General features: G+C 40.8%; 6 protein-coding genes across 12 annotated transcripts in view; 4 read left to right on the top strand and 2 right to left on the bottom strand.

Annotated features, from left to right (window-relative positions):
• Nucleotides 1–10,781, top strand: part of LOC306962974 (muscleblind-like protein 1) — a 16,282-nt gene extending 5,501 nt beyond the window's left edge. The window contains exons 3-9 of one of the 7 annotated variants that reach the window (XM_079556380.1): nt 1,026–1,265; nt 3,147–3,200; nt 3,763–3,913; nt 6,118–6,153; nt 6,634–6,725; nt 7,223–7,292; nt 7,535–10,781. In XM_079556380.1, the coding sequence (XP_079412506.1) occupies nt 1,026–1,265; nt 3,147–3,200; nt 3,763–3,913; nt 6,118–6,153; nt 6,634–6,725; nt 7,223–7,279 (630 nt within the window). In that variant the 3' untranslated portion in view covers nt 7,280–7,292; nt 7,535–10,781. The remainder of the gene's footprint in view (nt 1–1,025; nt 1,266–3,146; nt 3,201–3,762; nt 3,914–6,117; nt 6,154–6,633; nt 6,726–7,222; nt 7,293–7,534) is intronic. The other 6 variants (XM_079556381.1, XM_079556386.1, XM_079556382.1 and 3 more) reach the window with 6 other exon arrangements.
• A 16,683-nt stretch (nt 10,782–27,464) lies between these two features.
• p2ry1 (purinergic receptor P2Y1) lies at nt 27,465–30,193 on the top strand. The gene is made up of 2 exons (XM_079562451.1): nt 27,465–27,839; nt 28,091–30,193. The coding sequence occupies exon 2, from the start codon at nt 28,120–28,122 to the stop codon at nt 29,182–29,184; it is 1,065 nt and encodes a 354-aa protein (XP_079418577.1). The 5' UTR covers nt 27,465–27,839; nt 28,091–28,119; the 3' UTR covers nt 29,185–30,193.
• A 14,077-nt stretch (nt 30,194–44,270) lies between these two features.
• Nucleotides 44,271–46,488, top strand: LOC306968652 (ras-related protein Rap-2a). The gene is made up of 2 exons (XM_079564096.1): nt 44,271–45,218; nt 45,637–46,488. Exon 1 carries the CDS (start codon nt 44,626–44,628, stop codon nt 45,175–45,177), a length of 552 nt encoding a protein of 183 aa, XP_079420222.1. The 5' UTR covers nt 44,271–44,625; the 3' UTR covers nt 45,178–45,218; nt 45,637–46,488.
• A 23,326-nt stretch (nt 46,489–69,814) lies between these two features.
• Nucleotides 69,815–91,356, top strand: LOC306962940 (rho guanine nucleotide exchange factor 26-like). Its single transcript, XM_079556313.1, has 15 exons — nt 69,815–69,961; nt 70,313–71,700; nt 72,024–72,078; nt 72,212–72,354; nt 73,871–73,927; nt 74,823–74,983; nt 76,046–76,198; nt 77,546–77,675; nt 78,289–78,363; nt 79,073–79,162; nt 79,704–79,858; nt 84,263–84,472; nt 89,640–89,707; nt 89,853–89,954; nt 90,208–91,356. Exons 2-15 carry the CDS (start codon nt 70,366–70,368, stop codon nt 90,348–90,350), a joined length of 2,877 nt encoding a protein of 958 aa, XP_079412439.1. The 5' UTR covers nt 69,815–69,961; nt 70,313–70,365; the 3' UTR covers nt 90,351–91,356.
• Nucleotides 91,357–92,727: 1,371 nt separating this feature from the next.
• On the bottom strand, nt 92,728–107,886 carry dhx36 (DEAH (Asp-Glu-Ala-His) box polypeptide 36). The gene is made up of 26 exons (XM_079554906.1): nt 107,369–107,886; nt 107,058–107,206; nt 106,382–106,495; nt 106,102–106,303; nt 105,986–106,024; nt 105,593–105,763; nt 105,372–105,451; nt 104,386–104,460; nt 103,404–103,570; nt 103,246–103,327; nt 103,028–103,168; nt 102,442–102,547; nt 99,937–100,024; nt 98,748–98,803; nt 98,603–98,667; nt 98,073–98,216; nt 97,583–97,700; nt 96,972–97,070; nt 96,341–96,514; nt 96,180–96,266; nt 96,013–96,096; nt 95,829–95,928; nt 95,650–95,737; nt 94,873–94,993; nt 93,893–94,045; nt 92,728–93,317 (listed from the first exon to the last, which is right to left on the bottom strand). Exons 1-26 carry the CDS (start codon nt 107,639–107,641, stop codon nt 93,099–93,101), a joined length of 3,195 nt encoding a protein of 1,064 aa, XP_079411032.1. The 5' UTR covers nt 107,642–107,886; the 3' UTR covers nt 92,728–93,098.
• Nucleotides 107,887–111,109: 3,223 nt separating this feature from the next.
• On the bottom strand, nt 111,110–120,489 carry LOC306975221 (putative G-protein coupled receptor 149). The gene is made up of 5 exons (XM_079572700.1): nt 119,363–120,489; nt 118,629–118,809; nt 117,260–117,714; nt 112,651–112,794; nt 111,110–111,753 (listed from the first exon to the last, which is right to left on the bottom strand). Exons 1-5 carry the CDS (start codon nt 120,299–120,301, stop codon nt 111,247–111,249), a joined length of 2,226 nt encoding a protein of 741 aa, XP_079428826.1. The 5' UTR covers nt 120,302–120,489; the 3' UTR covers nt 111,110–111,246.
• Nucleotides 120,490–127,901: the final 7,412 nt, after the last annotated feature.

Genomic DNA, 127,901 nt, shown 5'->3' on the forward strand with positions numbered 1-127,901 from the left:
ATTTATTGTTATTATTGGAACAAGATGCTTTAATCTACAATTACAAAAATAGTATTCTATTGTGAAAATGTTTTTGTTTTTCTTGTTTTTTTCATAAATTACAATTATAGTAATAGAGGATATCGAGATGTATTTTTCTTTGTGAATTTTTGGTTTGGGGACAGTTTTATGTACATTTTCAACAGTAATGCACTTTTATAAGGGGATGTATATTATAAAAACTTTTGCTGTTATTGCTAATAATTGAACATATTTAATATTGCGTTGATCGTGGTTGTAGAGGTCGCAGACAGACAAAGCGAGTTGCTGCCCCCCTCATACAGACTGTGATTGCGGATGATGAGCCGTCATGACAGCAGACAGAGAAGGGTTAGTTTGGAGATAACAGCGCTGGTGGCCTTTTGCCTGGCAGCCTGTTCACCACAAATCTAATTCTTTATGCATGCAGACAGGAAGACTGGTAAACAGGCCTTTGGTAAATGGCTTGTCTAGTCAAGGTAACGGATAGATCAATACAGGATAATGTGAAATTTCGTTAGTCAAGTAAGAAGAAATGAGTCATCTATTTTTTGTCTTAAAGCTGTTGCTCGTAACATGACAAAATGTGACTGATGGGGGAAAATACAATTATTAATTACAATTTACTTGTGCAGTTTGTGTAACAGCAATTTAGTTTGCTCTAGCTTCTCTAGGGAATAACCAGACTCATATTTCCTTAGAGCACTGCAGCCTGACTCGTCTGAACCGATTATTTCTTGTCTACCCATACACTGCCCCCATCTGGCTAATGGAGGTAGGGCATGTCAACACAGCTCATTTGAATAATGGCCAAATGTTCTGTGATTGATGAGAACATATATTCTGGTTACATTGTGCTCAGATTATCAATCAAGTCTAATGGATCAGCCTGGCATTAACTTCTGATTGATAGACTTCATCAGATGGAGCGGATATTGTGCATTTCGCAGCTTTGTGGAGTTTGCAAGATTTATTGTGATGTTTGTTGTTTTTTCTGCATGCTCCAGGTGTGTCGGGAGTACCAACGGGGGAACTGCACGCGGGGAGAGAACGACTGTCGCTTTGCTCACCCGTCAGACAGCACCATGATCGACACCAACGACAACACGGTCACTGTGTGTATGGACTACATTAAGGGCCGCTGCTCAAGGGAGAAGTGCAAGTACTTTCACCCTCCGGCTCACCTGCAGGCCAAGATCAAAGCGGCCCAGCACCAAGTCAACCAGGCCGCGGCTGCTGCAGCTATGGTGTGTATATGGTACATCTAAACCACTATCACTAACCAAAGACCAGCCACCAAAGGCCGTAAATAAATATTCCCGAGTAATAACAGCTGGGTGTTGAAGTTGCATGTGTGATTGCAATACAGAATATTTACAAATGTTTCCAAATATTAAATGCTAACAATACTTAATGCTTTGGTTACCCAATAACTGATTTACTCTAGTGTTCGCAGTTAGCATAAATGGTAAGGTGTGAAGGTGAGAGGTGTGCTTTACGATTGTCCATAGTCGTTTATTTGCCGCTACAAATGTCTATCATATGCGTCTATGTGTAGCCATAGCCAATCGTATCATTTGTACCCCAGGGGTAGGCAACGTCAGGCCCAGGGGCCAAATCCGGCCCTCCAGCACAGAACCTCTGGCCCTCAAGATGATTTTGAGAAACATTATTACATAAATCAGAGAGTACTTTGAACATTATTAGAGTTAAACGGGAGAAATAAAGGTAGAAATGCTGTCAACATACCCAATTAGGTCATATGTTATGTACAACACTGGCATTTGAAAGAAATGCAGAGATTAAAGTAGATTTGACCTTGTCTTAGATGAGATAAAACCTCTAGTAGTAGTTATTCTCTTTTTTTGCGTCAATCCAAAAAACAATTATTTGTCTGATTTCAAGTGGGTTTTAATCTTGTTCCACTGGCGCTAGCGTTTGTATCTTGGATTAGTTCAAACCGACTCAAATTCAACATAGAAGAACTTTATTTCAAGCAATTTTAAGTCATTTATCTCATTTAAGATGTTTTTTTTTCCAGTGTTGTGCTTTACTTTGGGCTATTCAGATTTTTTACAATAAAGAAAATCGGCCCTCCGCCAAGAAAACTTGACTACCCCTGACGAACGCTGTTCTTCTTTTAAAATAAACTTTTGAGCTAAACTATTTAGAACACAGTCCAAAGCTTGATCGAAAGATGGCTGTAAACGAACTACAAGCTTCCATCTGTCGAATTGTGCGTCATCGTCTTGCCGTCCCTCCCCGTTCTATGATTGGTTCCCAAATCCACATGAAGATTTCGGCCTTGGTCTCCTGGCTGCTGAGCAGTTCGAAATGATTCGAGCACGCACAGCAGCATGGGCATTCCCAGGGTAACTTAAATGTATACAATTTGCCAAATTTGCAAGTCTACATTTTACACACTTGCGCATGTTCACATGCTGCAATGATAAGGCTGGTGTGTGATGCTTCTCTTTCTGAATGACTTTGTGCTGGTGCTTTGTTAGCATTTGGCTCGCTTTTGTAATCAATAGGTGTATTGACTTTTTACTGTAAACATACTAGATTATTCAGTAATACAAATATATGCACATATTCTTCCCATTGTTATAAGTAGAGTGTAGACATCACAATAAAGATGACATTAAACTACTGTTATTCTGGGCTGGAGCATTAGGACCATTGATTTAATTTAACCTTTTCAGATGAGCCGGGCTTGAATCATTGTAAGAAGCCAAATTGGAGCCATAATGATTCAAATTAACCCTTACCAACTTCCACCTTTACATTAGACACTGCCAAGGCTTATTGTTATGTGCTAGAAAGTATACTACATTGTTTTTCTGCGTCAATATTCTATCATCATACTCATACTGTCAACCTGACTGTAGGTTTTCCTTTTTAGTAACCCTACTTCCACAGATGTGCATGCCTTAGTCTTGTTATTGCTGTATATTGCATTCCAATAATTTGTTTTTTTATTTGTTTGTTTTTTGTTTTGTTTTTTTCCTCACCAACCCTCACTGCACTGCTGTCCCATGGTGCACCTCTGCGCTTGCTGGTTTATGTTAATGCGCTTGAACCCCATTGGCCCATTGCCATCATGTGCTCGCTGCCTGCTAATTAAGACTCAGTCGGCTGTCAAATCACCGAAGCGACCCCTCGACGCATCTCTAGACCTGGTACTTTGACCTTTCACCTTTTAGCCTGGCATGTAGTTCTGTATGTACTGTACTTGTTATTAGTTCAAAAGGACTGAGGCTGAGGGGCTGTGAACTGATCATACTCTAGACAAATTAATTTAGCATGTACAGCCCGACGTCTCCTTTATCAGTTCATAACCTTCAGCCCCAGTGCTCCAGGTAAATAGAGTTGTTTCTGTCTTAATTCTCTCTGCATGGTCCTCCCATATTGCATGTTTGACAGCTTATTCTAACTACATCACTTTGCCTCATTGACACTGCAATGTACTGTAATGCAATCTTAAAATCAACTTTTCTATTCTATATCATAGTATTTATGTGCAGAGTATTGTATTTATTTGATTTAAATGTGTTGACACTCTATATCCATTTCTAAAGACAGTGTAGAGTAGTCACTGCTTGCTTTCTGTAGTCTACTACAATCCGTAGCATCAACATCTAATAAATTTCTTCTCTTTCCTCTCTGTCCTGAACGTCACTGGCACTACCCTTCGATTTCCTTCACTCTGGTCCTGTTGTGTCCATGCCGTCCCCTCATCAGGGGCTCCCTCCTGTCTTGCCTCCTTTACCAAAGAGACCTGCACTTGAAAAAGCCAACGGTGCCACCACTATGTTCAACACTGGTGTATTCCAGTACCAACAGGCCCTGGCCAACATGCAGTTCCAGCAGCAGGCTGCATTCATACCATCAGGTAACCGCTCACACTTTGGAAGAGGAGCGTTCATTTTGTTTTTAATTATTGCTTGTTTGGTTGGAAGAAATGTATCTGATTTTTGTTGGATAAAATGTTACTGCATGACTGTAATTGCATGTTGTATGTAAAGATATTGAGTGTCCTTAGTTTTTGGTGACACTGTAGCCTGAAAGTACTTTCAAAAGTACTGACACTACTGCAATGCACAAATGGAACAAAAGATAATGAAGCATGAAAGTTTGCAATTTTACTTGTCAGGGGTATCCATATTTATACTGACCCCTTACATTTCCATAAAACTAAAGTAGATGCATTGTTATCAATCATGTGTCAACGCAACCTTCAACTTGCAGTGCCTTAGACTAAAGTCTAATTTGTAGTATAGCGCCCTCTGTGGGAAATAACCTAAATAGCAGCCCTGAAACGGAACTTTATATTTTCTTCTGCTGCAACACCTTTCAGCTGTTTTCTTTTTGTGAATGTTGTATAGCTTTAAAAACATACAAAGGCAAATGTTCTGGTACATGTTTTGTACCAGTGATAACTCACAGCACCTACAATTATAATCATACTTTTTTGTGTGTGATTTTTGAAATGCCTTCACTGTATACCAAACTCTATGTCCGCACCTTCACCACACTCTAAAAAACACACACATTTGCCCTCACATTCATGGCCTATTTGAACTTGAATTTTCTGGCCGCTGCATAGTCATCTTACACTGTGTCCCATATTCTCATCTGACAGACTAAGAATAGCCTGCCATCGATTCCCTCCAGTGACAGATCTGGATACACACTCTCGTATGTCAGGTCAAAGTAACTCACACTGAAAAATTTGAAAGCAGGTCACTGAAAACTGGCAACGTGTAAAGAGCTGCTGACAGTGAAATGGGATCAAGACTTGCGTTTGAGGCGCCCTTTGACCTAAAAAAAAAATAGTGACAAACTGTAAACTGAATGTGCAGAGAAAAAGTGTCAATTTTAACTATGCTTTACAGTAACGTATAATGCAGTAGTTGGAGTCACCCAGATCATTTAATGTTTTCCTTGGAATAGCCCTCATTTCTCAATCCAAGAATAGACTGTCTAATCATCAATTAGCCTTTTAACACAGTTAGCTGAAACAATGCACCATTAGAACACCTTTGAGCTCCTATGTAGGTGTTCCATTAAAAATCACCAGATTCCTGCAAGAATAGTCATTTACACATTAACGATGTCTAGACTGTATTAATGAACAAGTCATGATTAATCCAGTGGTATCCTCATTAGAAAAAAACAGTGCTTTCTTTCAAAAAAAGAAAGAAAGAAAAATTAGGATCTTTCTCTGACTCCAAAGTTTTGAACAGCTGTGTATATGTAAAAAAAAAAAGAAAAAAAAAGGCAGAGAATAGTGGTTAAAGGGATATTTCAGGATTTTTGACATAGGGCCGCATTTCCTAGTTATCCAGAGTGTTGTTGATTTCTGGATATATATTCTTTTTATTCATGCTGTCCTTATATTTGAAGACTTTAGTAGTGCTAGGCTGGTGCTAGGCAAGTGTTAGGCTCGTGAATGTCTATGCTAACTAGTAGCCTGCATTAAAAACACCCAAGCACAGTGCACCTGAGGCAAATCACATATAACTCCAGACTACCAATATAAATGTCTGTGTTGACTGAATCATTTTGAATACATTTGAAATATGACCATTTTGCATTGAAGAGAAGCTATATTTGAGCAGCATCAGCTTCCTGGTTGTAAGTGACGCAGCGGCGGAGTGATCTGCTAGGTTAGCAGATCTACATTACTGCATTACTACACGTGGAATTCACAAAGGTGCTTTCTACAAATCAGATATGGCAACGTTTGGAGGACTACCCGAAGCTTTTGAAGAGGTTTTTAATGCAGGCTACTAGTTACCATAGACATGCGCTAGCCTAGCACTAGCCTAGCACCACTAAACTCTTCAAATATAAGGACTGCATGCATAAAAAAATATATGTATATCTCCAGAAATCAACAACACTCTGGATAACTAGAAAATGAGGTCCTATGTCAAAAAATCTTGAAATATCCCTTTAACGTTGAGGGTTTCAGTCCTGGTTCTGATATTTAGCTGAATGTCTCTCCCCTTTTTTTGGTTTTATTTTGTTTGTGAAACTAATTTTTTTTTTTCTCTTCCCAATTCACCTCCTTTTGCAATGCATGATGGACAGGCTCGATATTGTGCATGACACCTGCAACAAGTGTTGGTAGGTGCCAGCTTTCCTATACACTCTTCTCATTCAGCCCACCACAAGTGTGAGCACTTCCACTTTCACGTAGCGACCTTGAAAAGTGCTCTCATGACATATCTAGGCCTATTAAAGCTAAGTGCAAATGAAACTATTATTGTGATGATTTTGCCATTGCCACAATTGTCTGTCACCTAATGCTTGTTGCAGTATTAAATATGCCCGCTTCTAGCCACTAACCTTCAGAGCACCTCATTGTGATGTCTGGCTATGTGTGCTGTATAAACATGAGGAATTTTTTAAAGCCCTTATTAGTCTGTACATAACAAGAAGACAATGCTTTTAGGCATCGTCTTGTCTGTTGTTATGCCACCTGTACTAAGCCATAGACCAGCATTTTCAATACATTTTCTCATGTTTATTAGTCTCCAATAGGCAGGCATTAAATGAAGTGTGGCCATTAAAGCTTCAAGTCTCCTCTGTGATCTTTCCTCCAAGTACCCCTGATGCACGGTGCTACTCCAGCTACTGTGTCTGCAGCCACCACATCTGCCACAAGTGTTCCCTTTGCAACTGCTACAGCCAATCAGGTTTGCCTCTCCTGCCTCTCTCTCTCTTTCTCTTTCTCTCTCTCTCTCTCTCTCTCTTCACACATTGGTTTGCGACCTTGTCTTTGGCAGATCTTTCATGTTTTTGTTAGTTTTAATTTGATTGTGTTTCTCATTATTGGTGTGCTCATGTATGCGTGCTTGTATCTTAATTTTTGGCGAACATTTTCTACTGACCAGGCACATTATGACCACTGTGGATAAAAGACATAGTCATTGTGAGAGGAATATATTTGGAAGAAAGTTTAATTCTGTGTGGGTTCTGATCGAAGTATGTCAGAATGACCGTACATGACAGTTTGTTGTACTATGATCATTAGACAGAAGTCATAATTATGCCTGATCAATACATTTTTCTTCAAGATAACTCCTACTACATCCTTTTATCAAACTTGAGTGTACCTATCTATTTCACCTTATATATCTGTTTTTCTTTGTCCTTGTTTTCTCTCTTCCCTCTCCTTTTCACTCCCAATCAGATTCCAATAATATCTGCAGACCATCTGACTAGTCACAAGTATGTGACCCAGATGTAGGAGGATCAGAACAGTATGTACCGTGCCGCTTGGACCCCACACTTCACACTTGGACCATGTTTCCCCAAAGCACACGCAGACCCAAAACAAATCACAGTTTTTTAATGCAGCATGAATGCCTTTATCACACTTTTCATACAAATTCTCAATAATTTACGATGATGACGAGTTCATGCTTTATGATTTTTACTGGATACAGACTTGTGCAGAATTAAACAGCAAATGTATTTATGTTGTGCCGTTTACTCCTTTTAGATGGAACTGGAGTGTGCTGGTGTGGAGTTGAAGATTAGCGGTCACACTCAATGCCTGTAACAAAGACAACACTTAAAGCCAACACGAGTCGGTTTCGTTTGAATCTGCATGTCGCCATAAGAGCCGAGGTTATCTGGGACTGTTTCATGTGTATTTGATACACAGTGGTAGTATTTAGTGAAACATCATTTATCATGGACTGCCCTCTATGTAGAGGCACTTACCTTTATTCACCAGACACACTCTGAATGTCACTAAGAGGTACATGTGAGGAGCGTCCTGTAAAGGGTGTGATTGTTACATTCATAGACAGACAGCCATCTTATTTTGAGCGACCTTTGGTTGTTGGTCTTTGACCTAAATGTGTTCATTTGTTTACACAAAGGTGCACCTTGTATTTGAGTTGAGGTAGAAGTACTGAATAATCTGACTGAACCACATATGCATGCACAATAGCAATTTTGTTAGGACTTTAGTTTCTTAAAACAGTAATAAGGGAAGTGCACTCAGAGAACTTGTAAACTGAATGTGTGAGGTATCTTAAACCTTTGTAGCCTAGTACATTCTATCTGTTAAGCACATGTCTTTAGGCTTACAGGGCTGTCCTGTAAAGTGCCATTCATCTCCAACACACCAAACAATATTACAGTACTACAGTAGTGATGCAATGAGTTAAACTATACCTTTCCCTTTAATCCAAAATAGCTCTTCAACAGATAGTCACATAACCCTGGACTCTGAATCACTGCTGTTAAGTGAATTCCTAATACAGCCATCATAGTTTACTCTCATCCGATATATTATTTATACCAGACCACAAGTTTTTTTTTTCTTTTTTTTTTTTTTCCTAATCCTGACACATGAAGTCTGTTGACTTTAAATCAGAAGTATGGAAGTTATCATGTGAGAGAGAAGTCCAAACTGCTGTGACACGATGCAACTGATGTTAGTTATGTGAGTTTATTGCTTGTTTGGTAATGAATATTCTATGAGCTAGATTAAATCTAGAGTATATTTAATAATATTTGTTTAAACCTGAAAACTGTTTCAGATAGTCAGCCAAAGTCTTATTTGTGTCACTGTTACTAGATATAGGTCTCATGGTGGATTTGAAAAGACATTGTAATGGCAGAGGTGTTTAGAGTAGATCTCTAGGACTCTTTCTTTTGTGTTCTGAGTGTTCTTCAGGCATACTCAATCAGTGGATAGTACAGGGAATGTGGCAAGAATCAAACTACGATTGTATAACTCATCCAAAGCCTTAGAATGTACCATCAAGTCAGCACAATGCAACATGCCATCTCGAACCATCCAGTTGCCTAATCCACGCCATAATAACAGAGCACTATGTAATGTCACTTTTTGTCCAGTCCTAAATTCTTCTTTAGTTTTTCATTTGAAATATGTTTTGATATTTTCTTTTGGATTTGTTGTGCGTTTGCCTTATCTATTTAACTTTCTTACAATGAATATAAGGTAGTGCGTGTTGTGTGTTCTCATGCACAGTTTCCTGAAATTCCATGTAATTCATTTTAGTACGATTATGATTGTAGACTCAGTATTTTATATGTTATGCATATTGTTGACCTGTATGCATATTGTTCATTTTTCAGTCCTTGTGTTCCTTGAACAAAGATGTTTTATATAAGTAACAGTGATGAATACTAGAGCAGAGAGGCCAAGTTGTCACTGAGGCAACAGTTGCCAACTGAGTCATATTTTAATGATTGTAAGGTTTGTAACTAGTCATATATGAAAAAAAGAATATTATAAAAACTGTACTTCTTAGATGTTTAGAGTAAAAATGTTATTTTCTACTGTATCCATTTCAGATAGTAAGTATTGTTTCAATATTTTTACTCTCCCTGGAAATTGGGCCATGTTGGAAAACAAGCTGCATATTTGATCACTTTTGGGGTTGTTGAGCGCAGCCTCTGAGGGCTGACAGCAAACGGGTGGGGGAGACTCTGGAAGACAGACAGGTGATGAAGGGTGACTTTTTGCACTTCTGTACATAGTCAAAAAAGAGAGAATCGTGTATATTGAGATCTTATTTTGAATAAAAAATTCTGTCTATAATGACAAGAAATTTTGCTAGGATAACAAAAAAAACCTTACTGAAAGGCTGAACAAAAATGCTTGCATCAAAGGGCACTGAGTTGACACTCCTGATCCCTTTCTGAAAAGGCCAAGTGTTGCTCTTCTTTTTTGTCAGCAGCTTGTAGTTTGCCAGGTAACCTTTCCGGAGCGTAAGGGCCTGCCTGGGTTTGTCTGTGCGACCACGCCCTCTCAGGCCCAACCAATCACAACTCGTCCTGTCTCTTTACTTTCCTCACAATGGAATGCATGTTGAAGCAGATACATATAATGTTAAAGATCACCACCACACAGTACTATTGAATAAGAAAACATGTTACACAGAAAGATGTATTTACACTCTACAATATTCTATCAATGTAATGGAATAAAATATATATATGAAAATAAAAACTAGACTAGTGGTTTATTTTAAAAAGATATTTGAGAATATACTCACTAAGGTCTCACTTCTTGGAGAGTTAAAATCCATGCAACACAAGAACCATAGCTATAGTATGTTCTTTCTGTTTGTAAGCTGTGCTTTTAGTAGATGAATCTGACCAGACACCAGTAATATGTTTATGTCAACATCCAGCACAGATAAAAATACAAAAATGACTTAAATGATGTTTTGTAGTTTGGCCATAGGTTTGAAAGTCATATTTTCCATCTCTCCAGACCGTCATCTCCTACAAGCACGCATGCTTACGTTTATGATATGATGTAAACTGAACTTTTGGTTTTGTTTTTCTATGTTGATTGTTTTTTCGGCTTGTAGTGCTAAGATGATGTATTCTGTCTCTCGCTGCGGTTTGTTTCTGCTTGTTTTACTGTGTCAGGCCCCTGGAGGATGTGTCATGGCAGCCACCTCGGAGTGAAAAGCACCTGTTGAGACTTGACCTGCCGAATGCTACAGTCTAAAGCCATATATTTACACTCACTGGGAACGATATGTAAAGGAACTATGGAGACACAGAGGTGGGGACTGTTACATTTCCAGCTCTCATTGGTTTGACCGGTGAGGGTCTGGATAACTGTGATTTCTCCATGTTTTTAACAGATTAATGTCCTTGACACATTTTCACACTGGGCCTGCTCTGCTATATTTAATTCTTGCTGTAATGAATAAAAAAATGTAATAAAAAAATAAAATTGATCTGAAATTTGATTAAGGTTTGTTTCTTTATTAGATTTGCAGGGAAATTGTGACACAATTGTGTGAGAAATAGTGTATTTGACCTTTATTTAACCAGTAAAGTCACAATCAGATGTCAGAATCTCTTTTTTCAGGGAAGTCTTGGATGTATATTCTCATTAATATTAACACCTTATTGGAGACTTTCCAAAATCACCATTTGTTCAATCTGTTGAAAATACACACTAGAAAAATAATAGAAAATACCTTTTTCCACACCAAGTGTATCCATGCTGTGATTTGAGTACTATGAAGTTAGCCTTTGTAGGCTATACTATGGCGTATTGTTTCAGTGCTACATGCTTATCTGTGAGACTATGGGCATAAAACTGTGTGTTCAGATCTTCACCACCAGAGGGCACCAGTTTATAAGAGAACAACCTAGGTGCCTACACAGCACAATTTCCTGTAAAAAAAAAAAAAAAAATCCAACGGGGAACACAGGGAACTTCGTATTTCAACAGTAATCTTGTTAAAAAAAAAAAACGTTTTATTCAGCTCCCGCGGCGGGTTGTGGCCACATAAACATAAACAGGAAAATGCTATTGAGAAAACATTTTTCAATAAATGAATAGGCTAATAATGAGCTGTGATTTTGAAATAGTGCTGATTTGGTCAAAAACCTGACAGGACTGTAGCCCAATAAATAATAACGGTTACCCCACACTCGGTGGTGGTTGTAGCCACAGCTGTCCTAAGGCAGACTGACCATTTACTCTGACGAAGGGCCAAGATGCCCGAAACGTCACCAAGGTGTAAGCAAATACAATGTTCCTGCTTGGGAGCTAAGTAAGCTGTGCGGACCTTTGCTCTTGTTTCTTGGTAGTCTCTCTCGGTCCAGCACGCTTTTTAGGTTTTGTGGAATGTGCGCGCCTTCCTTCTTCAGACTGACCACTTACCACATGGCTGTAATATGTTGTATATATCCTGATCTCATATGATGTCAGTGTCCTCTGCTGGACACGTGTGGAATTCTTTACCTTTTCTTTTTAATTTGTGGCTGCCCCCTAGTGGCTGGTTTGAGCATTATGGTTATTTCTTTAAAAAATCATAACTCTGCACAGGAATATTACAGTCTTGCTTTTTCTGGAATTTATGCTCTATAAGCCGCACGCTGGTTCAAAACATCTTGCAGACGGATCTGGCCTTGTGTTTGACACACGTGATGTAGGTGTTTCCATGTGTGCGAGAACAGGAAGTTTCTCTCCATTATCTCACATGGATTATTTCCACACAGCTCATGTTCATTATCACATTAGCTGACTTAAAATATCTCACTTTCAGCTTGTCGTCAGTAATCACTTTTGTCCCAATTAGGCCTCTTTTGTCCTGTTTGCTGGAATAACTCAACACTAGCCTATCTGTTTTCTGCAGAGATATAATGAAGCAGTGCTGATCCAATCGTGACAGACTTCAGTGGCAAAGTTGTACTGTGCCTCAAAAAATGTGCAAATCCACTTGAATTCAGACCAGACATCAAAGAACAGCGCATTGACCAGGGGCTCCTTTTGAGTCTTTAGTTTGCGCAGTGGCCATGCGGCGAGCACTCAGCCATAATGTCTATAAGTGATGCACAATTAATGTTAATGAGTGAGTTCTCAGGGGATGATTGTGCAGAGAAATCCAATTTTAGACTTCAGACTTCTATTTGTGCGCAAGATGTTGTGAGCGGGCATTCCAATTACACGCACACTCGATAAGCTGTTGGCTGTTGCCCACTTCACGACACAGGGTAATAATCAGAAACAGAGATGTGCACTTTATGGTACAGACTGAGAGCAATAATAAGGAACAGAGATGCTGTTGAGACTGAAGGATGAGTGGCATCTAATCTACCTGAGCCCACCGATTCCAACTGTGAAGGGCTAGAGCTATAACCTACTTTGTCTAATAGGTTTCTTTAAAATGACCTGGCAATTTCTCACCCAGTAAAATGCAGCCTAATGTCGATGTACTGTTTTCTGTGCTGTTTCTGGCGGTAATAGCTCGCATTGGCCCTACTAAAAACCAAATGGCTACAATTTAACCAAAATAAATCTTACTAGAGTTGCATTACATTGCAGTTCTCTGATGAAAGTAGCAACAACATGTTAAGTACTTACTCCATTACAAAATGCACTGCCCACTTTTCAAACTCCTTGGACATGTTCGACTAGAATAATCAATGTAAAAAAATAAATAATAATAAGGTAACAAGTAAATGCATTTATTTTTCCTAATTGTAATATTGACAAAAGTTTTAGCTTGTATTTAAGACATTTTGAGTGCTTGTGCAGACTTTCCCCGTTGAAGTGCATTTCCTCATTGCCCAAAAGTGAGTGTGGATGTGCTTTTGATTACAGGAAGTGAAATGTAGTGTGTTGTTAGTGTGCCGGCCTGGGTTAAGTGCTGCTGATGGAGGCTAAAGCAGCAGGTTAGACTCATCACATTCTTCCTGGAAAAGCTCAAGTATTGATCGGGCCAATTTCTGTTTCATTAAGTTCAGATCAGCTATGGAGACATTTGATAGCACTGTTTTGTGTTGTGGAACACATTTGCTTACAGAGTTTTAGAGTCACAATGAATCCTTCACAAGTTGTCTTCCGTCCCAAACAGAATATTTATAAGGAAAGTGGTGTGTGAAGGCATCCCAGCCCCTGCAATTTCGCACTCCTTCTTGTTGATGAATGCATCTGTCTGTTGTGCAGGAAGTGACGGCTCCTCCATCAATGCGAGCGGATCTGTTTGAGACGCCTCCTGGACGTCGCCCTGGAGAAGTGACACACACTGGAGAGAGCACGCGTCTGAAGTTTGCAACTCATTCAATCATATCAATATCAATTCTCTCTAGAACTGATGACACACATGACAGTCCTTGTGAGCTCGCTAGGCCTATATTAAAGCCACACTAATAAATATGTAACCAGTAATCCCAAACATTCTTCTAACAATCCGTGTAACAAACAATGCAATTAGGTCATTAAAATAAAGCACTTGGAAGAGGAGTTCATGTTTTCAAACCTGATTTATGGCTATGTCAAAGTATGGCATCGACATCTCCGTGGAGACGAGTTGGGGTTGTGCAAGTGTGTTTACATGTGCTTGAGTAACCTGGTTATTAGGCATATCCTGGTTATGGCAATATTCTGGATATGATGTTTACATGCGTCTGAGAAAGCAGGACACTCATATCCCTGTTTACATGAGAAACAACAGTATTCTGGATATTTAGGCTCAAGAGAGGGGCGGAGCTAGTGACAAATAGTGACACCTTCTTTCTGCGCGAAAGAAGGTGGGTCTGGCCACACACGGTAAACAAGTTGCTGATTGGCGGCTAAGGCCTAGCTGAACCAATCACGACCGTCACAGAGAAATGACAAGGTTACGTCACTCGCTGCACCACTATGTTGTTAGTTCAATTAGCATTAACATTAGCCAAAACTAGTCATAGTCGAGAAGTAGTCGAGGATTTTGCCTTGCATTCTCCGCGTGAGTTTATATTCACTTCATATATTTTGAATTGGACTACGGCTGTCGTCACGTCCGCTAGTTGCTAATTGCTAATTGTTTTATTTCATTGACAATCTGTGTGTGTTAGGCCCGCCCGTTCAAACTGCTCCAATTGCTCCGTGACCAGACTAATTCCCTGCATGGAATGGACAGGGAAGAGTATGGCAGAGCCAGGCAAATGGAACAGTATCCAGGAAACTGTGGGAATATCCCAGTGTTTTTTCTAATAACCTAGATATTGACTCCAGGAAACTGTGACCAGGATTCTGTGTTCAGGTTATCAAAATCCTCATTGATAACCTGGATACTCGAGTGCATGTAAACACACTCACCGACAGCAATGTTTTGAGTCAGGTCTAAGGAGAAGCAAGTGGTTTTTTTAGGTATTATTTCCACCAATAAAAGAACAATCACTCTAATAAATGCTTATTTGTGGGTGAAATGTTATGCAGTGTGGCTTTTGGTACAAAAGTGATTCCATGTATTGTCAATCCCACCACAACATTCACTCACTGCTGTTTACCACTTGGTACAAAGCATCCCATTAACATTCCATTAGTGTTAATGAAGTTAGTGAATGATGCACAGCCACCAGCTCCTAAAAGGCTCCGCTTTATTCCCTTTCCTTGAGCGGTGCACATTTCACCGAATCACAATGGAAGTACCGTGATGTGTCTCTCTGGGAACAAGCCAACCAAAATATTGAGTGGTTTCAACACAAATTTGGTTTCTTATCATGAGCGTATAATCTAAGTAATCTTTTCAATTTATCTTGGTATCGCTGCTGTGCTATTTGGGGACAGATCGGGGCAGAAAATCAGAAGAAAGAGAGAGTTGGAGATTCCAAAGTGATAGAAGAGCCCTCAGGAAAATCGTGTGCAAGAGACAATGTGTTAGTAACAGCTGTGCAGCGGGCGAAACTTCATCTTTGTGACAGCGAAGTGAGGATGATGAAGTCATGTGGGTAAAGGCGTTTTCAGCGGCGTCACCTTGGGATAAGACCATGAAGAGGCAGGGAAGGTCAGCCTTAAGTGCTTGAAGACAGATGATCCAACACTAAAAAGTAAAAAAGAAATGCATATTAGACCAAGTGTAAATCAGTTGTCTCTCTGTGTGTTCTTGTACTTACAACATTGTGAGGACCAGTTTGAGTGAGGACATTTTTGGAAAGTGAAGATATTTTGGGTGGTCCTCACTTATTTGAAGGACTGTTTGAGGGTCAAGATTTGGTTTTAGGGGCTTAGGGTTAGGGGTTAGGGTCTGGGAAATACATTATGTCTATGAGTCTCCTCACTAAGATAGAAGTACAAGATTGTGTGTGTGTGTTTACGTGCATGTATGTATGTGTGTGTTCTTGTACTTATGACATTGTGAGGACCAGTTTGAGTTTTTAACCAACAGAGGACAGGACATTTTTGAAAAGTGAGGACCTTTTGGGTGTCCTCACTTATTTGAAGGGCTGTTTGAGGGTTAAGATGTGGTTTTAGGGTTAGAATTGGGTTAAGATTAGGGTTAGCATTAGGATTAAGGTTAGGGTTAGGTTCTTGGGGTTAGGATCTGGGTTATGCATTATGTCTATGAGTGTTCTCACTAAGATGGCAGTACAAGATTGTGTGCGTGTGTGTGTGTGTGTGTGTGCGTGCGTGCGTGTGTGTGTCTACATGACTACGATCAGTCTCTGTTCTACCCCACAAACCTCCCCCAAAAAAATGCACTGAAAACTATACTGTACTTATTTGTGTTTTTAAACAACAAAACAAAAACAAAATATTTGTTCCCTGACATAACACGCACAGCCATCGGTGAGTGCACCTTTCTTCTGGTGTGTCAGTTTGAATTGGCATCTCTCAGTGGCTGCTGGGAAATTGGAGGTGCTAACTCCACTTCACGCTGCATGAGGATGACATCGGAGTGTTACAGAACTGACAGTACTCTGTAATTGTTAGGCACAAAAGTGTTGCTTGGGCTTTATTGCACCACGTGAAGCTGCTGTTATAATTTCCTCAGATCAGACAACATTTCAGCGTTTTATTAGCAAGAATGTGTGCCTTATTTTCGCAATGGCTTGTGTCGCATTGACCAAAAGGCATAGCACATGTACTCAAAAAGAATTTGATGTTGTTTATTTAAAACTAGTGGACTTAAATATTGATCTGAATTGTATTAGTTACTTTATTAATGACTAAATATGGCAGCACCATAAAGCCATTAAAAGCCATCTGTCATTATGGCTTTAAGCAAGGCTCTGTTAACCCCTATTTTTTTGTTATTCATTCATATGAGAAGAAGTGGATTCAGCGCATTTGTATCATTCGAGTTCATCTCTGTTCTCTGTTTCCTAGTTTTCTATAAGTTTATGTCGATTTTTGATAGCTTCCCTTTCCATTTGTGCCTACGTAAAGGAGTTTTGTTAGTTCCTTGTACTGCACTGTGTTTGGGATGTGTTCCTGTCACCTGATTTAAAACACTTCCTAGAATTCAGTGCAGATATTGTCCTCCTTTTGCTTTGTCGTAACTGATGAAAGAAGGCACGAAAGCGCAAAGTGTAGTCAAATTTCAGCTGTGAGGGACGTGTGGGCGGTGTATTGATTTCCACACAACATTTCTTATTATGCAATCGAGGCTTATAAGAGAAGACTGGATCTTTATCAAGTCAAGTCCATCATGAACTATGCCGTGGTTCAGTGCGCGTGCAGATGTTGTGATTTTGGACAAAATCGACTGTAATTTCTTTGCTATTTCCTGTTGCGCAGCCCAGCCCCTCTGCTTTACAAAGTGACCTTCAGTGTATGCGTGTTAATGCTGCCAGCTAAAATCCCTCTCAATTTATTATATACGATTGAACAAACAGCTGACGCTTCTGTGTGAAATACCCATTTAGATCCAGACACTTTTATCTGTATATATGCATGACTCATTTCAATCAGGCAATAATAAGAAGAAACTGTTTGGTGACAGAAATTGCTCTGACTTTCCCATAGCCTTATTAGGGCTGGAAAATTGCGCCCACCAGACCATAGCGCAATCTAATATGAAGCCTTGCCGTTAAAGGTGCCCTATCTGTTGTGTGCCATGATGGAACCTGCGCAGGGAAAGAGAAGAGGGAAAAAAAAGTATGCAGGAGTTGAAGCATAAATTGTATGAGAATTTTTGTTGCAAGTTTAAGACATTTCCAGTAAACAGTCGCATTCCTCGGCCATACAAACTTTAGAAATCCATGAGACATGGGATTTACAGCTCAAGTTTAGGGGCAGACAGAGTTGCTGAGTTTCCTTTAATCTTTTCTCCTCTGGGATGCCACGCAGCAAATGGTGCATATTTCTGGGCATTAATTTGGCTTTAGTTGTGTGCAGGATTATGTGTCCAATGCCTTTTCTCTGTTAGCAGTGTTCACAATTTTCAATAAAGTTTTTCCTTATGTAATTTTGTTTCAGTCAAGGTTTAGCCAAAGAATTCTTTTTAGCTTAAGTCCGGTTTTTATTTGGCTAAAAGTTAAAAGTAAAATTAAGTCAACTTTTCATTTTTATTATAGTATTCAAATATATGTAATCATATTGCAGCTGCTTCACGGAGCTTCTCCCACATGGACAAAGCACAGCCGTTAATCTTGTCCCTTCTTTTCATTTTGATTTTGTTTCTATTAGTCGACAAAACATCTTTTAGTCACACCCTCATTAACCTCTTAACCCCCACCTGTATGGAGTGCATTTTCTCCAGTTTGGCCTTACCCAAATCTAAGAGTTTCTTGGAAAAACGAGAAGGAAACAAGGCAACAGAAAACTCAACAGAAAAGTCACGAAAACTCAACAAAACAAGTGACAAAAACTCAACAGAAACGTGACAAAAACTCAACAAAACAAGTGACAAAAACTCAACAGAAAAGTGACAAAAACTCAACAAAACAAGTGACAAAAACTCAACAGAAAATTGACAAAAACTCAACAAAACAAGTGACAAAAACTCAACAGAAAAGTGACAAAAACTCAACAGAAAAGTGACAAAAACTAAAAAAAAACTAAAAAAAAAAGTCAAAAAAGCGATGAAGTGAAAAAATGAGATGGAAAAAGGACATGAAAAAAGTGACGACCACACGGCAACAACACAAGGAAAGACATCCGATTCGATCAGTTTTGTAAGTCTTAGCTTTCAAATGAGGCGTTACTCTGGCCTATAGGCTGTAAACTACCGTCAAGAAACTTTTAGATTTGGGTAAAACCGAGTGCATTTTAATATCTAATTTTCAGCTACTAACAGCTACTAATAAAGAATGTTGAAAGAAAGATTTACAAAATTTAAAAATCAAATGAACCCAAACATTATACATAACCCAATGTAATCACAGCCTCTTGGTTCATGCATAAAGGCACTTTTATTTTTTGTTTTATGGCAGTCTAACATGGAGCGATGCAGAAAAGGCCATCTATCACACAACTCAGAAGAATCGTGGTGGTCAGCGGTGTTGTTTGTTGTTTGTCAGACTTGGCACGCCAGTAGGCCACGGCTTGGAAATCTATTCACAAATCTGGCAGTGCGGATTTGGCTCTTGAGTCTAATTTATCACCAGTTTTACACCTGCCATGTGGCTTTGGTCGGGGACTGTTTCATGTATCTGTTTCCACACGTTTCTCTGCCAATCACAGGCTCCCTTTGTTGTCATTACTCCCCAGCAAATAAGTACTCCGCAATTCCACTTTGTTCAACTCCCTACGCTGTATCTTTCCGCGTTTTTAGACTTCCCAGGCTCAAATCCAAGCCCCTTTTCATGTTCAATTAAAAGCCTCAGAACTCCCATGGTGCACTGCTGCCTTCCTGTCCATGTCTTTAGTCTCCAATAATAAGAAAGGCCGGATTGTTCGTACTTGGCGGCCCCCTTTAGCCCAGATGTAACACACTGTTGCTGCCTTTCTCCTCTCATATCAGTCAGTTCCTCTGTCTTCTGCTCTATTTTTCTCTCCTCTGAATCCATTTAGCTCCAAACATGAATAAGCCTTTTGGTTTTAGCAGCAGGTTTTAATTTAGACCACACGCTGTCGTATCTTTTCCTCACTATTTGTTAATGTGAAATTTGCAGCTTATGAATAGTACATTGATTAGAGATGTTATTACGGATATTATCTCCCGGTGAAAACATGTTTTGCTGCACTGAAAAACAGAATGCAACCTACTTTGTCCTACTCTGATAATGTTCTTTTGTTTTTAAATATTTCAGTGGGTGGATGGTGACATGGACTGTTTTCACTTCGGTAAGTTTCTCGGCAAACAAAGTACCACCGCCATAGATCAACATTCCGTGTTCATCTGATTTGATGATAAATGTATTTACATCCTGCGCATCTCCCTAAACACTGTCCCGCACAAACAACAACGCGGCCCATTAGCCTGCAGTTTGCACTCTGGCGCTTCGGCATCAGAGCAGCTGTGTTTGGAGCCACCGGGCCAAAGAATGACAGACTAACAACACTGTAGGGTGTCCATTAGACATGCAGCAGCGCCTCTCTTACTAGCCTACTCTGCATGGTTCACTGCTATGTTGGTTACTCACAATCAGGAAATGGACACAAAAACATATTATTCTATTTTTGTAGTTTTTTTTCTAAGCTAATAAGGGTCAGTTTTCCTTCCTCTGGGGACAGCTAAACAATAAAACATGCACAAAAGGCTGATTACTTTGATTCAATTGAGCTGAATGAAAGTAAGTGAAAGTAAGTGAGCTGAGTCATTCTCAAATACAGCAAACCAGAGTACTTGTCAAAGTCGCGGTTTTCAGTCCGTCTTATGGCCTGCATTGCTTCTGGTAAAAAAAAAAAAAAAAGTTGGCAGAAGATGCATCTGAGTATAAATTAGAGCCAAATCTGGTTTAAGCTTTAGCTGATGAAAGCAGCCAGTCTGCATCGGTGCTCACTCTGAACCACACTCTTTACATTTTATAGAAGCCCGGGCATTTCCTCAATGATTTACTCGACCAAACAGTATTATATTTAAAGGGTGCATACTTTTCATTTTATTGTCTGGCCTGCTTTTTGGGAATACACATGTGTATTCAACATGTAGTTTAGTTGCGGTCCAGATGTGTCTCATTAAACTCGGGGAGAGGCGTGTGCGACTGGGATGGAGGGATTATCACTGTAGTCTCTAAGCAAAGTCATTAGTTTTGCATTTAGTCCCTTCTATGTTTCAAAGTTGTTATTATTAGTTAGTTATGGGAATGATCTACAGAGCCAGGTTTTAATTTGCTTGTATTACTTGTGTGTTGTACCTGATTCATCATTTTGAAAGGGTTTGTATTAAAACATACAGTTCTGATGCATAAATATGTTTTTTTTGAGAGGCAAAAATCTCAATTGCACCTGCTTTTTGCAACATTTTAGAACATAGTCGGAACCCATCGGGGAGTCGCAAGGCACTGAGCTGGGGGTCCCAAGATGATTTTCAGATGTAATAAAAAAAAATACTGACACTGTGTTTGCTTGAAAAAGAACTAAGTAACTTGTTTACCTTAAGAAATCCTTTCCGTAGTCCCTCTGGGGGTAATGAAAGTGTTAAAAGGATATTTCAGGAAGTTGTGACATAGGGCCCCTTTTCCTAGTTATTCAGAGTGTTGTTGATTTCTGGAGATGTATGTACAATTTTTAATTCATGCAGTCCTAATGTTTGAAGAATTTAGTGGTGCTAGGCTAGTGCTAGGCTAGTGCATGTCTATGGTAACTAGTAGCCTGCATTAAAAACCTTCAAAATCATCGGGTAGTCATTGAAAACTGTAGAAGCTATTGAAGAGTAATATCCATACATTGTTATATTTTGGTATGGATATCAAAATAAAGGCTCAGACCTGCTTGCTGTTAGTTGCTGGTGTAATAATTAATACAATTGCATTTTCTGTCACACCCTTCACACACTTCTCCTGGATTGTTGAGAGCGTCAGAGACATTGTAATGCTATCACGGGCCTGAAAGCACGTAGGGAGTGTCTGGTCAGAGGTGAGGAAACTGTATTACTGTGGCATTTACCTGGACACACTGTGACCTTCTCGCGGCTGGACAGAAAGGCTTAGTGACATTCAGCTCCATTGATTCGGTGATTTGAAAAGTGCCCTGCTCAATACGGATGAAAAACGTAAATGATCTGGTGTCATTTAGAAAAGATAGCTTGATAGTGTTAGAGCTCGCAGGACACAGTTAAAATGACAGGAAAAGAAGACAGATATGGAGAGAAGTCCGGTTTGTTGCACCCCAGGACGTACAGATGCAGTTGACCTTTCACTCTCCACTGACTGTTGAGGAGAACACCTGACGTACTATCTGACCTTTCTGTAAAGGGGAGACACTACTGGCTGAACTCATTCCTTTTTAATTTGTTCATTTGGCGATTTTAAGAGGGGTGAGGTAACAAATGTGGCAGGTGGTGTCCCGGCCATCGACTATAGGCCTCAGGCAGGATTTAGGCTGAGACATTATAGTATATGTATCAAAAGGTTCATTAGTGATATAATGACGGGCGACTGAAAATACTGTATCTAAAATCCTTCACATTTAGTTAACCTCTTATCCCCCACCTTTACCGAGTGCACTTTCTCCAGTTCGGCATTACCCAAATCTAAAAGCTTACAGCCTAGAGGACAGCCTAACGCCTCATTTCAAAGCTAACACCTACATAACTGATCTAAATGAATCTTTTCCCTTGCAGTGTTGCCACATTGTCATCAGATTTTAGCCACTATTTCATCGCTTTTATGGGGCTCTTTTTCTTGCATTTTTGTCACATTTTTGCCGCTTTTTCATATTGTTTTTGTGTGTTTCGGGTGGCACGGTAGCACAGTGGTTAGAGCTCGTGCTCACAGCTAGAAGGTCCAGGTTCGATTCCCACTAGGGACGGGGCCTTTCAGTGTGGAGTTTGCATGTTCTCCCTGTGTCTGCGTAGGTTTCCCCTACCACTAAAACATGTACAATAGGCCAGAATGTATGAGATTGTGTTTGAGAGTGCACATGGGGGACGGCGGATGGAAATTAGCCCAACGCTACAACCCACTGTGGCTTGTTCATTAACTTCCACTGTCCCGACCAAATAAACCAATGAATAAACTACGAGAAACCTTTTGCTGCTTTTTTACTGTTTTTGTCACTTTTTTGCCACTTTTTTGGTGCTCTTTTGTTGCGATATCATCCGTGTTTTTTCTTTCGCTTTTGTTTGTTTGTTTTGTTGCTTTTTTAATACCAAATTGGAGAAAATGTGTCCAGTTAAGATGGTGGTTAAGAGGTTAATCTGCTCCTGCATTTGTCTCAAGGCGTGGTTATTTTGGTTCACACTGGTCAAGTAGTGCACAGTACATTACTTTCTCTACATTACTGTCATTATGTACTTATAAACGGCCTATGAAATAAGTAAATGTGGCCTTTGTAATTGGGTGACCGTGCAATTTTGAGGAGAGTTGGTTAAGGGTCATGGAGAAGTCCTGGAGAAGTCCTGGGAAACCTGTTCTCACTCTGCCAGGTGAGCAGGAGAAAACACACACCTGAAACAAAGTGATAATGTTCCAGTGCAGAGGAGAAAAAGCAAATGTTGTTGTAATACAGCGCTATGGAAAAAGAGACCAGCAAAGAGAAAGAATAATTATTCCCCGCCTGTCTGTTGGGCTGCTGATAAGAGAGATCAGAACTCGCTAGATCCTCATCTGCACAGTGTGTGTGTGGACTGCAACGCCATGTGACCAAAATGAAAGAAACCAAATAACGAAGCCAGGGGACAAAAATGGAGCCAGTGCAAAAAGATATGGAAAGAACTTAAAAGCTAAAAAGCACAAAAGCCACACGGTGAGATTAAAAAAAGTGCATCAAGGAAGAAGACAATTATTTCTTACATTCCCCAAATCAGGGCTTACTAATGAACCACATAGACACTCCGCTGTTAGCCGGGCTCCATACACAACGGCTAATGAGAATGAAACAGGAAATGTAGTTGGCTCTTCAGGCTCCAGCGGTGATTGGGCTGTCGAAATCAGCCAAGCGACATGTAAAGAAATGGTGCACTCTCAGACAAATGGAATATCTTGCTGCGTGCTTTCACCTTGTCAGTGTGATTAAACCAGAGACGTGAGGAGAACTGTAAGGCTGTCCGGAAGAGAGGGTTTTGGCAGGACAACCAAATCATTATGGTTTTAAATGCTGAACAGGTGGCAGCAGCAAAAGTAGTTAGTAGAGAATAACTAGCAACAAACTATTTCTGCCACCAATGCTGCGAGTGTTGCTAATTGGCGAGAGAAATAAATCTTAGGTCAACATGTTTCCAATGTGAGCTTCTTTCACAAGGTAAAATCAGCAGAGAGTAAAGTTCTAGTCACTATGGAAGTTGGGCAAAGTTTCTGATTGTTTTTTTCCCCCTCAAGGGCCTGACCAGTTGTGAATTTGGTTGTTTCAAACTATTACAATTCTCAATTAGACTGTAGTTGCATGCTTAAACAATTAAAAGAGCAACAAAATAGCAGCAGTATATTTTCATACAGTCCTTATATTTGAAGAGTTTAGTGGTGCTAGGCTAGTGCTAGGCTAGCACATGTCTATGGTAACTAGTAGCCTGCATTAAAAACCTCTTCAAAATCAATTTCAATCGTTGCCATATCTGAATTGTAGAAAGCTCCTTTATGAATTCCACGTGTAGTAATGCCGGCTGCAGGTAAACAAACTACTGTAGATCTGGTAACCTAGCAGATCACTCCACCGCTGTGTAGCTTACAACCAGGAAGCTAATGCTGCTCAAATATACGTTTTTTTAAATGCAAAATGGTTATATTAAAAAAAATATTCAGTCAACACAGACATTTATATGGGTAGTCTGGTGTTATAAGTGATTTGCCCCAGGTGCACTGTGCTTGGGTCAGACTGTTTTTAATGCAGGCTACTAGTTACCATAGACATGCGCTAGCGTAGCACTAGCCTAGCACCACAAAACTCTTCAAATATAAGGACTGCATACATTATATATTTTTTTAAATCTCCAGAAATCAACAACACTCTGGATGACTAGGAAATCAGGCCCTACATCAAAACCCTGAAATATCCCTTTAATATATTTATATCTAAGTCATTTGGTGTACAGACAAAATACTACGACTAATACGACTATGGAAAGCTCCTGAGCATCAGGCTAGAACCCCTTTTTTTTTTAGATAAACTGTACTTGAATCCTGAGTTATGCCCCCACCCCCTCTCCCATTCTTTGTGCTGAAAAAATAAATGAAATCCAGCTTTGAAAAAAGTTTGCTACGCTTTTTATGTGATGTTTTGAAGCTAATATCACTCTGATGCCGCGCGGGAATCAAGGCGGAGGCAAATCAGAAGAAATTAGCACATGCAATCTGCAAAGACACCACACACACACATCACAGTCTTCGGGTTGTGTGAAAGGAGTCGTGACTTACAAGTCGAGTGCAGCTTTGCTTTCGAGCTGCTGGTTTGGACTCGAAGTTAGAAGCGGAACTGGGGGCAGGCCATTTCAACTCTGTCCTTATCTGAAGTCACACCTGCAAGACTTGTATACACCAACTCATTTCTCTCAGGGGCAGCAGTTCTGACTAATACCTCGCTCACCCACCCACTCACTGATAGGCCCTTCAGGACGTGCAGCGGCCAGGATGCACAAATCGGCAAAGTTGGGACAATGAAAATACAGTATGTGCAACAAGTATTTACATTATCTTTTATCATTCACAGTTCAGGGAGTATTCAGACCCCTTTAAACATTTTGGGAAAACATGAAAAAAGTCACTTGACATAACGATTCAGATGCCTATACTTATTGAACCTTCATTTAACGCAGAGTCAATGTAAGGTTATGATGCCCCGTTAAAGTTGTATGTGCTTTAATAAGCTTACAGCTGCATCGCCATGTGTCTTTTTCCATTCCCATACTTTCAGACTCTCTAACCTTTGCAACGCATAATTTAACATGTTAGAGTTTCTCTATGCATGGCCAATAAGTCACTGTCCCTGTCTCCCTCTGAAGCAGAAAATGGAGGTCAAAGCCATAAGAGTAGCCTTTCTGAACAAGTCTGTAGAGGCAGCCTTGAATCCCTGTCGGTCTTTACAGCTTTACTGGGTCCAATGATTTAGAACAGCAAAACCTATTAGTAGAATTCAAATGTCAGATAAGTTTTACTCAACTCAGAAGCAGAATGCATTGTTAAAGATGTGGCGTCAGGCGCTCAGACTGAGAGGTTAACCTGTGGCACCACCCAGTGCTACTGAGTATAGCTACTTAATGGAAGCTTTACGAGTGCACAGTTGAGTGGAGCCGCTTATTGTGTCCATGCTGAACTGAGCAGGTCTATTAGAGCAGGGGTCTTCAGGTCAAGCCCCACACATTTCCACAAGGAGGACTGGATGCCAACTTTCAGTGCAGAGTATGCAGTTATGTTTCTACTTCTGCTGGATTGCACTTGATTCTTTTATTGGATGAAATGGACCAATACAATAAGCCAAAGGTGGTCAGAGTATACTTAAATCCAATACTTCAGTAAAAGTAGAGATGCTACTGGTCAAATATAACTCCAATATAAATACTGACTTAAAAAAGTACTGAAGTATTTGCTATAGAAAATACTGAAGGGTTCAAAGAAGAAAATACAAATCTGTTGAAATAAGTGGGGTGAATAATAACTTTGCGCTTCAAAAACACAAAAAATCACTACCCCTACGGCAACACAGCGGGGACAAATCTTCTTTTTTGTCGTGAGCATTGACAGTACATCTGCACATCAACACTTACTATTGTGGAGAGTGCAATACAAGGCTTTCAAAATGAGCACTTTACTTTGGAGCCTTTAAAGAAATGTATGGACTGTGTATCTCTTTCAAATGTGGTGGAGCTAAAGTAGTAAGTTCTCAACAAAAATACAACTGAAGTGAAGTACATATCCTCAAAAACTTAAGTACCATATAATCTATTTACTCTGTCATTGACCACCTCTGAGAGTAGCCTTTATTATTGCCTGAAGAGATAAGACAAACTCAGCACAAACAGGAAAGTACAAGGGATTTGCTTTTCCATATTTCCAGAGACAAAGAAAGTAGCTACTGTATATTCCTCCAAATATCCTTCTCTATTACATCATGTGCTCCCAATGGGTTTATGGCAGCCATTCGTCCCCTGTCATGTTAATACCATCCATTAGATTATTGTTGCAGCCTGGACCCAAACTGTGGTGGCTCTTTCAAAGATGTTTGACTTCACAGTGTAATTGACTTACCCTTTTGCTCACTCTTTCTGAGGCAAGTCTCTGCAATATTCCTCAGCCCTCTGTCTCTGTGTCTGTCTGTGTCCTTGATTATGTCCCACACAGCCTTCCTTTTACAATATTGGATACTTTAGGGAAGATAGTAATTTCTGACTGACCTGCACAAAGTGTTCTATTCTTTATGTAATATTGATTTTTCTCCCCCTAGTGATTGACACTCATAATGAATAGCAGTAAGTGGCGATGACACAACCATTACTGTGACATATCACTGTGGTGAGAGACACTGCTGCCCACTTCCAATTTAAATGAGAATAAATTAATTTCTTGTCAGCATTCTGTTGATACCTCCAGCTATAAAATATTGAATCTTGCACTCCTCATTGCCCGGCCAGCATTTCAACAATTGACAACTCCGTTTTGCCCATACAAGATGAAAAGAAAATGCCTCCATGGTAATTTACATGGGAAGTTTAATTCAGCTTTATTCAGGCTGCAGACAAAAAGCCTGACTCAAGCTCGTGCTTGTGGAGAAAAGATGCTCTTTGAAGATATGTTTCTCAGAGTTTTGGTGTGAACAGCAGACCCTTATGACTATGATAAATAATAATAGCCTAATAATAACGCATTTTTACTTTTACAGTAACATTACCACTGAGTTAGAAAAAGAAAACATTTTATTTCTCTGGACTTTACGTTTGGAGAACGACGATCACTTCAATTATCTCTTTGACCCCCCACCACCCCCCACTCCCTTTTGTCCAAATATGATTGAAAATGGGCTACCTTTCCAATATCAAATGATACCTTGAGCAACATTACACTTGGATTGTGGTTCAACCCCAGTATCCATGTTCGCGTAATCCCTCTGCAAAGCCGTCGCGCACGCCAAACTCAACAATTCTTCAGGTTGAACCAGTCAGCCTGCCTGTGTGGGACTCCCGTGCATCGACAGGTGTCTGTATGCGCCAGGCCCCTGCCTGATGAGCGGAGATAAGGGTCCGGAGGAGGAGGCAGCTACTGGAGAGACAGCAGCTCAGTGTCGCGCGCGCCTCCCTCTCCACTGCTCTGCGCGCGCTCTCACTGTTCGCGCCAGTGCCTGCAGCTGTCCACGCCGCGCCTCCTACTGCTGTGAGAAAGCCAGCAAACAGCCAAACATTTACACACGCAGCGCAACAGAGGAGCGACAGAACTTTTGAGACTAACACCAACACTTTCAAATGAGGACTGTGAGAGAAAACGAAGGGAGCACCTGACAGCTCGTGCCGCCCCTGCATGGAGTGCATTATAGGAATGTGGAATACAAGACTTGAACGGTGAGTAACCCCTGATGTCAGCACGTTACTATCTCTCACCCTTTCTTTGTAGCCTACATCGCTGCTTACTGTAGGAAGGTTGCGTTTTAGGATCTGAAATATAAAGTTTAAAAAGTCGTGTCTGTGCATGCGTAGACTTGTGTGCATGACATACCCGTGACACTCGATGCCAACCCCGGACGCGCTGTTGGTTAAAGCGAAACTGTGTGCAGGGCAGAGTAATCATTAGCGTATTGTTATGTGTGTCACAGTAGAAGGACGTGCCCGTGCCCCTGACGCCATGAGCGCGGACCTGAACTTGACCTCGCTCTTGAACGTGACGGAGCTGCACAATCACAGCAGGGGAGGATGTTCCCTCACCAAGACTGGCTTCCAATTCTACTACCTGCCCACCGTTTACATCATGGTCTTCATCACGGGACTGGTGGGCAACAGCCTAGCCATATGGATGTTTGTGTGCCACATGAGACCATGGAGCAGCATCTCTGTGTACATGTTCAATCTAGCTTTGGCAGACTTTTGTTATGTCCTCTCCTTACCTTTCCTCATCTTTTACTACTTCAATAAAACTGACTGGATATTCGGGGATGTCCTATGTCGACTGCAGCGCTTTATATTCCATGTGAATCTATACGGGAGCATCCTTTTCCTCACGTGCATCAGTGTTCATAGGTACACTGGTGTGGTGCACCCGCTCAAATCTTTAGGCCGACTAAAGAAGAAAAACGCCGTCATAACCAGCGCGTTAGTTTGGGTCGTCGTGATTATATCTATATCTCCGATTCTATACTACTCCAGAACGGGCTTGAAACGCAACGCGACCACTTGCTACGACACCACGACCGTGGATGAGCTTCCCGGTTACTTTATCTACAGCATGACTTTGACTGTGTTTGGGTTCGTCATCCCCTTCATAATAATCTTCTGCTGCTACGGCATGATTGTAAAGGCCCTAATCTGCAATGACATGAACAACGCGCCGCTCCGACAGAAATCCATCCACCTCGTCATCATCGTGCTGGCCGTGTTTGCCGTGTCCTATCTGCCGTTCCACGTGATGAAGAACCTCAACATGAGGGCCAGGCTGTACTTCCAAAGCCCAGATATGTGCGAGTTCAACAACCGCGTCTACGCCACGTACCAGGTGACGCGCGGCCTGGCCAGCCTCAACAGCTGCGTCGATCCCATCTTGTACTTCCTGGCCGGTGATACGTTCAGGAGGAAGTTGTCGCGTGCCACTAAAAAGCCCTCCAGGAAAGGGGACCACGTGCTTCAGTCGAGGAGCGATGACACGGCGCTACACAGCCTGGCGGAGTACGTGGAAAACGGAGACCGCAAACTTTAGAGACTATTAACACAGCTACCATTCCAGCAACGTCTTTCTGGTTGTTGTGCCAGGGCCAATTTCTCTTTGTGACATAATAAGTGTGCCTAATCGAATTTCCTGATCAATTCAAATGAAATATGGGAGGCTACATTCATTGTTACAAGAAATGTCAAGTCATCGTATGCATACTTGCAAGCCTCAAGTCTGGTTTAATGGAAGTAAACATAAGACCTAATCTATGTCGCAAGTAGAGAATTTGAGTGGCATCCTAATCATAAAACTGACAATGTACTGACATGTAATCTAAAGTCGTCACTCAGCTGTGTAATGTTAGGATCACAGATACATTTCAACTGTTATTTCTTGTCGGCATCTTGGGATCTAGTTTTTTGGTCCTGGAAAGCTACCTAGAAAGATGTTCCTTGAATGCCAGTTGAATTTGTAGACGCTGTCGCCTCTGTATGACCTGCTGTCGTGCACCCACATGTGAATGCTTCTGGACCCCGTTGTCATGCTAATGTTACTGTAGTGTATAATATGTACAAATGTAAAAAAAAAAGAAAAAAAGAGTCATCCTTCCGTTCTTTCCCCGACAAAGTGTTCGAGGGAGGGTTACTGTTTTTTTCCCCAGAGATGGATTTTCAGATCGGAGAGCGCGTCTGCTCTTGGATACGACACTGACACTTGATCAATAGTTATTACAGACAGACGAGGCGATGGTGAACCTGGCATGGCTCATGGGCATAAAGTGAATGCACTGAAGCTGCGTGAATGTGCCGCACAGCTCCTGAGATGCACTAACGCTATGGACTCAGAGGACACCTTCTCACGTGTAATTTACTGGGATTAGAAACATGTGCTGTTACCACTAGGGCTTGACATTTGACAGTTTTGCTGATTGAATACTGAAGTTAAACATTTCCGGGTTTCCTGATGTTACAATGGATGTTGATGGAAAGGTGTTTTGAGTATAGGCTACCAAATAAGTACACATTATAGTATATATTGTGGCACATCATTGTTACAAGTGCATTTAGTTTATATTTAGCCTGATAAGAGTTATCACATCGGGAAACATATATATATATTTTTTTTCATATCGTTGGCCGTACGCTTATATCGTCAGTATTTTATTTGGTGGCTATTAAAATCAGGAAATCATGAACATTTCCTTCCATCAACTACACATAACAGGCATATCCAAATTACAGTGAGCAAATGTTGATGTCAAGCCCTGGCGACTGTATTCTACGTATCTTAACCTTTTCCTTGCAGATTTCAGACGTCATTACTTGCAGTATTTGTGCGTGTGTGGTGAATGTTTTGGAGATGTACAGAAATTAGTGTTCTGAAGTCGCTAACCAGTACCTTTAAATGCATGTATGATGTTGTCAGTAAGTCAATAAGTACAGTTTTAAAAGTGTAATTAGAAAGACAATCACACGCACCCCATACTGAAGACATACTGTATTTTTTAATGAGATACCTCAAATAAGTACTGCACTGTTAGTGTTTGTGTGGACAGAAGTCAATATAGTGTCATTTTTGATAGATTGTCGTGCAGCTCTGTATAGTCTGTTGTCTGCGGTGTGCCAGTGCGTGATGTCTGTATGCGCCGATGAGGCAAAACATTACGACCACTGACAAGCGATGAGAACCACATACTTTCATTAAGGCGCCTAATCGTTGACTTACACGTCGGAAAATGCGCTATTTCAGCTTGACAAGAGCCAAAGGGTGGTGAAAAGATAACTGCGTCATCTCCAAAAACGGCGGCTCTTGGGTGTTTCTGCACCATTTATTCACAAAAGGAACAGGAGACAGGTGATGCACTTGGGGAGAGAAGACGGATCCGTGTAGTTGAATAGACGAGCTGCCGCCATCACGGGTCCTGATGTGAATGTGCTTGAATATGCAAGAATCACAGAACAGGCTTGCATTTTGACATGTGGTTGTAAAATTAACGTGACTATCAATAATAAGTAGTCAGTAATGTTATGCCTGATTGGTGTGTGGCTTTGTAAAAATGTTCATATTGAAGGAAAGTAATGATGTGTACAAAGTTGTATCTTAGATCACTAGTATTATTTGTCAATAAATTTTATATGTAAACAACAAGAAGCGCAACCCCAGCTGCTCTGCCATGTCTTCACTTTCCTTCTATTTCACCATATCCAGGAGGAAGTTGCAGCACACAAAAACACATAAAAAAGCGGCACCTTTCCCTTTGGCTTCAGCCGACATCTTTTGTGTCCGTCACAATGGCACGGTCTCATTGAAGCCGACAGCGGTGCCAGTTACCCAGGGCTGTACATTATAGTGGGGCACAGGAAATACAACCAAGCCCTCTTCCTCACAACTAAACCTGCTGAATACTAACACACTTTGATTTCCTGGCTCCGAACTGCAAAATGATCCGTGCCAAAAGCTCAGCGCCAAGACTTTCTTTGAGTGGGTGGGTGGGTGGAAGTTGTAGCTGGATGCACTCTTTGTTTTGGGCCACTATCTGCGTTATTTCCATTTCGGAAACAAGATTGGATGTTTACTGCAAAAGCATTAGACAGCCAGTGTAAGTGCATTTGACTCAGTGTCAGATCTTGACTTGCACACAGTCTGGAAGCAAGCCAAAATCTCCTCCCTCCTTCGCCTAAGTTCCCTCTTTGCTTTCACAGCCACCTTTCACCCTTTTCTTTGTTAGATCATCTCTCAGTATGCTGTGGTTCCTGAAAAGATGTTTGCACTTGTGGTAGAAAGTGCATTTAGGGGCATTCAGTTACCCACAATGTTAGAGAGTGTTGAAACATTTTAAGTTAAAATGAACACATGAAACACTTCACAATGTATGCATTAGTAGGAGTGGGAATGGCCATAAAAGTCAACAGTGGCAGTTTTATATTAAAGCATGTTTTGTTGAAAATATTGACAGAACACCTTTTGTGATGCTATGTTTATGTGATTTTCTTTAAAAGTCAATTGCTGTAACTGTAGTAATAGTAAAGCTTTTACAGAAAATGACAACATTTTGTGTAGAGCCACATGACGCTGATGTTGGTTTTGTTCATTATCCAGTGGTTCTCAAACTTTTCACACCAAGTACCAATATTTGACCTTCCAAAATCTCTAAATGAGACTAAATTGTAACCTTGTTTAACAGAGCCCTTGTCTGTTTCTGCCTCCAAACTCACCTCTTATGAAATCCCTCAAAACCCATCTCTTATAACATTCAAATTGCTCATGGCTAAAATGAATGTAAAGTTTAGCCTTGCAGTTAACCCCTGAGTATCACCATTGGCACAGGTACTACAGAAAAATACAAAAAATATATACAAATAAATTGGTAAGCAAAAAGCAATATTTTCCACACTCTTTTTGAACAACAAAGCAGAACATGCAAGGAACCTGGGAAGCACTGAACATAGTTATAAAAAACAAAAAAACAAAAACAAGAGTGTCCAAGTTACTTAAAAAACTACAGTGAAATAATAAATACTGGTAATTGTGAATGATCTTAAAAATAAATGGTCAACCGATTGGACAGATATTGACATGAGTTAAAAATATAATCCATTTGATATTAGAACCTCTGATTTATATATTCAATTTGTCTTTTAAATCAGGCGTGTTTCCAGATTAAATGACAATTGAAAAAATTATTCAGATTTATAAGCGTGGAATTACAGACCGATCTCATTATTATCCCAATTTTCAATGATACTGGAAAAAGTTATTCTTAAAAGACTTGATAGTTTCATCGAAAAATGTATGATGTTAAGTGATCAATATGGATTCAGGAGTGGTCGAATGACTTCAATGTCCGTTATTGAATAAGTTGATTGTATGGCATATGCATTACACAAAAGTGTGTTTGTCGACCTCATGAAAGCCTTCCATACCAGAGATCATAAATTGTTAATGAATAAACATAAAGCATGGTTCGAGGCCGTGCTTACTCATGGTTGGAAAGCCATCTTGACAATATGTACATTTTAATGATCATCAATTAGAAATGCGTAGAGCATCTTGTGGGGTGCCCCAGGGAACTCTGATTGGTCCCAAGTTGTTTATTTGATATATTTGTTATTTATTTTATGCTGGTCGGGATAATCTTCACAAACTGATTAATTTTATGACCAGAGAACTATCTAGAATCAAGCAATGGTTTGACCAAAATAAACTTTTAATCGAAGTAAAACCAAATATATCATATTCAGTAATCGACAAATTAAAACCAGTATGAGCCTAAAGATGGATGATGTGGTATTAGAAAGATTGAATGAAAACCAATTTCTTGGAATAATAATAATTGCCCCCACCTTAATTTTTAACTATGGGCTCTTTAGACTGTGGAGGCAACCAATTAGTCAGTCTGAATACTGCTGTCTTTATGCACAAAGTCAAAAGGGAACAGGAGGAACTTTAAAATGAACATCATTTCCGTTAAAGGGTTGTGATGCTATATGGATGCTTAAGGAAAATTGGTAAAGATACGTTTATGTATTATTGTTGAAGCAAAGCAAGCAACAAGCAAACATTTGTAACTTCTATAAATTAACTTAAATTGTTTAATTTTTGATGTTGTTCTGCAACTAAGGTATAGGCATAATAAGTCACAGCTTCAGCGTACAGTCTTTACGGTTACCCTCCTTGTTTGCAATGAATTTACTGTACATACATTTTGTTCATTGTTTTGTGACCGAATAAACCTACATTTATCCATATAGTTTGCACGGCATTAGCCTGTACATTTTACTATCGTTTTTTTTCGAGTGATTTAAAAGCTTTAGCACAAAAAAAGATTAGTAGTGGTAGTTATAATTGAAGCATTTTTGTACTTTGGTGTTATTGACAAGCCAGATTGTGCTTTCCCCAAACACATGTACCTCTTCTGATCGCTGTGTGTTCTCACATGTTGGCTCTACTGAGAGCTTCACAAAGGCGTCTACAGGCCGTTGACGTGAACAAACGCTTGTGTGTTTGATTCGGCTGGCACAGTCTCTCTGAAAATTCTCCCATCGGAGTAAAAAAAAAACGAACTGCTTTGTCCTTGTGGATTTACAGTGGGAGCCGACCACCACATCTATCACAGCGAGGCAGCCCAACTCACCACAAAACGACCAGAGTATCCAAGCGAGGGCTGTGGCATGGGCTCGTGATAGGGGAACACAAATCACGAGATGAGCCAATGCGGTTGTTTTGAAAAAAAAGCCACTCAATTGAGAGGAATCACTACCATACAGTATATCCACCCCACTACAGATTGTGATTGTGAACTTTACTCCTTTTGGTAATATGACTCACAGGCCAAACACATGTTGAGTGTATTTGTACACAGAGGTATCTGTACTGCAATACCACTTAACCAAATCGAGGTATCCAGCTGTTACAAGTAAACATCCTAAGATAAATATTGAAGAATTAAATTGCATTGCCCTTTGTAAATATAGCCTAACACCATACAAGATTTTAAAGAATACATCAATGCAAATCCATAATCAACACGATACTAATCATCATAACTTTTAACACATTCCACAAATAAAATAACAGAAGATTCAGACATACATTTACAGTTAATCCCTTAACAAGACTCAGGCTGTTGATGCATGCCCTTTTGCAAACAAGTTCACCCACGTCCATTACTTCAGAGCAGAGCAACTGAATCCACCAGTTTAATCAACACAAACAGGCATAAAGAATAATGAAGATATGATCATCCCATCAACCTCTGCTTTCTGTCACCTTATTCCAGCATTCGATAAGGGTGTGTGGATGCCTGCCTGGTATGTAAATGTTTGCAGCTTTTAATAGATTTCACAGTCAATACATTACGGATGAATGTGCCCATGCAAACCTGTCTTTCAAGTCTGACTTTGAGCTCCGTGTTCATCAGTGGAATTTGATTTTTATGTGACAGCAATCTTTTCCCTGGAACGTCGTGACGGCCTCCAAAGAACACACTGTTTACGTTACAGTTAGCATTCCTAAACACAGCGCGCAAGAGTGTTTTGTTGCTTTGGCACATAATAATTGCGTACAGATTCATGGTGGGTTGCGACAGTGGCGGCTATTTGAATCATAGCTCTATGGGTCTGGAGGGAAATATGTTTACTCTGTGCCCTGTGAGAATGAGCTTGCTTTCTTTGGGCTGTCAGACGCTCGGCTACACTGTTATTACCAAACGCTGGCCTGGCTTGATAACAAATATGGAGGAAATACAAGATGCTATCAGGACTGTGTGGAGGCTCTGGCATTGGGAAATCTATGCCAGTCTTCTCTGGATGTTTCGCTCAAGGTTTAGAATAGGCAATTCACCTGCCGCCTAAAAAAGTGGAAGTTGGCATGTTGATTTGCCTTTAAGCCAAATGCCCTTCCTGGAAGAAAGATTATGGCTTGACACAGGCATAGGAGGTGGACTTTTTCCAGTTATGGCCAGTTATGGCCAGTTACGGTTTGCACTTATCATTTTCTTTCTAAACAGCACTTTCAATGCACTGGGCTCAGTGTCAGGTTTCATAACGACGCTCATTTGGCTTGTGTTGTGTACTTTGTGTTTAAAGCAGTACTAAGTAACTCATGCCCCTAGAGGCCATAAGTGCCACTGCAGGTGTTGTAGTATGTTGCGTGTTTTGAGTAATGTTTTTTATTCATTAATTCTCTGTGAGAGTAAATACTATGCTGACAGATAAGACAAAGGGAGAGAGGGATATTGTACATCCAATTACACAATGGAGATTATTTTTTTCACTCAAACATGGCTGTAAATACTGTTTAAGTGGAGTTAGCCCGCAATTAGCTTTACCCGTTAGCTTCTTTGTGATTCCATTAGTGTGGACTGGTGACTCAGAGCCGTAGGCAGGAAAGTTGCAATTGTGGTTTTCTGGCCAGAGACACCAGGGGGGGATGAAAGACTCACCAATCATCCCATCAACACTTGTATTAGCCCCAGAGGGACTATGAAAAGAATTTATTACGGTAAACAAGTTACTTAGTACCGCTTTAAGTTGTATGAGAAAAAACATGATAAAACAAAAATGATGTCTTCAACATGGTTTGGACAAGTGGTTCTCAAGTGGTATATCTCTACAGGGTATATATACTATAAAAGTATAGAAGCATCTGAATCTGTAAAAATTACTGATGTTTTGGTCATCATTTCAGCTTCATAGATTCATTTGATGCTTATTCAACATTATATGTGGGGATTACAGTGTTCTACATGATATATGAAATTCAACTCTTATGGGGGTCGCATTATGGTGGGCCCTGACAGCATCCTAAGTGAGAACCACTGTCTTAGACTACTAATACCAGTCATATACACACACTTTGCTGGTGTTACTCAGGATAGTCACAGCAGTGGGTCAATGATTTCTTGTAAATGTTTTTCCAGGCCGGTGCGGTTCTTTAGCGTCTGCCTGAGAGAGTGATGTATAGTCTAGTGTACACGTGAATAGTTTTCCTCAGCATTGGGCACCTGAGCATCCACAGAAAGTGGGGGATCATGGGCTGTTGGTGAGAATTAGCTGGATTGCCAAATAACTCTAAATTTGTTTTGCCAAAATGCACAACAAAATCTATCACCACCAAAACATCCACCTTGATTAAATGATTAAAAAATTACAAACTCAAAAGGTTTTCCTTCCAAAATGTCCCCTGCACACCTGTGGATGTGAGGGTGTGATAAGAGACATGAAAGTACCATCCATTAATTTGCCTTTCTAATGTCGGAATTTTCTGTAGTAGCTCAAAGTAGCTCTACAAGGCAAGGTGACACCTCTATATTATACATTTTGTTTCGCAGAGCCCACTTTGACACATACGGCGGTGACCAACTCAACAATATACAGTACGTTGTTTATAGAGGCACATTGTACATTTTCTTTTCTGCTGATAAACCGACTGATACAAGGCAGTCAGTGTGATAAGTGTTATGAGCTGTTGCCTCAGCAGACGACGAACAAGATAAGGCAAGGCAGAAAAGCAATGTTCCACTGTGTAGCCAAATACTGAAATATAAATAGATTTATAAAAAGAGGGGGATTGATCTGAACATTAGGCAGTGAATGGGAAGTTAAGCTGGCATGAATGGAGACACACCCGCAGTGAACAAACATGAAGCAAAAAACATATAAAGAATACTTAAGCAGTATTTCAGAGCAGTCACATTGATCATTCTTAATGCCTTTATCAGACAGCTTGTCCGCACGTCGATGGAAGATCTAAAGAAGGAGATGAGTTAGGCGCTGTACCAAAGCTTTTATTATCTGGCAACCGGTCAGTCTACAGGCCGGTTTAACACAGTATGCAATAAATCAGAGCAAAGTTTGAAGTACTATTCAAAGGGCACTACTGCATATTGTGCATAATCAAGTCCTCAAAAGTATCAAGAGGTTAATATTGACTTTGTGTTAGATCGTTTCTTAAATACAACAACTGTTAATATCAAAACAGTAGCATACTTTGGACAAACAAAGAACATTTTATCGGAACATTATCGTTTTGAATTATTATACACTGAATTGGATGGATCTGCATGGTCAGTCTGCTTGTCTCCTTCTGTGCAGAAAGTTACAACTCATTTATTTTACATGCCATGGGATTTACTGACACGCACTTAGTGTATGTCCAAGCAGTTGTAAATATTTTAGAGATTCCTGATAGGTTCACCAAGAGAACATAAATTGCTCTGATAAAAGGTTTAGATTTCAACCATCTAGTCAAGTGCTTGAGGAGAACCAGTACCTGCTAACACCCAGGTCCGCATTCCTGTTTTATGGCCTGAAGAGAGAACCTGACCCATAGCTTTAGTCTTTCATGTCAGTATGATCTATAGGAGCACAGCAAGCCTCATGGGGTCTAAAGTTCACTGAACAGCCCTGGCCACTACACAAATGCGAACTATACAAAAGTGAATTCATTTTTAAAGCTCCGTTCAGCCATGTAAATCTAATTAACCAGTGCTGCTTTGAAAACGTGCCTCAGCCAGCTCCACGGCAGATCTTGTCTTGTGCTGACGCGTACTGTTAATTGCCATATTATTTTGCCTTTGAAAATGTGATTTAGCTTCTTCGAAGTTAATTACTGAAAGACATTTGTTATGGGGTACGGAGCCATGACTGGACAAAGACTCCAGTTCCACCTGTGACTGTTACAGACTGCAAACAGAGCTGCACCAGTCCTTATCAGTGGGAGGTGTGTTTCTCTTGTTATTCCAGGATACACTTTGCATGCGAGTCTTCCATCGCTGTTTGCTTAGTTGTGTTATAGATACCGATGGAGAGTTGATGTTTCATCTTGATAGATTAGCTCCATGGTGGCACGGTGGCACAGAGGATAGCGCTCGTGCTTCCCAGCTAGAAGGTCTTGGGTTCGATTACCACCTGGACGGGATCTTTCAGTGTGAAGTTTGAATATTCTCCTCATGTCTATGTAGGTTTCCCCTACCACTAAAAACATGTGCAATAGGCCAGGCTGAGAGTACTGCGAGTGTGGCGTCTTCATTAACATGCACTGTCCCAAACCAATAATTAAAATGAAAAAAGTTATCAAATTTATTTATGTGTGGAAAAATATAACTAATGAGAAATTCAAACTATTTTATTTTAAAAGATAAACCGATTTTCATTGAAACTAATAAATAATAAGGGAAATGTATTAATGTTGTATTAATAATGTATTAGTAAATATCTCATAATTATTGTATTGTAAATGCACTACTGACACAGTGCTTTATGGGTCTTTTTACACAAAATGTCTCTGCGCTGTATGCAAATAATCCGCCTGTAACTCTGATGAGGATCTTGGGTGTTAAAGAATTACACTTCACTTCATAATCACAATTTAATCACAATAATCACAATTTACACCAAATATCAGATTACAAATGAACACTTCCATAATGTTTTCATTTTTTCTCTGTGCCCTTTCTAGCCTAAATACTGGAAAGCCTAGTCCCTGACTTTCTGTCCACTTATGACATATTCTCAATGCCTTCTATAATACAGTATACTGCTGCACCTGACCTTTTCTTCCTGACCATACATAATAGCCCTTCACTTGGTATATTATTATACCCCATCCTCACAGCCTTGTTTAGATTCTATTACCGTGTTCTGCTTGGCTGGAGACCCTATTTATCCTCAGTGTGTGTGTGTGAGAGGGCTATACCTGTGCCAGCGCCAGTGTGGAGCAGCCACCGAATGTCTGCGCTTGATTAATGGTGTGGGTTAGAGGAGGTGAAAAATGGCCACAGATCCACCAAGGACTATAGACATGGCGACATACTGAGTGTGTGCGGGTGCAGGCATGATGTCCCGTCTTATAAGGTCTTTTGTCTGTGTGCGCAAAACAGTCTGAGAAAAAAGGGATGATTTAGAGTATTGTGGGCTTACGGCGGAGGTGAAGAATCAAGGTCTCTAAAATTGAGTGAAAATAGCACTTGGACAGATGGAACCCAACAATGTATCATATTAACAAAAAGGAAAGTTAACTTTATAAAGTAACTGACAGTAAAGTTATGTTATTTCTGAGGTCTCCGTACTGAGTGTTGCACCGGCCCTGCCTCAGGTCCTGACCGTTCCAAGCAGGTGGTCCAAAAGAGGTTGTTTTGTAAATGGCGTCCTTTGCCTTTACAAGGGAAATGTGGCGCTCCATTGGAAGGCCGTAAATGAATACTTCCCTGTATCTGCTGGAGCAGTCTGCATTGACATGCAGGTGTTAAAGTTTACAGAGCAATGTCATCCATCCTGGCAACAAGGACAGCAGGCAACTGACAATACCAGCATTATTATCAAAATTAGGACTAGCCCACTACTACCACAGCCATTTTTTCTTGTATACATGCACACAGACCTAAATACTGAAAATACTCTCAATGCCACTAAAAATAAAGGAAATGTGGGTGTTATTGCATTCCACCACTGAATATATTTTGCATTTGTTATATTTGCCAATCACACAGTGCAGCGTCTTCCCTTCAGTCTGTGTCCGAAAGCTGATCCTCTGTCCTGGATTCTAGTCTAAATTTAGCCATGCGACTGGGGTCAGGACTGGTCATCAGTGCAGAGCAAGGAAGCGGTCTTGAGTCTGGCTAATGATCCGGGGGCTACCTATTGCCAACCTCAACTCTAACTCTGGCAAGACTGTTGTCAAACGGGCCTCTGCGAGAAATGCTTCATGTCACACTTTGCACCTGAGGACGCACAGAGACAGACTGACAATTGTCATGGAGCCCCTGAACAGCGGTGTATTTATATTCCATGTTTATAACAGAGGAATGCATCATGAAATACACGCTAACAGGTGTTTCATTGTAACAATAATAAAGTGAAACTGTCTCCCAGGGATTAATGCCCAAGTTTAGGAAACGCCTGCCTGTTTTCCTGGTGTCTTGAGTTAGTTACTGAGCTATGGACATCTGGCCTATCATGACAAGAGGCTTCACATCTGCCTGAGGATGCTCTGGCCTCAGCTGCACAGGGAGGAAGTGAGAATGTCAGGCGTCTCTGTGTGACACCCCGCCTCGCCCTTTCACCCCTGCAGTCGGCAGTACAGTGCCGTATGTATTATTAATATGGGCCAGATTCAGCAGATGAAAGGCTGCTTTGTGGGTGCAATGAAAGACCAAGTGTGCTCCCTGTAACGCTCTCTCTCCCTGGCTTTATACATCAGCATTTTGTCTAGTCTAACATCATGTACAGAGCATTTTTCATTCATTTCTGACTACTGTGGGTTAATACGTCAGCAGCAGAAAGTCCTTTTGTCTTGAATCAATTAAATATCGATTGAAGAATGAAACAACGGCTTATTGTTCTTTTTTAGTCTGATAAAAAAGCTACAGTTATGTAGAACAAATTCAATGTGTCCTAGAATAGTCTTTTTTAGAATAATTGACTCAGTCTTTATTAAAACATTGTTCAAATAAACAACGTTTTTGGTAACGTTTGGCTGTGTCTTGTTATTCTCATTATGAATATAACCAATAATACTAATAATCCACATACAGTAGACTCTCTCACCTCTATGAAAAAGATCCCCGCTGTCTGCTATCCAAGCGCAAGTGTCATGATTGACTGCTTCAACAGGAGTGTAGCTTTACTGCCCTCTGCTGGACAAAAGTGGTCGTTGCACACAACAAAAAACGACAACATAACACCTAAAGTTATATTTGTATAGGTTGTACCCGTAAAAGCTGTAATCTTCTCAAACTTTTCACATCAAGAGCCACCTCATCACATATTTAAGCTTCAGGTACCACCAGCCAAGATCAAGACCGAAGCCAGACTAACCTGGGTCTGAAATAGATCTGACGCAGAACAGAAAACACACACACCAAATAAATAGATTATTGAAGCACAAAAAAATGGATCTATAATCAAAATCAAAAAAGGTTCAAATTGCAGATTACCCTGGCACTACCTGAATAGGCTCCACCAGTACCACAGTTTGAGAACCACTGCAGTATAGCCGCTGATATGCCTTTCAAGGAGTTCAATAAAACATTTTAACCTTACAGTATCAATAGTATGAGCACTACTGCAGCTAATACCGCTTATGTAGAATGTTTCAATCTAGATTGCAGCCTACCCTCTATTCAAACTTTAAGAAATCCTGTCCTGCTATTTGAAGGCCATGAAGCTAAAAGGAGCATATAAGCAATAGATTTAAAACAATTGAACTCCAGACCCACTCAATGCTATTTGAGAGAGCTGTGCAATGAAAAGGTTGCAGACAGACTCACAGCATCATTAATTATCTCTATGTTGCCAGACATAGTTGTAGCTCTCATGGCAGCATCAGTGTGGATTAAAGCCTCCGCTGTACTTTGTATTGTTATTCTGAAGTAGTTGCTGTCGGCCAGTCCTTAAGCTATTTAAGGTTACTTAATTAGAGCATGCTGTGTTTCATATGAGATACAAGTGGTATTAGCAGAGGGCTGGAGACAAAACACTTTGTAGTATAAGTGATCAAAGAGAATATAATAAGTATGATAAACATTGCAGTTTACATGTCACCCAGTAGTAAATTTCATAAGTACGGATGGACTGCCACGTATTTCATTACTTGTAACAATTCAACAACTTCATGGGCTTAATCAATGCCAGACATGCAGTTGGTAGTATATAGAAAAACACATGCACACAAACAAAATCCACATATAAAGTTGAAAAAAAAAACACTAGATTTAAATTGATGAAAATACATCCCTTTATTCATTCAATCACTCTTTAATTCATGGTGGATGAAGTGTCTTGCCCAAAGACACAACAACGGTGCACAAGTTGAAGCTAGGAACCGCTGACCCTCCAGTTTTTAGACTACGCCTGGGCCAAAGTCGCCCCATTTAGGGTAACGTTCTGTGATAGAGAAGCAGTCCAGTTATATTTGCTTCTTTCCTCAAAACTGCCAGCAGCCCTGACACTATTACTGACTTATACACTGAAGACAACTATCTAATTATCACTAATGTGTTCGGGGCTAACTCAAAGTCTCCTGACAGGACAGACTGGCTGTTGCTTTAAGAGTGATCCCTCTTGCACATCTGACAATCCACTATCACAAGGGCTGCTTCACATTCCCATGTGGAGGCGGCGGTGGTGAAGAATTGGCCTGCTGTTTTTCTAATGGGATTTGGGAGGGGCTGACGGTGGGGAACTTGCAAAAGGCCCTCATGACAATCCACATAGCCACTATCACCTCAGACCAACTTTACACCCTGCTTCAAAGTATTTAACATCAGGCTGATTGTGGTAGGTCTTTTGGATAGACGTGTTAAGTCTCTCATTTTCAAATACTTTTTTTTTTTTTTTTTTAGACAAAGGTACCTAAGGTGTTATCTGTACTTGGTGATTTCAGTGTTGGACATTTCCCCTCTCATCCAAGAGGTCTTATCAGCACATCTTTGGGAGCAAGTATGTAGAAGAATAAAACATGTGTTGATCACACAGAAATTCTAAGCCATTCCTGGAGGTGCTGAGGTCATGAGTGCTGGTTTCAATCTTCACAGGCCATCCTTGAAAGCTGTTTCATGTACACACAGAATAATTACTAAATGGTTTTTTTTAGTTCGGTAATTTAGACTGCATGGGCCTCCCCAGACTACATAGACATTTTATTGCCAATAGGCTAAAAACAATCCATAAACCTGCAATGCAAACATAAGTATGCATATTTTTGTGGATGGCTTTGGAAATAGGCACCTGTGGCTACTTGTGTACTGTACTCTCTACTATTTAAGTGTTACCTTTCATTTTAGTAGAGGTTGTTTCATTTTGATATGTGTTGTTGCAATGTCCGTCATACGGGGAAAGAAGAAAAGATAGTGTGACACATGCATTTGATTGTGAAAGGTGATTGTGCAACAATTAGCTAAACATAAATCGAAACAACAAACACCACCACACATTGATCAAGTTTATATAGTTTATATAGGCTGTGTCGGGGTATAGGAGGGTATACTAGAATCATATATACATCTTAACTTTAAATGTTATTATATGATGAACTTTGTGTGTGTTTATGACTGGACTAAAGGGAAGGCAAAAAAGGAAGAAACAACAGCAACAAGCATTGCATTTGAGTAAATAAGCCACAACTAGCCTATCTATCGATATATGCGCTTAAGCAATCATTTCCAAACGACTTCCCAGTAAAGTGTGAGCGTGCGTGTCGGAGTGACTCAAGGAGTAGTAAGCCAATAATCAAAGATGTCGAAACTAAGGTGTGGCGGCCGTGAGAGTCAGCTCTTGGGCTGACTGTGCGATATGAGCTGCCCTGCGCCTTTAACTAAACGCACCGACCAGACTATTTATCGCGTGACGCGGGACGTAGGCTGCGTGGAGCGTGTGGGCAGGGAACGCACAGTGTATATCAGAGCGGCTGCAAGTGACCTGAAACCAGGGCGGGGAAACAGGAAACGTTGTAATCTTTCAAAGAGAAGATCGTGTCGCGACTGTAACTTTCGCTCATAAGGCCAGAGAGAACAGGAACTTAACGCTTTGTGTAAAATTTATACGCAAAAAAGTACTTGTCCTGCACGTAAACGGCTTATCACGGCGCCCGAACAGAAACCGCCGTTATTTTGAAACCGGAAGCGCGCGTGCTTTGTCGCGCAATTTTGACGTGAGCTCAGAGAACAGGGAGCGCACGGTGGCTACTTGAACGAAAACGGGGGAAGCTGCATCAGGAGCCAGCTGAGCTATCGCCGCGGACCCAACATGCCCCAAAACAAAGGCTAAACGCTTCTCCGCACACGGTACCTGCCCCGTAGACGCCGAGTTTGGACGACCACGCCCCAGGTTCGCTGTCCGGAGCCGGTGAAAAGTGCCTGCTGGGGCGCAACAGTGAACGGGGAGCAGAGAGAGAGAGAGAGGGAGAGAGATAGAGAGAGCCAGCTGGGCGGCTAGCGGGCTCGCAGCGCAGAGGAAGCAGGAGTGTAGGCTGGGGGAACTGTTTTGAACCATGAGGGAGTACAAAGTAGTGGTCCTCGGCTCGGGTGGAGTCGGCAAATCCGCGCTCACTGTCCAGTTTGTGACCGGGTCTTTCATCGAGAAGTACGACCCCACGATAGAGGATTTCTACAGGAAAGAGATCGAGGTGGACTCCTCTCCCTCCGTCCTGGAGATCCTAGACACGGCTGGGACCGAGCAGTTCGCGTCTATGCGGGACTTGTACATTAAAAACGGCCAGGGGTTCATTCTAGTTTACAGCTTGGTGAATCAACAGAGCTTTCAGGACATCAAGCCGATGCGGGACCAGATCATACGCGTGAAAAGGTACGAGAGGGTGCCCATGATCCTGGTTGGAAACAAAGTGGACCTGGAGGGGGAGAGAGAGGTGTCGTCCGGCGAGGGGAAAGCACTGGCGGACGACTGGAATTGCCCTTTCATGGAAACTTCAGCCAAAAACAAGACCTCCGTGGACGAACTGTTTGCAGAAATTGTGCGACAGATGAACTATGCTTCAACACCAAATGGCGACGATCAGTGCTGTTCGTCTTGTGTCATTCTTTAAGAGGAAGGACTCCCAAAAAAGTCGGGTTTAAGATTGCAATGGTGAGTTCACACCTCACACCACAGTTCACTCTGCATGCCAATGAGAGGATGATTTCGAATATACTTTGGTGCACCCCTATTTGGGATTCAATTTGAGTTCCCCTTAGCCCCTTATTGTTCTTAGAAGCCTGTGATAAGTTATACCAGCAGCCGGCTTTGTAGTCATTGTTTGGCTAACACTTTGGGGAAGTCTGTGACTCGTTTGGGGAACTGGAAAAGCCAGCTTTGGGTTTGAATGCTAGATTAGTGCAGTTTTAATTGTGTGCTGACACGATAAAGTTGTCTGACAACTTTGTTATTAGGGGAATTCCTGTAAGGCTTGACCTACATAAACTCTTGAAAACTTAAACCACTAATTCATGCACTGCTGACAATTTGTAACCACTCCTGACTGTGTTTGTTTTGTGTTATGTGACAGGGTCTTGCACCGAGTGTGTACTGTTGAGCTCTCCTGCACTTCTCGCCTAGCCTTTGAGGAAAATGCACGCAGGAATGCCACAGGGGACTGGGAGAGGAGGAGGAGGGGCGCCCGCGGCAGAGGGGGGAATTCTGCTGGCTTGGAATATCTTTTGCTGCACGATCCTTGTCCACAAGTGATGTCAGCGAAGTTTGAACTATAGTTTCTTCAAGCCGACGACTTGGAACTGGATCCACACCGTTTTATGGGAATAATCAAGGAGAGCCACACTTTAAGACACTCATGGATATTTGTGTATAAGAGTTAAAAAAAAAAGTTTATTTTGTAATTTACTGCACAATTATGGGGTAAGGGAGCGGACAAACTTGTCAGCCTTACCTAGATGAAGCAACGCTCCGGAAAACACGCTCAAGATTAGCCCCTGTGTTTCCCAAAGTCATAAAGACACTCCACTCTAACGGCTGGTTGAGTAATGATGTGTGCCACTTTCTCCTTCATCACTTCTACAGTGCGTGAGAGGACCTTAACTGACATGACACGAGGATGGATAACCCCATGGCCCTTGTGTCCAGTGCCTTTCGAGAGTAACAAAAAAAAAAGAAGAAAAATCAGCTGTTTTGAATCTAGTGCCAACCTATCACCATAAGAACCCTTTGACTTGGCAATCCACAAACTCTAATCTCACCGAAACAACCACAGGCTTTATCGTTTCTGGAATAGGTGGTTTTCTGTATGTTTCACAATGGTCAGGTGCTCATTTGCAGTATTTTAAGGACAAATCTATATATTTTAGATGCACAGGTACTGGAGGCCTACTATAGCACCAAACCACTTCCAGGTCAGCCTAAAAAAAAAAAATCAAACGATTCTGTTTTTTTGTTTTGTGATTTTTGTCATTTTCAACCAGAAATGTGACAATGTTGATGTACTGTTGACACAATTAACCTGATTGTAAAGTTGTATTTCAGTGCAGCCGTTTAACCGCAGGGCTGTCTGTTTTAAAGACCAGACTTTTAATACAAATTGCATTTTTAACAAATGAAACCAGGTTCTGTGTGTTGTTTACCATTCACTCATATCAGTAAGTCATTAAAAGCTTAATTGAATCAGGTACTGTAGATCTGGTAACTTAGCAGATCACTTACAACCAGGAAGCTGATGCTGCTCCAATATAAGTTCTTTTAAATGCAAAAAATGGTTGTACTTCAAACATTATTATTATATTATTATTCAGTCAACACAGACAATTATATGGGTAGTCTGGTGTTGTAAGTGATTTACCTCAGGTGCACCGAACTTGGGTCAGACTGTTTTTAATGCAGGCTACTAGTTACTCTACACATGCACTAGCCTAGCACTACTAAACTCTTCAAATATAAGGACTGCATGAATCAAAAATATAAATCTCCAGAAATCAACAAAACTCTGGATAACTAGGAAATGAGGCCCCATGTCAACAATCCTGAAATATCCCTTTAAAGCTTATCTTACATATCATTTACTTATTTTACAGGGACGATGCAATCAACAACACCAGTTTGCAGTTTATGCGATACATGTAGAGCTTATAGCCGATGCTAATTGTCAACTCCTGTCCCTGTTTGGGCCTTTTTACAGTTGCATAGTAAAATTCAACGCCACAAAATTCCTTTAAAACTTATTTTCCATTGTCAATCACGCATACAGCGCAATACAATATCGCCTATGACAATCAGTTGCGTTTCTTTTTGGCTACTAAAATGACACCGTGCTTTTCTCTCTGGGAAGCGTGGGAGTTTCAGAGATCTAACCTGGAGTGCACACTGAGTGGGTGTATAGGTGTAATGTGGAGCAGCCAGTATGAAGAGCAGGGCTAGCCATCTACTATTTACCTTAAGGCGTGAGGGCTTGTTAGGTCACTCTGCAGTTTTGCTTCAGGGGACACAGGTATACAAACATTTGGCATATAGTGCTGCTACCGTCTTGTGGCACATGATTCTAGGCTTTAACATTTTTCCCTGTTGAGCACGTATTGATTTGTAGATCCTTCATACTTTGTTCATTCGGAGAGGACAATGCACATTAAATGAACACTCGGTACAGTTACTTCGTGTAAATGTGCCAGATTTAAACAATAATTAAAAACATACAAAAATGGACATAGAATATATAGACTAATAACAACCACCCCTGCAATTTTTTATCAATAAAAAATAGATTGGATTTGAGTTGCTTGATGTGTAGGGCTGCACTTTCCCAATTTATGTTAGCCAACAAGTATCCATGTCACAATAAGCCACAATGTATTGCACATTCATCCGGCTGAATCAGACTATTAACACAGCCTAAAACAAAACACATGATTAATAATGTGTAACGGTTACATTTTAGATGAGTTTTCTGTTTAAATTCCTTTATGGCCTTGTTTTTTCTAGATGTACGGTAACGGTTTAGTGTTATATCGCAACTGTGTCGTCAATGCTATATTTTTCATGTCGTGCAGCCCTATTGTCGTGGCTGCCGTGTCGTGTTTGCTCGGCAGTGGGATAACGCTTGGGATTTGTCTGTAGGCAAAGTGCTTATTGGCAAACCTGACTCGCATGTTTTTGGAGGTGGGGGAAACCAGAGCACCGGAATGAAACCTGCACAGACACTGAACAGCTCCAGTTGGGAAAGGCCTTGACGTTACCTAGGACCTTCTGGCTATGCGAAACCTTTTGCCACAGTTACGCAACTTAATTGATTGTAACCAAAAGAAATTGACTAGTTGTAATGAAATACTCCTACGCTATTCACTTTTACTTTTATTGCCTTAAGCTACACATTTTTTTGTTCTTATTGTGCCACTTTACTGACTACTATTGATTTACTCTTGGCATTCTTGCTGCTCTTTGACTGTCGAGTGGTCTGCTAAAGTCCTGGTTTACTCCTGGTTTGGTCATGCTTTAGTGTTGTCTAATTTTGAGCCATGACTTATTTGTTTAGTCCTCATTTCCATAGCAAGTGCACTAATCAAAATTGGTTCCCACTCTTCAGACTTGAGTATTTTCAGAGATAATCAATTTGGGTCCAAAAGGTTGCAGACGTCTGTTTGAGGAAAAGGTGTCTCACAGCTATGCCCCAGATACTGTAAATGTACACCCCAGAGGTGAGCTATTGCACAGCCTCGATCTCTTGCTGTGGTATAAACATCTGATAGCAGAAGAATTTGCCCTTTAGAAGGGAAGGGGCTCTGCTGAGTTCCTGTTTCTTTTAATCTATCCCTCCTCTGAGCGTAAAGGTGAAAGTTTCATTTCCCTCTCAGTTTTATTTTTTGTTCCGCCACACTCAGCACAAATTTGCAGTACAACACACTTACAACGTGTGTACATTGAATATGGCGATTTAAAGGGTTGACTTACCACAGAAAGAAACTAAAACCTCATTTGCAGATGGCCAGTCATGGGAGATAAACATGTGATGTGGTTGCTATGGATAAGGGGGGTTGGGATGTGGTATGGCTGCTGTGGATGGCCTCATGACCTGTGGCTGTTCTGTCATTGTTGCACTGATGACAGTAAAAGAAAGGAGTGTTAGTAAGTTTGATTTCCCATTCAGGTATACAGTTAGCTTTATGGGTCTGGGTGATATTGACACAAATCATATTACTCAATATTTATTTGTTATTCTAATGAGATATTTTTAAGTACACATCTGAAATGCAATACAAAGGTCCACAAACCTGCAGTTGCTTTTTAGTCCCTTGTCATTGGCGTTATTGTAATTTTGCATATTTTCCACAAAACAATTTGGACATCTTGTGATGAGAAATAAACTCAATTCAACAGTTTAATGTATGGCCTTTATAAACATTGGCATCAATCCAGTATGAATTTCCGCATATTGAAGAAAATGTCTTCACATGAGGTTTAGGGATTGTACAGATGCGACGTTTGCAGTTGGAAGCGGTTGTTGCCACAGGAAGTGGTGCAAGGAACCAGTGAGAGTGGGTGGTGTGTTTGCATTTTTTTTTACATGCCTTTAATCACTATATAGGCTCCTCGCTGAATTATAGGCTTCTCTTGCTCTCTCAGCGTCATCATGCTATTTTAGTGGTACGGCCATGTTCAAAAGAATGGTTGTGATTCTTACAGGCTGGTGTTTGTAAACCATTTTCTTTTCCCATGATGCATTCGCCATCCTAAATTTTCCATCTTGACCTTATCTGACACCTTCACCCTTTGCATGTGTGTGAAATTCCTGCACAGCTTTGTGTGTGTGTGTGTTTTTTTTTATTGTACGCCTTGTTGTCATTACCATAACAACCATTAGCTCCATGTTTGTTTGGCCCTGACGGCGTGAATGAGCTTTGTTTTTCTGTCTTTTTCCCCCCCTCCACAAAAAACATAGCACACCCCACAGTTAACCACAAATGTGCCTCTTTAAACCCTGCAGTTTAGATTCCACATGCGTTTCAACTCATAAGCTGTGCGTCCGGAAGCCAACATCACAGCTATTACACAGCTTCACAGTTAAATGTCTGCATTTAACTGTATACAAAGCCTTTCAATTATATGCCATCAAAACCGACTTTACTAAACCGGGCGACATGCAGCAATATGGCGAGCAGACTTTGTTATGTATCCTGGTAGCAATTCAATTCAACTTTATTTATATACCACATTTAAAAACAACTGTTGACCAAAGTGCTTTCCTGAAATGCAAATAAGCAACAAATGACTCTACTTGCTGAATTGTCGAGTGGATCAAAGACCAATATTCCGTAAACCGATTACAAAATTGTAATATTAACCTCTGAAAACCTAAAATATTGCGAATACATTTATTAAAACAGGGCAATAATGAATGCTAGATTGCTGTGGGCACTGCGTTAGCTCTGTATGAGGAGTGGCTTTCTCAGATTCGACTGCTGCTGCGATGGGAATGCCCCAAGATTCCTCCCATTCCGACCATTCCCTGCACTGTAATGCCTGGACATGTCTGAATACTGCAATACAGAGCGATACAAGAGAGAGAGAGAGAGAAACTCTGAACAGCTCGCCCCTAAAGTGCCCATTTTGCTGTCTTCTTTCTTGACAAACAAGCAAAAAAAAAAAAAAACTAGGCATCTTTAACTCTAACAAAGGTAGAAGGCAAGTGATAGCAAGGCTGAAGAGAATAGGATTTGTTTCAACAGGCCCCGCTGTGCCGCAAGATGTATCCCACTGGGCGCGCAGTCAAGTCGCGCTTTATGCCATCTTTAGATAGTCCCAGCACAGTTGTCAAGCTTTACACTGTAGAGCTTCATGTGATAAAAACTAGGCCACATAAGCTTGTCAGATTAGACCAGTTACTAAGGGCCGTCAGTTCTGGGTTGTACTAAGGTTCAATATTGCTCAAGGACACGATTTGTAATTGAGCTTTATTACAATCAGTGATTAAATTATGAGAAAAGGAATCAGGTCACGGGGTGTGCGACGCAGTGTGATAATATGAAGCCCAGATTAATGCCTTGAGCTGCCGGGATAAGTGGGCTAATTCAACAGGTAGACCTTTATTAAAATGCACGGGCGCAGGGTGAGCCTGACCTTTTGCTCAGTGCTTGAAATTAACTTTGAGAGTTGGGTGTGGTCTAAGGTGACTAATTGCATTATGCTGCTCTTATTTTATAATCGATATACCAATAAAATAATCACAATAATAGTACACATAAATCATCTTTGCAGTTTCCATCAGCTGTTGCATAACTACAGTGTTAAGTATGATCTGGCCTTATGCGACAAAATATTCTCATAGGTTTGTAAGGTCAGGTACCTTACAAACAAATAAATTATTCAACATCTACAACAGGGTTAGTTTAAACAATACACACAAGTTGTTTTTTTTAATATCACAATGATTTTTATGTATGACAGTGTACAAAGGAGCTTCTGCTGGAACATTTTCTTAGATAACCCTCTGACACTTAGCCTTTTCTCACCATCTTCTCCACATGTGGCCCAAGTACAGAAGTGTGTGGGGTTTGGCCTCCATCGGGGACTTGATCTGCGCAGGTCATGTGACCACATCCCTTCACCCCTTGGCGTTGCCCTCTTGTCACTACAGCCACTTTAGCATCCTGACTATAACAAACCATGACATCCCTGACCTTCCTCCCCCATTTGCAATCCCCCATCTATTTTCCTATTGGGTCATATTTTCCCCTCCTCTTCTCCTGAGGTTGTCCTGCCTCTCACCATCACCACAGACTGTTCTTATCTCCTGTCACACCTTTCCCCCAGGGGAAAAGTCTATTTTTTGCTCTTTCTATATGAAAATATACATGTGTCCGATTTTACACTGGCAAATCTTTCCCAGTGCAGCCGTATTCTTGAGTGAGCCTCACGCGTCGTAGTTCTAAACCTGGATTTTTGAGGGAGTTTTATGTAACGTGTTTTATTATAACCGAACATGACTGAACCTTGTGGGGGAGAACGGTTTTGGCATTCTTAAAAATGCATTTAGGTATAACATTATAAATCCACATCACAACATTCAAAGTCCCAAAGTTAGCTATGTTAGCAGGAAAAGCTAAAAATAGGCCAGATCTGCTCTTAAGTTAAAAAAAGAGTTAATTCATACAGATAGATATTTACGCAAATAATATAGAAAATGGAAAAATAGAAGTTAGAGAATAAGAGTAGGCTACATAAAGCATGGAAGATTTAATCAGCACAACAAAAACTGTGCTATTACATGACTGTGCAACTGTATGACTTACATTCATTTCACGATTTTAAAAACAACAAAAGCAACAACAACGTGACACAGCTGCCCAACCCTGAATGCCAAGGTAGCAGTCTCACACTCTCCGTCATTGCAATAGGAAACGATCAAGCACATGCCGATTCACAAAGAAAACAATACTTTTAACATGAATCATCATATTCAATGTAGTTTTTGCTCTACCGTAATAAATGCCTTATACATGTGTCATATATGTTGAATAATAATTTTGCACCCTGTTTGTCTTCTAAATGTCCCAGATATGACCCTGTAGTTTGACCTATGCCTCGGTAGGCTGGGTTTCACATGTTTCTGAGGATATTGCTCATATCCTGTGAAGCTATGGAATAGGAAGTCTTCTGTGACAGTGGGAATCTCCACCGTCGACACTTATCCACATTCTCTCATACTGAAACATAGTAGATACTAATCTTTCATCTAATAATTCACTTCTTCATCAAATAAACATTCAACTGCACTTTCTAAAAGTAAATAGGCAGTGCAATGAGTTGCCTGAAGCATTGTAGAAGAAAATAAGGGTTTTCTAAAGATCAAAAGTTGTTGTGAATCTAAATAATCTAGTGGAGCGATGCACTGAAACAATAGAATACAAAGTTTCAAACATCTTACGCAGCCCTTATGTTAACAAGCATCTTCTTCTAGTTTTACTTTTGCAAAACTACGTGCACATGCAACATATTCGTAGCCATCTGAGCCTTCACATATTGGAGGTTAAGTGAAATGACATTAGCAGCAGCTGCATGATGACAACAGGCTTATATGTATACTGTTCTTTGTGTAGAAAATCAGGGTAGTATTGTCCACGTGGGTCACATGATGGGACTGAATGGTGAGTAGTGATGCCTCTGACAGGAAGTATGGGTGTGTCCATGTGCAGACTTCCTGTCGCAGAGTGAATCAGTGGAATCCTTCTGTCATTTGTCCCTTGGGTTCACTTCAGTTCCGTCTGACACATCACAATGGTTCGCCTTCATTTACACCTTACCAATTGATTATTTTTGTGAGCAGACAGTGTAGGAGAGAAACTGGCTGGTATCTAGTTTCATGTTGTAATACATTGGTTCACTTCCAGTTCATCCTACAAGACAAGATCTCCTGCAAAAATATGTCTTGATTATTTTGTGACTTACCAATAAAATAAATATAAATTACAAAAGCCCGCTCTCAATATTCATCCACAGATTTAGGTTTTTGCTCATAGGGTGTTGCCATAGACTAAAAAGTTGTAAACAAAAACAAAACCCATTATATTTCTGATAAAGGCCAGACTTGAGGAGGAAACGTGGAATAAACTGGGATGACACCAGAGGCGGAGGCGACGCTGCAGGTCTCCAATTGAGGCTAATGCCATTAGTGACACAGCGCCTCAGATCATATGACACGGGCTCATTACTGCTGCTCATTTAGCCTCACACATGAACACACATTCCTCCACAACCACCATGACTGCACGAGCGAATTCCCAATGTTTCCCCTCATTCATGCGATGCTCTACGCTTGATAGTAACCCATATTTTCCGAACAGTCTGTGTCTCCTCTGCTTGTATCTGGCCTCAGGGTCTTCCTCCCCTCTCATGTGATCCCTGGGTGTGTAAGCCTCCACCATATGGGCACAGAGGGGCTTAGCAGACCTGCAGCCAGCCCCCCTCTGTGGCCTGCTGTTTGAGGGGAAACTCCAGGGGCAACCCATCATTTTTTCAGCTGGCTCTGACTTCCTGTTTGAAAGAGACAAAAATCATAACAGCACTTTTTTCTTGTGCGTATCACTTTCATTTCAAGAATAGAAAGACCATATAGACAGACAAATCGCTAACAAGGACTCGTTTCAAAAATGCTTTCAGTTCTTTCTTTTTTTTTTAACTTATTGACTTTCACACATTGTATTCATTAATCCTCTGGCTTTAGAAATAATAGAGAGACAATGAGGTTATTACAACTAAAACAAAACTCCAACAGTTTTTTATCCCAGCATTAAAGCAGTACTAAGTAACTCATGCCCCTAGAGGCCATAAGCGCCAGTGCATGTGTTGTAGCATGTTGCGTTTTTTTACTCATTAATTGTCCGTAAAAATAAATACTACACTGACAGAAAAGACAAAGGGAGAGAGGGATATTGTACATCCAATTACACAATGGAGATATTTTTTTTTCACTTAAACTTGGCTGTAAATACTGTTTAAGTGGCGCTAGCCCGCATTTAGCTTTGCCTGTTAGCCTGTTAGCTTCTTCTTCGTGATTCCCATTAGTGTGTATTGGTGACTCCTTCCCAGTGGCAGCGAAGTTGCAATTGCGGTTTTCTGGCCATAGACACCGGGGGAGATGAAAGACCCCCCAATCATCCCATCAACACTTATTACCTTCAGAGGGACTACGGAAAGGATTTAATAAGGTAAACAAGTCACTTAGTACTGCTTTAACATGGGAATTGTCACTTTTATGTTGTGTCACTTTTTGTTTAAATGTAACTAATATTTAGAAATCATGAAATTGATAAATAAAGTATGTTACGCTTGACAAGTAAACTAAAAGAACTGACAAGAACTTTGGCTGACTCCAATAGTGACGTCAGTGTAGATCAGTGGTTCTCAACCTTTTGGAGCCGCGACCCCCATTAAAACAGGTAAAGGGGTTTGTGACCCCCCCCCCCCCCCCGCCCGGGTCACACCGTGAGAAATAGGAACATTAGCCTACATAATAAAAAAAAACCAAGGAAAAAAATGGCTGAAATAAAATTAATCAAACTACGAACAAATAACAAATAATGGCACTGGTAAAATAGCAAACACATGCTACAATAAAAAAAGATGGCGACCCCCCAAATTTGTCTCTCAGGTTGAGAACCACTGGTGTAGATGATACATTTCCTGATGAGTAAAGTGATCTTAACCAACATGCCCCAAAACAGCATTTAAACTATATTTAAGGTCTTTCTTTATTCGCTAACAAATCTCAAACCCTCTCATACCTCAATGATTTAACATCATGCTGGTTGTTGAAACCTGTCTGACCATTTGTGATCACTCACTTAAGTCTCAGTCTCCACGCCTGTGATCTTCTTTCCCTGTCTGCATCCTATGTGTGAGCCAAGATCGCTCTGTTTGTGTGTTGTTTGAGAAATATTTCCTTTGTGGACCATATGGTGCACTGCTGCCTGCTGGGCAAAGATAAATCCCACAAGCAAAGACAGCAGAGACACCAGACACGCGCTCCACACAATTAGGCCCGCCTCCTTCATCATGTCGGTGGATAGAGCTTGTAATTAGTCGTACCTTGGCTTCTGTTGTTGCGTAACTGTGGTACAGGCCTGTCTCGTGTTCATCTGTCATTCTCGGAGTGTGCCCCTCATTCCCAGGGCTCATTGCTCTCCACCTGCCTGTGCCTGCCTGTGCTCGTCTGCATCATATGGTCAATGCCGAGACCAGATCGCCCTAGAGCCAAGAGTCACCAAGCTGTTTCGGAGACACACAAACGCTCTGTCTATCTATGTTACTTTTGATGTGTTCGTTTGTGCGACAATGTACAATGATTAGGTACTTCTTCCTAATACTTCAGGCAGGTGATCATGGAATAAGAAAGTAAAAACATTAACAACCATACTCACTGGTGATTGCTTCCTTTCCAGCGAGATGACGCATTATGAAATTCACAGTAATCTAATTCACAATGCAACTTTTTTTTAACATGCACAACTGTGGATTTAACAGACTATGTTGTAGTATATAATCAATACATCCCATTCCTCCATTAGGTGTTTCCCTGTCCTTTCTGAGCCACTGTTTCTTTAACAATGCTGTCTTGCCGTGACAGAATGCCTTGCTTTACATGAGTGCACTTCATTACAGATAGACTGCTGATTCGCTCACTTGGCCTTTGCTTTTGTGGATCTTTATGTTAGCAGCACTGTGCATCGCTTACACCAGGTCAATATAATAAAACAACAGAGGCAGTGATGCAATGTGAGAGCGGCCCCAGGTTATGTTTTGGAGATTTAAAGGAAAATCTGAAATGACTGCTCTAACTTTAATGGTCTGTATCTCTTCTGTTTTATACAGCAATACCCCAGTGTATACTGTATTATTACCAGTAACCGCAGTTCAATGGGTGCACCGTTCCCTGCCTGTTCCACTAAAACAAACCCCTTTCTTTTATGAAAGCACTGTGAGGGATCATGAATCATTGTTCCTGACTCATTTCTTGACTGGATGCATTTCACACAAAATCAATATCGTCATTGTCCACGACACAAGATTTTTCAGCAGCAGCCCAAACAGACATGGCATTAATTTAAAAGGCCCATATAGTTGTGATTTATTGACTTTTTTTTAAACTTGTATAACCATGCTACATTGTTGCTTCCTCCTGAAAGACACACCTGGAGTTGTGTTCTGTTATTCATGCATGTCTGAGTGTATTAAGTCTGTGTCACCCGTCTGAAAAGCTCCAAACACTTGCCCCACACTTGCTGAATAGTGATTCTCTGTGGTAAGAAAAGTTCAGACATCCGACTTTCCGAGCTTAAATTGCCTCCATGACAAGTTTCAGTGTTTTTTTTTGTTTTTTTGTAAGCCATTCCATGTTTCACATTACTCAGTACATTTTCTTAATGCCTCAAAGTTTGGCCAAATCCCCCACCCTCTTCAAGGCTTGCTGCCACAGTCACGGATCAGGCAGATCAAACACTTTACCTTCCAGTACCTTTCTGAACCGGGATAAACACGACAACATGGTGTCTGTCTTCGCAAATGCAGGCTGGCAACTCCCCCGTGGCACAAATTTGTGCTCCCCCCACCGCATCTAGTGCCCCCAACGCGTTGCTAACATGCATGAGGGCACAGCTGGGGGACAAATGAGCAGAAACATTCAGCGACGAGAGCTGCTGCAATCTGCTTCTTCAATGTTTTTATTTTCATTATTGTTTTGTATTGAAGGGTAAAACCTGCAGACAGGAGAGTGAGGTACAAAAAGCATTTTATACTAAACCAAATTTTAGAGATTGCAACTATGGTACATAGACTCGTTGCCATGGCAACCACGCGCTTTAACCAGCGTTTAATTGGCGCTGTCTGCTCTTGCCTGTTGTATCTCCAGCCTTGTACAGTATATAATTATCTTCTGATTTGTAGCTATTAAGCCTCAGTGCAAACCTGCCTACGATTTATCACTATCATTTGCTCTGTAATGTAATACTGCATCAACCATACACTCAGGGTCATATTACTCATGTCTATGTGCAGCCTATACCTGCTGCACTGAGCCTTTGTAACACATCAAAGATAAAGAGAAATGACTGGCTTGGCCACAAAAGTGGATCATGTTCACAATAGATTAACTGTATGTCATCTCAGCATCAGAATAGGCTTAAATTCAATTAGTTTCCACTTTCTCCAGTATAGGAATAATAGTATTTATTTTAGTATGTATTACTGGAGATTAATGTTTATTTAAACTTGATTTATCCTGGAAAGTAATGTGGGAGCTATACATGTGTTTTGGTGGATTCTCCTTTATGAATGGATGTATGTGCACGTGCTCAGTGTACATGCGCTTTTGCACCACAGTGATTAGGTGGCTGTGGTGGTTCTTTGGTGCACGTGCTCACCTGAGCTGTGAGTTGTGTTGGACTTACCTCATGGTGGGGTGAGCTTATAGGGGAAAACATATATTTCATAAACTAAAGCATCAATTAAATTATATTTAGCTACAATGAATAAAGAATGAATTCCACCTGAGGAAGCCCAAGTTTGCCCAAGTTTGCCCAAGTTTGCCTGGAAACATTGACCGTGGCATCAACTACATTTCCAGAGTGGAACATCAGCAAGCAAACAGGAAGTGGAGTAAACCAATTAGTGAAGGAGGGGCGTTTGCTGTTGACAGTGTTGGGGGTAACATATTACAAAAGTAACGAGTTACGAAAATATATTACTTTTTTCAGTAACTAAAGAATATAACATATTACTAATATATTAGTCATTACAATTTATGCAACTCAAATTAAAAGTGAATTTACATAGTTTTTATGATGCATGAACGAACTCCACCAAGTGAGGTGCAGCACCAAATCAAGCTGGAACTTGGTATAAGATCTGCAGTTACATGTAGTTAATGTCGTCCAAACAAAGCTTTTGCCCGGTGGCATTATCACTATTTTCAGTTTATATTTTGCCAAAAGTAACTTAGCAGTAACTCAAAGTGGTGTAACTCAGTTACATTTTAGAAACAGTAATATGTACATCTTTAAAACTGTAGCTACTAACTTAGAATATATTACAATTTAAAAGAAACTTGCCCAACACTGGCAGTTGATGCGGTGTTATTGGCAGTTGTGTTTTTGGTAATTTATCGCCGGAAAAAAGCTCTGTCTTTCTCTCCTGTGTACCATTCATAGATTGATATTGAAACGACGTCAGTGTCCCATGAGTGACACTGCCTGCGAATAACATGTGACCGCAAACAAACTAATCTGAATGCATGGGTCCCAGATTGACATCCCTCTGTATTAGAACCACTGATCTTGCTTAGTCAGTTTACTAAATACTGGATCCAAACATATTCCTAACAAACAACAATGTTTTCTGCTTAACAAATATCATTTTGTTATAGGAGATGTTTTGTGTAAAAGTTTTGCAACTAAATATATAATGAGAGATATCAACAATTGAAATCTGAAGTGATTCTCCGGCACATGAAAGCAAATTGTTGTTAAGATAAGATTATGTTTAGGAAATGGCAGTGCTGTTTCACAAGGTGCACCAGTAGTGGCTCGCAGACTCCCAGCTGCGTTATTTGTCTATTTTGAGAAAAAGTGTAGGCGTAAAAGAGCAAGTGTACGAGACGGGACAGGATGGAGAGATGCTCTTAACAACTGCAGCGACATTAGAAATGACATATGCAACAAAATAACACAGTGTAATACAGTAATGCAGTATCTTATGTTATAGCTGTAACCACCGGACATATGGAAGTCCACCTGTAGTTTATTTGTCATGGTGGAGCTTTTTGACGAGCAAAGTGAGAGGAGTTGAAAGTCTTTTATTAGAAACATAAAGTGCGTGTTTTGATGTTAAAACAGACCGACTCATCTGCGCATTCTTATGAAGTGAATCCATTGACGTGTCTCCCCTGGCTCGCACACCACACCACAAACTCCTGCTGCAGAATGTGGCTGTGCCTGCACTTGATAAGACAGGGCTGTTGCACAGCTTGGGGGCAGATTGCATTGTGTAGACGCTGTCGGGGAGTTAGAACTGGTTTGATTCTGGTTTTGGGCTTGAGCTGGATTGGTCCTGGTTTATTTCGGATTCAATCCTGGTTTAATTCATGGTTTGTTTTTCCACTTTAATCTGTTTCCCACTTTTTAGTCCTGTTTCTCTCCTTATGTAGTTCTGGTTGAGTGTATGGCTTTGCTTTATCCATGACCTGTAGACTGTATGTTGAAGTTTCATCTTTTTTTTCTGCCAGCCATTATCTGTGGTCCCATTATACGTGCTCTCCACCAATAACGGAATAAACTGCTGACCAAATGTTTCCCAAATATCTCCCTGAGTGAATGCCTGTTTCTCTATGTGCTGACTAAGACACTTGTGCTGCGTGAGCTCAGAGCCGCCTCCCAAAAGGAGCACACAGAGGAGCCTCACTGTAGGGTCAAGCTGCAGGTCAGTGCGTGCATTCTGCCATTTGGCCACCGGGGACAGGAGCGTCACTGTACTGCCCTGCACCATTGTATTCTGCTGAATGGGGGTCTGTCACTGAAGACGAAAGCACATGCATCACATCTGTGTCCCTCTGTTCAGACCAAGCATACATTTAGAAGCCTTTATGTTGAGATTGACAATCACAAACGTCACTGGAAGTACACGTGCATGGCAAATTTCACAACATTGTTCAAAATGAGCGAATGATCAAGATTGAATAAGCAAAGTCAAAGGGGCTGCACAAGGAAGATGGTCGCAATAAGCAAAGAGAAGAGGTCTGGACTGGAGCTTGCAGCCTAACATCTCAGTTGAAAGCTAAGACCTTCAAAACTGATCATGACTTTTTTGTTTTATGTCACATTTTTAAAGTGTTTTTGTCATGTGTTTTTTATGTTGCCTATTCGCATAGCTTTTTGTACATTTTTTGCACGTTTTTGCCACTTTTTTCATTGTGTTTATGTCACTTTTTTTATTGTGTTATTGTTATTTTTTGGGGGGCACGTTTTTTGTTGCTTCTTTGCGGATTATTTTGTGGCTTTTTCATCACTTTTTAGCCGTGTTTTTTGTCGCTTTATTATTGTGTTGTTGTTGCTTTTCAGGCGGGTAAAGCCAAACGAGAGAAAATGTGCCCGGTTCAGGTGGGGGTTAAGAGGTTAAGAAAAACAAAGAAAAGTGAAACAAAAGAATATTAAGTCTCCATGGGGCCCTTTAAAGAAACCATATGCAAGTTGGTCATTTTATACTCACTACTGCCACCTCAGGTCTTACGTGTAACTGCAGTCTCTATATTAAGCTTGTGCGTGACAGCACTTCGGAACTGAAATAACACCTTTTTGAGTGACAGTGCAGGATTTTAGAGGCCGTTGTGGTGAACAGGTCTGGGCTCATTCTACACATTAGGACATGGCTGGAACATGTAGGGGGAAATACTTAGTTTTAACATTTTTAAACTCCATATAGTCCCTTTAAACCTGCTAACTCTGTATCTCCATAAATTAATGTTCTGATGTTTAATCCATGTTTTGGCTTAGCAGTTCTCAGATTTAAGACATCTCTCAAAGGTTACTGCTTCCGAACATGTTTAAAACGTTGGATTGAATAATAACATTTCAACTTCCACATTTTAACCAAAGTCTAATTTGAAACACACAGATTATAGCCTTGCACAACCTCAACTACTGTACTTTGCCTCTTGTTTAACAGAGTCTCGTCCCATCTGGACAGGGTTCAGGGTTGCTCACGACTTGCATTCGTCCAGTAACAGTGCGCCGCGTGAGCCCAGAGGCTGCTTTCATGTAAGTGCATAACTCAGCTGGTGGTGGCATCATAAGAGTGCGTTTATGGGCAGGGGTCATTGTCATGAAGCCTGTCTGGCAGCGCAGCCCTCGCTCACTGTGTTTCTTTATGTCGGCACCGACAGGAGGGGTTAGCACACAGTCTCCAGGCTGACTCACCGTGCGTGGGTGCAACAGCGACTAGATTAGACTGCTGCTCTTAACCCTCTGGCGTTTTATTGCGTCTTGTATTGACAAAGAAAAAGGCAGCAGCAACAGAGATGGACAGCGAGCTTCAATGAGCATGTGAGAAAATGCTTATCTCACTAGTTGGGGTGTATGTGTCTGATGTGAGATCATCTCATTACAGGAAAGATTTGGAGTTCATTTGCAAATGCGTAAGAGATAAGCTAGTTTTTAAGCAGTTATTCACTTCAGTAAAACATGATTTGATCAAGAGGGAATGACGTAATATTTTGAATTACAGTTAAATTACAGTAATGATTTACACGCAGTTTAGACCCAATATGCTCCACTGTATTTACCCGGTGTAGTTCTGATTTGATCTTGCTGTAGGTCGGGTACTTGATATACTCATACAAAAAGTTTGAGAATTACGATCGAACAAATACAAATAATCAGTATTTCCCTTTTTTTGGGACAAGTTTTTATTGGTATTTGAAAGCAGTGCTAAGTAACTCATGCCCCTAGAGGCCATAAGCGCCACTGCAGGTGTCGTAGCACGTCGCAGTTTTCCATCGTGAGAGTAAATACTACGCTGACAGAAAAGACAAAGGGAGAGAGGGATATTGTACATCCAATTACACAATGGAGATCATTTTTTTCACTCAAACTTGGCTGTAAATACTGTTTAAGTGGCGCTAGCCTGCAGTTAGCATTGCCCCTTAGCTTCTTCTTCGTGATTCTATTAGTGTGTATTGGGGCCACCGACCTGAAGGCAGTGAAGTCGCAATTGTGGTTTTCTGGGTTTCTGGGGACACCAGGGGGAGATGAAAGACCCCCCAATCATCCCATTAACACTTGTATTACCCCCAGAGGGACTATTAAAAGGATTTATTAAGATAAACAAGTTACAAAGAACAAATCTTCCATCTCCAAGCATGAATGTCAGACTTTCCATTTTGTGCAAATCTTCAACCACTCTTCCACACAGTCTTAAATATTTAGCAAGATATTCATGCAGGTTTATAATTTTATATGATCTATCTAGCTCTTCAGTCTCTCATGATGCAGTTTAAATATCCACGACTTTGTTCATGTCAAATGTATAAATGTACAGTAGCTGTGCATTTCTCACAAAAATGTTCAGTGCCACATTACGAGCAGTTTTCTGATGACAAAGTGGCCGTCTTGCACACTGAGGCCATGAGCTCACTTCTCCTGGGTGATGTCATGCTGCAGTGGATTGGGTCACTGTCTCTGCCACCTGCCCTGTATGTTATATACCTCTGTAATCGCCCTGCGGTGTCACTCGTGAGGGCGTGTTGTGGCTTGAATCATTTAGTGTAGTGTTCTGAGTGCCCTTTCCAACATGGGACCTCTTCATAACATCTCATTTACTGCGGCCCCACGGGATACATCCACACAATCCCAGTTGTGCAGGCAGCAATATTTCCACTTTGTTGCATTCTGTGCCGTAGCTAAGCTTGATAACGCCGCTGCTCCAGATGTTGATGAGAGCAAGCATATGTGCATGAAGCAGCACGAGAGGACCATCCCCTGTCAACATTTTAGGGATAAATATATAATATGTGTCAGTGTCAAGCATAGACTGAAGTCTGTCATTGAGATTTCTTTAACGTAGAAAAAGGTTGATCCATGGCATGCAGGGAAGTGTGGGAGGGAAGACAGACAGTGAGCTATGCCAGATCATCTATGAGTGACAGCCAATGTCACAGAGACGTCTGAAGAAAAACTTGAGCACCAAGCTTCTCAATAGGTGATATTACCTCTTAAAAATAAATACTTTGGTAACACTTTATAATAATGGTACATCAGTTCATGCATGATTATCATGAATTAATGCATGAATTAATACATGATTTCATGATACATTCATGCATTACACAATCATGACCTCTCAGAATCAAACATGATTACATGTTGGTTCATGGATGACTTCATCCTTGAATTAAACATCTAACTATGAATGTACATGGAAATCTTAATGATTCATCTTGATCATGAGGTTCACATAAGAATACCATGAATCCACTAAAACGGCAATGAAATGACAGTAAAATGAATCAACCATCATGATCATGAGGATCATGCATGAACATCATGACTCATAAGGAGGAAATCTACTTGCAAATTATGGATAAGAACACGAAGTATAACTTTTTTGCACAAAATTTACAGCAACTTATCATCTACTAATCCTTAATACATCATGATTTCATTATGATTGTGTCCCCTCAACTTATGTGGTGTCTTTTTGTGTTTTCATATAAAGGCACCAATAATATACAGCACAAGTATTACCAAAATGTTTTTTTTTGCATTCATTTTCATGTACATTCATTACAGTAGTTGGGATGAATTCATCCATGAACCAACATGTAATCATGTTTTTTCCTGGGAAGTCATGATTTAATAATGCATGAATGTTTCATGAAATCATGCATTAATTCATGCATAAGTTCATGAATATCATGCATGAACTCATGTACCATTATTTTTTAAAGTATTACCTATACTTAAATTGATTTCACTTTTCTAAATCTGGATTGTTTCCACATTCATTCTAGCACGGTTTATCTCTCCGGCACAATTTTTTCAACGAGCTTGGGACTGGCACCGACATCAAAGGATATCAAACAAGTTAGTGCATAATAATGTAAACCCTAATGTTGGATCAAACGGAACACACTATGCCATAACAACAACAACAACAACAACAACAGCAAGTCCCTTTTAGAAGAAAAGGGGAGATGAGGACTAAAATAGCCTTTGGTGCAGGATGACTAAGACCTTAATTGCAGACACCGCTGAGAACTCTTTTTGTGTGCATGGTACAAACACACCAGCAATTTGTGGACGTTAAAAGAGAGTATATTTCCCAATGTCTTTAAATGTGATAATGTGCGGTTGTCAGTATGTATGAATGCTGTATTTCAATTGTGTCAAGCGAGAGAGAGTTGTTAAATGACTCAGCTCTATACCAGAGGGCAAACTGTGGGTTTATTGCCACTGTAGTGTGTGTGTGTGTGTGTGTGTGTGTGTGTGTGTGTGTGTGTATGAATGGAGGAGCCCTGAGACCAGTGACATGTTTGTTAAGAAGCCCCATGGGATAGCAATTATTCCTAATTACTGATAACACAATGCAAATAGGTCTCAGCAGTGCCATTTCAAGTGCAACAACATACGTATACAGATAATAAACAACAATCATATAAAATAACAGAAACTATCAGATCTCATTCAAACATAATCAAATAGAAAAAAAACATTGTTTACAGTGATGGAAATTTGCCTTTGGCTTGCTCACACATTCAGCGGATTTTCTTTTTCTGCAAAGAGTCCATAATGGTCCTGAATAAAGCAGCTTATTAAAAGTAAACAAACCGCTAGCTTATGAGCTAAAGACATTTGAGACCTACCAATTTCTTCTTCTGAAACACTCAAGAGGCACCAAGAGCCGCCCACACCTGCAGCACAGTGGAGGCATCACAATCGGCGCTACAGAAACAAAAAAGGGACAAACAAGGAGGTATCCGAGCAAGACTCACAGCTCAGCCACACATGCCTTCTATTTTTCTGGCTAATGGACGTTCACTGGAGAATAAAACAGATTAACTTTTACACTTTCCCCAGATGATGGTGAAAGACTGTCGTGGATCGGAGGGAGCAGCGCAGGAGGAAGAGGAAGGATAAATGCTCCATAAACTGTTTCCCAGTGAAATGGGTCTAGCCTTGAAATCCCAATCTCAATGCTGCAAAGTAACAGATTTCAGCTGTTACTTTGCCGTTGCCTGTCTGTATAGTGTTTTTGTGCGAATAAAGTGAATGAGTATTAATATGCAAATCACTGCACACCAGGAGGCAGACTCGCTGTAAGGCAAAAGCCAAGTTTTCGAAGTCTGATTTGGCTAAAGGTAAGTGTTTTATCCGGTATTATTTCAGTCTTCCTCAGTGTCATGTTTAGAACCATCATGTCTCACTTGACTGGCGTTTTGTTGTCATCGTTGAATCATTTTATTGCTACACTCAAGTCCGTAGACAAAGAGCTGACACTGAATAAATAACGCAATACAGCGGGAATTTCCCACAGCCTCCCCACAGAAAAGCCCTGGTTTCGGAGCGAGGATATAAACTCAAGCCCTCAGCCACATCTGAGTGACTGGCCACACATTTCACTCTCACTGAATGGAAGGCAAAGCTAAGCAGATTTTTGTGGTGTTTGTGTAGCTGATTGGAGTGCATGGGGCAATGACGAAAAAGGCTGGATCAAGATGAGTCAGGAGCCCTGGAGGAAATGGTGGGGGAGGTTGACAAACACAAAAACAAGACCTTTTGCTGCTGGATTTTGCCTTTCAGAACCAACTCTGACCCCTCCAGGAGTTGAGCTTCAACTTGTTGTAAGCTCAACCCTGACTGTGGTGGCCGGGGTACTATGAGTAAGGCTGATGACACACTCTTACTTCTAAGTATTACTAAAGTAGAAGTAAAAAAGTAAAAAATACTCCAAGAAGCATAAGCAAAAAAGTTAGTAGGGTACATTTACTCGAGTGTGTTTAACCGCTTAATCCCCACCTGAATCAAGGACATTTTCTCCAGTTCAGCTATACCCAAATCTAAGACTGACCTTTTGTGGCGTTTTTGTCACTTTTTTGTCACATTTTCATCACGTTTTCGTTACTTTTTTGCCACTTTTTTGTTGCGTTTTCATCTTCGTTTTCGCCACAGTCTTGTCGATGTTACGTCGCTCGTTTTTTCAAGAAGCTTTTAGGTTTGGGTAGAGCTATTTTTTCAAATGCTCATTGTTTTTGGGAAGTTCTAAAAAGTCAGTGCTTTGGATTTCAACATTTCCTATACCTTTGTGTAATATCCGTCGTATTTTTATTACTGAATTTGCTGAACAACCCTGTGAAAATACAAAAAGGTCGGCTAAGCTTGGCTAAATAAGTGTCTGACTGAGTGTTTAAGCCTTGCACTCCTGCTCGTCTTATGCATAATCTATACAGTGTCTGACACACATTATAACGCCATCGTCCTGCGGCAATGATCCAATGAGCCACAGGGGGAGTCACTCACGGGTCACTGCAGTTTTGTCAGCCAATCAGCACAGATGCCTCGTAACCATGGTGATTGGTTCAGGTATAAGTTGTGTGACAGATGCTGCCCCTGTATTAGCGTAACATGTGTTTGATGACATGAACGATTGGCGACAGTTTGCATCGTCGATCAAAAAGCAGGGATGGATTTCAACAAGTCTGTGTTTCTTGTTTAGCTTTGCAATTTGTGATCCCATCTAGAGGAGATTTTCCAGTTTTTATTCTGTGTAGATGGCGAGGTGTGTGGGTGGTAGTGAGAACCAGGGAGGGGAGGGGGTTGTGGGGGGCCAGGAAACTGCACAGGCAATATTACAGCTGAGTACAATGAGCTCTGAGTCATTGGAGGGACAGAGATGGTTTTGCTAAGAAAAGGCCAGCGGTGAGGGCTCTTTTCAAAATGCCACAAAAGTCTGGGAGTGAATTAATTCAGTGCATCTTTCGGTGATATAATGATGAAACTGTTAGATAAGCAAGAAGCACACTGGGTAACGTCAGGGAAAAGAAACAAATGGAAGAATACGGCAATTATCAAGGACCAAGAAAGCTGCAACTTTAAATAGCCTACAGTGCTGCATCATATCCATTTCTTTGGTTCTGTAAAAAATGAAAATTGTTTATTGCCTTAGAAATAATAAGCAATAATCACAAATAGAGCTGGGTACCGCTAAACGATACCAGTATGGTATCAAGAAAAAAAAGGTTTAGGTACTGGTATTGAGAAATTAAAATATTGAAAGCATGTATCAGAAATGTTTTTATATAGAGACCAGGTTTTGATGCCTGTTGGGTCCCGGGACATCATTAAAGGAAGTTACTTGGTTATTTCAGCTCTAATACGTCAATGATACAAATCTAAAAGAAAGTTTTATGGAACATATTAACATTATTGTTCGGTTTTATGGTATTGAAAAATCGTGTCGGTATCGAAAAACAAATATCGTTAAAGGAATTAGAATTGGTTTCGAAATAAAAAATAAATAAATATGAATTTAACAGTACCGAGCCCTAATCGCAAACATACAAACATAATTATAATCCATAATCATAATGCAAAAAAAATAAATAAAAAATAAATCTGCGTCTAACAGTGATTGACATGGCCAACTAGCAATAGTGTATAGAATTATATTGTGATATAACGAACAGAGTAGCCTATCAATAAAGCAGTCCAAAGTTTAACTGGACCTAAACTGGATCTTCTGATTTAAAGGCCATATACCCACTAAAAGAGAGGCAGCATTAATTTTAAATTGTTGGTTTGTAGTGAAACCTAAACCCTAACTTACACAACAACAACAAATTTACAAATTTCATACATCCGGATGAATTTATAAGCATTTCTCACAACTTTAACAGTCATGTAAACAACACCACTACTCGGCTCGGTCATGACTGATAAATAAAAGTTTGCTATTACTGAAGGACACAACTATTTTATTATCCTCTTCTGGGAGGGGGGTGGTAGAACAAATCACGGGGGCCTTCAATTTGCTGACATTTAATTAAGTTGTCATTTTGTTATTTGCAACACTGTAACTGCCGGTTGTTCCTTTTATCTATTCAAACACTTCATAGTCATTATCTGATCACACATTTGGCCTGTACGTTGCAGATGCAGTTCTCACACAGGCATCGCACACAGGACAGTGCTTATTAATGACGCCTGCTGGACCTCTGTCTTTTATGTTAGAGGAAACATCTAGAGCAAAACAACATCAGGAAACATGTTCTATAATGATTCATGAACAGGATAGAGAGCTTCATTCTCCCTTGAGGGAAGAGTCACAGCTCATCTCTGCTCATATGGATTTCTGTTCTGCACTGCACACTGCTGTAATGAATATATTATCATCATGCTTTTGAGTGTGTTTGGCCACATCATTTTCTCCAAAAACATGAAAGGCTTATTCACTTGATGATTCAACACATGACAGCCATATTGTACAGCTGCTTCTTTCCTCCACAATTAAAATAAGTTATTGGCTCTCTTTTAATCTCTCATCTTCTGACATTTAGGCTACTTCTGAAACGCTTGGAATTGGACGAAAATGTTGCTCACTTGAGAGTAAAAGTTCTTATTAGAAGAAACTAAAGTCTCTTAATATTATAGTTTCACACAAAACAGCCATTGCCAGAGTGTTTGACCAGATACTTATTTTAATTGAGTAGAGTAGCTGTGTTTCTTGCTACTTTTGATTAGCCTATTCATTTTTATCCTACGGGTTTCTTGATTAGAAATAAAAGAATAATCTCCTAGAGTAGGCTTAAATATCCACTCATTTAAGAGGACTTAAATATTTCGGCTGCCTTGCCCACCCCTAAGGCTAGTTCAAGTTCCGTCTGTAAATCTATAGCCCATATTTGTGGATTCCTCACAACGGACCTTCACTGACGCCAAAGAACCACATGGAGGCGTAATATTCACAACAATGTTCCAGGCCAGCGCAGCTTCTCATGTAGATTTATCATTTGCAATAATACTGTTCGGTATTTCAGGACAGAGAGATCTTCGTTAAGTTCGCCACTAACTGTTATTAGATGTCTTTGGAAAACAACAGAGTTTCACCATCGCATTTTTTCCAAAGACACGAATTAACCACAACCCGTTTCACAATATTGCCTTTAATTTGCTTTGCACAATATTAGGCCCCGCAATAGGAATTTATGTCAAAATAAAAAAGCAAGTCATGATACTGAGGTGGTGGAAAGAAACATTGATTTATGTCCCTTCTGTTTTTGATTGATATTGCCTCCGGACACAGGGTGGCGTCGCAGAGCAGCTGGTGAAGTTAGAGCAAAGTAAGGCACATTTTAGGAAGTTTACTCCGTGTTGTGCATGTCACCAGCATAACTAACTTAGATTATTATTTGTTGTATTCTAGTATAATCTACAGTACGTTAGTTATCAAGAAAAGTAGGCCTACTTAATTGACGACAAAAAGAAAAACAAAACAACAACAAAAAAAAACACAGACTTTGCAGCTGCGTACTAATTTGTCTACCTTCATGTTTTGTTTTATTTTTCACATTTTTTACTTTCCTTGTATTGCGCGCACAAGTCGTCTGGCAGGTGGATTCCTCGTGTGAACTGCAGCGCCTCTGCTCTCCCCTTCTCTGTCCCCTCCTCCTGACTGTTTTTTTGTCACAGAAGTTTCTCCGCTCTCCAGCCAGAGCGCACCCGGCGCGTTCCACTTCGCGCACTCTGAATTTCACCCCGTCTGGATTTCTACCGATAAACTAAAGTCGTCCAGGCAGAGAAAGTAACTTCATGGCATCGATCACAATGCCAGCGCTGTGTAGGAAAACCCACTGAATAGAGGTAAGTTGTTACAAGTTTACAAATGTCACTTCTGTACTAATGCGCTTGTATTAACCTACCTATACGGTTTGACACCTCAGAGGTGCGCGTGCAAACTCCGAAATAAACGAGAACCATTTGAACGAGTGCTTTTGGATCATTTAAACTTTATGTATCCTAAAGCTACAGTTTGTTGTATTTGGGTCATTTTACATCACTGAGCAGCAACAATAGATTTCCCAAGTCTTCCCATTGTTTTTTAGCACTTGACCAACTTGCTTACACTGTCATATCGTTGCATCAGGTTAATAAGTAAACATCAAATGATAAGACTCAGCTCAGTTGTGTTGACCGAAACCTCTCTCTGTGCAGGACTACCTCTGCTCAAGACCAGAAAGTGAAGTGGACACAACACGGGAACAATCATGGATTTTGGCAACGATGTGGACTTGTCTAACAACAACATTACTCCATTGTGGAAAAGGCGGTCCGACCACTGCAGGAGTCCTCAAATCTCTCGAAACTCTAAACCGCGGCCGGTCAGCTATCACATGAACGGGGTCATGACAACGGACTTCCCAGTGGAGGACAAGTGCTCTTTTACTCTGAGCCAACCTGCTGAAAGGATGCTGATGACACCCGCCTCCAACACGGCAGTGCTCAAGCATGTCCTCAACAAACCTTCCAAGAAGACCCGCATTGTTCGTAGCATCAGCATTGGGCACTTTTCCAACGGACGCTTCTCACTTCCCAAGTTTAGGTCTGAGGATAATAAATCCGCCTCGCTGGACAACAGGATTTGCAATGGGGCGTCGGACAGAGGGAAATATAGCAATGGTTTGACGGTGTGGCCCGAGAAGAAGCGGCTATCCGGGCAACTCAGTCTGAACTCACAGAAAGACGCGCTGAGGACGTCTGACATCACTCCTCCTCAAACTCCAAACAACAACAGCTACCATGAACTGCCGCCTTCTTCATCCCACTCCTCTCCTCTCCGTCGGACCCCCACCCCTTCCCATAGCTCAACTTCCAGCATCCCGTCCTTGTCCTCCTCTTTCACATCTTCGGACCCCCCAACCCCGCGCTCATCCTCCCCAGACAGGACACTATCAAAATCGTCAGTCACTGAATCGCCCCATTCTTCGTCCTCGTCTGCCTCTCCCTGTCCATCCGTCTCCCCCCCTCCGCCCATTGTCTTAAGCACTAACAGTCCCGCTGCTCTCAAAATGGGCACCCAGCAACTCATCCCCAAAGGTCTGGCGTGTGAAGTACGACAGAGCAAGGGGGCATCTCCAGCCGGGACACAAGGCCAAGGATTTGCCGGTCTGCTGGGGTTGGACCAAAGCAAACGGTCGACAAAGGCCCTGAGCATGGTAGAGACTGGGGCATACTTTTCAACGGGGGGGCAGAGACAGGAAGAGGGCGCTGGAGATAGCCCGGGAACTTTGAGGAGAGGACTGAGGAGCACGTCCTACAGGAAGGCGCTGGTGAGCGGAGTGGATGAAGCGGATAGTGTCTCTGTAGATCCTAAAAGTTTGTACCTGTCCAAACCTGCCAGCAAAGGACTGAACAAGGATAAGTCTCCGTCACCGACAAGTCCAACCAGCAATGCTAGTGCGAGCCCAACCAGTCCAAAATCCCCTGGGACACCAAAGCTTTTCGGGGCGAACAAGCCTGTATTAAGTACTCTTGCGAGCCCCAAAACAGCTAAACCGCCCAGCCCTAGGACAGCAAAACCCCCGGGGATAGGGAAGTATAAGGTTTGTTTCTTATCTTTGTTACTATCTTATTACCACATACTTATCTGATATAAAGTCACGAGTTACGTATATGTATATATTCTTGGGTTTAAAGGTTGCGTTGTAAAAGTGAAACACAAACTCACCATTGTACCATAAAGCTGCGATAAGGACCACGCAAGACAACAAGAAAACAATGATTATTGGTAGACATGATGTAATGCTATGCTGTACATGTCACACAAAAGGCTTCTGTTATTAGAGGGGTCATAGTCCCAGCACAGAACACAAGGCTGCACACAGTTTTAAATCACAGCTGTACATTTGTATTTGTACTTTTGCAGATAAGCCCGGAAAAGAAAAATGTACTGATCAGCCAGCGAACGTTTGACAGTGAAGGTGAGAGGCATGAATATTGAAGAGTGTTCCTAAATGACCATGTTACACAAAAACGCTGGATTTCTATTCATGACTTTTGTGTTGATGATGAATATGCCAGTTGTTATCTGCCTGTCAAAAATGTGCATTTCAGAGGAGGAGCTGTACCAGAACTACCAGGAGAAGGCCTTGCATAACGACTCCGATGAAGACGCTGATTCCCGGGAGCCTAAACCTGACAACAACATCGTGGTGCAGTACAGGCCCATACGCACGTCCTGGAGCCAACTCAGTGCGGTTAGACATAACACAAACATATCATTGTCGATGTACTCAATTTATTATATTATATTAACAAATCCAAATTAACCCAGGGAAACCTTTGGACATTTGTGCATTTGCTAAACACATCAAGGTATAACATCTTGCGTCTTTTAACTGGAATGCCATCGCTCCAAGGAATGCTGCCATATCCAGTTTGGCCAAAGTGCGTGCTCGTCCTCCCCATACTTATGCCCTTCTTGCTGATTATCAGGGAGTATATAGTGGGAGTGTGATGTCTGGGAGCGTGTTGGGCACCGAGGCAGGCAGACCTACAGGAAGTCTTGGAAGAGCTCCTGGGACTTGAGCCAAGACACAAACTATGCTCAGAATGTAGCCTCCAGAATGTAGCCTCCAGAAAGACGCGCAGTAGTTCAGCATGACATAATTCTGTGAAGGGAGCGAGAGAAACTGTTCCGTCGGTGGCGTGATCTCTTAACTTTCATATTGAGTTCATAAAGAAAGCACGGGCAGGTTCATCACGAGTCTATGAATCAGGCAATTACGCCTTCATTTGCGATTGTTTACTTTAGACTTTAGAGACTGAAACTGGCTTAGTTGTGTTGCAGTTCCAGTCTGTCTGTGATCAAAGTCTAACCCCTTATTTAGCCGTGTATTATAATTTTTGGTAATATTACATTATGAATGTGCTTATGTTGGGCCCACAGTTCATAGTCTTCTTAAAAATCTGGTCCACGCAAAAAATGTGGTTGGACAGCTCTGGTTTAGACCTTAGCTTTGGTGTGTTGCTCTTGCATTGCATTACAAACAGAAACCAGACCAGCAGGTTGTGATGAAGGTCTTTACTAAACCTCCTGACACTCGGCCTCCCCCATTTTTCTCACCTGTCACAAAGTTTGATGACAAGCACCTTTCGATTTAGCATCAGAGTTGCTTTTCTTGTTCCCTTTCTATGGTCTCATAATAGTAAAGTTGATAGCATCACGGGTACACCCAGTAATTACAAGGCAGAATAAAGTTCAGTGGACATGGCATAGTTGCTGGCCTGATAGTGGAGGAGTAAGTATAGGAGTTCTGTTGTTTGGTTTGCAGCGTATTTGTTTTGAGTATTTACTGAGGGTGATTCTCATGGTAGATGGGACTTGATGGGTCATTTCCTTGTGCCAAAGACAAACTTACTTGGGGAAAAAAAATCCCCAAAACAAACATTTTACGCGTAAAGCTAGAGAAAGCAACCAGGGCTTAGTTTTCATTTCAATTGCGTGTAATTTACATAGACTGATATTGGCACCACCTGGGAACGATTCAGCAAATTATTCAGTGCTTGTTTTGGAGACGCTATAATGGGCCTGGGTGGAATGCAAAGGGCTTTCTTTCATTGTGCATGGAGACAACTGGCAGTCACACATGTGCACACACCCCTTTACCATAAACGCGAGAACTCCTGACCTTAAAAAGCCCTGCAAGGTTTTCAAATACAAATAAACGCGAATAACCTGGCGTCTGACACGGTGTTCTTGTTTCTGTCTAGGTGAAGAAAAGCGGCCTGTCGGAGCGCTTGAGTCAAGAAGAACGCAAGAGACAAGAGGTAGAAACACTGTCTTGCATTTGGCGGGATGACAGTGTAGTTTTGGGTCACAGAACGGCCAGGATTTAAGGAAAGCATTAGAGTTCATTTGGTGGCTTGAATGTTCACTAGCCCAGTAAAATAGCCATTAAAGAAGGTCTGAAGAGATTTATAAGCAAAAACATTGAGGTCTCTGAGGAGGGCAGACACATAAACTTTGTTGTAGGTTTTGTAATTGGCAGAGTAACAGAGTCATTGAAGGATTCATGGCCACTCTGACGTGTGCAATGTTAAGTCAAACAAATAGACAATATGTTGTTATGGTAAGTAAACCGTGTATTCTTTGTCCAAGCTTCAAGCTAATGCAAAGGCAGGCAATTTGCTTTGGCAATCCATAGGGCTGCACCATAAATTGCTTGTATATTGTTATTACAGTATTTGGTGACACAATAACCATAACCAAGAAGCTAAGATTACATCTGACTGAGAAGGACATGTTTTTGATTCTACAGATCAAAACAAAACACATGGCAACTTAAAAATGCACAAATTTAAGTTTTATTCATGATAGTTTTATTTTATTTTTGCCTTGTTTTGGTCCTGATTTTGTATTTTGAACCTTGCATGAACACAATTTAATGAAAAACAAACTGGAAACAAATTGCTGACTATTTTTGGTTAAATTCACAGCAACATACAATGGTCTCGTAAATATTGCAATGCTATTGACATATTGAATGAGATATTCATTTTTTTCTCAATTGCAGCCATCATGATAGGAAAGCCTAGCCAAAAGAATTCAGTTTTGTCCAAAGATTAATGTTAACTTTTGCAATTGGTAATGAACTGTTGGGTAATTCGGTGCTACAACTTTTAGTTTGTGAACCCTCTTTCTATTCTTTTTCTTTTGCATCAGGCCATCTTTGAGGTGATCTCCTCCGAGCACTCATACCTCCACAGTCTGGAGATCCTCATCCGCATGTTCAAGTGTTCTGCAGAGCTGAGTGAGGCCATGACCAAGACTGAACACCACCACCTCTTCTCCAATATCACAGACGTCTGCGAAGCCAGTAAAAAGTAAGCATTTGGAATAAAAACATGGCTCAGATGTCGTTTAGTAGATCAATTTATAAAATGGCTTGCACTCTCTTTACAAGCTCAAGTAATGAACCCCATACAATAATTGTGGACAGTGTCAGATTGTAGAGATGTGGGACCTATGTGTGAGGTGGTTGATTATGTTTGTCTGTATGTATGTATGTCTTTGTGTTTTATGACCAGCCTCCGTAAAACGTAAAAAGAGACTCAGTGCTACTGTGCGAGAAAGCACATACACTTATTAATCCATTCACTCCCAGCTGGTTCATATCAACTGTTTTTTGTTTATCTTTTCATTTCTCAGCCAAGCCCCACCTAGTTTCCTATTATTAGTAGGCGTTTTTCCTCAACAGCTGAAATTGAGCATCCTTGACCTTTGAAATCCCAAGATACATCTGAAAACACAGGTCAAAGGTCAAATAAGGGATCTCTTGCCTTATCCTTTACACCAGCTGTCCTCAACTGGACCCAACTTCAGACTTTCGGGATAGGTTGTGACCCAAATTGAAAAAATTTATATCACAATCTATCTGTCAACAATCAGTTTTGGCCCTGATCCACCAGAACCATTCATGTTTGTCTGGCTGGGGTCGAATGGGGCGAGGTTTGCACGGGAGTCCTACTGTCTTGTCACATAGTGCATTGTTCTTTTTCGCTTGTGGTCATGATAAGTCATAAAGCACTCAAGGTCATTGTTCAGGCTGTGTTTGACAACTTCCTGTTTGTCATGTGGAGCTCAGACCACATTTATTGAGGCAAGCCATTTGGTGTGCCGTTAAAGCCTCCATCTGGTGCCGTACAGGAAGAGGAAAAGACACTATGTTGTGGCTAAAGGACGTCTGTCTAATTTTAAACTATGTGGACTGGGGTTCTTCCTTTGGGATGCTGAAATGTCTTAACAAAGCATCATGGCTTCCTGACTTTGTGTCTGTCACCACATCCTATGTTTCCCTTGTGAGAGTGAAAAAAAATCCAGTAGTTTTTATGAGTTTTATTGCTTGTATTATGTGTGTGCTAATTATTAGTATGAATTATCACTAGGTTTTTCAATGAACTGGAAGAGAGACATCAGCAGAATATTGTGATCCAGGACATCAGTGACATCGTTTGCAAGCACGCCCAGTCCAACTTTGATCCTTACATCACGTACTGCTCCAATGAGGTGTACCAGCAACGCACCCTGCAGAGGCTTGTGTGAGTAACAATTCTATGCAGTATCCTATGTTACCCCAAGGAAGGGTAAGCCAAGAAGGTTTGTTAATCTGCAAATCCCAGCTCACGAGATGGAACTGTATCTCATTCGCCACACAGACATTTATGCAAAATTGATATAAATACAAAGCTAATTACCCACGTGATGATATATTCCAGTTCAGATAGTCTTCTTATGCTATGTTCAGTCGGCCTATAAAGAAATTCTTCTGATCATCAAATGTTTGAAGTCTATTGCATACAATAAAACGATCAAATAGCACATTCAGTCAGGACTCAATGAGTCCCTGTTCTGACAATTCTGTCTGTCTCCCTCTGCTCTTCACCCCCTTTCACCCAGAGCAGTCCTGTCTCATAAATCCTACAGGCCAAAAGTCTTTAACCTCTTAACCCCCGCCTTAACCAAGTGCATTTTCTTTAGCTTTACCCAAATCTTAAAGTTTACAGCCAATAGGCCAGTGAACACCTCACTTGAAAGTTAAGACCTACAAAACTGATCTGAAAAGATCTTTTTCCTTGCGTTGTTGACGTTTTAAAAAAAATGTATTTTCATTACTTTTCTGTTACTCATTTGTTACTCTTTTGTTGCACTTTTGTGGCTTTCTTCTTGCATATTTGTCCCTTTTTTTGTCACTTTTGTTGCGTTTTTGTTACTTTTCTATTGCTCTTTGTAGTGTTTTTGTTGCATTTTCGTCACACATTTTTGTCACTTTTTCTGCACTTTTTTATTTCCCCTTTTTGCGTTTTCATCTGTGTTCTTAGCTAATGTTGCTATTTTTCACTTTTTTCCCAGAAGCTTTTAGATTTGGGTAAAGCCAAACTGGAGAACATGCACTCGGTTAAGGCGGGGGGTAAGAAGTTCAAAAAAGCACATCATTGACAAATCACTAATTGAAATCAATAATGAAATGTGAAATCACTAACTGGCTTGAAGCAAGAAATAATAATTGCACTTTACTTTACTGTATAGCACAATAATAGCATAGAAGTAGGATGGAAAAGGCTAGAGATAAGACGTTCAGATCATACTGGGGGTTAGATATAATTAAGTTGCAAACAAGTAATAATAGAATAAAGGTCTCTTATGTACAATGAATAAAAGAAAAGAAAGAAGAAGTGAGATATTATGGTAATTATTGTAATTACATGGACACAAGACATATACTGGCTAGTATTTTCTGATTACCATGTTATTGCTATGTTGTAAAGCACAACCATAAGGAGTAGCCTCAGAGATCATTACACAAAAACGTTTTTTCAGGCCTTAAATATGTACAACACATGATAAAAACATGAAAAGTTAATTAGATCCTTGTTTTCCTTCCTCAGGTCAAAAAATCCTGCCTTTAAGGAGGTGCTGACCAGGATCGAGAGCCACCCGGACTGCAGGAACCTCCCCATGATATCGTTCCTGATCCTTCCCATGCAGAGGATCACCCGGCTGCCCCTCCTCATGGATGTCAGTGCATTCACCTCATTCCACTGGCTCTTATGCAACACTGTGTTTGAATAGCCTGAGCTCCGCTGGCCACACACTGTTCTTCTGCCTTTTATCTCTGTAACCCCACGGACACACGTATGACCTGACATCGAGCCTACTACTGTTTCAAACCCATTTCACATCTCCCTCCTGTGCTTCCTTTGGCGTGACGACGTTCTGTTCCTACTGCGCCCCCCTCCCTCCGACCATGTCCCCTCTTAAACCGCTGCATCGAGGTCCTCTCTCTTCTCTCTTCTGTCACTACTATCTCTCTGGAGACTTTGGGGCTTATGCTTGTTCTCTCACATACTCTCGGACCATGAGAAAGTTTAGTTTGACGTCAGTTGATCCCACCACATTCACAAGGTTTTATCTCACCCCTGATAGTGGTGTGCAAGGACTAAAAATGCTAATGTTATGTAAATGGGCGCGTACGTTATAATGTTGTTCTCTAAAACACACACATTGATTTTTATTCTCAGAAATTACTTAAGGTTAAAATGAAATGCAAATCTGCTGGTGTCCAAGGCCATTTTGAAAAGACGGACTAAAGTATTTCTGAACTTGCTTTGCCTTGTTTCTCTTCTTGCAGACTATTTGCCAGAAGACACCTAAAGATTCTGCGCAGTATGAGGAATGTAAAAAGGCTTTGCAAGCAGTTAGTAAGGTCAGTAACAGTGCCCCTACAAGCCAAGGCTTCATGGTTAATATTTGTTGAGAAAATGTTGTACATACAGTGTTATAGTTGCTATATCACATCAAAGACCTGGGTTAATCAATGTTTGCACTCAATATCATGGTTGATAAAAGTTTGTCATCTGTCAGTTTATCCATAATCTGAATATATATATACACCAGTCTAGTAGGGAGGGAGCTACCTTGGATTAGGGCCACCTTTCATCGTTCTCAAAAGCTACTCTAAATTTGTTAGAGTTTAGAACATTGGTCCCCAACTATATCAGCTCGAGGTCTGCAAACTTTCGACATAAGTCCAGAGTCCGGACATATACAGTCATTGCTCTTGAAAATGTTAACACATCCATTTACAAAGCAGAATGTCAATGTTATTCAAATTGTTTATATTTTTATTTATATATATCAGCCTTAGAAATTAAGTATACTGAGAGGATGAAAAAGCTTTGGGGTCCGGTCTCAAGCCTTTGGTGGTCCGGATCTGGACCCAAGTCCGCCAGTTGGGGACCCCTGGTTTAGAATAAAGATGGGTGGCACCAATAACAAAGTACAACTCCTCTTTTATGTTAGATTATATTCAATCATATCAATAGTTGCTGATGAAGCCCCTTGAGGTGAGAGGCAAAAACGGCCTCAACACAGGGGATGGAAAAGTCCTTAAACAAACCTTTGCATGATCTCAGGTGGTGAGGAAGTGCAACGAAGGAGCTCGCACCATGGAGAGGACGGAGATGATGTACACCATTAACTCCCAGCTGGAATTCAAAATAAAGGTCTGCTCCTGAATAATCACTGCATGCACGTTTATTGGCCTTATTAAGAGTATTTAACACTGCTGTGCTATGTGCTGACAAGTGGAAATGGCACACACACACACACACACACACACACAGCGCTGTCATTTGTTTGGCCGCCGTCTGTAACCGTAAGCCAAGTCTGAGTGTGGGAAGTGACTGTTGGAACGACTGCAATTCACAGATGTCCTGCAGTATCCACTTGTTGCATTAGCCAGCTGTTGCAGAATAGGATGTTGTTCTTTGGCTTTGGCATCGTGATTATCCTTTAAGATTTATAGGCGTTGTGTGGCACACTCCCAAAGCAACTTGTCTGACTCTAGATGATTTTAAAGACTAATTATTTATGGCAAAAGTGGCAAAATACACAATCCCTGGACTGGAGGGTGTTTTTAGCTTTTGCTTTTTCGGTAATCTGACCAATTAGCATTGAATGAGCCTGATTCATACAGTAGTTGTAAATTTTATTCTGCATTACAGCTAATGGTTTGAGAAAATAATAATAACTGTCTGTCTATAGCCCTTTCCCCTGGTGTCGTCATCAAGGTGGATGGTCAAGAGAGCAGAGCTGACAGCCTTTGGGGAGGACAGCGGCATCTTTCTCAAACGGACCTCCCGGCAGCAGGTCTACTTCTTCCTGTTTAACGATGTCCTAATCGTCACCAGGAAAAAGAGGTGAGGCGGCTCGTGTTATGATGCTCGCGTGTGGGACTCAGTGTGCATTTTGTTGTGAACTTCTACATATCTTGACCTGTTTGGACACGTTGGCAGTGAAAGTCTAGCCTAAAACCCAGAAGCAGATATGGTGTCAGTCAAACCTTTATAAGGCCAGGACCCTGGGTTCAGTATGTGAGGTTTTGTGTGAAAGCCTCATGCCCAAACCTGTTGAAAATAGTTTGTTCTGATATGCTGAAAAATGGTCTCAATAATAGTCAAAACAATAGGTATTTGAACAACATCCTGATTTTGTAATGGGGCTTTATCAGAAGATTAACCCAACCACAAAACATAATAATTTCATCATCACAGTAAAGAATGTGCATAATATATCTCATGCAACAACAGGTGTATAGCTCACGTAACCTTGTTAAGTTTTCTACAGCAACCAGTAAGGAGTATAAGAAAAAATAAATTATACCTGCCGGATATATTTGGGAGCAATAGTGGCATTGTAGATGGGGAAAAGGTGAAGCGTAAAGATTTAATGGGTTTGAACCAGAACTGAGCTGAGAAGGAAATGAATGAAATAGTGTGAAAAGTCAGAGTTATCAACTGGACTGGGTTGTTTTCCCTCTCTAACTCATCTGGTGTTTAAAGCCTTGTCCAACGTTGCTCCTAAATCAGATCAGATGAGTGAGAAGAAATATCCTCAACTCAGAAAAACAGACCAGTTTATGACTTTGAACTGTTTTACAACGATGGAAATCTCCCAGACGAATGAATACAAAAGACAATTACTGTTACTGTAAGAATACCGAATGCTAGTTGCTTGATCTGTGATGTACAGACTGCATGTTAAGTCCCATCAAATACTTTTAACAGAGAGTTGTAACCGAAAGTTGCGTCTCAGTGTAGTTGTCACATGGTTCCTATTTTACTATGTTCAGGAAGAGCATGATCTCTTCCCATTCACCCTGGTCCATGTCTGGGATTGATTTACCCAGCAACTTGCCCGCTCAAAATTCCAAAGAAACATTCAGAAACATTCCATGAGCTTTTTTTTTTCTGGGAATTTGATCCGAACCAGGCAACTTTAGTGTGTGTATGTGCTTTTGTAACAGGCAAAAAAAAAAAAAAAAAAAAGGAGTTCTCCGGAATTGGATTTTGTGTGTTTGAATCAAATTGGAGAAGCTGTTATAATATTAGTTTGTACTGCACATGCGCTGCAGGGACTAGTGGCACGCTACTCCACACTGCTCCAGTTCAACAAATGAAAACAATAACACACCCAGACCCAGCAGCGGCCGGTCACGAACCCTTTAGACATCACTCTGCAATAGCTCTCCCCCTTTCATTGTGGTTTGGATAGTTTATGTGTGTGCCGGCCCATGAAACTATGGTGTGTACACAGGGCGTTCAAATATTTTACTTGCCAGTAGATGTACTGAAAGATTAATTGAAATGATAATCGCTGGTGTTACATGAAGTGAACCTTGAGTCTTGATCTTGTGACCAGTTTCAGGTCCAGTATCGAGAATGTGGCAGTTAATGATTGTTTAATAGTTGGACAACAAAAAATGTAGACAAGCTGAATATAAGTGTAGAGTAGGTCATTGTATTGTAATTATTTCATAAACATAAACTGTGTCCCCAGATCGGACGAAAAAAAAAAAAGCTTAATAAAACATATTATTGAATATATTGGCCTTACAGGCTGAGATAACAGTTGTTGATGCTGATTTATTCACAATTATAAAAGCAATGTTTAACATGATCTGAAAGTGTTCTTTGTTTGGATTCTTGAGATTGTCTAGTCAGAAGGCAGGATAAGTTCCACAATTCCATTTGTTTCATCTTTTGGAGTAAAATAAATAAATAAAAAAGAGCAATAAACATAAAAGGAATCTGTTCTAAATCCTAGCATCCTCGATAGGCTATGCTGGTCGCACATATTGTACTCATTTTGTCCATATGAGGCAAATCAGATTCAAGTGTAGTTGTAGGGCTGGTTTTGTAACCAGCAAGGGTACATCCTGCAGACATACCTTTAACTTTGTATCAATGATAAGATATTTTAAACATAAACTTTGATTTATGACATTTTCATCAGTAGTTTTAGTATGAGTGTATATGTGCTGTGCTGAGCTGCTGCTTCAAAGCAACAGAACACTTACATAACAGTGAGTCCACAGCAGCTGGCTCCTCTCTCACCCTCCACACATCCCTCCACACATCCCTCCACATCCCGCCTTCTCCTCTGGGATCCTGGTCACGCTCCAAATATGAAATACTATCCCAGTAACCAAGTTTGTTATTGTTCCTCAACTATATTACAGGTAGTTCTCCATTAACATGCTTAGTTTGATATTTGTCGCTGCTGATGAACCATTATTGTGTGTCGTTTATTTATATAGTCGATCATGAGAGTTGTAGAAGTCCTGTGTAGAAATAGTAGCTGGAAAGATTTTATTGTTGTGGAACTGGTTGAACCAATCTAAGAGAGTATCTGGCAAAGCACCGATGACGTATGTCAGATTCCTATCCTATCTCAAAGTGATTTGTGCTTTTCATTCCAGCAAGGTGTGTTTGCTTCTTTGTAGTTTTCAGGCAGGCAAATGTCTGATTAAGTATATTATTTTAGCTGTATTTAACCAAAGATACATTTTTGAAGGTGTATTTTTTAATTGCATATTTTACTGAGGTTTACTTTGTTGACTTAGGTTTATGTTCAGCACGTTTTATCTCATTAAAGGGATATTTCAGGATTTTTGACATAGGGCCTCATTTTAGAGTTATTTTTTATTTAATTGTTGCAGTCCTTATATTAGAAGAGTTTAGTGGCGCTAGGCTAGTGCTAGGCTAGCGCATGTCTATGGTAACTAGTAGCCTGCATTGAAAACCTCTTCAAAATCATCGAGTAGTCCTCCAAACGTTGCCATATCTGATTTGTAGAAAGCTCCTTTGTGAATTCCACGTGTAGTAATGCCGGCCACAGGTAAACAAACTACTGTAGATCCGGTAACCAAGTAGATCACTCCACCACTAAGTTATTTAAATGCAAAATTGTTATATTAAAAAAATGATTCTGTCAACACAGACATTTATCCCGGTAGTCTGGTGTTATAAGTGATTTGCCTCAGGTGCACTGTGCTTGGGTCAGACTGTTTTTAATGCAGGCTACTAGTTACCATAGACATGCACTAGCCTAGCATGAATACAAATATTTAAAAAATCTCCAGAAATCAACAACACTCTGGATAACTAGGAAATCAGGCCCTATGTCAAAAATCCTGAAATATCCCTTTAATGTGCCACTCCTATTGTCAAGAGCAAGAGTCAAAGTTTTGTGCTGTCAATTTTGGTTAATACCTCCACATCCTCGGGACATAGTTCTCAAGTTAACATAGTTCTCTCTGCAACCCTGCACCACCACCACCCTTCCCCCTAATGGTATCATGCAAATGGCATTACAGGCATTTTACCTGTGGGGCTCACAGATGCCTAAACAAAGCAAACGTCGGGTCGTCTTCTATGCTGTTACTAGTTTTCTGCAGTCACTTGAAATGGAAGCCCTCTTCTGATCTCTTATCTCAGTCTATACATCAGTCAACTCCTGTTTACTGGTTTTTGCATGTCTTTTAAGATGCCTAATTGGTCACAGTCAATTCTTTGACCTACGGTGCGTAATCTTTGTGACTCTTCCGAACCCAGATAAGCAAAAAGGGCTGTCATAGAGAAAACCTTACTCTTTTGGTCTACCGTTTATATTATTGTGAACTGTTGCCCCCTTTCAAAAGTCGAGCTGTCATGTTATCTCGATCTACATGACATTTCAATTCCTTTTCCAATGACTTGAATCAACTTTATTTTATTTTTCTTATGGCAATTTGGGGCCAATCAGGGTTCATCCCCAACATTTGAACCTCGCTGAAAAGCAGCCAGCCGTAACTGCTCAGTCATGACCCCTGAGACAAATGCACTGCTCTCCACTATTTGTTTGACTTCTTCCTTTGTGCTTGTGTTGTGTGTGCGACGCGTGCACTTGTAATGTACTCAGCCCAGTCCGTCCAGTAGCTGTGCGCTGTCTGCTGATATATCTGGCCTGATAAAAAACATGTGGGCTGAGGTTAAGCTCTCGTTCCTTTTGAATGCTTTAAAAACACATGTATTTTCCCAGGTTCAGAGGTCCGGGATTTCGCAATCAACTCCAGATGTTTTTCCACTAACTGTAGCTTCTACTATTCCCAGACAATATAGTCTCCTGCTCAATCATGTCCCAAACAGACAAAATAAAGACTACCAATTGTTCTCACTTATCACACAAACCTCTTTGCTATATAGTCAAACAAAATGCTAATATTTTCTTTTGTGCTGCTTTGTATATCTGTCAACAACCTGTTCCTTCCATCTGTTCTGCAGCGAGGACAGCTACACCGTGATCGACTATGCGTTGAGAGATGAGATCTGGGTGGGCTCCTGCCAGCCCGAGGACCTGAACATGTCCCCGGTCAGAAGCACAACCAGCATGCTCAGCTCCAAACAGGGCAACACCAACCACCTGTTTCAACTCACCTTCAGAAGCAACCATTCTGGAGAGAATGTCCTCATGACCCTGGGCACTGACTCACTGTAAGTACTCGATTTTTTGAGAATGTTTTCAGTGTCAGACTTTAACAATATTCGCCTGGGATAAAACTTCCTAAATCCAGTGAATATATCGTAAATGAGGTCAAGGTTTACTTGGGATAGGCTTTTCTTTAGTTTGGCATGAAATGGACCCCTTCGCTCTCGTTTGCCTCGTGTTCCTCAAGTACAACAATACTTCTTCCGTTCTATTGTGACACTGTACAGTTTTCACAGGAATATTTTGTTACTACTTGATTCTCATGAGTTGCTTTTTACTGCAGCTCTATGCAAGTAACTATCCCAATTGTTCTCTTTATTTTTAAATCTTCACTTGTCACCAGTGGTAAATGTTTTGTTGTGGATCTTCCGCTGTGGGAAAATAGGTTCCATTGTATCTACTCAGTGAACTTTTGCATTGCAAACTACTTACTCATAGATTTAATTGCCATAGCCTTTTGTGTCTTGCGTCTGAAAGAAATATGTGCAATGTGCATGGATGATTGCTTTCCCAAGCTGTCATCTCTTAGTTGCTTTTTGTTGTGCTTCATAAAGCCCTGGAAGTATTGTTTTTGTAGAGATTTTGGTAAATAATTCAAACCATGCACAGGCTGCAAGCTTGAGTTTTGTCACAGAGACGGAGCCAGCTTTTCTGTATTGTGGTACACATGTATTCTTAGAGTAACTCTTACAAACAAGACTTACTAAGGAATGTCCAAGATCAAATTTATGTATCTCATTAAAATCCACAATGCAATATATGTTTTACAATTATCACTTGTTTTAATAAATGAATGAAAAATAAAATAGCAACACTTTATTTTAATATGTACAGTATATCATCCAAGCTAAAGGCCTAGTGTCACCATGCTTTATAGGCCATAGCCATCATGACCTATTATTATAAATTAACATGACTTGGCATGTCATAAGTTTCACACAAGACAGTTTTACTCTAGACATTAATAAATAAATCGGCCTTTTCATTTTTTGCCCTCACTTTTGAACTTGCTCCTGTTGCATTTCTATGACTCTCTCCCTGCCCACTGTGCTGTAGACTCTGCCCCTTCTATAGACAGGCCTCTTCCCATATTGCCCCAACACACTTTGACTGTGTCTGAATTGAAAACCCCACATCTTCTGCTTTGATACCGTTGCTTTGGGCCCCTCTGGCACACATGTAATGGAGTGGGTACTGTTGCATCAAGTGAGCCATGGACGAGGGGCTCTGGCCACTGTCCATTGTTGTAGTGGTTGCTAAGCATTATTCAGGCGGTTTCCTAGCAGCGGTGTCCCATTGAAAAGTAGGCAGTTTCCCACGACGCTCCCTCCCCCTCGTTCACTGAGCCTGTTAACTTCTCTATGCCCCTCCTTGTTCGCGCTCTCCTGTCCCATCCCAGACTGTAGCTTGTGCCTTTGGCAGCACTTTGTTTTGATCCTCACAGACAACTTCCTCTTTTTCTGGGTGGATTCATCCTATTCACTGACTTAACCAAACATGACACACGGAAGGAGTGTGTTATACCAGGCAATTCAAGCTATTTATGAAATGCTTTGAGGCTGCCCCAAATGTCACAAGCACTTTACCATGGAGGCAATACAGTCCCACCCCGAATATTGACTGCAACCATATTTTTTATTTCACTTTCTAAATGCCGGTAGGTTTCTCTTCTTGGGTCACCAGGGTTGATTTTCTGCTTCTGAATTGGCAGGTGATGCTTGTCCGCTTCCATCCTGACACAGCCCTCTTGATTTATCCAGGAAAGTAAACTGTTGGGAAAAAAACAAAACAAACACACTATTATTTTACCAATTTACCAATTACCAATATTTCTAATTGACATAAAACTAAATAACTGTTCTGTTATGATTCATGATGCCGACGTGATTGGTAAATGTCCCTAAAAGCCTTTCAAAAGCTTTTTTTCCCCTGTAACAGCTTCCACAATTCATCCGCACATAGCGTGTAGAGTTGGCCCCGGTAGAGGTAATGGACCACACTTGCTAGGGTTTAGAAAAATAATCCAGTCATGAAAAAATCCATGCAGGGCTCCACACTGCATGCCATGCGCACGATCCATTATATTCACATCACATCGATGGGCAAAAAACAGCTCTGTGGGAAATTCCATACATGCTGATCACGGGTGGGTCTGAAGTTTTATGTCACTTTCAAAAACCTCCAACAATCCTTCTCTTCTGCACTTGCCAATGGTGTTCATGATCAGAATTCTTTTAAATATTGTGAATTCAGACCTTGTTTAGACCTGTGGTACACAAATACAGTAGAGTACAGCGGCTTGAAGAGACTTATCACATAATACTCATAGTACTATTTGGGTCGTTTGGGAAGTCCTGATGACGATTCTAAAAGTGGCAGAAGTTGCAGTTGTGGTGATAACATGCTTAAGGAATCCAGTGCGGCAGCTGGAGCGGAGATTGCACAAAGACATGTGTGTGCTGCCTCAGACACTGTCTCCGCCACGGACTCTTCTCCATTGTAGCTCTGTGTCCTCTTCCTTTTCTCATCCGTTGTTTTGTATGTACATGTCGAGCCATCGCTGAACAGGCCTCCTCTATTTGTGGGCTGCAAAACAAAGCCTGCACCGGTTACGTAACACAGCCAAATACTCTGGCTTTTCGCTCTGGCTTCATGTGACGGTCTGGTTTTGGTTAGGTGTTTGTTTTGGTCTATTCACTCGCTCTGCTTTCACTAAAATATGAGCGGTTTTTGATGAAAACACATTTCTGATATCTGGCGTTTTTTGTGTAATGTCACAATTTTTGTTACGGGGAGAGGAATTGTGTGCATAGGTGAAATCATGGGAGTGTTTTTTTGGTTGTGTAAACAAAGTGATAACAGAAGGAGAAAGCCCGAGTAAGGAGAGATGAGCTAGAAAAACAGTGGTCTGCTGTTGATTTGGGGTTGGCAGAGGAAGCCAGGTCAGAAGTTTGCTGTCAACACGCTTTATCTTTCCTGGTGGAGGAGGCGGTCCCACAGCGCAGCAAGGCCCCCTCTGCTATTCAGACGTGAAATAAGAAACCTAAGCAGGGATTTATGATGCTTGACATTCTCGCTCTTTTGAAGAAATGCCCCAATGCCAAAGGAGATTTAACATAATAACGGACACGTGATGATGAAGTGGACAAGCACCTGCTGCCCAAGCAAATACAGCCACTGTTCCACTGTTGCAAAACGCCATTAAGTACAGAATATGTACGACTGTAACGAGTGAATTTCTCCTTTGTGAGATCAATAAAGGATTATCTTATCTTATCTTATATAATCTCATATTATTTATATTGAATGCAGCTATTGTGTTTCCGCCCAAGACACTAGACCAACTTGCTTTTATGAAATGTTACTCCATGTTTTATGGGGTCAAAGAGGCCATAGGTAATCACCAGCCTCAGCCTCAACGCCCTACTACTGTTGTAGCCATAGGTACCTCTGGGGTAGACTGACCTAAGCGAGGCTGCCAATCTGCGCATCGACCCCTCCGACCATCAACAACCACCCACTCGCACTCTCCCTATTGTGCGTGTTTTTAGTGTTAGGGGACACCAAAGTACCCAGAGGAATCCTACGCAGACAAGGGGAGAACATACAAACTCCACACATAAAGGCCTCATCCGACCGGGAATCAAACCCAGAGCCTTCTAGCTGTGAAGCAGGTGTATATGTTTTTTTGGCATAAAAGACATTGCAACAATTCCAACTTTCATGAGATATTGCATATTACTGCACTTCGACACAGCAGTATAGAGTAACACATGGGATGAGCCCTATTTTACTTGATTGAACTCTGTGCGGTATGTGGCTCACATTCCTCAGATAACCATTAAGTGTCTGTCAAACACTTGTGGTTGTTCTGGGTGTGGTCTTAATAAACGTCTGAGCAACAGGCCCAGCTCTGACAGCGGAGCTTCAGCTGTCTGAATTCAGAGGGAGGATTGTTGTAGTAGATACATTATGGCACATATGATGGTGCCATGTGGCTGCAGCTGTTCACAGCAACACAGCTGTGCTTCCTATGGACCTGTTCACATGTTACATACACATTAACTAGGGGAAAACACCCACGTATTCAAGTCATGGCATCATTTTGAAAAACAGGAAAAAAAAGTGTTAAAAGAACATTTGTAGCACCTTAGGGATTATCATTTATCACTGTGAAGCACTTCTGAGGTCATATATTTTATTTTTGTGTCAATATTATGGCGTTTCGTGAGATGGAGACTTATAGCGTGACCATATTTTACACCGTTTTCCACACTGAATGGGATTACAACAGTAAGAACTCTAAGCACAGTGACTCATAGGACAAGCGTGTAACAGGGGGCTTCACGCTAATGACATCACGCTGCCGAACTGTTGAGTCACCGTGACGCTCCCCAGGACAAAATCATTTCATTTTCATTTTCATTTCCATTGCTCCCGTTTCTGCGCTCTTCCCCTCTCGATGTGGAGCAGGTGGATTGAGGGCTGAGGTTTCCTGGAATCCAACCTGCGTGACTCCACCCACTTCTTTCACATGAAACACAGAGAGCGGAGAAAGAACAGGCAGGTCTGTCCTCTCCGGAGAATTCGGCTTTGTGCGTGTCTCTTTGAGCTGAAAAACGCACCTGTGTTCTCTTTGACACGGTCAGAAAGAGGGAGTGGAAGCCAAATTATACACTCTGCCCTCAGAGCATCTTAGATTTCTGAAGCCTGGATGTCCCCAGTGAAAGTCTATTATCAAGAATCAAAAGAAGATATCCGGCTTACTTAGTGTCCCTATTGTAGGGGTTTGGAACATTTCCCTATCTAGGCGTTGTACTTTGGGTATTTTAAAGACTGACACCAACAACATGCAACCAAATATTTGTTCCTTCGAGACAGTTTTGATTCAGTAATTCACTTTGAAGGTTCATTTCGTTGGAAATTGCAAAGTCAGGCTTCACCTTGCTTTCAAAGGCAGGTAGTATTAGGTTACTCAGGTTACTTTTTAACTGTAGCCTGCTTCATTTTTGATCTTTGCACTTCAACTGGAGTTGTTAACACTACTCTTGCTTGAGGAAACATTACTTTCACATCTCTGCTTTCCTTTTTATAATAGATTCTAAATGCTTTGATGCCCTCTGACTATAGTAGACTCCTTGACACAGACTTACCAAACTCTTGTATGTTTAGGAATGAGCGTGCGCGCTGGATCAGTGCCTTGGGACAGAGTGTCAACAATAAGAAGAGCCTTGACAGAAGTGAGTTGCATACATTTCCTCAGCTCGTGTTAGGATTGACATCTTTTCTAAGTCTACAGCTCCCTCTTGTGGCTGCTGCGTTAAACAACTCTAATTATGTTTCCAACCATCCAGTTTGATAATTATGAAATCATTTGTTTTATAGATGCTATGCAAGTGGAGGCGATCCGGACATACACAGCCAAGCAGCCGGATGAGTTATCTTTGCAGGTGGCAGATGTCGTTCTAATCTCACAAACTGTTGATGGTAAGTACACATATGGCAGAAAATGTATCCTTTTTTTCACCTCTCAACCTTCTCATTATTATAGCATATTTATTCAGCACCAGCCACCATTGCTTTCAGATCTATTCAAAGAGATTTATATAAAAGCCTGTAGCTGTTTCCATTCCATTGATCACAGGCAACAGCTTTCATGTTAAAGAACAGACAACTCCGAACATCAAAAGCCGAGAGTGCAGAGCTGCAGGTTCACGGACGCAATGTTTCTCCGTTTCAGGCTGGTACGAAGGGGAGCGCCTGCGTGACGGAGAGAGGGGGTGGTTCCTCGTGGAGTGCACCCAGCCAATCACGTGCCAGGCGGCCATCGAGCGCAACATGCAGAGGATGGACCGCTTACAGGGGCTGGAGACCAACGTGTGACATCCGGATGAAGGGGGAAAACACACGTAGCTTTGACAGGTTCATTCCCTAGCCGGGACAAGGAGGCACAGAACCAAGAGGGCCAGGGCTTAAGTCCTGGTTTAAGGGGAAGCCAGAACCAGAGTAAAGTTCCAAATCTCTAAGCGGGATTAAAAACCAAAGCTGAGCGGGGATGCAGAGGTTTGCGTAATTAAGGATAGCTGGTTGTGTGGGTGTGATGAGCTGACAGCGGCTTTGGCAAATTCACTATTTATCTGCTAGTTAAATAACTTCACACCCACTGTCAAAGTCGCACATCCAACACCATTTAATTAACAAGAGCCTGTCGAAACAATTTGGCAGAAAACGCACTTAATGAAATGAGCCAAATTACGCCCTGTGTGGTAATGAGCATCCAGCTTCGCAAATATTACAAAAAAAAATGAATACATTTCTTCCCAAAATTAAATGGACTGGGATTGGCAGCTCTCCCTGTAACGCTGGTGCAAGAGAAACATCACTGGCAGCAGATTTACAAACACAGAAAAAAGCTTGTCCAAGAGCAGGTCCTCACTTGATATGAGTTTTAATATTGCGCCTTTCCAGATTTATTTGTGTGATGTTTCTGGGGCAAGAGGAGGAGATGAATTTGTGCGCGGTGACAGCGGAGGAGCCGAGTGTCCCGGGCCGGCCCCTGCTTTTGATGTTATTGTCCTGCCTGTGACTCATCTTTATAGAGGCTAAAGGGAAATAAATGGTTTGGTCAGAGTGTTGTGATGGCACCATCTATCAAACCCGCGACTCTATCTTCCACGGACGTCCCAGAAGGGAATTTGAGGACGGGTCATCTTTATCTGCAAACACTCAGGGAAAAATGTACTTAACTTGGAATGAATGCACCCATGTCTATATGATGTGTAAATAATGTATGTGGATGTAAATATGTAAAAGGATATTGTTGCGACATGTTTGTATTTTTAAACCGATTTTTTTAAACATAATGTGTAGTCCATCCCTTATATTTTAATCAGCTGCTATAATAAACATTTAATTCCCTGTGGTCTCCGGAGGTTTTCTAGTTCACATCATGTAAATCCTACACATACAGGAGGAGGGAGAGTATAGGGTATGACTGTGACTATACTATACTATAACGGAGTGTCCAAACAAATAATGTAGAAATGGCAGTACTTTGGGCTTGTGTCGTCATGCTGTTGCTATGCTGTGACATCACCTGCATACAGGCAACATCCAGAGGTAATTTGGAGAAAAGGTTGAAGGTGCACTCTTGGTATTAATGCAGTCCAGAAATCCACTCCAGCTCATTTTACACTGCAAAAAGTCATCTTGAAATAAGTGACCTTTTCTTGAGATGAGTACTTGTGTCCTTGATTTGTGAGTCTAATTTCAAGAAATCTGTCCAAAAATACTTAAAAGAAATCACTGCATGCAAAGCTAGATGAAAAATATTAATGTACTTGAAAGAAAACCGCTGTAGTCGTTTTATCTTAATTTAAGTGTAAATATCTTGGCCCATGAACAGATTTCTTGAAATTAGACTCACTAAGAAAAAGGACAAAAGTACTTTTTTCAAGCAATTTTTATTTATTTCAAGATTACTTTTCGCAGTGTACAAACAAAAAAATGCAATGTTCTTCAATTATATGTAAGATGTAAAAAAAAAAAACATGATTACTCTACATAAAAATGAACAGTTTGGATGATAAACTGTGTGATTGCATGTGCTCAAATCAATCTATATAAGTTTACTTGAAATTTTTAGTAACCTCTTACCCCCCCACCTTTCCTCCAGTTCAGTTTGACCCAAATCGGAAAGCTTACAGCCTATAGGCCAGTCTAATGCCTCATTTGAAAGCTTAGACCTACAGAACTGATCTAAAACTGGACATTTTTCCTTGAGTTATCAGATTTCTGCCACTTTCCTTTATGGGGCTCTTTGTTATTGCGTTTTCGTCGAATTTTAGTAACTTTTTGTGTGTGTCTTTTTTATCACATCTTTGCCACTTTTTCATTGCTTTTTTGTCACTTTGTTGTTGCTCATTTGTTGCGTTTTTTCATCCTCATTTTCCTTTTGTTTTTGTCGCAATTGTCGCTTTTTTTTTGAGAAGCTTTTAGACTTCTCCAAAGTGGAGAAAATGTGCTCGGTTCAGGTGGGGGTTAAGAGGTTAAACACCACACTGGAGAACGCCGTACCTCATACGTAGCAACAAAAACTGCTGTAAAATTCTGAAACCGACAATGCCATCGATACCAAACATGCTCTTCATGTAAAACGAGACACAATGCATTTTTACTTGTTCAAACTTCATATTTGTCAACAATCAAAGTTACCAGTCAGTTGTTACCAGTCAGCCTGATAAGAGTATAGACATGCTTTCTTTTATGTTCAATCAAAACACTGGTAATGAAATAAGAACTTGCATTTTATTCAGTTTTTGCGGGTGAAATCTTAACAATATGGCTTTACGGTTTTGGATCGACAGATTTTTGTTTCGGATAGGTTTCAATAATTTGTCTTACATCTACATTTTACAGTCAGGAATAGAAATGTATAGCAGTGCAGAGATGGATTGTCTAAACGTATGAGCCAAACATTTATATTTCCATTAGTCAGTATTGAGGTGGTGTGATTACGAAAAAACCCCAATCAACATTGCATTGCCAGCGACTGTTAGCCAAAAATATCTACTTTGAGATGAACTGAGCCAGCAGGGAAAGCTCTTCAAAGCAAAGGTAGTGTTATCACATCTACTCATCATCGTCGTCATTGTCATTGAAGTAAAGGTGCTGTCCTCTGGGGCCTCTGCTGTAGGGCTCGCTGCCTCCTGTGGGCTTCTCCTGAGTCGCGATGAGGTCCACAATGGCCGAGATGACAGCGCAATCTTTGGACTGACGATTCTGCCAGTCCACGGGAGCAGGATCACGGATTTTCACTTCCAATAGCGAGTCCAGCTCCTTCTTTAGACTCTGACAGAGACGGGAAATAAAAGTGTCACAACTAGAGATGCTCACGACTGGTTCATTGATTAAGCCCATGACTGAGTTGCTTTATGATATTAATATGCCATAACACCATCTAAGACAGGGGTGTCCAAACTACAGCCTGTGGGCCAACTGCGGCCCGTGGCCCACTTTTAATTGGCCCGCTGCAAATTCTAAATATATAGGCTAATTATTTTTGCTTTAATTGAATATTAATGAAATAAATGAAAATCCATTAAAGAAAGCTGTGATGAAGGATGTTTTTTGTTTTTTTACTTGAAGCATATTCAATTAAAAAGCAATGGTTAACATTTTATTGAATTTGCTAACTTCAATACAATAGAAGTGAAGTTACATTTCTGACCTCTACTGGCCCAGCTGTTTGTATAATTTTGTGTATGTGGCCCTCAGTGAACAAAGTTTGGCACCCCTGATCTAAGAGTAAGTAAGTAAATTATCTACTTTAATTTTTTAGTACTGTATGACTATTCTTTTTAATGGATAAAAACATTTAGATTTAAATAATGATGAACAATATTGTGCTGTTTTTCCTGAGTTACCTTGACCAGAAGAGCGATGCGAGCTGGAGATCTGAATACAATCCACTCATCCACAGCGATGGTCTCGTCGTCGCCGTCTTTTTGAATTGTGACGTCACCCCCAAAAAACAGCAGTGAGAAGGGGGACACCTCAGTGCAGTCGTACAAGAATATCTGAAGTTGAGAGAGAAAGCATGAGCTGTTAGTGCAACACCGGCACAGACGGCATCATTATGACAACATGTGATGTGGGCTGAAGCGTTCCATTAGTGCAGAAAGCAGGGAGCGTTTGGGTTTCACTGATGTGAGAACAGAGATGTCATCGTGCCCTGACGCTGGGTCTCTCTAATGTGTTAGGCTGTCTGTGCATCTACTGTATGTGCGACACAGCTGCTGTACGACAGGAACTGGCTGGTTATATGAATCAAACACTCAAATTCTAAAACCATGAGTTAAAATGATGATTGGATTCAAACTTTTTCTTTGCAGTTCATCATTCTTTTTAACATCTTTCAGCAGATTTGTTTCATTCAGGATCTGAGTATTCACTACAAATACTACGTCTATGTACGAAAACAAATACTGGCAAAGGGCAGCACAAAGAGACAAAGGCACAGTGAGAAATCATTACAGGTGTTATTCTCTACAATGGTAACATCAACAGAGAAAGACACAGACAGGTGCATGTGTAGAGGGGGAGTTAAAAAGGGGAAGAGAAGAGAGGCTGACTATCGGGGGCCGGAGTGACCCCCCCTCAATGTGTCGGCTCACTTTGATGCATAAGAGCCTTTGAGATAGACTTGAAAGGCTGTGTTTTAATCTAATATTAATTCAGTGAAAAACCTGTGTGGCCACGGGCCAACCTCTACCTACTGACCGCTCTTCCCACTCACAATGGGACTCCTTTAGAGACGTGCAACACATCATAAAAGATGAGCAGCACTGAACAAAATGGTGCAATAGGACTCGCATCAAACACACAGGAACCATCCCATACTCACACTGCTGGTCCTCATCTTCAGGTGATAAATGAGCCAGTGATAGTTGAACTCTCTCTCCTCCGCATTCACGGATTTAGGGTGAATGCACACTTTCCCATCAGCGTGAGTGTATACCTTTACCCTGTGCACAGTTAAATATACATTTGAGTACAATCAATACAATATCTACTCCTGTCATTTCATTTTATACTTCTACTAATATGTGGTTCTTCTTCTTCTACACATTCTAATCACACAAATATAGAGAAAAGGAAGCAAAACCATACCCCTGAATAAAGAAAATATTTGCTATTTAGTGGCTGAATAAAAAGGTAAAAAAGCAACAGGATCAGGTGGGGACAACTCTGCAGCCACATTTCCAACCACACAGAAATTAACACATTTTGTTTTTGTTTTTTCTGCGTCATCTCTCTCAGTCGGATGGTAAACACTGAGCGAGTCTTAGCCAGTGTATCTTAGCCACATATTCGAAGTCAGAGACTGTGAAGCAAATGATTAACTTTGAAAATCAGAATGACGTCTTAAAATCATCAAAACTTAAAAAGTAGACATGTGCAATGTCTCCAACTATCCTTTTTTCAATGGTTCCTTATTAGTGGCAGCAGCGTCAGGGAGGATTTGTGATGAGCAAAATGATCTTTGCCAGAGAACAACCTGAATTTTGACTTTTGCAAACATTAACTTTTCACAGCTTTGGCTTGCACTACTTTTTATAATATCTGACTAGAGATAGATGCTGGTGATATATATATTTTTTTAAAGGGATTACAAACTTACGGTCTTTTGTTACTAGGACATTGTCTGATCTTCGCCACTTTTGGATAGAGACCAGCAACAATTACTGCCTTGATTAACTTCTCATTGTCTGAAAAAGCACATACAAAAGGAAGATGACAAAATGAAACAACAAAAAGCAAAGCACAAGTGACAACATAGAAAAGGTCCATATGAATCACCTGAATTGACATTAGATTTTGGATCTTTGGGGTCTTTGCTGCTCACAAAACCAGCATGCATTAGGTGATCGGCAAACTGGCCCTTCATATTGTGCAGCATCTGAAAAACAGATTATATGGAAACACTACATATAAACTAAGCTTAAGATTTGGGCAATTTGGGTGAAATTAAGACTTTTCTCACCTGAAGTGTATTGGCTGACAGAAAATTATCCCAACAGAACTCCCGCTCATACCTTGCACCTCGATGCTTGGCTTCTTCCCAGCCCTGAGGGGAGAAAAAAAAAATCAATGAATCGTTATTTCAGACAATGTAGTTTGGCAGGGGAGAACTGGCTGTCAATTTCTCACCTTAAAGGCATTGACAATGGTGAGATGATCACTTTTAGAGTTTTTAGACAAGGTCCTTCTTCTCATGTCAGCCATTTTCTCTTTACCCTGAAAAACGACAAGTGCTGATAAAGAAAAACATGATCGAAACAACAATCTGATTGGTGTACGAGTGATCATACCAAAGGGATAAAGAAAGGGTCTTTGAAACTAAGGGAAGCGGCGATGGTCAGTATAGGGTCGAGGCAACCCAGCAGAGCTCCGAACAGAATGAGTTTACCGATGTGTGGCTCCACAGGAAGACGAGCAAGATGGACGCCCAGGGCAGTCAGGTTTTCAGACCGATCCAAGGCCGTCTAAAACAAAATAGAATGATCAGTAAAGGAAGCGTAGGTACATTTTTTGTGTCAATATTTTATGAACATGACATATTTGTGTCCCTAAGAAATGAGGCAAACATGTTCAAGTTATATATGGGTTTCACTGATAACAACTGTCTTGTTAATTTGTCCTGAAATGTTTCAATCAGAAAGCAGAATGAGCCCCATTGTTGGATTGCCATGTCCTCCTTCCACAATCCAGCACCAATCAAGTCCTAAGAAGGTAAAGTACTTTATTTTGTCACTATATAATAGTACAACGAAATTTGTTTTGTACAATTCGCTTTTATCTACAGCTTAAGACAACACAAGTTCAGCTGTAGTTCCAGTACCTAAGAGCACATCCTATACTCATGACCTGTATAAATGTGTCCTCATTCACACCAATCAGGATGTAGTTTGGCAATTAGAAAAAACAAACATCTTTTCTTACCAGGTCTGTGAGGTTCTTGATGGCAAGATTCACAGCCTTTTCAGACGGAGGGTCGAGGGCTCGCTGCAAAAATCCGGCAATGGAGCCAAGTTTCAATATCTAAAAAAAGAAAAAAATGATTTAAATTCACATACAGTATATACGTTTGACACCGCCACAGGAAATTGCTTTCACCCTTCATTTCTCTGTTATCATTTTGACATTTAAATCATCTGCCGTCATATTTTTTTTTCACCAGTGAGAGCAATCACAGCAAACACTGCTCCAAATGACCTCTTTACTTATGTTCCATTAGCACACGAGCTGAGATATGTCTGAGTGCAGCAGGGAAGTTTAATGGGGGATTATTTCAAATGATAAATAAGAGTGTTGTTGGTTTCGTTATTTAAAAAATGTGCAAAAGACAAGGGCATGAGCAACTCTAAAACATCCATTTATTACAGAGCAGAGGCATCCCAGAGGCGAGGATTAAAAACAAACTACATTATCCTTGCTTTTCTGCTCCTGCACTCAACAGGCTCACTCGCAGCAATCTCGTCCTTAACGCAACTCGCTGCTGCTAAGTCACTGCCATTTTTCTCTCACTGTCAGGTATTTTTCCACACTCTAACCTTGATTTGCAGGCAAAGCTCCTCGAGTGGTGTCCTCATGATTTCAGGTAGCTGATAGGCGTCCAGTAGGCTGGCTCTGAGACCATTGTACAGATGGTAGCACTTTCCTGGACACACTCTGGAATAAAAATAGAAATTAGAAGGGTGTGTTTTAACAGAACGGTGTTGAAATAGCACTTGGTGAGGAGCGCCAGCTAATTGGCTTTGGTTTGACGTCACGACATGTCGAGTCAAGCGGTAACAACCTGCGACACTTTCTCAGTGTTGAGAGATGAGTAGGTGTGAGCACCCGATGGAGACAGATTAAAAAGATGAATAATACGTCTTCCAGATTAATGAGGCATCCCCAGAGGGACAAACAAAGGTCTGAAGTGATTAGAATGTGTCAAAATATGATCATATCTTGATATTTCTAGAGACAATGTTGCCATATGGTGAGAGTTTGACATTGGTTATCCCCTAAGAAGTGTTTGAAAATGGACATATTTACCTTCCGGCACGCCCCTTTCGTTGTTTGGCATTAGCCAGACTGACCCACTCAGCTGCCATTGTGCTAATGTTGTTGTCAGAGTCAAAGTGGGTCTCCTTAATTTTGCCTCCATCTATCACGTAGACGACATCATCTATGGTGATGCTGGGAAAGAGAGGGTTAAAAGAAAACAAAATAACAAAACGTCATGGAAAAAGATCAAGGAAGACATACACACAATCACTTCACTTCAAGTACTGCCCCTTTAGGAAATGCTGTCTGTATTTCTGACAGTTAAGTGCAAGTAGTTTGTTGATATGCTCGGTCTGTGTCAGCATAACAAATTGGCTGTCAAGAGAGCGATCCGTCCAAACGGCACAGCAGCATTCATCACCAATCCAACAAATAAATGCAAATGACAGTCAGATATTCTGGTTAGAAATTGACCAGGGACACACACACACTGAATAAAACATACGGTATTTTCCAGATTTATCATTCAAAATGGATAACTATTCAAATTAATAAGTGCGATTTATCCAAGAGAATACCTTGTTTCAGCTATATTGGTGGCTATGACAATCTTTCGGACACCAGGAGGAGGCTTCTTGAAGACCTGTGTAGAAGAGTAGAAGTTGAGACGACAGGCCACAGGGCAATACTGTAGATAAACAAAGCACACATGAAAATACCGACCTGGGTCTGATTGACGGTGGGCATGAGGGAGTGCAGAGGGATGATAAAAAAACGATCTATAACAAAAGAAGGAACAGCAGACTTAACATTATGTATTACACTGATCCATACTTGAATTTGCCCAACGTATGGCAAGTAATGCTTCTTAATGCCAAATACTATATTTTAATGCCACAAATGCAGAAAAGAAAGGACACATAGATCCTTTCTTAGGATTTGCAAACATTTCATCAAACAGAGAAAAGATTATTGGAAAAAACAGAAAACTTTTTAGACCACCATGTTTTAGACCATCACTGTGGTATTTTCAATGATCTTATTCAGTAAAAATTGTTGAGCAATATCAGAATTTTTATATACATTTAGATCTAATGGTCATTTAAGTCCTAAATTTTGGCACAATTACTTTTAATGCTTTTTAAGGCCCATCGTAAACCCTGACAAATAGACCAAATAACAGGTTACAGAAAAAACAGTCGATCAATGACTAAATTATAACACAACAACATACAATAAGTACCGGATTTTTCGTACTTTAAGTCGCACCAGAGTATAAGTTGCACCAGCCAAAAAATGCTAAATGAAGAAGAAAAAAACATATACAAGTCGCACCAGCCTTGGCAACTACCTGGGCAAGGCAGCGTAACTGCACCGTTACAAGCCTCTCCCGGCAGCACGTTGTTCATGCTCTTATTTGCGAACTTGTTCATCTAGCTTTTAGCTTAAATCTTCAGTGGTACTAGAGTAGCAGATACTGGTACACAAGCCTAGAGCGCCCTCTCGCAGCTGTCAGTGTGAAAATGGCAAACATGTGAAATTACATATTATATAAGTCGCACTTAAAGGGGCTTGATGCAATTTCGCCATTTTAAACTCGCTACTGTCACCTCAGGTCAAACGTGTAACTGCACCTTTTATATTAAGTTCGTGCATGACGACAATTCCGACCCGAAGTAACACGGCTCATTCTACATATTAGGACATTGTTGGAACATGTAGGGGGAGGAAAATACTTAATTTTAACATTTTTAAACTCCGTATAGTCGCACCCCCAGCCAAACTATGAAAAAAAGTGCGACTTGTAGTCTGGAAAACACACCTTTATTGACTAGATCCTGAAATTCTAATCATTGTCCCATTGAGAAGCATTAGTATTCATGAGCACCGTCTTGTCAAAAAACACTTTTACCTGATCGAAACATCTGCTGGGCCATAAGCAGGTCATTTAGGGAGCTGATGTTGTCCCAGCCAGGAAGAAAAACTAAAATGGCTCCTTCCTGGAAAAGAAAGACAAATCATTTAGTAAAAGACAGGCTCTGAGGCAGCAGAGATGCAACAACAAACAAATCCCCAGGCAGTAAAAAAGCCATTAACCACAGCCACAGCTGCAAATGAAACGGGGTGCCCTCGTTCTCTGCGGAGCACAGGCGGTGGTTTGCGCTGACTCTCTAACCTCTGCATTCAGTGTCAGGATCATTATTTTGTCATTGGCTCAACACGTAACATATCTTGCTTCATGATAGCACATTCGAAACTGAACTATCACAAGGGAATTACAAAGCAGAGAAAAAAAAATCTACAATATTAGTCAACATATAAAGACATGGCGGTTGTTAAAGCTAAAAGGCATCTCTGTAATTTGATTGTCCAGTAACATCATTAAAAAGAGGCAACAGCACCGAATTGAGGGAGTAAGCCCGGAGATGATTGAGCCGAAAAATCAACCCAACCTGTTCTTTCTGAGTGCATATTTTACAATAGGAGTAATCTTTATTATCCTATCACACTTGAGGTAAAAGTTGAGATAAAAACAATTCACAAAGGAAGCAGTCATTTGCAGAGTGGAGGGAGGGCTGATGATGAAGTAACACAAAGTGGAGCAGTGGGCCTCCAGTGACCGCCTGCCTTTCAATTAATAACGTAATTATTATCACCAGCTTTCAACCGCGAGCACCCACAAGGGACCACAGTGCACAACACGAGTTACTGTACAGTGAGTGTTGGAGATAAGGCTCATCACAAACCGCCTCCGTATAGTTTTAAAGACACATGACAGAACGGTGAAAACACACTGATTAGTTCATATAAAAATGACTGGGCTTTCAGGATAATGACAGTGTTTAGCGCACACGTACCCACCCACGCAACAGCAGGCCCAGCAGGCGTTCATTAAAAGCCGCATGTCGGCCCCTGGGTGTCTCATCACAGACTTAGCAACATAATTAACCAATCATGGCGGTGGAAGCCCGGGCGAACGGCCCCGGCGCTCCGTTCACAACCCGCCGCGACACATCAGACAGCCTCTCCTCACCCGTTTGACCATGTCACGACGGATCAGCGGCGTGAACCATTCAAGGTTACTGTGACTGATGGAGAAACCGCATTTTCTGTGCTGGGATAAACATTCTGTCTTTCTCTGTTAGTCACTCCTCATTCAACGCCTCGTTTTTTCCTCCCTTTTTCAGTCCCAACACAAACATCAGAAGTGACTGACCACTGTATCAGACAGCCTTGTTTATGATTACATTTGAAAGCTTCATTGTAACTTTTCTTTTACACAGATTGTAAAAACTGGAGAGAAAAAAAAGAGAATATATTTGCTTTGAGGAGCATCTGTTCTATCGCTCATTAGTGTAAAGTTTGTGCCAGGACTGGCATTCTTTCCAATCGTCACTTTGGAGGCTCTTTCTGTTCCATCTGCCCGAGTGAGGAAAGAACCATACGTTCTTAAACTTGTGCCTGGCCCCGCTCAACATCCATTTTGCTTAAAAAGTCTTTGGGCTATGAGACACATTTGCCAGTGCAACACATGATCACCAGTATTGGGCAAGCTACTTAAAAAATGCTACTTAGACATAATTCTATATTAATGATTACAACTCTAAAGATATAATATGTTTGTATTACATATTATTGTTTCAAAAAACAGAGCACAACTGCAGTCAGAGATATCATTTTCCTTCATTATCCCCTTTCTCTTGTGTTTTGTTTTGAGGACATTAGTTCTACACAACTGCAGATCTTACACACCAGTGTCCAACTTGATCTGGCATGCTGCCTTTTATTTGGGGGGAATGTGGCTTTTTTTTGTTCATGCATTTAAATACTCTTATAACTTGAGTTCCTTTTGTAACTGTAATTGTAATGACTTATATATTCCTGTATTTTGTGTAAGTAATATGCTATATTTCTTAGTTACTGAAAAAGTAATATATTTGTGCAACTCGTTACTTTTTTAACATGTTACCCCCAACACTGATGATCACGCCCCATGTTAGTGCTGGTCAGGACTGCATTTCAGTACTTGAGAAAAGCACACTCAAAATCAAACCCCACTTGAGGTAAAAGTTGCTCAAATTATTACTTAAAGTACATTACAATACATTTCAAATAAGATTGAGAATGAGATTTTTTACACGTCCACCTTTATGTCCACCCTTTCTAGCCAGAGCAATTTGGGCTTGGTCATATTTGCAGCCGGATGGAAAGATCGGGCTGTATCTGATTTCTAGATATCAACGCCACTTGAGTGTTCATTATTATACCACACAAGTGAAGTACACATCCTCAGTAAAACAGTATTTAAGTAAGTACATTTGTTTAGTCACTGACCACCTCTGCATGCAAGTCATAAATCACTGCATTTTCCCTGAACCCCTCCTCCCCCCCAAAAAAAACACCTCACAAAACTTACTTCATCTTGCAATACGATGTGACGTATCAATGCCAAGATCAGCTCCAAGTCAATCTTCTCATCATTGTCTAGTTTCTCCAGAGCTTCTATGGTGCTGTCTGAGTATCTGCGCACAACATTAAAAAACATCACACAGAGCAAAATAACAGCGACGCATTCATATTTATTTTATGACAACAACACACAAAAGATGCATGAATGGATTTCGAACTTCGACAGCCGCGCACAAATCTTCGAGAAAAACAAAGAAAGCATAAATATTTAACATGTCATTGAAAGCACTAAAATCTCTTAATCCATTGATTTAGCAGAGGTCATTCTGAGCTCAAGGAAGCTGATGATCTTCATTCAAGTGGAGCTGGTTAAGTCATTATTCTATATTACGCCAAATGTGCCTTTATGACAAGCTGATCAGAATTCATGAAGCTTTAAACTAATAAATAATGGATGTGCAGAGCTGGGCAAGAAAAAAAACCTTGATACGATTTTCAGCAAAATAAACTGAACAATGGCAGATTAGAAATCAAATATTCCATCTATATGTATTTCTGAATCCTCTTGTATTTTAGCTGCCGCCCCAACTCACCGATCTTGCAAAGTGCGTGCGTAACAAGGCCAGCTCTCTCTGTATTCTGCCTCCTTCTCCTTCTGCTCTGGCCTCGCGTTGCGTCCCTGCCAAAAGCCACGCTTCCAGGAGGAGCGGCGATCCTGGCTTCGTGGTCGATATCTGGCCGATTCAAGACAAATTCATCACAGCAAAGAAGATGAGGAGAAGGGATGTGTGAGAGAGAAGAGGGAAGTTACCTCGTCATCTCCAAAACATCTTCAAGTAAATATTCTTCAACTGGGAATGTCAAACCAGGAATATGTATCATCGGGCAATTATCTAGAACAAAAAGGATAAACAATAAGAAAGGTAAACAAATAACACAAAAACTATATATGACGAAAATGAACAGTACCAAAATATCTAGAGAACTTTTCAGCGTTTAGAGTGGCACTCATGAGGATCACTTTGAGGTCCTTTCGGGTTTTGAGAAGATCCTTCACAATGACTAATAAAACATCAGACTGAAGGTTCCTTTCATGGATCTCATCCAGTACCAGGTGGCTTATACTTGCCAATGATCTGAAAGATAATAAAAGAGCTTGAGATGAAAAGGATTTCAAAACACGAACAAGACATTTCAAAACATATGTCGGACTTTTGAGCCAAAAAGATACTTTCACGTCCTAGCCCTGTATCACAACTGCTGACAGTAAACGATAAATAACAGAGCTGTGAGATCAAGGACTGACACCAACAGTGATTTGGATTAATATATTAATTTTTTTCACAATTTGAACCACATGATGTTAAAGCTAAGCCACCTGTGGATGACCATATGAGGAAAATTTAAAAAGTGGAACTTTTTTTTAAATGAAAGGGTTAATAGATTAAATAGAATAGGTTATTTTGTGAGTACTGATGATTAAATTTGAAACTAATATTTCAATATTAGCCATGATTGATCCCATCATTTGTTTCAGCACCAGCTGCAAGCTTTAATCCACTTGCTACTAAATTGATTGCGATGCATACAGCAAGATGGGCCAAATTCAACAGTCTACTACTGCGGTCCTTGAGTGACTTGAGTGCTCCCAATTCACATAAGGCACGACAGACGTGGAAGGACAAGCTGGCACCTCTGTGGTTTGTAAAAAAAAAAGAAAAAAAGAAATAGCACTCTGAATACAAGGACGAGCACGTAGTAGCACATCAACAAAGGTTTGCTTCCCCCCTCTGCTCTGTACAAGATTGAAAAGCCATTACTGAGCTTCATGCCACAGACAGTGAGCCGAGGCCAGAACAAGAGGCAGAACAGCCGGAACTAAGACACTAAGAGAACTGCCAAGAGGAGATGTGATAAGCTAGAGCAAATAAGGCTATAGCAGGGAACTCACGGGTCTGAACGGAGCCACTGAAGAATAATGCCCGTAGTACAGTACAGGATGGATCCTTGTCTCCGTGGCAACCGGCTGAAGTGAAACAGAAAATTAAAACAGTCGTTTCAGTAGTCAGAAGAGCAGACATTTAAAAGTGGAGCTTATACAGTACTTTTGACAGTTTAAATTGTTTATTGTACGTAGACTTTCTACAGGGATTAGCTTCACTTATTCATTGTCTGATTTGTCTCAAACATTCAACTGATGGCTCATCAGTCAAATGCTTCAGCTGTGAGCCTGATATATTGTAATAACCTTTACCCAAATAATAGTTTTTGTCTAAGGCAAGGCAAGACATGGCTTGTTTATTTGAAGAGCATCGTTTGTACACAAAGTAATTCAAAATGTGTTACATATCTTCACACAGGGCTGGACGATGAGGCAAAAAAATTAATCAGATTTTTTTTTCTCATATTATTCTATTCAAATTTTCGATTCAATTTTATTTTATTTTTTCAATATCCAATAAATAAAAAGACATACCTTCCATACAAACCTCAGCTCAAACAAACACAAATGTTTTCCTCCATTTTCACATAGCACACAAAACTAAGAGCTGTTTCTGCCAAAGAAATGGCTGTAAAACTGACAATTATAAGCTCCCATAACAATTACTGAGATTGACCAAAGTAGAGATTGTGATTTTGATTGAATTTGGATTAATTGCCCTGCACTATCTTCATATAAATTACATAAATCGAATTATATCCACAGATGTCCCCTCTTTTACGTTGCTGTATATCTATAAAAATGCACATGTTGAGTGCAGTTTAAGCAGCATTTTAAACTTGTACTGCCCTTGCATTGAGCTTTCAGTCAGTGTTAAGCTGCTCTTCCGGGACAAATATGACATAAACCTTTACAATACAGTTAGTCACGTTTTCGCAATGTGATGAATTAAAGCACAATGCGTTGCTGCTACACTATCTTAAAAAAAGGCTCACCTTTGAAGACGGATTTGATAGCCACAAGATTTCCCATTCCCAACACTTTCTGCTCTCTCAGCTGCTACGCGCTCTGCCACCTGAGCCACAATGACAAAACACACAAAGAGAATGGCATCAGCTGTGTGTGTGTTTTTGTGTGGACTATTCAAAGAGTTTTGTGAGCATTTTTCTCTTCATGTGTGATAAAAAGTTTTCTTTAACATATTACGATAACATACAGAAATGGCACTGATTCGTCGTGGCTGAGTGCAAACCACTCTGCAAGTTGAGCCCAGTCCTCGGTCAATATGATCGTCCAGGATGAACTGCGTGACTTGGGTAGTCTTTCCGCAACCGGTCTCTCCACTCACCACCAAAACACTGTGAGAGTTGATTAGCCCCACAAGCTCCTGAAAACAAGCATCAGTTAAAAGAAATCAGCAATATATAGACATGCATGGAGATAATCTTGGTAATAAAGCTTCAATAAACACAAAATGGAGTCAAGCGTGATAAAACATGTATGCATCCAAAAGCCCATATAAAGATTTTACACACCATTTAGCTCTCATGGATTTGCACTGAGATTGACTCTACTTTCAAATTAAGAAAATGTATTGAAAAGACCTTACCTCTTTTTTAGAGAATGCTGGCAGTTTTTCTCTAAATTTCTAAATAAAAAGACAACCTTTATTAATATAAATGAATAGTAATATAAAGAGAATGTTGTTGTCTGCAGTATATTTACCAGCATTTCTTTGTACTTTTGATCTGATCTCTTGGTTTGAAGATCTTGTTCTAAAAAATTGTCCAAAGAGCTGTCTTGGACTATTTCCTGAAGTAAAAATTCTGCATCTTTGTCAGCCCATCGCAAAGTCTCTACTTTCTTGTCCTCCTGCTGTTCCTCTTCATCCCACGCGTCAGGAGGCTCATCTTTAACCTTGGAGGAACTAAAGCAAATAATAATATCTTTCAACTGTTGATAAAACATGGCAATAATCTCCCCCCCTCCTTTATTCTGCAGTTACCCCTGAGCAGTCAGTGTTCCAGTTTCTTGATCTACTAGACAATCCTCTTCTTCATCCTCACATTTGATCTTTCTAGAAAGCTTTTTTTCCTCTGGGAGTTCTCCATCAAAGTAACTGAAAAACACAGATGGGGGAATTACACATCGACACTGTGACATTTACCACTGCATTTACTCTTAATCAACCACATTATGGCCATTGTACAGATGCTCTAAAGAGGAAAATATGAGTTTCCAATGTGCCCCTAATACACTTAGGGCTGAAACAACTAATCAATTAATCAACAACGAATCGATTACTAAAATAGTTGTCAACTATTTCGGTAATCGATTAATCGTTTTCTAGTAAACACAGACTAAATTTTGGATGAAAACCTACTGTGTTTTAAAAGTTAGTGTCTGGAGTGTTTTGTACATTGTAAATTTCATAAATATCTGTCTTTGTCTCGTCCAATCAGAAAGCAGAAGTAGCACAAAGAGCCTCCTACAAACGTTTACTTTAAGTTTACTCCATCAACATGTGATCAAGCAGCGCCACTTTAGCTTTATGTGATTGAAATTGAAAAAATACAAATTCCATGCACCTTTCACAGCCAATCGATTAATCGATTAATTGTAAAAATAATCGTGAGTTGCAGCCCTAATGTGTATTACAAAGTACCAGGTGTATTTCTCACCTGTGTCCAGCTTGACTTGTAGACATGTGCCTGCTGTTAGAAGTAGATGCTCTGCTGTTTCTCTCTGTTTCAGGGTGATCACTCTGGACAGAGTTGAGCAGTTTGGTAATGTGTTGTTCCCTGGCCTCATCCATCTGAACAACTGCCCGCTGGAGAAAAATTACACCCAATTATAAGTCTGGAGAACTAGAATGCCATTATGACTTATAATTTTTTGACAGAACAAGTGGTGAATTGGTTTCTGATGTTTTGCAATGGATCTCAAGACATTTCACAGGCGATTTCATGACACATATCTCTGCACATCATACCGATCTGCGGTCAGCCTGCTTCCTCCTCACAGCTCCGTATCTGGCGTACCACAGGCCGATCTCTCTGCCCTTCAGGTGAGGGGGTGGACGGTCCCGCTGCCCTCCTCCTCTGCCTCCTCCTCGCTCCTGGTCGTAGTCGGAGCTGTGTCCTCTGGCAGAGGTGCTTCCTCCTCCTCCTCCGCGCTCCCATCTTTCTCTGCTCCCGTCTCTGTGGCCCCGTCCTCCTCCTCCTCTTCTGCCTCTCCTACCACCGCCACCATAGCCATAACTCATAACACTAGCCTCCTTCTGCCTGGTCCGATACAAGTTGATGATGCTGATGCCCTGTGTGGGTGGCTAAAGGCTCACGTTTGTCAACAACAAAATCCGAAAACACGCGCTACTGTGTCACAGTTGTAAACAAATACACCCAGTCTACGAGCAAGTGTATTCAATGAGTGTGAATTTAGATATACAAGGAAAATACTAGAGGAAAGCTACTTAGCTTGTTGGATTTAGCATCCGGCATGTCGCTTGGTTCTGACGTCATATCTCGGCGACAACTGTAGTTTTTGATTGGCTGACTACTGATGAAATGAGCGAAGCTTATTTGTCCACTTGACAAACTAGACTAATAAATATATTTATTATTTATTTATCATATTATTTGGCCTCTGTAACTAAACGTATCCTGACATTAGCTTAGCAGCAGACAGTTACTTAGTTAAAGCAAATGCTAGCCTAAATCAGGGCTTCCCAAACTTTTTTGGCTGGGACCCCAAAATTGACACATCCCCACTCGGGACCCTCATTGTATAAAGTTATTGCCTCTTACGCTACTTTAGGGCAGTAAAACATGGTATAATCAAGTTAATATTTATCTAAAATTGAATGGATTTCACTATAGGCTGGTTTATACTAAAAACAGTAGCATTTTTCTTTTTGTTTCATCTTGAAATATTTTGGGGACCCCCACCCAAGGCCTCGCGACATCCTGAGGGGTCCCGACCCCCACATTGGGAACCATCCATCCATCCATCCATCCATCCATCTTCCACTTTTCTGTTGCCGGGTCGTAAATCCCATTGCACCAGCCCCTATGGCTCCTCCTACAGGTGGTGGGTCCATGGAAGGACAGCCTCATGGTTCTAACCGGGCCTGTTGGCGGTTCCAGGAGGGGCACTTTGGGAACCACTGGCCTAAATGACCACTTTCATTATGTATGTACTACTCATATGCAATGAATTATCTTTATCTTTCTCACTTCTGCATTGTCGTACATGTTGTATATATATTTTTTTTTATTACAACACAAATAATACTTATTAAAGCATTAACTAGCTTATACTAAATCCTTCTGTTCGACTGAGCTCAGCCTTGACTATAATTTCTAAGGGACAAGAAGCAAATGATGTGATTATTTCCACTGTGTTGGGCTGGTCTGCTTGAGGATCCTTTGTGTGGGCCCTAGCACAAGCTCATTGCCTCCATTTTATGGCTAAAATGATTTGTGCAGCATCAGATTTGACATGGATCCCTTTGGGGTTAGGCAGAATAAGTCTTGGCTTCAGCCTAAACCCCTTTCGGTCAGGCATCATTTAGATTAAATTCTTAATGTATGTGGTTTCTTATTGTATAATGTCTAAGATCTTTGGAAAACATGTGACATGTGATTTAAATGTTCATAATGACCGAAGAAAATGAATTAACTAACTAAATTAACTAACATCTGTGAGTCAAATATACACACGGGGCACATTTTTAAAATCTATTTCTGATACAAAATTTTAATGACTGAAGGCTGTCTAAAGCTCAAAACATGTTACAATACTGCTGGTTCTGAAAAGCATCGTGGACAAAGCTGGAACAAAATGATTTATAGCACACATCTTCTTATTGCTGATTTGCAAAGCACACATTTGTGAAATAGTGTAAATAATGATGTCATTTTGATCATCCGTGTAAAAGAAACACTTCGGTTTCCTTCTACTGGGCATTGACTGTTCATAGAAATCCCGAGTACTACAGTGTACAATACTACTGAATTTAATGTAGACCCAGCGATGCCTCAGGTGGCTCTCTGATTTGAGCAGGATTGATCAACAACATTGTCTGACACAAAAAATGTACATTCATTTTCTACCTGCAGGAGCAAAATATGCAAATCGTTCTCATTTAAGCACTGGGCTTTTTCATGACAAGTGTCAGAGATAACCCTCTCTCAAACACTCAGCGGCATGATCCCCCAATAGGACCTCTGTTATTTTAAAGCAGCAAAATCACATTTGAAACTAAGTGAACACAGCAAGAGGGGGAAATATGAAACATAATTTCAGAATACAGAATGAGGCCATGAAAACAGCACAGCCGAACAAACGGTACATTACTATTCATTGCACTTATACAGCAGCACACACCTCAGTCCTCAGGATAAGGCCTACTTTAGTAAAAGGCAGTCACACACGACGAGCACAAACAGCAGTGGGATGAGTCAGACGCACAGGTCAGCTGACCCCTCCCTCCCCCACTGACTCACTGATGACGTCGATACTATCGGTTATCATATCAGACCACCTCCTCCCCCCTTTACCCCTCTATCTATTTCACATTGACAGACACGCACTAGGTGGAAGCCTGGGTCGGAATACATTTCACTGTAATACTGATGCCCTATTTTACTTGCCTTTTCTCTTCGTTCTACAGCCTAGTTATTTTAAATCAGTTTTTGTTCTATAGATGAAAGGTTAATTACTGCTATACCACACAATTCAAAATGTATTCAAAGCAAAAATCCACATAGACCATAGTGTATTAAATTTGAGGATGTGTTGAGAATTATGTTCTGGTTTAGTTATCAATCTGACAATTTCAAACTATTGAAAGATACAAACACATAATATGCATATAAATCTATAATTATTAACACTTGTAACACTTTATTTTACACTACCTTGATAAATTGTACCTAACAAAATTGTGCACAATGTAATCTGCTTTGCAACAATCTGTAATATTTTATATATATGTACTACATACACAATGGAATAATGTGTATTAGTACTTTGCAGGTGCATAGCGTAATAATCACTGTTGGGGGTAACGTATTACAAAAGTAACAAGGAAAATATTAGTCATTACAATTCAAGTAACTCAAGTTACAAGTGCATTTAAATGTATGCACAAAAAAGCCAAACTCCCCCCAAATTATGGACACTGGTGTATAAGAGTGTAGTTGTGCTAACGTCGTCAAAACAAAACAGAAAGAATAGGGGAAAGAGAAGGATAAGGAAATCTTTGACTGCAGTTTTGCTCGGTGGCATTATTACTATTTTCAGTTTAGATTTTGCCAAAAGTAACTCAGAAGTAACTGAAAAATAACTCTAAAGTAGTGTACAGTAACTTAGCTACATTTGTGAAACAGTAATGTTGTATGTTTTTATAGCTGTAACTACTAATACAGAATATATTACAGTTTTAAAGTAACTTGCCCAACACTGGTAATAAGACATAAGACCTTTAGGGTTAGGACTTAAGGTTAGTGTCAGAGTTAAGGCTTATGTCTTATTACATTATGTACCTGTAAAGTACTAATACACATTATTCCATTGTGTATCGGACCTTTGAGTACAAGTTATTACACATTGTTACAAAGCACATTGTTACTAAAGTACAATGTATCAAGGGTAGTGTAAAATAAAGTGTTAACATAATTATTATTACTGATCATCATTTATTATTTATGAATTATTTAAATTATTTGTTATAATCATTTGAAGCTAAACTGATCTCCAGTCATTTTTCAGGGAACTCAAAAGAAGACCAACAATAACAGTCTTGGAAGAAACAGCTTGTGTGTGTCTGTTCAGTTGGAATGTAGCTTGTAGTATTTGAACTTCCACTCACTGCCCCTCCTCACCAGTTTGTTTTCTATAGGCCTCATTCAGCAGCTGTATCTCTTCATGATAGCCTGAGCTCTCTTGTGTTTGGCGCCTGCTGTTCTGCCGGTGCGCCTCCACAGTGTCCGGTATTGTGATGTTGATGCTCTCGGCCTCTGTGTTAACCGCGCTGGGGATGAGCAGCGAATAGGACGCCGTCTCTCCCAGGTCACACGACACAAAGCGGTTTTCCCTCCTCGAGTAGCGCAGGGAAGGGGAGCGTGCGTGCGTGGAAGACTGGCTGATGTTGGAGATGATGGAGACGCTGTCCAGAGCCTCTTCATTGTCACAGATCTCTAAGACTTCCAAGTGGATCTTCACGTTGGTGTCTCCCACTCCTGCTCCGATGCCCATGCCGATGTCCAGAGCCATGCCCACGTTGCTCACACTGATGTCGGCCGCATGTCCACCCGAGGAGGGGTCATCGGCGCTTGGCTCGTGGCCCACAGACTTGGATCGGTACACATCAACCTACAGGATCAGTGGATACAAGAGTTGAAACAAGGCTTAACTAACATAACGTAGGCATTAAAGGGACTATAAAGAGTTTAAAAATGTTAAAATTTAGTATTTTCCTCCCCATACATGTTCCAGCAATGTCCTAATGTGTAGAATGAGCCCAGACCTGTTCACCACAACTGCCTCTAAAATCCTGCACTGTCACTCAAAAAGTTTTACTTCGGGTCCAAATTGCCGTCATGCACAAGCTAAATATAGAATGTGCAGTTACACATGTGACCTGAGGTGGCAGTAGTGAGTATAAAATGGCCAACTTGCATCTAGCCCCTTAAAGGACGGACCTAAAATGCATTATTTCTCTCTGCTCTTAGTTATGTGTAACATTTCATCCAGTTAATAGTGGAGTGACAATGACAATTAGACATTTTGATACTGAAAACAAAACAGGTAAAAGAAGTGAAACAATATTTCTGAATGTCATGTGAAATGTTCAAACACTGTTGAAGATAAATAAACACAACTGTACATAAGAACATGTATCTATATATGTTCAGTTATGACATGTCAGTATAATTACACTGTATACAAGAACACTAGCTATGTAAACCTGGCATTAAGTTACTGTAACTTAAACACATTCATAATGAAAGCATATAACACTTAAGGAATGATTCCTTCAACGTGCATGATTATATAATTTCATTGAACTAAAACAATTTGGAAATTAGTGTAGTGAGCTAGTCAGTGTTAGTAAAGACTAATAAATGTTGAATGAGCTTAGTTTATGGTATTTGTAAAACTTATTTTTGTTACGAGTTTCCTTCCAGTATTAGTATTCACAACTATTCAGGTTTACAGTGTGGATCAAAGTTATTACAGTAAATCATGTGTAGATTATGCACCTCTTACCTTCCTGCCATTGTTGGGGGAGATTCTGAGCCCATCACTGCTGACTTCATATGTGGACAGGGAGAGAGTTTTTCCGGTGGGGGCCTGGAGAGAAACTGTGCCTTGAAATGCACACAAGGGAATTGAGAGACCACCAGACGACCGCTGCAAAGGAGGCAGAAACAGAAATTACAACATTGAGTTATCAATTTGCACCAGCCATTCCCAAAGTCTGTAGCGTTGCAGCCCCTTATCATTCTGAAGATGCCATGGTTGCACTTCAATAATTATAATTGTATTTAAAAAATGTTACAATGGTTTAAAGCCTAAAAAATGATAGAACTAATATCAATGACTGAGAGCTATATACTTTTTGGTACTTTTTTCAGTACCTTTTGTTGACAAGCTGTGGTGCCTCTGAGCCTGCCTCCGGAGCCCTCACCCCACATTGGGAATCAACAGCATAAAGTATTTTTTGTTCTAAAAACAATCTCCCGTAATAAAAACAACCATATTGCATTTACTGTAATAATAATAATAATAATAATAATAATAATAATAATAATAATACACAAACATTTTATTTATATTTCACTTTACATTTCAAAGAAACCTCAAAGTGCTACAACACTGATCTGTTGCTATGTGGTATTAAAGTCAGTGCAAGGCTGTGCATCTGCGTAAATGAAATTATGAGATGAACAAGATGCGTTCTGGGTAATGATCTCAGTTGCAGGAAATGCCTCCCGTGGTGACCCAGTGGGAGGGAGTGTCATTATTCCCTGTAAATTATTTATCATACTGCAATCTAATGATATAATGGTAAACATGCGGCTCGATTAGTGCTCACACAAACAATGTCAGTGTCAAGCTGATTATAATAGACACAGTGTGATTGGAGAGAGACACACAGATGAGGAAAAGTCAAGATGATAAAAATTGCTCATAAGCAATCAAAGCGGGAGATAAAGATCAATATAACCACTTTAATTGTATTACTTTTTAACCCCCTCCCCTAACTTTTTAAAATAATTTACACATGTAAGGGCTCATGAGCAAACAATTAATGGATCATGGCCACATAGCACACATGATGTAAAGAGAAAAGTGCTTGTCCTGAGCCCCAGCAATTCCACGCACCGGCATTATGAGCCAACCTGACTCGTTTGATTTGGTTTAATGGTGTTTCACTTTTGTTTAATATTTGCATCATACAGCAAAACGTTTTCATCCATACATGGAAAACAAGAATATCCACTCTGAGGTCTGGCTATCCCTTTATAAATACCTAATATGGTCTGCCAGACTCTTTTTCAATTCTATATGAAAAGAAAGGAGAGGTGGTTGTGTTGCATTTTTTCCACTTTGGGACAACCTTCACTGTATTCCATATAATCTCCTGAAAAACATAGTACCATGCATACTAAAGCAGTCTCATGTGCCTTTAAACCGCTTTTCGTTTTGTGTTTGGTCTTTGAACGCACATTACATTCAGAGTTTCCCCTCAGTGGACAGCGCTGAACTATCCTAAGGTCTGAGCTGCTGACAGCGAAGTCAAAGCCAGGGTAAAGATGTCTTTAAGCTCTAATTTCAGCTCTCCCCGCGGACACTGAGGCCAAAAGGGCTGACAGGGAGCAGGGGTGATGCTGGGTAATGACATCTAACTCACTAACAAGGAACAAAACACAGCTGTGAAAAATAGGATATTTCATCTCGACCTTCATCTGCAGCTCGGTGCAGTGTGTGTGTGTGTGTTTGCGTGTGCACTAATTGACTGTTGGCGTAAGATGCCAGCTAGTGAGTTTCACACATTTACTTTCCTGCTATTGTTTTGTATTTTGTGCCTTTGTTGAAACAGTTAATGAAATTGTCCCTCATGAGGAAAAGAAACATTCCCCAGAAGAGCTTAGCTTTGGTTGACATCACTACCACTGCAAGATAAGGCTAGTTGTAAAGTGTATTAATGCGAAATGTGTTTGTCCATGGAAATAAAAAGTGGAAATGCTGCTCATGTACCAATCTGAATGTTGTGAGATGAGTATTGATTTTTTTTTCAGTATAATTGCAGTGATGGACATAGAAAATATCTGAATAAATCATACAGCGCTTGATTTTATATCATTCTTCATTTGCTATGTAATTATTCATTATCATCAATACAGCTTTCTTTGATCGTGCACTGTTTTGTGTTGTTTTGCAAATGCTTGCTACACGTTTGCCAATAAAAAGTAGGCCAGACAACTTAGCGCAGCACTGAGCATTATACAAGACCGACGCCAGGCTGTAGATGCTCCATGGATTTGCCTCAATTTCATACTTAAAAGTAGAGAAGACTTGAGGAGGAGACAAATACACGCTATACACGCTCTGGTTCATAGCATCCTGATTTAAACCATTGTCTCCCCAAAGTTCATAGAGTTGTCTCTGAGAACAAATGCCTAAGGCTACGTCTGAGCCGCCGGTGCAGGGCTGTTTGAACATCAGCATGCATTAATGATGAAGCCTTCATCTTTCTGTCTTTCTCTACACAACCGAGAAATATTGGAAATGAATTGACTATCTGAATACACACAAAACAAAACCTGCATTATTTACTTGGTGCTGTTACTTGAAAATGAGCCTTTGCTATTGACTATAATTAGATAAAGCAAAGCCATGACAAAAACAATGCATGCATTATGCCAAACAAAGACGGCAGATTATTTCTTCATGATGGCACCTGTTAGTGGGCGGAATGTATTAGGCAGCAAGTAAACATTTTGTCCTCAAAGTTGATGTGTTCAAAGCAGGAAAAATGGGCAGGCACCAGAAATTGAGCAGCTGCCTCAAAGGACAAAAACACACACACACGAATACACAAAGGAGTACATGTTAGGAGTTAATACCAGTGGATCAGCCCAGTAGGATATTTTATTTGGCAAAGAAATGAATGAAGAGAATAGAGCTTGTTGCATACTGTGGGCTTTTAAGGCAGGTGGGCAAAAGCATAAAATCATTCTCACCAACAGCGAGACAGATGCACATAATTTGACAGCTTGGTGTGTTCAATACTAAACTCGAGCAAAATTGGTTTAGAGCGACCACAGCATACCAAAGAAAAATAAAAACATTATTATTCCCGTGTGCTGAAACTAAATCGACAACTCTTTCATCTTTGGCATTGACCCATTCAGTTCATTCCTTTTTGATCCAAATTTGATTATGTCTTAGGTGGTCTGTTGAAATACAAATGAGACAGATAGACTTTCCATTTCTCTTCATTCAAAACTCATCAGTCAGAAAAAGGGGCTTGTGTGTTCTTGGAAGCCGGTACAGATGGCCAGTTTTGCTCCAAGGAGAAATGTCACAAATGCTGTGCGTGAAGTGAGATTCCCAGGCCTGCTCTGTGACGTGTTGAGCAACAGCAGAAGAAGACTCTTTGACGTTGTTAATTACACACTGAGAGTTATCAATAAGTCTATTAGTCTTTTATAGTGTACAAAATAAGAACAGGGCACCAAGGCAAGACAGGCAAAGTAAGAGAACAAGCACAAGAAGGATTGAAGTCTTTCCAGGGTCATGGGCCCGGTCCGCGAGGCCGCCAGGAACCTGGGAGTTGTCTTTGACCGAGAACTAGAGTTCAAACAACAAATAAATGCCGTTGTCAAAGCTAGGTTTTTTTAGATGCACCTTTTGACCAAGGCTAAGGCCCTTTCTCTCACAAAAAGACCTCGAGAAGGCGATGCTTTCATCAGTTCTCGGTTGGACTAACGCTCTGTATTCTGGCTTCCCACAGTCGTCACTCCATCAGTTACAATGCAGCAGCCTGTCTTCTAACCGGTTTATCCAGACACAGTCACATCCTCTCCTCCCTGCATTGACTCCCGGTCCGTTTTTTAAGTTTATTTTAAAATTGTAATGTTCATGGCGTCGCCCTGTTATATTTAAACTGAGATTTTAATTATGCATCGCCCCAGCAGAGCTCTCCAGTTCTCCCATCAAATGGTTCTGGACATGCCCAGGTCCTGATTCGAACAGTGGGGCGAGTCCTTTGCTGTTGCCTAAACTGGAACAGCCCACCCCTGAGTCTGCGTCACATGTTCTCACAGACCTGTCCTTTTTAAAGTTCAGGTTAATCTCTTCAAACTGGCTCTTCATACCTTGAACTCATTGAATTGTTTTATCTTTCTGTGAAGCACTTTGGTCTTCCTGGTGTCATTGTAAAGTGCTACAATATAAAATTGATTTAAAGTGCCTATTGGAATAAAGTACCACAATAAAAATCACAAATAATGTTTATGCATAGATCAAAGGCTTTGTGTTTGTCATTTCAATTTCAGTGTATTTAAAAAAAAACAACAACAAAAAAGCTCATAATGTTTGGTCAGGTGCTACATGTACATATGACTGCAACCCACATATCTCCCTTTATTCTTTTGCTGAAGAACAGCTTGTTTCTTATTGCACGTTTCCTAATATAGTACGGTTCTAAATCACATCTTAATGATCTCCCACCATTAGGATAATCTAAATCCTACAAATTGCTGCAGCGCAAAAATCAATCTCTGGCAGTTCAAAAAGAGACAGATACAAATGACTTAATTAGCAGTCTAAACATGAGGATAATGGAGTGGCTCCACACTATATTTACCTGTCTGGGCGCTCGCTCTGACTTGCTCCGGCACCATTCCCAGTCTGTCAGCTCGATTTTGCGGCACTCTTCGTGGGACAGCCTTCTCTCGGGCCCTTCAAACACTGAACACGTATCCAAGAACCCCAGCTGTTGAGGCGGGACACAGCGAAAGTCATTGTCATCCTGGTGTTCCTCATGTGGGAGAGAGGAACATTCGGCCCCACTGGCTTCTGCTTCCAAAAGCAAATCTGCGTGAGAGGAGCTGTCCAGAGCGCAAGGGGTGCTGAAGTCAAAATGAGGTCCTAAGCTCTCAAGAGTGTGGAGGCCAGGGTTGGCGAGCTCACAGTTGAAAAGACTGTGGTATGGCAGCTTCTGGCTGGAGGGACTGGGAGGGGACAGAGCAGCGTGTGAGAGCTTATAGATGCCGTAGCCATGTTGAAAAGACAAGTTGAACTCCAGTCCTCTTTTCACCACTGCAACAAATGTGTGAACAAAAAAATAGTAAAAAGTTAGGAATTATGACATGAAGAGAAGGTTCCCAACAATAAATATTACACTGAAATGGCTGTGTTACAGTGTGCATAATCCAAGCTGAAAATGGGTTGAAAATATACGCATGTTTACTTCTACAATATAATGCTCTTTATCATATTGTTTTTGTCTATTGAAGATCTATGGAAAGAGCTCTCACTAAACAGAAGGGCCCACGAAGTCAGTTGTTCAAACCTCCATCTTCTTTCTGTCAAATCATGTTGTATCGTTGTGGTAGAAATCACTGGCTGTCACTATGATGATGGTTTATCTCCTTCATGTCCAAACTGTCCTCATGGAGTCTATAGACAGCTTGTGCTTAAAATCCATAATTCATACCCAGTGCAGCCCGCCAGGAGTTTTAAGGGAAAATACTTTTTTTTTTAAATACACTTACAGTATACACTTTTCCAATTTTCTTTATATAATCATCATGTTTTCAACCATCGTATGGGGCCTTTGTGGATACACATATGGATTATTTACTATCTTCTTTCAACGAAGCGTTCCAACTGTTGTATTTCATGTTATGCACTCATTCCAAGGTCCACAGCATCAATCACTTGTGAACCATACAACCATCTTGCACTCCATGGGTCTACATGTTTTCTATGCAATGATGGGCACAGCACAAGTTTTTGAGACCCCTCCCTCCCCTATCTTTTACCCCCCAGTCCCACACCCCTGCTTGTACTCTACATTAGTTAAACTACGCAACTTTCAATGATCTATTGCTTTATGTTTGCGTTTCTCACTTTAGATAAGGAGATGTAAGAGTAGCTTTCTTCTTATTCCGTTTGGAAGTAAAACGCTTCACTATAGTACACTTTTGTACAGTTCTTGCCCTGGGCTGTACCTGAGGGTCCATGTGTCGGGTCTCTTTTGCAGTTGATGAAGCAGCCACAGGGCATGTGTATCCAGCGCTCAGACAGCACAAACAGGGGGGTCATGGCTGGAGCCAGCAGAGTCAGAAAGAAGCTCAGAGTTTCCAGGGACGAGCTGCGGGCATTCACTGTATGTCTCACCAACACCAGGGTCTACAGCAAAAAGTGTGGATCACAAGGGACAAAGCTATTATACTGCAAGAATGCACTTTTAAACATGAAAATGTTGAATTATAACATTACAATCATTGAAACCTGTGGCTAAAGTTTAATCTGAGAACAGTATTTATATTTCCTGTGGCCTTGATGGTCGACCGGGACGTGACGATTCAGATCTCGGCTCCCTCAAGTGCAGACTATCATTGTGTAAGACACTCACCACTCTCTCTGTGCATGAGAGAGGGGTTGGTGGTTGTCTGAGTGCATGTTGTGATTGTAAGTGCATTAGTTGTTGTATGCTCATTCAATATTCATATTTCAAGTGCCTTCTTATTATTTCAGTGTGTTGTAACAGCTCTGTTGAAATTAATCAGTTTTGTTCTTCTAAAGTACACTGCCATCAAACATAAATTATGAAAAAGTTGCAGAATCAAAACTGGGAGTAATGGGAGTGAATACACCTGAACAGTGACATTTGCAGCACAGTGGTGGTCCACAGCCTCTGTTTGAGTCAGATCAGGGAGCAGGTGTGTTGACTTATTCTTACCATGATAGGCATCCACAGTATGACGCGGAGCACTGCGAGGACCATAGAAAAACGCTTCTGAGCGAACACCACTGGGGTGTCACCCGTGGCCACTGTTCTCTGTCTGTCCGCACACACAGGAGAGATGCCACTGTCCTTTCTGTCCTGCAGCTTTGTCCCACAGGAGCTGGGACTCAGCTCATTGTAGGCGCCCAAACTTTTGTCGGGGCTGTCAAGACAGAAGTGCGTGGAGGCACTGATGCCCCCGGCCACATCGAGGTACATGGGGTACAACAGAGCCCTCTGAGACTCCCTGGAGCACAGCAGCTGGTAGGTGAGCGGGATAAAGAAGAGCAGGCCACAGAAACACAGTGAATATATGGATAAGAGCAGCAGGACGTAGACACTGTCTATTTCTGGGAAACAGCCGAGAGACGCGGGAGTGAAACTGCCCCAGCCGCACAGAGGTAATGCGCTCACGGCCAGGCTCACCACCCACACGCCGGTGATTGCCCATGCCACTCTGAGCGGTTGTCGGACTGAATGGAGAACCCCAAACCTCTTGGTCACGTAGAATGTGTAAGAAGCTATGAGAAAGGCTTTCATGTTGCTCGAGACCCCCTGGAACACGTACAAAAGTCCGGACAAAGTGCACAAGCCCCCGGCGCCCGTGTCACTCTGCCACTGCAGGAGCGAGAATAGGGACAGGGGCACCACACTGAGCAGATCGTCCACGGACATGGAAGCCACGATGAGGCACAGCGAGGTCTTCCTCCGCATCCGAATCAGAGACAGCAGGGAGAAGACCCCACCAGCAAACGTGGCAGCCGCGATGGTTACGCACAAGCTGAAGATCAGTAACCGCATCTGTCTCTCCACCGATGGACGGGTCTCCTCGTACGCGGTGGCAGTGGAGTAGCTCCTGTTAGGCGCCGGTGAACTGGGGTACGACGCGGACATTGTCACTGGATCAACTTTTGTCACTCAAACACAATGCATTCTAAGTAAAGTTTATCTCAGCAAATCGAGGTCTGTCTGTTAGAAGCTGCTTCTCCGAGGCACGCGAGCGTCCAGAGCATCCTTGCACGGGCGCTTCTGGAGCAAGGTCCTGCCACACACTTCTACACGCTCAACCCGCGCAGCAAGGACACACTCCGCTTACCAGCATCAGCTGTACGCGCTTTCGTCATCAGCAGCCCCCTCCCTTTACGAGACTCGTTTGGGGTGGGCCTGCTTTTTACTATACATGTGTGCTGCAACTTGGTTTGTTTGTGCAGGAGGCTGGTGTTGGAGGACATGGTTTGAAAGAAGAGGAGGTTTAGTATTTTTAATCTAATAGGCCTACACAAAAAGGTAAAATCACAACACAAGAGAATGAGTAACACACCTGACGCAAGGGCCTTTTTTGCACTGGCACTGCACACCAGTATTGAAATGGCCTTGTCTTGTCCCAGCCAAGAATAATTGCCCCTGTCGGTCCAGTTTCAACAACATGAAAAACGTGGTTGATAGTTCACAGTAGATCACAGTAATTGAGTTGGCTTTATGACTTAAAAGGATAAAAGTCTTACAGTCCTGTTAAATACAAATGGTCAGTTCAATTTGTGTTTGGCTAAGTGGCTCTCTGTGGGGCCCCCGACATGCACAGAGGCACACCAGAGGACAAAACACAACTCAAGGGTATCACGCACACACACCGAGAGAGTGGCTGAGATCAGCGCCACATCAAGGTGACCCAGTTTATGCTGTTCACATGCAATACTGTGTTCGGTTTCAAAAAGTACAAGGTGAATGTGTGGGCTGATATATCATTTTGTACGCAGCAGAGAGAGAGAGAGAGATTTAAAAAAAAAAAAGGCAGAATCTACTTGAACAAAGACAAAAGGCTATCATTCTGACAAAACATGTCCCGTTATTTCCATAATGCTATTGAAAATGGAAACTTCGTGGGAAATATTCACTGTTTTCTGTAAAGTCATTCGATACTGAGATAAAACAGCTGGCGTTGTGAGGCCTATCAAAGATGCATGTTTGGTATGTCTTGATGTCCATCTGTCAAGTTTGGAAAAAAAGCCATTCAAATACGGGAACAAAACAAAGTACTGCAAATGCAATGTCAATGTCAGCGCGCACAAAGGAGCAGAGCTTACAAGACTCCATGAACGCAGGCAATTCCTTCGGTGATTCATTCTATTCATTCATTTTTTTTCAGAATGAAAAGCACGACAAGGAAGTCGAGCAGAATTCGTGTGTTAAAGAGCGGAGGGATGCACAAAGCAGCACAGAGGAGACGTTTTTACTTCACACTTCATAAATTAGTATAGTTTTATAAATAAAACTAATAAGTGCACAGGCTCAATCACTTTTGATGGACATAATGCTGGAGAGAATAGTTTGTCACTGGGTGTTTCCCAGACTTCTGACTGCATTTCAATTTGAAAAGACTCACAAAGACAGAATGCGTTAGAGAGGTTTTATTGAACATGAAACGTGATTGGAGCTCGGACCCCGGTGGAAGATTGCTTCATCGATTTGAAATACATGGCATCGATGGATGATGGCCAGAATCTTCCCCAGAGCCTGGACACTGGTGGTGGTAGGATGAGACCCAGGGCGGCCGGTCGACCCAATGAGCAGCCTGAGGAGAGGCCAGGCGGAGGAGGGGCGGTGGAGGGTCACAGCACGGCTGGGAAATGGTCGAGTGATTGACCGGCAGGCTTAAGAAGGGAACCCTGGCCGATGAATGAGAAGCAGCTGCGATGATTGGCTGACGTGAAGGTGTGGCTTGACCTAGAGCCGTGATTGGATGATTAGTAAAGGTTGCTGTTGATGATCCCAGGTTGAATTTGCGCTGAAGCTTCATGTCACCCCACTTTCAGTCCATGGTGCAAGGACAAGCAGCAGAGAGACATGCATTACTTAATACCTCTCCACTGATCAATTTGGACCCTCTCACAACTCTCTATCTAGTAATTCAACGGCTCTTTAAACTTTTCACACCTAAAAACAGACCGGCGCTCCAGATTTGAACCAGGTCTGCATAGCACTAAAGCGATAAACGATATGCATGACAGGAAAGAACATGGAAATGAAAAGAATGTATCTAAAAGAAGTGACAAACATGGATGAAATAGTCCGCCTGAAGAAGTCAGCGTACGTACCTGTCGTTTGAAACTCACTTCACTTGTTCACTTTCACTTCTCAAACAGAATACATAGTAAGACAAGTCAATTAATACATTATCAGGGGACACTAATGCAAGACTCAGCTGCACAGCCCCTGAAATAAATCATTAACCTCCTCATCATCTATTCATCTTCGGTGTAATTCTTTTGGGGATAAGCACAAAGATAGAGCCGGCGTAAAGCACTGCGTGACACGTGTGCAGTTGGATTGATCAAAGCCACAAAGACGATAGCTGGCCTCAAGTGGTTCCTTTTCAGTATGAGCGTCTTTTGTGAATGAAAATGCAACTGACTTTTGCCAAAATAACATGGACGCTTTACCTTTTGTGGGCTCAGAACAGATACCTCCTTCGCCCCGAGCCACATCAAGTACGTCATTATCCCAAGTCATATAAAAAATTAATGAAGCAGCACTTGACACAAAGGCACACAGACAAAAGCTGAATGGAGGCAGTGTTTGCATGTGAAATAGGAGTGAAAATGAATTACTTGAGATTGTGATGATGTGATTTAAATTCTGAGCACCTCGCCTCTCCCTGATCAGGTCTCTGCACTGCTCACGGAAGAGGGTCAATATTAGAGTCAATATTACACGTGTGTTGTTTTCTTTCCGTCTTCAGAAGCTAATTAAGGAGCATATGTAGCTGCATTGAGCCCATGTTGTTGGGACAAGATTGGAATAGTTTCAGGCTCTACATTATTTACAGGCCCCTTCACGGGTTTTATGGCACATCCTGCGTAGCAACAAAGGCCATTGAGACATAATTACATTGACTGTGTTTTATTCGAGGTCTAAACCAGTGTTTGTGACTCACCTTCAACCTTTGAAGACAATTTACAAGAAAAACATTTAGCTGTTTGAGTATGTTTTAGAGCAGTGGTTCCCAAAGTGGGGGTCAGGACCCCTCAGGGGGTCGCGAGGCCTTGGATGGGGGTCTTCAGATGATTTCAAGATGAAACAAAAAGAAAAATGCTACTGTTTTTAGCATATTTTTGAGTGTAAAACATCCTATAACTAGTGAAATCCATCCATAACAGTTTTAATACATATAATACATATAAGCTTTTTCTGGCCTAAAGTAGCATAAGAGGCAATAACTTTGTACAATGGGGGTCTCGAGATGTTTAAGCATCCATTTTTGGGGCCCCAGTCAAAAACGTTTGGGAACCCCTGTTTTAGAGTACAGGACAAAGTAACATTCCCTCACAGAGCTCTAGTGATTGTGTTGATCAAAACAAGCAACAATAATTTTATGCAAATTTATCTGACAAAGTCCTGTGACCCACTGAAATGAATCCTTCAACCTGTATCTAGGAGTCGAGAACAAGGAAACAATCCAAGGTTTTGATGGTGAATGGCCAACACAAGGGTTAAGCAAAATGGATAAATGATTATACTTTTTCAGTTAGAGTGAGCATGAGAGGGTTGTTCTTGTGATTCTCAAACTTTTCACGCCAAATACCACCTCATGGAATATATATGTCCTTCACCTGTGAGGCCTGGATCAAAAACAGATCAGTAATCCACGTCTTGTGAAAGTCTAAAATGATGCCAGCGTAGTAAGTCATGTCTAAACCAGAAACCCATCTAACTTTAATGCATTACTGAAACTTAAATGTCCTTCACACAGACCGCGTTGGGTGCTCCGGGCCTTCACCAGCTCAGCACCCATGGCTCTGGAACATAAATCACAGTCAATCTTTTTACTTCATAAAAAAAAAAAAAGGGGGGGAGGTGGGTGTTTAGAGTTTCTTGAAGAACAAAGACTGCTGACTTAAAACTATATTATGCTAAAGGCGCCGTATATTTTTGTTCTTGTGTCATAGACATTGCTAAAGTCCGGTCAGACCAAAATCCACTACCACGGTCGTCATGGAAACACTGATGGAGTAACGCTGCTGTTAATGCATCTACTATTAGGCTCACCATAGGTATTCTAATACAATTTTTTTGGGCTGAAATACAAAATGAAACAGAGCAAACTAACGTCACCAATTTACCACGACATGCATAAAGCCAACACCAAACTAAAACCAAACATTAGCCAATCACACAATGTCTGTCATCTGATCCTATGAAAGTAGTCACAACCTTTATGAATATGAATACATGGCAAAATGTAGCAATTTTACAACAGAGATACGTGTATTGTTTCCTATAACTATGGGAATGCCAGAATATGCGTTATATTTTCCCTTTTATCCAGAAGAGGGCGCCACTGCTCCACGTAATCTCTGACCCTTGCTCAGAGTGCATGAGAGGTGATGTTGATTTTAATACTACAAATGTCGGTGTCCACACGAGCTTATTACGCAGGATCATCTCTATCACTTATGCCAAATGCCACACACAGTACACCAAATATGATAAACATGCGAATCTTCACGGTGTCTACACATCCACCTGATACAAGCTCGTGCCTCGGTTAATCACTGTAATGAATTCTTGGAGCTCCTGTCTTCCTGGGATCAATTACCTGCAAGAAATAAAAAGACATTGGACGGAGGACGAGCATATTTCGCATGCAAGGCACGACAAAGGCCATCTGCATGTCTTATTAGTGAAGAATGATAGAGAGATTACATGTGGGTATAAGGAGGCGGGAATTTAACAGTTTTACAAGGGATTTGAGCGGCGCACGTGCCACTCATGCTTCTCTCTCGACACTTTTCCAATAAGAGGTTTCCATTAAGGGCCTATTACAGCTCCTTTCCCTTCTGTCCTCAATTAGGCTACATGTGCAGTAGAGAAACAGAGGGAAAATGTAATGAATGGTCCTGAATGTGTGTGTGATTCAGGCAGTGTTGGGGGGAATACTTTGAAATTGTATTGAGTCACCGAATACTGAATACTATAAGATTTTGCCTGCTCGTTATAGACTTACAACTTAAAACATATAATTAATGCTTTGTTTGACATTATTATTTTTTAAACAATTAGCACTTTATTATTTTCATTAGTGTATGAATAACTTGTGTTAATAGGTTAGCCTTTTTACTAGCTGGTAGATACAGTGGCGAGAAATTGCACCGTGTGGAATTTCTCACATTTCTGCCTTAATTGGTCACTAAATGTGGTCTGATCTTCATCAAAATCATACAAATGAATACACAGTGTCTGCTTTAACTAATACCACCCACATTTTTACATTTGATCATATTTTTGATGGCCACAACATGTAAACATTCACAGGAGAGTGTGGAATAAGTAAGTACACCAATGAATCTCACTGAACTGCAGCAGTTTTGTAAAGATTCATCCTGATCATTGTGAGCTTCTAATCTGCAGCGACAGAAAATCAGATACTGCTGCAAAAGAAGGATCAGCCAGATATTTAATACAATGGTACACTTCATGTTATTGTGGATGTCTCTGTTTTTTTCCTGCAAAATATCTTGATAAACTTGTGAAATAATTTTTCTATTGATGATCGGTTGGTTGTCCAGGCCCTGAGGCAACAAACAGCCCCACACCATGAATCTCCTGCACAAACTTCACAGTGAGCATAGGGTTTTGATGTTGATTTGCTGTTCCATTTTTCCTCCACACATGACGTTGTGTGTTCCTCCCAAACTATTCAACTTTGGTTTGCGAAAGAGCTTTTTGATGCACAGCACTACTGGCAAACTATACTGTGGACTGTTGGACCCAAAGTTGAATAGTTTGGAAGGAACACACAACGTCATGTGTGGAGGATAAATGGAACAGCACATCAACATCTTTACACTATCCCCACTGTGAAGTGGTGCAGGGAAAATTATGGTTTGGGGCGGTTTTGTTGCCTCAAGGCCTGGACTATCATCAATAGAAAAATTAATTCACCAGTTTTATGGAGCATTGTTCAAACCTAGAGTCAAAAATGTTCACACTCTAAAAGATATGCTTTACACATTTATAAGAGAATAAATACCATCGTCATAGAATGTTCCTCTGAGGCAGTGAGTTCTATGTGGACATGTCTGACTTCAGTTATCCTGCAGCTTTTCCATCATGTCTGGAGAATAATTCCCTAATTAGTGTTTGCTCAGAGTCAAATCCATCAGCAGAGTTAAGGATTACATAATATCCTACAGCATCAGCATTGTTAAGCCAAGATAATAAGTTTTTATCCATGCAGATGGAGACTTATGGTGCATGACATGACAAATAGTGCATTGAATGCTATTATTCCACTATGTTTTGGTAACACGTGTTTAGTGTGAGAAACAGTTTTCAGACAGACTGACAATAACACATGAGAATAGAATGGGAATTTAGGGCAATTTATTATCCAAACAGACTATTGAGTTTGTTCATAACTGATAAATCTATATTTAATGCAGTTTGAATAATTCGGTTCTTTCTAGCTACAATTAGTGGATTTGGCAGAGCATAAATCATTTACATTCTTTACTTGAACTGAAAAGAATTGACTACAGCTGAAATTTATTTATTTGCCTTTTTAAATTCTTTAAATTTGTTGACCTTTTTGATTCTTTAGTGGGCATCTTCTTATTTCCAAACAAACAGTGCCTTTGGTTTTGAAATATCAAACTATCATGCAAGTGTGTCATCAGGGCAAGGCACTTATAACTTTTATTTGGTTTTATATTGAGAAAGGTTCTAATCCCACAGACTGCAGTCCCATGGGTTGGCAACAAACATGTTCAGGCTCATAGAGACAGAGTCATGCATCTCGACCACACTCCTGGTATTGCTGCACACTGATGAGTCACTTGAATATCCCACGGGAAACTTGAAAGCTTTTGTTTGTTTTGGATTTTGCAAGATGAGACAGAAAATACAAAACCGATTTCCATGCATTGGGCTAATTGTCGTAGGATTGTTGGGCAAAATCTTCTGAAAGGCACATCAACGCCACCAGTGATTATGATCCTCACTGAGAATAACAGAGCTTGATTTAGTATGCATTCATGAGGAGCTGGCACAGGCACACAGAAATCACGCTCCTGGTACCACTCAGTCCTAGAAAGGCATTTACAATAGCCCACTCCAGTGCAGCAGAGCTAAGGTGCAAGATCAAAGGTGCAGTAATAAGATGACCTGCCAAACCTTGAGCTGTTTGCTTGAGAAAGTGTTCTCATGGTATTCGAGACGCGTGTAATGACTGTATCCAAACTCTGAATACGTTAACTTTGCTGCACTGGCCACACATTCATTTTGAAATGGTAAATGTTCACTACAGATTTTAATGTTTCTCGCTTAAATGTGCTTCAGGATGCATTTAGAATAAGGCAAGGCAAGGCATGATTATTTATGTGGCACATTTCGTACACAAGGCAACTGAATGGGCCTATATAGGTATATATATAAAATATAGATTTGTATAACACACAACAACCCCTTGGTCATCTAAAAAAAAAAGAAAAAAAAA

Source organism: Gobius niger (assembly GCF_951799975.1).
Source record: "Gobius niger genome assembly, chromosome: 1".
In the NCBI taxonomy this organism is placed as follows: Eukaryota; Metazoa; Chordata; class Actinopteri; order Gobiiformes; family Gobiidae; genus Gobius; species Gobius niger.

What these genes read in the sequence shown, in the direction of transcription:
- p2ry1 (XM_079562451.1), top strand. Translation starts at nt 28,120, where the DNA reads ATGAGCGCGGACCTGAACTTGACCTCGCTCTTGAACGTGACGGAGCTG.
- LOC306968652 (XM_079564096.1), top strand. Translation starts at nt 44,626, where the DNA reads ATGAGGGAGTACAAAGTAGTGGTCCTCGGCTCGGGTGGAGTCGGCAAA.
- LOC306962940 (XM_079556313.1), top strand. Translation starts at nt 70,366, where the DNA reads ATGGATTTTGGCAACGATGTGGACTTGTCTAACAACAACATTACTCCA. An exon ending in ATCGTCACCAGGAAAAAGAG is followed by an intron (nt 79,859 to 84,262) that starts GTGAGGCGGCTC and finishes TCTGTTCTGCAG; the next exon opens with CGAGGACAGCTACACCGTGA. An exon ending in AATCTCACAAACTGTTGATG is followed by an intron (nt 89,955 to 90,207) that starts GTAAGTACACAT and finishes TCTCCGTTTCAG; the next exon opens with GCTGGTACGAAGGGGAGCGC.
- dhx36 (XM_079554906.1), bottom strand. Translation starts at nt 107,641, where the DNA reads ATGAGTTATGGCTATGGTGGCGGTGGTAGGAGAGGCAGAAGAGGAGGA. An exon ending in ACAAGTCAAGCTGGACACAG is followed by an intron (nt 106,496 to 107,057) that starts GTGAGAAATACA and finishes TGTGTTTTTCAG; the next exon opens with TTACTTTGATGGAGAACTCC. An exon ending in ACCCTTTCTTTATCCCTTTG is followed by an intron (nt 96,267 to 96,340) that starts GTATGATCACTC and finishes GTCGTTTTTCAG; the next exon opens with GGTAAAGAGAAAATGGCTGA.
- LOC306975221 (XM_079572700.1), bottom strand. Translation starts at nt 120,301, where the DNA reads ATGTCCGCGTCGTACCCCAGTTCACCGGCGCCTAACAGGAGCTACTCC. An exon ending in CCCGACACATGGACCCTCAG is followed by an intron (nt 117,715 to 118,628) that starts GTACAGCCCAGG and finishes CATTTGTTGCAG; the next exon opens with TGGTGAAAAGAGGACTGGAG. An exon ending in CCCCCAACAATGGCAGGAAG is followed by an intron (nt 111,754 to 112,650) that starts GTAAGAGGTGCA and finishes CTGATCCTGTAG; the next exon opens with GTTGATGTGTACCGATCCAA.